The sequence below is a fragment of the Akebia trifoliata genome, chromosome 1 (genome assembly GCF_017979445.1).
Source record: "Akebia trifoliata isolate Shusen 1 chromosome 1, ASM1797944v1, whole genome shotgun sequence".
NCBI classification, from domain to species: Eukaryota; Viridiplantae; Streptophyta; class Magnoliopsida; order Ranunculales; family Lardizabalaceae; genus Akebia; species Akebia trifoliata.
The window spans coordinates 29734270-29851168 of NC_141375.1; the positions used below are offsets into that span (position 1 = coordinate 29734270).

Consider the following 116899-nt stretch of genomic DNA (forward strand, 5'->3'; position numbering starts at 1 on the left):
TGAGAGATATGGGTATGAAGGATAACAACAGAACACAGAAAAAGAAACAGATACCTGAGCAGCCATGCGAGCCCATTTGTTGCCAAGCTTGGCATGAAGTTCAAGAATTAAACGTTCTTCATCGGGAGAGAACGAACCCTTCTTGAGATTAGGCCTCAAATGATTGGCCCAACGAAGACGACAACTCTTACCACAACGAGAAAGACCAGAATTCTTCTGAACCGCATTCCAATTACCTTCTCCATGCTTCTTCACATACTCCATTAGGATCGAATCCTCTGCAGCAGTCCATGGACCTTTCTTCAACACCGTACCATCTGACCCACCACTCGACGAACCATCATCGCTCACAGCACCACCTTTATTAGCCATCATTCGTCCACCTTTTCTGCCCCCTCACAAATACAACCCAAAGTTTTTTTAAAAAAAAATAAAAAATGAAAAATTCTCTGTGGATGTACTTCTCTTGAATTTTATTGGGTTTTTTACCCTTTTGAGAGAGACTTCTATGAAACTGTACTTTAGGGGAAGAAACTTAAAAGAGATTTCTCTCCTCTCTCTATAACAGACAGAGAGAGAAGAGAGGAGAGAAAAAGGAAGGCAGAGTGGGTAGTGGGTTTCTCTGTTTTATTCCTCTTTTTGTGCTCTTTGAAGAGAGAGAGAAGGAGATGTTTACATTGGATTCAGAAATCTTTTTGGATTTGGCAGAAAGGGAGAGAGAGCTGTTCTTTGTGGGGTTGGGGAGGTAGAGAGAGGTGGCCCCTGAGATGAGATTTGGAGAGTACCGTGTGGGACCCACAAGAGGGGCTTCATCACAAAGCCAACAATTTTGAGGGGGGCCTTCCATTTCGGTCCGGGTACTACTCCAGCGCAGGCTACGTGGTACACCCTTCAACGCTTATTCTTCCACATCCCCCGCTTTTTCTACCTTTTGAACCTATCGGATACTTATGAATACGGGTTGACCCTGATCTAACCCATCCCAATTTCCCTTTGTCTGCAAATGGTTCAAAATCATACCTACAAGACCTGGTTCATGTTTAGATCAATTCGATTATCAGAGTACAATAATACAATATGTAAGTAGGGATTTGTGTGTACGAATGTATAAGTAGAATCCGAACCAGTTCCTAACGAAAATATAACAAGATCAACCAAGATAGTTTTGGTATTGATTCGATCCAAACCTATTTCACGTTCAAATTCGCTCCAACATTTAAATTGGTCAATATGATGATGGGGAGCTAAGATTGTTAGTCGTCTGATCATTAAGTTCAATCCTCCCATCTTAGAATTGTCTCGTAATCCCTCGACCAGCAAAGCAAAATTACCAGACTTACTAGAATTTAAGTTAATTTATGGACTAATTTTGAAAATCACGTCAAGTAATTAAGAATTTAATGAACAGTAAATGTAGTATATGTACTCATAACTCTTTGAAGAAATATTGATACAAGTGTACTTATTTTATTTTTATTGTTTTTGGCGTCTTCTGATAGACGTTGCTAATCCTCAAAACTTCTTTTTATGGAAATTTTAGGGTTTTCGGATACTTATGAGTTTGAGTTGACCCTAATCCAACCCAACCCGATTAACCATTAGCTCCAAATGATTCAAAATGAAACTTACAAACCTAGTCCCTGTTTGGATCGATTGAGATTATTAGAGGACAATACTACAAAAAGTAAAGTAGGGATTGTATGGGTAGATTATGGGTCGGGTCAACAATGTTAGAAAAAAACTCTCATATCCGGAGTATTAATCAACAAGAACAATAATAATCTCACAAGACACAAGATATATTTGATTCAATCAAAGCATCAACCGACGTCCACGGGCTAAAACGACGATTTTACTATGATAACCAAAGAAGAACTGGATTACAATTTAGTAAACATATTGGGTTGTGTCATGTTCAGGTCGACACACACATAACCCATGAACACGATATGATGACCTGGTCACAAAAATGATATATATATATATATATATATATATATATATGGGTCATGTTCGACACCCTATTAATTGCCCTACGTATTTTGTCCTACATGTATTATAAGTTTGGGAATGAGCTGATTTTTTGTAAGGATGATCTCAATGACGAGGAGATTACCTTCACTAAAAATCAACCTATTCCGAAACCTCTAACCCTATTAAAAGTGATTTACAAAAAATAAACGGTCCACGATTATTCAACTTGTAATGGGATTAGAAGTTTCAGACTAGGTTGATTTTTTGTGAGGATAATCTCTATAATAGGACGAAACACGTAGGGTACCAAACATTTCCCTATATATGTATCACAATCATTTAAATGGGTTATATATGTACTGATTGTACACGGGTCAACACTACATATTAGTGGCACGATAATAAAATGTGTTAAAATGGATTAGATGGGTTATTGTCCCTTATCCAAACACGACCAATTTAATAATCAGGTTAGACGTGTCAACACGATTACAATCCAAATGCTATTAGATTCAGCTCAAACCCACTAATTTCATGTCATTTTTTAGTTGTGTTAAGAATTGACATTCTTAGACTTACTCACTTACTAAAAGTCAGAATCACGGACTACTGACGAGATAATGGAGAACTTGGACTTTTCATTTCAAATGTCCAAAATGCCTTCTCAAGACTGAAATTACCGAAATGTCATTATACATTATTTAATATTATCTTATGGATTATATCATGTCATCATGTAGGCCTAATCATGTTCAAATTCATTTGAACATTTAAATTGGTCGACACAATTATGGAAAGCTAAGATTGTTAGTCATCTGGTAATTAGACCAATCTCCATGACTTAGAATCATGTGATAGCCCACAACCAAGAAAAAAAGTTGGCGAACTCCCTGAGGCTAAAGTTAATTAATAATCTCAAATGTCACGTGAGTAGATAATTTAACAAGTAGTAAATATGGTACGTATACACATACCTTTTTGAATTAATGTTGATACAAGGGTAATTATTTTGCTTTATTTTATTTGGTCTTCTCTGGTAGATGTTTCTATCCTCCTTGTAAACTCTTTTTGTTGTGAAATTTTAAGTTTACAGCCCCCCCTCCATAGCCATGGTTTTTAAACTCGTCCGAGACCGAGACGTATCGCCCGAGTTAACTCGGTATCAGAGTTGAACAAGACCAACTCACAAAGTGATTTTTTTGATCGAGTTTTATATCTTATGTACAAATTTTCAAGTTATCTCATGAGACGCCTCAAACGTATCGGAAAACTCGTCCGAGACGACTCGGTATCGGAGCTGAACGAGACGAGACGCAATACCGAGTTTAAAAACCATGTCCATAGCTGCAGAAGTAGGAATAATGGCATAAAAAATAATACAGTTCCCATAAAGTAGAGACTCAGAAACAGGTTCACGAACAATCCAATGTAAGACGATTTTCAGTGTTGGTTATCCAATTACAGAAACGACCCCATAGGCTTTCGCTTTCGCATCTCTCTAAAATTGCAGTCGTGATAAAATCGTGTCACGTGCAATACTTTATGGAATTGAATGTTGGTCATGTGAATTAAGTAAAGATATATAGGTATAGGGTAGGTATGCTTCTAACCTCAAGGGGTTAGCCTAGTAGAAAGTTAAGCCTTGATAAGCTCATCAAGAAGATAAGTCAAGTGTTCAAAATCCCATGAAACTATGAATTCTTTGGGGCCACCCTCTAAGGTCTGGTTGACTCTTGACTCAATCAATTGCATGTAAGACTTTCCAAGGGGGCGTGCCTAAGGCATTGATGCAACACCTTTAAGTAAAAAATTTGCATAATATAATGCATGATCAGCTATACTTTTTGAAAATGAATGTTCAATCAAGAAAGAATATGTTAATAGATTGAGCATTGTGACGATAATAATGTTGAGATAAATTAGGTAGATACAAAAGAAAAGATAAAATTAGAACTGAAAACTATCTTGGAAATGTTGGAGTAACACTTTAGGCTAGTTGGTCCAAGTCCATCTAATTTTATGGGTCTGGATTTAGTGTTAAGGCCAGCAGAGTTCCCTGCTTGGCTTACGGTGTAAATGGATGGGATACTTGGGTCAACCCAATTCTGATCCATGGAATAATGGGTTCCAAATGGATCAAAAAGGGTAAGATTCGACCACTCCAAAATGCTTACCAGACCCTGTTCATGTTTGGTCCAATGCCAAGGTTATAGGGCAATGCAATCTCTCTCTCTCGGCAGGGCTTGTATAGTCAAAACTAATTTGATTTATTAATGGATTGAGTTTCCAATAATAAAAATTTGGAGTGCAATGTAGTTATCTTTCCTAAACTCAGTAAAAGTAAAAAAGACAAAAGTGATACCAATCATAGAGATTTAAGGTTTGTTCTTTACAGAAGCCAACTACAACTTAAGAACCTGACTTCTGGAAGAAGCAAAAGCCTAAAACTTGAAAAGTCACATCCAGCAAAAACTTGTTCATTACAAAAGCACATAAGCCAGAAATTAATATTCGTTTAACAATTTTTTATTACTGGATTCTGATAAAATGACCAGAATACCTTTAACGTTGATCATGCACCTAAAATGCACAAAAAATGAGTAAAATACTTTAATAAATATATAATTACTTTAAATATATATAAATTTATATTAAAAATTTATAAAAAAAATTATTTTTAATTTAAATAAATTTATAAATTTTATAATTCTATCGAAATTTCAATAGCATCTCCTCTTAAAAATAAACATATAATAAAGAAAATACCAACATAATACACAATCCAACATCCACATAAAAATGAAGGGTGTTTTGATAATAAAATAGTGATGATAAATTACTTTTGATCTTAGTAGTAAAGATGAAAGGTATTTTGGTAATTCTTTTTTTGTTTTTTAAGGTTAAGTTTAGTTGAAAATTTGATGAAAGATGAAAGATATTTTTATAAAGATGAAGGGTATTTTAGTATTTTCATTTTATTTTTTAAGGTTAAATTTAGTTGAAAATTTGATTAAAGATAAAGGGTATTTTGATAATTGGTAAAGATAAAGGGTATTTTGATAAAAATGAAAGGTATTTTGGAAGATAAAGGGTATTTTGATAATTTTCGTTTATTTTTTAAGGTTAAGTTTGGTTGAAAATTTAATTAAAAATGAAAAATATTTTGATAATTTCCTTTTATTTTTTACGCTTAAATTTAGTTAAAAATTTGATTAGAGATTAAGGATATTCTAGTAATCTCATTTCATTTTTCAAGGTTAAATTTGATTGAAAAATTAATTAAAGATGAAGAGTATTTTGGTAACTACACTTGAGTCATTTTGCATTTTTGACTTCCCGTAAAAGTCATTTGAAGAAATCCCTCTTGAACGACTTCTTTTAAGAACTACCTTTGGGTTTAAATTGAAATTCACAAGAGCTAAAAGAACCCAAACGAACATCATGTATTTAACTTTTTTTACTTAAAAACAAAAAAAACTGACTATTGAAGTCCAAAAGAACAAGGCCTTAACAACCCAATATAAACAGCTATTTAACATTAAATGTATGGGAAATGTTCAGCAACAAATATTTTGGCAAAACATTTTTCAAAATATGGGTTAGAGGTTTTGGAATGGGCTGATTTTTGGTGAAGATGATCTCTACGGTGAGGAGATCATCCTCATCAAAAATCAGCCCATTCCAAAACTTCTAGCCCCATGTTTATAAGTTGAAAAATCGTGGACCGTCCATTTTTTGTAAACCATTTTTGATGAGTTAGAAGTTTTGGAATGGGCTGATTTTTGGTGATGATGATCTCCTCACCGTAGAGATCATCCTCACCAAAAATCAGCTCATTCCAATACCTCTAACCCATGTTTTGAAAAATGTTTTGCCAAAATGTTTGTTGCTGAACAGGACCCTAAATGTATATATCAAGCATCATCTAGCTATAGACAACCCACGACTAAATTATTAATCATCATTTTCTAATTAAAATGAAAAAAAAAAAAAATACGCACACACACACACACAATCTATTGGGTTTCCCATTATACTGCCTTATTAAGAACTTTTTAAGGGTGAAGGATACCAGTACATAGTCCTTCCAGTTGAATCTTTCAAACTCGTGTTTTTATTCAAATATCACTAGATTTTACATTTATAGATCCATTGAATATCCTTTTTTTATCATTCCTCAGATCTTCGAATCTCCTAAATTCCCCAACTCATCACAGAGGTCTGAAACCAGAATGTCAACAGTCTTGAATCCAAGACTAAACTTGATCTGTTCACTCTCCTTAGCATCAATTCTAAAATGTGGTTTGGAAATCCAAATAGAACTCAGGAAACAGTCAAATCGTGTAATTCCGTACTGATGCAACTCTATGGTAGAGATGGAAAATCTGCTCCCTGAGATACAAATGGTATAAAATAAAACTGCCTGTTAATAATGCAACCAGAAATCTGCTCCTACCAATCATAGATTGAAGTCAGTTCTCTCATCCTTAATTCAGAGCTGCAAAGCCAGGTCTGGTAGTTGGCAGTCAACAATGACACCTGAAGACTGCCTCACTGGAGACCCGGGTGATTGGAAACGAATGTTCAAGTCAGGGGGAAGTGTGTCCTGTTTCTTGTTGGGTTGGGTATGAGGGCTAAGTCCTTGCCAAGAAGACTGCATCTGAAACCTCGACAATTCGGTTGTTACTAATTGAGGAAACCCCATTGGTCTGTTGTGTTGGAAGTGGGGTTCATTGTCAGGAGCGTCCTTGCGATACTGTGAAAAAGATTGGGGGAGATCCCGAGCCACATTACCAATCTGCATTTTGGGGGGTACTGAATTGTCCATGGATTTGAACTGTGCAGCCCCTACAGTCATCCATGCCCGAGCGGCAGCATTGGCAGCAGCACTGGAATCATCTCTTCTCAAGGATGGATCTAATGATGTAACTTGTCGATGATCAGCCGTTATTGGGTTCAAGGATTTCTGTTGATTTTGAGTCTTCTCAGCTAACATTCTCATAACCTGAACTGGGTCACTAAGATGCTCGCTATTTCCATGGGGCATGAAATCATAGGACAAAGTGCTCATTTTATGATTATCTGAACTGCTACTCACAGCTTTTCCATTAGGCAATCCTCCTGCAACAACCCCACCATTTTCTGGGTGCTTCGAGATTACAGATTGCTCAACATTCCTGTTTCTAGAAGCCACCTCCAGAAACCTAGAAGAAGACATTTCTGAACCATGCTCGAGCTGCTTTTGTGAAGCAACATCAATGGTCTTCCCACTAGTCGAAGATGAGCAATTCGACTCAACTCCATTAAATACATTTTTTTCAGATCTTGCATAGTTCATCAGCAATGGGTTCTGCTGTTGATAAAGGGCATTAACAATGGGTTTGGCTCCAGCCATACCAAACAAAGCCGGTTCCCCTGTAGGCCTACTAAAGTAGCGCTCCTTAGCAGAATCTGGAAACTTATCGCAAGCCTTCAAGCCCTCTGCTGTCTTGCCATTATTTCTTGAGTCAGCTATACATTGCAAATTTGGATCTATCTGCTTCTGAGTATTGTTTTCGCACATTAGTACAGGAGTTGAAAGGGGTCCATATTCTCCTACCTTCAACCCCTGTGTAGTCTTGTCTGCCTTTTCTGACTCAGCTGTACTAGGAAAATTTCTTTCTGGCTGTTTTTGTGTATGGTTTTCTAGAATTAGAACAGGGGTTGGTAGGGGTTCATATTCTCCTACCCAACCACGACCGAACTTGAACCCCACAGGAAGAGCTTGTTCAATTCTTCGCGAGACGATTTTCCAAGCAAAAGGTCCAAGAGTTGCAGCAAATCGAGACAGACTTCTTGCATAAGAATGATCTGCATGAAGCCCAACCTGATTCAGAAAATTCAAACTGGATGAGTACAGAAGCTAAGGATACATGATGAAAAATCAGTTTTGGTTACATACGGTGACCAGTTGCTTGTTTTCACCCTCAAAGATTGAAAACATCGATTCCGTTCTGACCATAGATTGATTGGAGATATTGTAAGTTGCACGACGATTCTCATCTTGCACAAATGGTTTCCTTCCAAATTTAGGTGGGCAACCCTTCCCTATAACAGAAAGCAATCAGAGAAATTACAAACAAATTATGATAAAGAAAGTGTTTGATAAACATTTTCCTCCATAACTTGTAAATCTAGATAAAGAATTAAAAAAAAACCAAAAACCAAACGACAATCAGTCACATTGTCCTACTACCATGATACCTAGATACTTCAACCAAGAAAGGTTACCCATAACATTACAAAACGGAACTGATATACTGATAGCAGAATACCAATTTCCCAGCATGGTTACAACCAGCCCTTAATATCCCACATGTTCTCTTTAAATGATTGCATCTCAGATTTTAGAGAATCATACCTGAAAGTTGTACTTCTGCCTTCTCTAGTTTATTCTCAATTAGGGAAGAACTCCCAACTAAAGGCCTATCGCCATTGCTAGGCCTCTCATAACCACCAGCTTGTAACATGTTTCCCCAGACACGTGTGTCTCCCATTGTGGCAAGGTTGGCACCTGATGAGAAATCAGAGCCAACAGGTTCTTGTGCAGTCTTGCATGGGGACTTCTTTATTGGCTTCTTCACTATAGGGTTGGACTTGGCCTTTAGCTCTCTATCGCATTCATTGTGTTCAAAGTCAATCCTTAACTTCTGGAATTTCATTCTTGCCAGCTCTTGAATGGACCGTGCCTTATCGAAAATAACCAAGTGATAAAATCAACACATTAAAACAAAATAGGCTAAACAAAAATGAATGCAAAATGAAAGAAAGAAATAGAAATCATACCTGTTTGAAGTATATGGTTTCTGGTGCATTATACTGCATTGCATTTGTGCAAACTAAGAAAACATCATTCTGTAATCAAAACAAAAACTTTAGAAGCCAACACATGATAATATCAAAAGCCAAAAGGACATTGTTTTATGCTACAAACAGTAGTTCTTGACCTTACCAGGAAGAATTTGCAAATATAGTTACTTAAACAATGAATAGAGGAGATAAGTATTACAGCTACTTTCACTATGGATCTTGATGCAGTGACCAATGGAACGAAGAACCCAAGATAGCAAAATAAAATATAATCAATAAAAATGTATCCAAAGTACTTCAGATTTTGGCAAGCAATGGGTCAACATTAACTAATTTATTCCTTTTTTCATCCTATGGATCTTGATGTATGTGATTTGCAGAGGATATTGTGTAAGTTGATGAGACTAGAGTAGTGATGAAAAACACATGGAGGCATACCTTAGAAGCTAAGGGCGTAACAAGCAAGACCATGACCATATAAATGAAGTGCAACTTTACCATGGACACTAACGGGGATGATATTTTTCATAATTTATGGGCAAATAGACATATCCACTTATCCACTAGTCACAAATAATTAAAATAGGAGTAATGATTTTTTGACGCCCCCCTCTGACACATGCCCCCCTACACCCCATCACAGAACCATAGATCATTTGCCTCGAGATACACATAGCTATATACTTTTTCTTGTGCATCATGAGGCAAATGATCTACGGTTCTGTGATGGGTTGTAGGGGGGCGTCACATTATCCCGGCTCTGAACAGATGGAAATTCTGCTTTAAAATAATTAACAAATCTATACATATTTAATCAATGTGCAGGAAATGCCCAAACCGAAAACTTTCATTATTGGATTCTATTATAGATAAAAGTAGAGAGATTGGTTAAAATATCACTGATAGAATTAGTGTAACGGCTAGATAGCATACGTGCTTTCAAGGTGTTAAGTGAACAACGTACCAATCAAACTAAATGGAAACTTTTACAAGACAACATTACAAGAAGTTATGCTTATGAGACTGAATTTTGAGCAAACAAGAAATAAAATGCTGTAGAAATAATGATTTTGAGACAGATGGGTAGAAAGGAAAATAAATAAATAAACAAAACATAATCACATTCAAAGAATCTAGGAAGAACACACATACGAGATAAAACAAATGGAAAGTCGAATAATCGTTTATCCTTTTAACTCAAAGACCTCCGGAATGTAGGATAATTTATGTACATTAATGAACATTCATATGTTTTCCAGTGTAATTAGCCGTAAAATGCAAAGATTCGCCCCTCAATAAGAATATATCATTTTTTTATGTTATAATTATTCAAGTTTGTGAAAAAAAACCACTTAGGATTGAAAAGATCACATTATATGAGTGCCCACCTCAAATTGTTCCAAGTCAGAGTATGCTCCCTTTGCCATCTTTTTCCTTATAGTGCCGAAATCCATCGGATGCTCAATCACATCGTGATAATCAGGAAGCTGTGATGTTAATTAAAAAAAACACTCTCTCATAAAAATTCAACATAAATATATAATTTTGATATTAAAAAAAAAAAAAAAACCTACAAATACCTCTTCCGGATCAACCGGGTCTGCAAAAACACCATATGTATCTTTCCTGCCACATTCATACCCCCAAAAAAATCACAAAAAAGCCCTTTATCCAAGAAATTATAAGAAACAGATTGAATGTATGCTCTACTTCTGAAGTTTATCGAGAATCAATTCTAACTGTTTCCTGTCCGGTAATGGAACCCTTGATGGACAATCAATCGGCGAGCCTAAATAAATAAATCAAATCAAGAATCAAATCATTTAATTAACATTGAAAAACAGAGAATCAAGCAGGATCCACAATTTAAAAAAACAAACCTGGAACAGAAACAATCCGATTTGAATCCTGATTTTGCCCTGATGTCTACAAACATCCATAATTGTAAATAAAGTCCAAATTTTTACAATAACAGACACAAACATAAATATGTACAGAACTAAGGAGACAGACACAGAGAGAGAGAATGTGTGTGTGACAGACAGAAAAGGAGAAGATGAGAGAAGATTCCGTATGTATGTGGGGTTAACTGTGACAGTTGACCCGACCGTTAAAATCAAGAGCAATAGAGAGAAAAAAAAAATGTCCAATTAGAAAAATCTAAAAATCTGAATGAGAGATTAGCTGAGCTGGACAATCTGAAAGAGAGATTACATCTCACTTCCTACAAAATAGTTCTCATAATAATACCTTCTTTTGATCCCTAGATCCGATCCATCGCACATCAACCTCATCATCTCCGCATTCAGAGGAACCATCGACAGCAGCACCAGATTCTGTAGCAGAACCATGGCCCACCACCCTTTCTTCTCTTCTTCTTCCTCCTCCTCTCTGACTCGCTGAGTCAGCTCCATCAAAACCCACTACATTATTTTTATTATTTTTATTATTTTTATTATTATTATTATTATTATTATCCAATTTTAGCACCAACTTCAACTTCTTCGATCTCCCTCTTTCATCCTCCTCGTCATCATCGTAAAAGTCATCGATGTATGTCAGATTCCGACGACGTGTACTACGACGTATCTCAGATTCCGGGGGATCCCGGTGACTTCCAGCGTGGCATGAGAGATCTGCTTTAGATGGGCGGCCTTTCTTCTTCTTTACGATCTTACCCATCTCTCTCTCTCTCTCTCTCTGCTTCTGCTGTACTGCACTATTTTTCTTTTCCGCTTCGCATTCATCGAGTGGGCTTTTGAGTCCGAACCTAAATCCTAGGCTAAGGTTCGGAGTGGTGGGGATCGACGAATACTTGGACGACGTTAGCGTTGAATTAGACGGCGTTAGTGGTTCCAGCTGTCTAGGACTTGTTATGTTGCGTACTGCCCTTTCTTACAAGACATTTTGTTCTTTTTATTATTGAAAATTTATTTAAAAAGTCTAAAATTAAATATAATTATTGAAAAAGTATTAATTTTTACATATTTATTAAAAAGCCAATAAATTGACACCTAAAATGTTGATTTATTTTTTAATTAAAAAAATAAATTCGATATTTAAGTATCAATTTTTTTTTTTAATATTTTTTCGACACTTAAAGGGTAGAATATATTTAATATGACCATTTTATGAATGTTATCTATCCATTGTAAAAATTTAACCGTTGCATTCTATATAAAGTTATATTATCCACTCATTTATCTCACTCTCAGAATTTTCATTCTCTTTTTAATTCTTATAATTATGTCATAAAATTTTATAATTCAATCGAAGATGTCTACAAGATTTATTATTTATCGTTTCGGAGGTTACACTGAAGGTATTACGTATATTGGTGGAAATATGCATATTTTATTGACTTCATCAAAAATTTCATATTCCGAGTTACAATCTTTTTTTTTTTTTGTAATATTTGATAATAATTTTCGAAAGATCAATTATCAATTTAGATAATGAATTTTTTTTATAAATCTGATTTATTTTATAAATTTTAAGAAAATGTGACTAAAACTTACACTAAAATTGATTGTAAAAATCAATTAGAATTAATTAAGAGTTAAAATATCAAAATATGTAATTAGATTATATCAGAAAAAAAAATCCAACGTATGCATTAGTTCATTGGGTAGTAAGTCATTCTTATATGTCGTATTTTAGAATAATAAAATCAAATGCTAAAGAAAATTTTAATTCATAAATAATGAAATTGTGTATGACACCAATAATCGGATTATTGTATTATATGTAAAATAATTGAATTACATAATAAATGTAAATTAAAGAGTTTTATTTGAAATTCTTGATTAGTTTCAGGGATTAAAAATAAAATTCAAAAAAGAATACAAGAGATTATTAGTTGTGAACTTTTTAATTATTAATGATATGAGATTTGAGATTTATATCAATATTAAAAGATAAGATAACTATCAATTTTGTTTGAACGAATTCATTGTTGAAAGACATAGACAATGTTATGCAACTTCTATGGAAAGTATTACAGTTCCATTTGAATTGAAAAATCCTCCACAACGAGAAGAATAAATTTTATGATCAATGACTCAGTGCCAACCTGGTTGTTCAAAAGTCAACAGAAGAAAGACCAACGTTTAAGATGTGTAACCACTACATTATAGTCATTGCGAAAATATTTGATACAATCGATCAACATAGAAAAATTCAATTTCAAAATAATTATAATTTAAAAAAAGAAATTTATAATGTTTATGTATTTAATTTTATATATATGTAAATGGTTGTCATGTAATCTCTAGATTCAAAATAGTAGATTAGTTTGCAAGAACCCGATGACGTAATTATTAGATTGTGCAATGAATCTTGTAAACAAATCTTGTTTATCATTTATTTTATTATGTATCAAATCAGAATTTAGAAATAAGTTGTACACGTTTTGAAAAAAAAAAATCTAATTAATTATGGTCACGTGATACCTTCAACATGACCTCCATATCGACAAATAATAATTCTTTTAGACATCTTCAATTGAATTATAAAATCTTGTAACAGAATTATAAGAATAAAAAAGAGAATGAAAATTGTGAGAGTAAGAAATATGGGTGTGTAATATAAATTTATATAGAGTGCAATGGTTATAAATTTCAAATTTTTACAATGAATAGATAACGTTCATAAAATGGCCGTATTAAATATATTCGACACTTTAAGTGCTTATTTGTTATCTTTTTGATAAATATGAACAAATTAGTATTTTTTTTATAGTTATATTTAATTTTGGAATTTTTTTTTCAATAATTTCCCCATTTATTATATATTTTGTGAAAATATTTCATAACAGCATATAGTACGGAGCAACTTATGAAAATAGGAGTACGTACTACTGAAACATATTTACTGAAATAAAACGACAAGGACTTTATTGGAACTTTAAATGTAGATTGTGGAGATGTGGCTAATCAATCTTCAAAAACTAATTAACTTTGCTGGCTAAGATTTTCTGATCAGGTTGATTGAATGGAATAGACCCTTGTGGGGCCCTAACAAGAAGGTTCTAGTGAACTAAGTGTGCAATATGCGTTAATACATCAAAATGTTGTTTTGTTGGAAAACAAAAAGGGACAATGACCCAAAGACCTATTTTTTGAAAATATGTACCAAAAATTCCCATTTAAAAAAAATATGGACTCTTTAATACTCATTTTATCAAAAATTAATCTAAAAAGGATTTTTGAAGTGAAAATGTTGTAATTACCCTTTCAACGAATTTTGAGGTTTAAAGAAACATGTTTATTTACAAATATTTGAAGTAATCCTATGTTTAAAATCAATGACATGCCCCCTGACCCTGGTCATCTCTAATATAACAATGAAAAAAAGAAGAAAAAGATCTAAATGAATAATATATATATATATATATATATATATATATATATATATATATGATTAGAATCCGTGTACACACATATTTACTCATATATCTACAATGTGTTTTGTCCTATGTGGGCTAAAAGTGTATGATTGAGCTGATTTTTGGTGACGATGATCTCTATGACGAGGAGATCATCCCCAACAAAAATCAGTTAATTCTAAAACTTCCAACCTCATATTTATGAGTTGAAGAATCGTGGACCGTCCATTTTTTGTAAATCACTTTTGATGAGGTTAAAAATATCGGATTGAGTTGATTTTTGGTGAGGATGGTCTCCTCATCATAGAGATCATCTCACCAAAAATCCTCACCAAAATTCAGCTCAATCCAAAACTTTTAGCTACTAGGACAAAACACGTTGTAGATATATGAGTAAATATGTGTGTACACGGAACCTGACCATGTGTATATATATAGGGTCACGTTATTACGACCCCCTTTGCAACCCCCTTTGCGACACACCTTTTTGTCTTATATGGGTAAAAATGTTTGGAATGGGCTGATTGTTTGTGAGGATGATCTCTACGGTGAGGGGATCATCCTGGCAAAAAATCATCCCATTCCAAAACTTCTAGACCGTCCGATTTTTGTTGAAAAATTATAGACCGTCCAATTTTTGTAAATCAATTTTGATGGGGTTAGAAGTTTTGGAATGGGATGATTTTTTGCCAGGATGATCCCCTCACCATAGAGATCATCCTCACAAAAAATCAGCCCATTCCAAACATTTTTGCCCATATAAGACAAAAAGGTGTGTCGCAAAGGGGGTCGCAAAGGGGGTCGTAATAACGCGACCCATATATATATATAAATATATGAGAAATGTTCAGCAACAAACATTTTTCAAAATATGGGTTAGAGGTTTTGGAATGGGCTGATTTTTGGTGAGTATGATCTCTACGGTGAGGAGATCATCATTAACAAAAATCAGCCCATTCCAAAACTTCTAACCCCATAAAAAATGGTTTACAAAAAATGGACGGTCCACGATTTTTCAACTTGTAAACTGGGGCTAGAAGTTTTGGAATGGGCTGATTTTTTATGAGGATGATCTCCTCACCGTAGAGATCATCCTCACCAAAAATCAGCCCATTCCAAAACCTCTAACCCATTGTTTTGAAAAATGTTTTGCCAAAATGTTTGTTGCTGAACGGGATCCTATATATATATGTATGGGTCGGGTTATTACGACCCCTTTGCAACACACCATTTTGTCTTATATGGGCAAAAATGTTTGGAATGGGTTGATTTTTTTTTAGGATGATCTATATAGTGAGGAGATCATCCTTGCCAAAAATCAGCTCATTATGAAACTTCTAGCCCCATGTTTACAAGTTAAAAAATTTTAGACCGTCCAATTTTTGTAAATCAATTTTGATGGGGTTAGAAGTTTTGGAATGGGATGATATTTTTCCAGGATGATCCCCTCATCACAGAGATCATCCTCACAAAAAATCAGCCCATTCCAAACATTTTTGCCCATATAAGACAAAATGGTGTGTCGCAAAGGGGGTCGTAATAACGCCATCCTATATATATATATATATATATATATATATATATATATATATATATATATATATATATTCTCTTCCCAAAATTAGTGATTTTTAACTCAGATAAATGATAACGAGTATGCTTATCATCATCATCAAACTAATTTGCTCTATATATATTAGATTTATTAAAAAATATAAATAATTTTAAATCATTAAAAAATATTTTAAAACTCCACATGAATGTTCATTGAATTGATTCAACTAAAAAACTAGCAAGTCTACTTAAATGAGTCAAATAAAATTATATTAAATCTATAAATAGATTTTAATAAAGAAAAATATTTTTATTTTTATTTTCACAAAAAATATTAATAAGCAAATAAATTGGCCAAGTTTTTTATTTGACTCGATATATATTTAGATTAAACCACTTTGTAAAAAAAGGGTATTTCAAATCTTTTTCTTAAAAAAATCTACAAAGGATCTTTAATTAGTGAATATTATATTAATTGGGATTTAAATGGTCTATATCATATTCTCAATAAATAGTTCCCCACAATCATTGTCCCCCTCCCCCAAAAAAAAGGTCGATATGCTCCTTATAAAAATCACTTGGTGACACAAGCTTTGAGTGGTCTTGAACACAAAAATCATCTTAGTGGTGATTTCAGCTTAATAATTTTCACGATCGATTCTTAATGCTAATTTGAGTTAATTATAAAAGCACCATAAGAATTAATAAGGGTAATCCACACCATAGTCAAATTATTTTGTTTTATATGAGTTAAAAGTTTTAGAATGAGCTGATTTTTGGTGAAGATGATCTTTATGACGAGAAGATCATCGTCACAAAAAATCAGCTCATTCTGAAACTTCACACTCCATTAAAATAAGTTCAAGAATCGTAGATCGTCCAATTTTGTTGGTAAACCAATTTTGATAGGGTTAGAAATTTCAGAATGTGCTCTTGTTTTGTGAAGATTATCCACTCATCATAGTGATCATTGTCGCCAAAAATCAACTTATTCTGAAACTTTTAACCCATATAAGACAATATAATTCGGTTATGTGGGGTTGCCCTCATTAATTTGTGGGTTGCTTTTATAATAGCCATTTTTGTACATATCAAGCATTTATATATAATAAAAGAACAATGATTTTCTAAAGCCCCCCTCTGATATACCCTCCTTGGCGATGCATGTGTTGGAACAATGGATTTTTTTCTTGGGTCACACAACTACACATATTTATGGGGACGTTCACTTGTGTATCCCGAGAAAATATATGGTCTAGCCCATTCCGCCTTGGGGGCGTTAGAAAATACGACTCATAATTAAATTAAATCCTTTTGTTTATGTTTATAGATCTTTCTAAAGATGATATAAATATGGGAAAATTATCAAAAAAAATATAATAAATTATTATTTCACACAAAGAATCGAATTTATTATAAATTACCAAAACAATAATAAACCGACTATTGAATGGTCGATTTTTTCTCTCTCCTGATTTTTTTTAAATCAAATTTAAAAAAAAGACCATTGAATGGCTGATTTTTTCTCTCTCCTCTTTCTTTCTTTTGATTATTTTAAAAAAATGAATTAAAAAAAAAACATTTAATAGTCGATTTTTTTCTCTTTCTCCTCTTTTTCTTTCTTGATTTTTTTGAATAGCTTTGTTTTCCCTCTTTTCTTCCTTAATAAACTATAAGTTTTTTGTGTTTTTACGTCTTTTGATTTTGATTTTTCTCTATTATTACATCATGGGATAGTTGTTTATTGGATATTTTAATTTCAAAAATCCTAATTATCTAAAAGGATCTTTATAGGCCAATTTCGAAAGAAAAAAGCTATTTATCATTTGCACCTTGTAAGTCCTTTATTTTTTTTTCTCTCTTTTATTTTTTCAAAGTTTTTTTTTATGTATTTATTTCATAAAGAGAAAGAGGAGAGAGTGAAAAAAATCGGCTATTCAATGTTTTTTTTTAAATTCATTTTTTTAAAATAATCAAGAGAGAGAAAGAGGAGAGAGAAAAAACTGGTCATTCAATGACCGTTATTTTTTTCAGAAATCAAGACACAGAAAGAGAGGAGAGAAAAAAATTGGTCATTTAATGGCCTTTTTTTTTATTTGATTTAAAAAAAAAATTAATCAAGAGAGAGAAAGAGGAGAGAGAAAAAACCAATCATTCAATGACCAATTTATTATCATTTTGATAATTTATAATAAATTCGATTTTTTTTTATGAAATAATTATTTTATTAGTTTTTTTTTTTTTTTAATTTTCCCTATAAATATTATTGAATTAGTATAGTGGGCCAAGATGCATTTTTCTATAAAGTGGATACTAAACTTTGAAATCCCAATAAATTGTAAATGACTTTTCACTTGAAAATCTATTTGTACTCCATTTGTATGATTCAGTATTTTAAAGTTTGAAAATAAAATTGAACACCTTCCTTACATGGAAGCTTAAACCAATCCAACACTTTTTATCTTCTTATTTTATAACAATCGAGTAATAAATTGAGAGAGAGAGAGAGAACTTTTTTCCATATCGAAGTGTATACAAGAAGTAGAGATTTTTAAAAATAATTATTTTCTAGACAGGAAAGCTGCAAGTAAAAATAGGTCTCTTAAACATTTTATGTGAATGAAAATAGTAAAATAATTTTTACAGTTTTTGACAGAAATGCCCCCCTTTGATGTGCTGTCGAAAAATGCACTCTTTTGACGTGCTTGTCTGTATGCATTTTACATAAATACTTTTCATACGTGGAGGTCATATCAAACTCTCGTAAAACTCATTATTGTCTTAAATAGGTTCTAAACTTGTGACAAAAATGGAAAGAAAACGGTAAAGATGGAAATGCCAAAACGATCGTGTACAATACCAAAATTACTGGTCCAGTCGGATTATTTAAATATGAGTCATAATAATATGACTTGCTACGGAGCATACTCCAATGACTCCATGACATGAACAAGTTCAGGAATCATAGATCTGTACATCTATAGATAAATCTTTTTTTATGGGAAAGTGCAATCATGTATCCCGAGGCATTTAAATCATTGGTATCCAAACTTATCACATCATGGAGTCATTTGAGTATGTCACCTGACAAGTCATATTATCATGACTCTGAAATATTTGTCAAAAGAATTATATCCATTGGAGGTACTCAACCATTGCATGGTAATAAAAAATAATAAATTATGAAAACGTCGTTTTTTTTCTTGAGTGTAAAATACTTATTATAGGTGCAAAAATCTTGTACTACCTTGAGATCCATAATCTCTTTGTTGATGTTCTCTTTCTCTAATATATATCCTTCTGGGTGTACTTAAATCAGAGACTTTGATGCCAAAATTAGTCCACAACATTTTTTTAGCAGAGTTTTAGTGTAAATAATTTGTGTATTTTTGTTTGGCTTGTGCACCTTTTTATTTATTTATTTATAGAGGATGAGATAGAATCCTCCTTTTTACATATTTCTTAATCCATCAATATCTTAATTAAGTAACCTTAATTATAATTTTCTTCATTTTTAAATAATTCTTTTTATAAGACTTTATCCCTTTTTAATGTCTTTTTTTTATTTGGAACCTTTCCTTTAACGGATTCAACCTTACAATCACTAACCTCACCGCATCTCGAGGTGATATGTGTTGCAATCTTAGGATTTGCAGATTTAACCCCTCCACACTTATATTTCAAGACAAAGGATCTATAATTTTTTTGCACACTAAAATACGCTCCCAGTGTTGCAAGTGTTAGTTACCTTAGTCGATAAAATCGTTAAGTGATGATATCAGAGACTTTCGTTCAAATCCCACTAATATAGAATTACAGAATTAATTAAAAATAGACTTATCGATAACAAAGAGTACGTTCTCAATGCTACATCGAGTGTTATTACAAGAAACTTTAGCATTTTTGTGTGGGAAATGAGATAATAGGTCAAAATTTCCAAACATCTGCCTTCGCTCACTTTCAAACGCTAAAAGTAACTATTCAAAGGAATCTGGGCTAGTTTTTGTCCTAAGGAGACACCACGTCTCTCATGTCCAACTCTCACCTACCAAAACATTTGGAGTACTCTGAATTTCCACTGCTGACATTTATAATCAGAATTTATTTCATCAATTATTAATGGTAGGGTACCCCATCTCTCTATTTTGCAAAACAGCACAATCTGTCCAAGGAGGATACCCAACATTGGATAGTCTTCAGATTGTGTGATGCAAATCTCGAGGACCATTAGAAGTTGTAAGTTGTAACCTTGGACAGACAATGCTTCATTATTCTTTTGGGGGAGAAAACTTGGTTTACTCTTTCTTTTTCATTATTAAGTGAATTTATAATAATAATATAATTTTAATTTCTAAATACAAAAAAAAATATATATATATATATATTGAAAGTAAATTTGTGCTTTAGTGAGCATTGAGCAACACCAAGCTTTTGACGTATTTGAAGGTTTCACCTCATCAAGAATTCGAAATATTATAATTTATGCTGGTAAAACTAAAGACTTTGGATCGTTACGATTTAAAGTAGAAAGAAGATTTTTTCAAAAAACAGTAAGGGTATGTTTGATTGCATGGAAAGTGATTTTCCATGGAATTTGAAATCCATGGAAAATTAATTGTGGAAAATAGGTAGGGTTGGAAAATCAAATTCCATTGTTTGATTTCACATGGATAAAATCATGGAAAAATATAAGAAAAAAAAAAAAAAAAAGAGGAGAAGGAGGAAGAAGATGATAGGAGGGGGAGAGAAAGAAGAAGATGACGAGGAAGAGGAAGGGGAGAAGATGTGGCGACGAGGGTGGCGGCCACGACGGCGATGGTGGTGGCCATGAAGACGACGACGACGGTGGTGACGACCACGAGGGCGATGGTGACGACGGCGGTGACGGTGGCAACGGAGGTAAGTGAGGAAGATGGGGGGAGAACATGGTGGTAGTAGTGGCGGATGAGGTGAGGGATGGAGAAGAATGAGAAGAAGAAAAAGAAGAAGAAAGATATAAGGTGGTCGGAGACGAAGTCGATGGCGACGGCGATGGTGACGACGGTGATGACGACGACGACGAGGTTAGTATAATGGTGATGGTAGTGGTGGTGGTGGTAGGAAAGAATTGATGATGGAAAATATGGATGGATTTCATTTTTCCACCCATATGGGTGGGAAAGTGAAATCCATGATTTAGTGGACTTTTTGAATGGGGTAGAAAATAAATTCCATTTCCATGTGCAATTAAACACTTGAAAAATATCATTTTCCATTGAAATTGATTTTCCACCCTATTTTCCATGTGCAATCAAACATATCCTAAGTAATTTTCTTCAACTTTTTAAAAAGTTTCAACTTTTTTTTAAAAAATTAATTAAAACAAATTTTTTTAAATTTTTTAACTTTTAAAAGTAAAAATAATTACTTTTTTGAGTGTATGGAAACACACGACTTTAGGATAAAATGAAAAGCCAATCTTTCATACTTAAAAGCTATCCAAAACAAAACTGTGGTGCACATTTTTCAAAGTTTCATACATCGTCAAGTCAAGGCTCATGTTAAGTATTGAACTTTTTCACAAAAATCCAGAGAAGTCTGGTTCTTGGCATGTTTCACTGCTCTCATAGGCGTCACATTCAAGTGACATCAAGGAGTAGTATTGTAACATGTGCTGTGGAATTCTTGAACCACTGTTTCTTGAATGCCTTATAGCCCCATGTAATTGTTCCACTTTAGTAACATTTTTGGACTCTAGTTGCAAAAATTAGATCTCAGTAAATTACGAAGATTTATCGGAGACATTTAAGGGAGGGCTTGAATAAATTGAAGGGAAATTTTTGACTGACTCTTAGCTAAATTATGTCAAAATCTTCAAAATTAAGAATATGTTGTTTCTCCTTCATCATGTACTGTCACAAATTACTGGAAAAAAAAATTACATCTAACTCTTCAATAATGTGAATAACTTCATTCGTGAGTCACCAACATAAATTGTTGAAATGGATCATAATCCCTATTGAAAAACTCAGATATATTAAATAAGTGAGAAAATGGATATTTTTGGTGCTTTAAAACTTTTGTTAAGGTGAGTGGAATTAAGGGGAAAAAAAAAAAAAACAAAGTTTACTTGTATGTTTAAAGGTATGAAAATGGATATTTTGGGTACTTTAAAACTTTTCTTATAAGTGAGTGACATTAAAAAAATAAAAATATTTACTAATTAGATTTTTTTTTTTTTTTTTTTATATATGATGAACATAAATGTAAAAAGACTTGGATTCTCTAAATTCCAATATGAATAAAATTTGTAATCCAATCAAAACGAGAAAAAGAAAAGGTTTACTAATTATTGTTTCCTCTCATACACATACATAAAGGTAGATTGGATCACGAGCTTTTACCCTTTTGGTTAGACACATTGCAAAGCAACTTCGAGATCTTGGTTCAGGTCCAACTTACCCATAAAAGAAAGTTAATTGGATCATCCATCAACATAAAGAATACAAATGGCATTTAGTAAATAAGGGAGATAACTATGAGAGGATGGATGAGTCGAGAGCGAGTCCAAGTGCTGGTTGATCGGGGAATTCATGTGGGCCTTATCCCTATAACATGCATCGATTAGGACTCAAGTAGATAGAGCTGTTGCGTTAGGAGTGTACAACAGTCAACTCAACCTCAATATACTGAAAGGAGGTTAATTAGGGGACGTATTCTTATGTATATAGTCTCTCAAAATCTTCTTTCTAAGCTCTCTAGTTTTTCTCAAGATTTATTTCAGGCACCCCAAGGTCTATGGCATGGAAACATCGTGATCGCTCTAGTTGAATAGATCACATGCCACAAGGTACGTAATTTATGTTTATTTTTTGTTTATATTAATTATGAAATGATCACTTGATTCCAAGATCAACCAAAATTGTGATTTTAGAATATTGTTGAAATCACATAATTAATTTCTAAAGTTTAGATATATACATATATTCTAGATTAACGTGATTTGGCTAAGCCTACATCCAATGATGAGAGAGTTTCACTACTTTTTGAGAATGATTACAGCCATAACTTATAAAATGATATATTTATTGATTTCAAAAACAATATTTGCACTACTAATTAGTACCTCAATTCAAGATATCTAACATTAATCCTAATCATGGACCTAAAAATGACATGTGGATTTCTTTTTTATTTCAGCCTCTTTAGTACCATGAAATGTTTTCTCCACCAATTGAGACCGATAAAAAGCTTGGTCGACAATAACCAATCAATTGTAATATTTTCAAACATGGGCTTCGATCTTTTTCATGGATTTATTTGATAAGCCGATAATGAAATTCACGAAGTCTATTAATCAACATGAGCAAACCATCAATCTCGTGATTGCAAACTTACTAAGTTTCTAATCATATGGGAAACTGTATGCGAATTATTTTTGAAGGTACTTAACCAAAAGACTTGCGTTGTAATTAATTCTTTTTCAAGAGTCGTGATAATATGATGCCTCCTTTTGACAAATGCCTCCATCATATAACTGTAGATCATTTGTCTCAGGATAAACAGGATCATAAATCTTTTTATTATGTATCTCAAGACATTTGATCTACGATCGTGTGATGGGAGATAGGAGGGCATTTGTCGGAAAGGGGTGTCATATTAACATGGTTCCTTTTTCAATACTTATTTCATCAATCCCATAATTAAAAATCAAAGCATCCCAAAGAATGGGCTGGCTAAATCAAAAATATATTTTTTTATTCAATTTATTTCTTATCATAGAGAGTGAATTTATATCCATTTTTCTTATGTTGGATCTCTTTCTTATTCATATAAAACCCGTGCATCGAATGTGCGATTAAATTCGTTTATCTTGGCCTACTTAAAAGTGAAAGATATGAAATGAAAATGGTTGACAAGACTCTCACGTATCATTCGCATAATATCGGTGATACATTGACCGTATCCATGACATTAATGCATGCAAGGACGACTGCCACGCACAAACAGACAAGACTTTATTTGGTATGAAATTGTGATACCATCAGGGGTATTCTTATATTGTCAGGCTCAATGGAGAATTACCTGTTATGATCACCAAATTCTCTCAAATTTTATAAAAAACAATGAAAAGAATTTGAAGCGTCTCCTGCTCCAAAATTTCGAAGGAACTTCTCCTTTGAATTACACATGGCATTAACAATGTAAAATAAATACAAAATGATCTATTGCATATGTCCCGAAGATTAGGGGTGTCAATGGATAGCCGAAATTCGAATTCGAATTCGAATTCGAAAAATCGGATATTATCCGAAATTTTCGGATTTCGGATTCGGATTCGGATGTCATTTTAACATTCGAATGAGTTTCGGATACGAATTCGGATATCGCAATATCCGAATCGATAATATCCGCTCCGATAATAATACATATATTATATATTTATGTTTTACAACAAAACCTTATATATGTAAATATATAGTCTATGTATTCGTGTTATACAACAAAACGTGTTTCAAATCTTTATCTTCTCAAAACGACATTCATCTCTAAACACCAGACGACTTTAATGGTGGTGGGTTTCCATTTGATTGAACTCCGTTAGCACCATTTTCTCCGGCCGGTGAGCATTAGGTACCTACTCTCTCTCTCTCTCTCTCCCCGATTTGAACCAATCGGAGTGGTTTTTTGAAGGAAATATGTGGGTTTCAAGTTCAACTGTGCGAACTTCGACACGTCTACTCCGGCTGACGAGTATTCAGGTACATACTCTCTCTCTCTCTCTTTCTCTCTCTCTCTCTCTCTCTACGATCTAAACCCGCCGAAGTGATTTTTCAGATGAAATCCGTGGGTTTCGACTGTGCGAATTTCGATCGGTCGGATATTATCGGATATCCGATATATATTTTCGGATTCGAATTCGAATGTTTGATAGAGATATCCGATCGGATTCGAATTCGAATTCGGATAGTATTTTTTTTTCGGATTCGAATTCGGATATAGCAGTATCCGATCGGATACCTATCCGTTGACAGCCCTACCGAAGATAAGTTGGGTGCTCTAAGACGTTGAGACACCCCAAAAAATATAAAAAAACCAATGATCTATTAATTAATCAACAAATATGATTAAATAATGATAAATTGAATTTAAAATGAAAACACTCAAAATTCACTCAATTGCCACATCATTGAGTGAATTATGAGTGTCTTTTAGCCAATTTATCACGACCCAATATGATAACACTTTAATTACCCTTCAATCTCAAAATTTTATCTTCTTCAACCATTAAATCTCAAGAAATTTTTATGTTCGTATCCGAGATTGAATACCATATTACATGCTCCATGACTGTCTAACTTAACCTACTAAAGTGTATAATGTGCATGGCAATATCATATATAGAGAGGAAGTCAATGTTGTTGCAGAGAAAGCATCAGAAAGTGGTGGGTGTACCTGTTTGTTTCTGTCAAGAGTTTAATGGCCCCAACCGAATCCGTGGCTGTGGTGGCCCCTCTGACGTTGCAGTATGGCTTACGCTACACCAGCTTAATTTCAAGAAACAATATAAATAGAAAATGAAAAATAAAATGGCTTTATTGCTGCTTCAATAAATCTTAATCTCAATATGTTATCTCACCAAATGCTTTTAAAGTTCCTTCTTTTGTCAAAACTCTGGTAAAATTGATTCATATTAGAGCAACTTCAATGCATTAGAGCTCGGGCTTTATACCTTCTCCCAACAGTTATTTTATAGAGTTAAAACCCTTTGAATGCACTCCAAATTACTAGGGCTTTGATTCTCAAGTTTGAAATATTTTGGCAAGAGAGAATTTCTCTCTCTCTCTGTCTCTACCTGTTGATAGTAAAAAATAATGATAGTTTTGAAATATTTTACTGTAATTGAATTTATGGAGAGTCATTTTAACTAGTACGATTGGAGTGAAGACCCCTTAAATAGGTAAAATAACTCTCTACATTAAATGCTTGCCAAATATATATCTGTTTGTGTTGGAATTGCTCTTAGGAGGTAGTGGATTTTTACACTCAAACTCAAGCTATTGCAACCCTCCTACTTTATTGGATTTGGATCAATCATTGAATCTTGTCAATGGGCAAAATCGTACTTTTGTGTTGATAGGCTTCTAAGACTAATTCATTGGGGGTGATTCCATGATTTTTTCCTAATTTAGGGGTATTCAAGTAAATCCTTGTGTTGAGTTGGTATTCTTGTTCCCTCTTCTTTAATCAATTTCGTCTCCAAAAGTGCATGTTGGAGCTTTTTTACAGCATTGGTGAGAACTCATGCAGTTAAAATGAATATGAAAATTAATTATCCTCACACCCCCTTCATAAAAAGGACATACAAAAGTAAAATATGAAACAAGTTTAGAACTTATCCGAGAATGACTCAAAGCAATTAGACAAAATTGTCAATGTAAATCATCCATCACATTTATTCGTCCGTGATCCTAATTCAATCATCCATTATTATCCATTATTTTGAGAATATGGCCGGAGTTTTTTTATGTCAATTGTCCTTGATATAAAATTATTAATATTTTATTGATTCAAATATTTGTTATCCATATAAAATTAGATTTTGTGACTCAGCACCTACCCCATCCATATGGATTAAGAAAAAAATATATAAATATAAATATTAAATAAATTTAAATCAGTTTAAATGATTTGACTTGTTCAAAATTGGATGACTCGGATGAGTCAACTTGGTATGGATTGTGATGAGACTAGACTAGATTTCTGATTTTAAAAACGTGATTTATGATGGAAGGCTAGATTGTTTCTTAAATCAAACATATAAAATCTTATAATTCTTGAAAAAATGTCAACCTGTCCGACCATATTGAAATAAAAAAAATCATAGTCCAATCAATTTGAGATTTTTTCCATCCAATCATTCACACAAGTCTTAAAAGCCGCCATGTACTTATCAAAAAGGAGGTTTATGAATTGTAAGTAGGAATGTTTTTTTTTCTTACCTTATTTCTTTTCACTCAAATCAAAGATTTGTGATTCATATAGTCGTGGCAATGTTTCATCAAACACAACTCTCTGCTAGGGATGTGGAAATTACTTATGCTCTGATTTGAAACCTAATTTAATCCCTAAAAAGCATAAAAGAGATTTATGGTGATCATATATATATATTTTAAATTTATTGATAAACCTATTTTCAATGAGATAATAACTCGGTGATGCCAAGAATTCAACTAGATGTTTAAAAAAAAATAAAAAAAAATGAAGTAATGAAGAATAAAAAATAAGATACAATCATAGACAAGAACAACTATTCATATGGTTCCCTCAAGATTGAGATACATTCACTTAAAATTTTTACTAAGGTGCTGTTTGTTAAACTGAAAAAAATAAGTGCTGAATAGCATTAAGCGCTGAAACTTATAAGCGCTGAATTTAAGTGCTAAAAAAGTTGTTTGTTTAGATGCTGAATCATGTTTGTTACACATTGCTGAAACTGATAAATTGTCTTTGTTACCCTTACAATTATATTATACATTGTTTGCATGTTTTAAATGCTTATTTATTATCAAACACAATAAAATATATTATTTCTTATAAAATTAAAATACAATTTATTTTTAAATAATAAATAATACTTAAATCTTCAATTTATAAATAATAATTTCTATTTATAAAAGCCCACAAATTTCAAATTAAAAATAATAATGTCATACAAGTCACCAAAATTTGAAATCAACTTTAAAAAGAACTTAATTTTTTATGAATAATTTTCGATGGAAATGAAGGATGTGTAATTATAAAAGCACCCTATGAATTAATAAGGGCAACCCACACTATAGCCATTTTTTGTTTTGTTTTATATGGATTAAAATTTTTGGAATGACCAAATTTTTAGTGAGGATAATTTATATGGTCTAGAGATCATCCTCACCAAAAATCAGTTTATTTTGAAACTTCTAACTCATTAAAAATAGTTTTCAAAAAAAAAAAAATGGACAATTTACGATTCTTGAACTTGTTTTGATAGGGTTAAAAGTTTCAAGATGTGCTGATTTTTTGTGAGAATGATCTCCTCATTGTAGAGATCATCCTCACCAAAAATCAACTCATTCCAAAAATTTTAACCCATATAAGACAAAATAATTTAGTTATGGTGTGGGTTTATTAATTTGTGGGGTGTCTATATACTTATCCATGGGATATAAGAGGTAATATCCTTTTAAGAATAAGGGCATAGTTGTCCATGCTCAAAAAAACAAAGGGCATACTTGTCCGTATTGAAAAAGCGAAGTGCTTATCGCTTCAGCACTTTTTTTCAGCATCAAAATAGTGCTGAATTTTTTTCACTTATTTTCAGCAATAAGCACGAGTAAACAAACGCGTTATTTTGACAAAAGTGCTGAATTTAATTTTTTTCAGCAATAAGCACTGAAAAATAGCGCAAACAAACACCACCTAAGCCTATAGTATCATCCACTATAAACATTACTAATTTAATTTACGCCTTTTATGATAAACACATTCATGTTAATAATAATAATAAATTTTTTGACTATGGATAGAATTGTACAGAAGAATAGGAGGGGTCCAACTTGCTAAGTTGGTTAAAGTCTAGTGAGGGTTGATTTGATACCACATTGTGGATTCAAAATCCGTCTTCACCTACTAATTTCTTAGTGAGCCGTGTTGGAGTGATTGTGTTGTCGTGGAGGTGCATATAAAACCATAGATGCTTTTCACTCGTATCTCAAGAAAATCATCTATGGTTTTGTGCACACCTCCATATCAGTTCAGTGTGAAACATAAATTCTCTAGCGTTTTCTTTTTTTTTTACCACTAATCTTGCTCTCTAAGCAAAAGTGGGAAAAAAAGAAGAATAAAATTCATTAAGTGTGTGTTTGATAACACTTTTGAAGTCTAAATGGAGGTGGTCCATCTTTAAAATTTAAATTTAAGAAGTTTTAATCTCCTTTGTTTCGATTTAGATTTCAAACTTTAGAATCAAAATTTAAAAACTTTAAACTAGAAAATAAAATATAATTCTAACCTTCCTAAGTGTTACAAACACAGCCTAAACCAATTTTAATATCAAATTTTTGATATAAGCCTATGAAGATGATGACACTCTAAATTTAGGTTTGATAACTCATTGAGTCGCCTCAAAACTTAGTCATGTTGACTTGGCCCAGTTGAATTTTGAAAATTGACTTAGACTAAAACTCATTTGAGACATCTATCAAACTAGCTAGTTTACTCTGAACAGAAAACAAAAAGGAAAAACATATATGCATGATTTTAAATTTTGAATTATTTAAATATGTATTTATCGTGCTAATTGGTTCCTAAGTTGTCAAGTTCATTACCATGTTAAACATATGAGTTGAGTCGAGTTTTAGAAGGCTGATTCGAATCCTGTTTTATGCCTTGGGCACTGTGAAGTGTGAACCACGGTGCACTTTTTTTTCAGTGACAAAGGGGAACTATAAATTCATGTCAGGGATGCCTACTCGAGATATCTTTGATCACTATAAAAGCTCACCCAACACTGTTTTAAATTTATTTCTTCATTAAATTGGTTAGAAGTTAGATCAGACTGCTCTAAACACAAAACCCATTTACCATCAAAGTTTACTGAGCTAAATTGCAACTCATGATGAAAAGTCACCTATATGCCTATATGTATCTAAAATCTAAAATACATGTAATGCTTATTATGTAGATTTATGTAAGGTATAGAGCATGCATCTCTATTAGATGTAGAGTAAGAGTAACCATGAAAACAGAAACAAAATCAGTTGATGTGGAACATCACCCCTTAAGAGAAAAATGAAGATATGGGACAGAAACAATGGATAACAAATAAAGAAGAAGAAAAATAAGGAGAGAATTGAAGAGATAGAGAAGTGTGTATGTACCTTGAGTTGAATATATGAGCTAGAGAGAGTGAGTTGAAGGTGATTGGAGATATTGACGCGGCTCAATCCGATTACATGGCTATAACTCATCTAACCATGTCTTCAAATTGAGACACGCCAATACCTCCCCCTTCATGTGCTCTGGGCTTCAGAAGTAAATCGCCAAAACACACACACACACACACACACACACACACACACACACACACACACACAAAGTGTGTGTGAGAGAGAGAGAGAGAGACTCCTTCCACATGAAAGGGTTATATACTTGAGAGATGTTCCAGTTCCTCGACTCAAAGGTTGCTTTAGGGTTTCCTTCTGCCTCCTTTGGGTTTTTCTTACCTTGATCTTTTTTGCTTAAGGGGAGCAGATTAAAGAAAACCAAGCAGATGAGAATAGAGAGAGAGAGAGAGAGAGAGATGTGCAAGAACAAGGTTTGTAAACACCTCCAAAGGAGCTTAGATGGTGTATATACTTAATCAAATAATGTTCCACTAAATAATAAAGAAAGTTTAAAAGGAAATTGAGCTTAGAAATTAAAGCGGGTCGTCTTAAAAGGTTGTGGTAGGTGTTAGTGGTTTTGACTTTTGTTGGGGTAGTTATTCTTTCGTTTTTATTTAAAAAAAAAGATATTTTTAAACCTAGAAGAGGAGATGGGTTGACGAATGAATAATAATTGTGAGAGATTCTCTCTCCAAGGTAGAAAACAAGGTTACGGTATTCCAAGCTAAAAGAAAGCCACTTGGAGTATCTTCAGTCACTAGCTTAGCTATATATGTTGAGAATTATGATCCAGAAAATATTGAAAAAGATGGGTTTTGTGTAGGGTAATTCTCGGAACTACTGACATGTGACAATCTTGAGATTTAATCATCGGCCTAGTGAGATTTGTGAGAAAAGTTCCGATTTTCATAAATACAAGATGAGGCACCTGGAGCTAGATGTGACAGGTGTGACAGTGCTATCGCTGACAAGACATATGTGACAACTCCTAACCTGACGAATGGTTGGAATTACCCCAGTCCTAACAAAGTAGGTGTAGCAACTCTTACAATTATCAGGTCAGAGAGCAGACGCAACAACTCTGACAAGAGTCGTTGAAGATATCTTGGGAAATACAACAATCAGAGCCCCTATAAATATCAGGATGCAACTCAAATTAAAGGTTAGAAAAAATCTTCTCTAAGAACTTTTTATTAGTTCGGTACTAATTCTAACTTGATCATCAGAGTGGTCCTGTTGCAAGTTATCCACCGAACTAAGAGCTTTCAAGGGAGATCTTGAGGTAGAGTGACAAAAAAAACGCCTCTACAGGTTTCAATGACACAATTCAAACCTATATTAAATTTTCGTATGACTTGGCTCCAAACAAATCCAAATGTAAAAAGGGCATTTCTAGTGTTCCTTAACCTGATAGGTTAGGACTGTAGGTGCAACCCACCCTAAACCATCTCTCTCTCTTTCTCACACACACACACACACACACATATAGCTATGTATTTGATCCTGCAGAATGTCTTCCTTAGTGTGGATATAATTGTATTTATTACTCTCAGTGGACCGAATCTGACCCAAAATTAAATCTTTCAATCAAGATCTAGGGATCTAGTTCAAAGATTTGGGTTATGATAAGAATTTGTTTGGACAATAATCTGATTTCATAACCTATTAGATCTGGTTATATGATCAACCTTAATCTTATAAGGACCAAATCCAGTAATATGTGAGTAAATATATACATTATATTTAAGAATAATATTATGAGTCGCGATTCCCTCATCCCCCCACCCCATGTGGTTGTGCATAGAATCAAAGATTTTTTTCCTTGGAATACTCAACTGCACATCCTCATAAATATGTATAGTTGTGTATCCTGAGAAAAAAAATCTATGATTCTATGTACAACCGAAGAGTTTGGGGGAGTCAATTTATCATAATTCTAATATTAAATCTAACTTTATATTATTAACTTGCATTTGGACTAATATATTGAGTTCTGAGAAGAATTGAATCAAATAAAGACTCGATCCAATAGGAATCAGATTGGTTCCATATAGACCTAGATCTCATTCAGACAGGTCCATTAGTATCCCTAATTGTATAAGAATTTGATGTTTTTATGAGTGAGAAAAATTAGGATGGACAGTGCAATAATTTTTTCAATCGCATTCCTTAAGATATGTACTATTAAAAGATGCTTCCTATCTGGCAGGATCCATAAGCTCTTTCCTTTATCTTGACATGTGGTTTTCTTTTACAATGAAACTGTTAACCAACCAACCACTCCAAAAGATCGATTTGTTGGCAAGGTGGAGAATTATGAATATAAGAGTTTCACAAGTCTTAACTGGGGTATGACACACCCGAGAGTAGAGGAAAATATACACTTAATACTCCCCCTTACCCATAAGGGTGGAAGGAATCGAACCCATGACTTATATGAACCTGGTGCTTTGATACTATGTTAACCAACCAACTACTCCAAAAGACAGACCTGTTGGAAAGGGTTTTGAAATTCGAAATCAAATTACTGTTATTTATATATAAAAAAAATTACTACACTAGAATATTGGTGTGGTGTTTACCAAAGACACTACAATGATCAAGTTAATTGAGAAAAATATAGCAACGAAAATAACACCTCCTACAATTCAAAGATACACCTCAAATTGTCCAATGGAATGTACCTAAGAATATTTTTGCTTCTTCCAAGAAGAAAAAGTGATCCTAACGGAATTTTTTGATAGTGTGATAGTAGACACGCTTGAAAATCTCACTTGTGTGACTTACTACTGAGTTTTTGATGATGCACTTCATATTTAAGATCATTCTAAAAAAGAGCTACATTCCTTAGGAAAATCTTTAAACTAGTTGGTTGAACCCCTTACTCAACAAATAATTCATTCAAAACTGTTGGGTCATTATAAGGACCCTTAGGGCCTCAATCACTTAATCATTAAGGCACCTTGGCCACAAGGTAGCGAGGTGCTCGTCTTTGAGGGAGGCATGGAGTTGAAGTGTTTGGTTCTTTGGGATGGAGATGCACCTTAGCTTAGTGAGGGGCTAGTGTGTTTGACTTCTAGGATGGACACCTCGACTTGGTGAGAAATGGAAGTGCTTTAACTCTATGTTATGGCACATTGGTCTGATAAGGTTAATGTAGTGAAATCGATCCAAGAATAAGAAAAAAAGAAAACTATCTGTCACAATTAATTACACATTTATTGAAATAAAGAGAAATATATACTCTCAAGAAAACGTAACTAGGATTTTTATAATACCAGTGTAATTATGAAAATACCCTTAAAAACTATGGAATGATGAATAATACTCGCTACTTTTCAATACCATCATACTCCACAATCCATAAATGCTAAGGTGTCTTTCCTTGCAATGTTTTTTGACTATTCAACTTGTTCAAGATAATGATCATAGAGTAAAGCCTCATCGATGGATCATCGAATGAACTTGAAATTAATCTTTAACAATATTTTCACAAATTTCGAGAAGATATGTAGACTATGAATTAGATGTGCACAAATTTGATCCCCATTAATTGGGTGATGGGAAAAAATTCTACTGCATGGTCCACCATCACATAGGTCGTGGTGGTTGCACATTAATTGTTTTTGGTCCAGCCGACACCACATCTTTGGTTGCTTATACTTTCTACAAGGAACCATATGAAATGGATTCCCCCATTTCTTCCATGTTGATAAACATGTATAATCACAAATACTGAACACGTGGCAAATATGCATGAGATCAATTAGGTCCTACATTTATTTATTTGATAGGCCGAGGTGTACCCCATCAAAAAATGATTCCATCTACAAAAGAATTCTAGCTATGATGGTCCAAACAAAAGAAACTTCAATGATGAGAACTGTTTGCAATCATATGATGAGGTTGACTTTTGACAAGATTGTCAGAAAAGTTGACCTTTTTGCTGAAGTGGTCCAAACGTGGGACTCGTTCAATATGTCCTAAACACCCAGAGCCACATTTCAAGAATCACAATTTTATATTTTCTTATAATCCTCCAAACTTTTAATATATATATATATATATTTTTTTTGTTGTGGCAAGGACGTTGGGGCTCTTATTAATTGAGTAATCAGTGGAGTCATGGCCCGTGGAGTGATGAGGACAAGTAGCATTGTTTTACTGTAAAGTAGTATTTTATGAATTGTAACGTTACCACACCGTCATATTAGAATAATAATTGTGATAATCTGACTATCCCACATTGCACACTCAATCATCTAACTATTCCACGTTGCACACTCAATCGATTCTCTCGTGACAAGTTTAGAATCGTAGATATGTATGCCTCAAGATACAAAACTGTATTTACCTATAAAAATGTGTATCCAAGGAAAGTATGTATCTCGAGACATATAAATCTACGATTCTTGAAGTTGTCACGTTAGGAGAGTCGATTGACTGTGTCACATGAGGTAGTTAGATTATTATGACTCTATGAATAAATATCATAAATGATTTTATTATAAAATCACATCATATTTAATGAGATTTTATAATTGTAGCATCTATTAGGGTAACTTGGTCCAGTTCAAACTAAGAATTGAACTAAACCAATAGCTTCGGGGAGGTTTGGAACAAGTTGTGATTCGTTTTCAGGTTATAAAAATGGAGAATCGATTAATTTAATTCAGTTCTCGGATCAAACTTATATAAAATCGAACCAAACTGAAAATCAAACCCTTATGCAATAAATAACAATATATGTATATAATAATTATTATGCATTATTTTAAGAGTTAGGACATAGATTGAAGATCTCTTAAGCATAAACTAATGATTTTCTATAGATAAATTAGTGATTTATTTTATGAAATTTTATATTTATTTTTTCATTAAAAAATGTTACTTACAATTTATAGAATATTAGCAACCCATAGACCGAATCGAAGTAAACCAAACCAACTTTAATTTGATTTGGATAGAATTGATTCAATGGAATTTGGTTCGGTTCTTGTTCTTATTTAGTAGAACTGACTTATATCGATTTGATTTCAATTTGACTTCAAACAGAATCAAGTTGCACCATTGGCATCTATTCACTTATGGTGTAATTTTATAATAAATTATTCATGTAATTTATTACTTTATTTACATTCCAATCTTAATTATCATCAAATCATTTTTTTATATATTATAATTCTCGAAATTAAATATAACAAATAAAATAGGAATAAATGAATATTAAATACCTCTCTTATTCTTTTTTCTTCTAGATTTTCTTTCGACAGAAATTCTAGAAGAAGAATTTTTTTTTTCTCCTTTAAGAATTATAGAGAATATTGCTCAAATGTCAATTCACCCCCTCTCTTCCTTTCTTTCTTTTTGCGTCTCTTTCCTTCTTTCCTAGGAATCTTAGAACTCTCTCCCTTCTGCTTCAACGAATTTTTTTTTTTCTTCGTCCCTCCCTCTCTCTTCTCTTTCTTAACGCTTCCTCTTCTTTCACAAAAAAAAAAAAAAAAACCTTCTTCATGCTCTCTCTTTCCACAATTTCTCCCTTCCTAACTTTCCCCATTAGTTCTAAGTTTAAGGAAGATAAGTGATGGTTAAGAAAATGGAACGATTATTCCTACATCTTAGATACTTGTATTTACTATTTAAGGTCAGCCTAGGAAGCTAAGCTGATAGGGCGATATATATAGAGAGGATCGGGCTATCGTACACAATATTCTCTTGTAGGGCAATTATATTTGAAAATTTATTACTGATCATGACGTGCCGTGACCTAAACCACTTATTAGAATAAAATATATAAAAAGAAGGAAAATGATTGTTTTGAGACCCATAATAATCTACTTTGTCAACAGACGCCCCCACACTCTGATTGAAATCGAAGATGCTAATGAACTGCTGACAAATTATCTTCAAATACAACAAAATCCAATGTTGCCAAAATTATATATTTCCTCAAAAATTACCCGAATGCCTCTTTTATAGAAAAAAAAATAGATTTTAATGAGTTGATTTCCTACTTTTATTTATTTATTTAAGCAGTTTGAGGATGTCAAAAAATGTTGCTTCTCTAAGCATAAAAAATTAATTAAAAATATTTTTTTCATTTAAAAAAAATTATATTCAAAGAGAATAAGAAATATCTATAAATAAAAAAAATTAAAAACATATTCCGACTTTAAAAGAAAAAGTGAATTTACTTGTGAAATATTTTCTTAAAAATGTAGAATGACAACATCTTTTTGGATAGTTGAATATTTTGTGCTTTTTTTTTAAACTAGTATTTCCTCTCTTTAGGAACCTTCAACTACCATATTACTTAATTATAATTGAGATTGATATCTATCTTTATTGCGCTCATGCTCTTATTTTATAATCTAATAGGGGTACTGTGCATTTCTGCAGGAAGAAGGGGAAAAAAAGAAGCATCTAGAATTCAACCAAAAAAACTGAAAAAATTTATAAAAATATATATAGGAGGAATATCATTACCCCCCCATCTTGAATCTCATCACACTTAATAGCAAATGAGATCGTGTAATCCATCCTTCCCGACTAACAAGAATACTATAAGGATGAATTGATATTGTTACAAGATCAAAATTACATGTCATTTTACATAAATTAATTAAATGAAAATGAGAAAAGAAAAGAAAAAATACACCCACATTCACAACCACACATCGGCAACCTTCTTTTTTTTCCTTTTGCATAGTTAAATAATCTCAAACGGCAGAAAGGCTCGCCCACTTCCCAAGTTCATAAGGATCAGCGTAGTAATACAATTTTATTCTACTTGACAGAGACAAACCTGATGCCAAAGGAGATCTGAAATCAGAGTCATCCTGTTCAGCTGGATCATCTACAAAGGAAGCAACATCACCAAGAAGTTTGAAAGTGATCCGACGCGCCTGTATTGCTCTCGGGAAATCAAAGTACATAGGTGTCCCAGCTCGAGCCTCCGGCAACCGATATTCCCCAACAGTAACCACATTATTAGGTTCCTGTAAAATTATTGCTCAGAACAGATAGTCTAAGAGAATACACTTGGATGGAAATTTAGAATATCTTGATAAAAAAAAAAGAACGGTGTGTATGTCAATGGGCCAAGCCACTGGATTGAAGAATTTCAAATTAAGCTTTTCGGATATTTAGGGTTAGACACCAAAAGGCCATGTGACAATCAAAATTAACTTTCTCAAACTTCCTGTTAATCAAGGTAGACTCTTACCTGAAGGCTATGGTCAAGATAGGTGTCCCTAAATTTAATTCAATCTAAATAGGAGTTAAAATGAGGTTTTTAAAAATCTGCAGACATAGGACTGATATGATAATTTTACTCTTTTCTCATGCTTATTACCCTAACAAAACCTTCATGCAGTTTGGAATCATCAATATAAAAGCCAATTTGCTGTAATTCACATGAATCTAAGTTTTACAGAAAACAAAATGAAGTTGGTGTAAAACAACCAAAACATCACCATTGGAGCTCATGTCTTCATACATACTAAGGAAGTCTAACAATAACAATGTGTTGGTTCATCAAATAATAATGTCAGATACACATTTAATCTTGCACTTATGTAATAGCCACTCAAAAATTATATAAATTGTCTCAGCATTTAACAAATATTGACCCATCAGATACGAATATGTTAGATAGTTATCTTAGGTGCAGATCATCTCCGATCAAGAATTATATCAAGTGCACAACTTAATCATATGTAATAAGCCGTGAGGAACAGAGACAGATTTAGCAAAAAGAACAAAATTATATTGGATAGAGAAACTCATAATGAAACAGTACTAGTAATAAATTAGATTTAATTCTAACTACCTGAAGGGCTGATACTTGGATAAACAAAACTGGTGGATATATGTGCCTGTCTTCTAGCCAAGTTAAAGAATTATCCCAGATGTTCACATCTGAAGAAGGTGCATGGGTAACTCGAGGCTTTATTGCACTGAAAGCATCAAGGCGAAATCCAGCTAGCTCAGGTGATGCAGGTAACAAATACTGTTCCAAGACACGATCATCATCGGTTAACCTTTCAGTCTCAATTGGAACCTGAAAGAAGAAAAGAGAAGTATTAGTGATACTGCCCCCACTAAATAATTATTAGTAAAATGAATTTAAGGAAAATAGTAAGACAGAAGTCAGTTGTACCTTGAATCGATTTAATTGTGGACCTCTCTCCAACCAACTTTTTACACTTATCTGATCTGAGCCTTGTTGAGATCCAACTTCCAAATCTTTTCTCACTGGGCTTCCAACTACAAGAAGCTTTTTGGCATGAAGACATGGGTCACTTTCAACTGTTCCCCCAAAAGATGCACGACGATTAAGTTCAGCGAAAGGGTTTTCATCAAGAGAAAGAAGATTGTAATCTCTCTCTAAACTAACAGAACTTGCACCAAGTCGTCTAAGACGCATTGTTACCCAAATAATACGGCATCGAACAGAATTTCGGAAGGTGAATTTCACATGCCTTGGAACGTGACTCTCTCCACCAGCTTTTTCTGGTCCATAAAATTCAGAAGATGACGTTATCAAGGATTGGATATCCCACTTCCCCATGCACGACCGCTCTTCCTTATTTATCTTATTGCTGGCCCATATTTGCACCTGTAAAATCAAAAGTGGGAGATGCATCAAATTAAAGGGTAAGAATTGCAGGAAATAAGAAATATACATGGAAAATGGAGATAAGAGACAGGTTTGAAAATTGCATCTTTTTGTATATAGATGAATGGATACAAAGTGAGGAAAAAGGTCAGATGCTTACGGTGGGAGAGTCGGATGTTGAATAGCCACATGGACTAACAAGTAAAATCACCCCAGATACATCAGAGAGACTGCCAAGAACAATAGCGAATTCAACTGAGGATACACTAGTGGGAGCTCTCCAATATGAATGTCGTGATTCAGATTCTATTGGGGCAAGCAAGGACATGGGTGGCACCGAACCTACCGCGGTTTCAACCTGCAATAATGTGCAATCTATTTAGATATAGATATAAAATGGTTAAATCCATTGCAATTCCAATTCTTATTTAGCAATGAAATTCCATGAGGCAAAAAATTTAAATGGAAGAAATTTATAGCATACAACTTCTATGGAGTTTCCTACCTTTTTTCTCATCCATTCAGATACCTTTGATCTATGTTAAGATCCATAGCATAGCTCAATGGAATCTGAATGTTACAAAATTAGAAAAATTCTTGAAAGCTCCGCATATCTAAGAATGTGTAAACCTTAGTAATGTGGACACCATTTTGAAGAAACTTTGTTGTACACAAAAGGTACCAGGTCCATGTAAGTATAGGTAAGGGGGAGCATTTAATTTATCATTTTATCAAAGATTTGCAATTCAGTGCTTGAATGAACAAATGCAAATTTCTCCAGATGATGCTTTTAGGTATCAACACATACAGTAAACTACCTTCAAAATTATAACATAGGTGCACAGACAAGGGCTGTTTTAAGTTACTAAGCCCAAAAACCGAATCAATATCCTCAAAGACTGGGATGACCCAGCCGAAACTTTAAACACTCGTCAATATAAAATTTACTGGTTAAAAGTAAAACTTAAGTCACTGTTACAAATAAGTAAAACAGAAGTGAGCTTCAGAAAACATGGATATAAGATAGAAAGGGCCATATAATTCAAAAAGGTCATCAGAAGAGAAATTGTAGATCCAAGACCTCTATTTTAATAAATGGTAAGAGTAATAAAAGCATAACCAAGGCAGAGAAAGCAATAGTAACACTGTTTAATAACTAATCAAAATTGAGACTAAAAACGAAATCAAAAGCCAGACTTTACCGAGTGTAACAGACTTGCAAATGGAAATTCACCAAGTGACTCCTCTCCATTAAGTAATGCTCTCACAACCTCAACAGGTGGTTGACCATAAGACATGCTATTTCTTTCGGGAAGACTATCTCTTGAAGAAAGTCCTATCACCTGGACCAAAGCTTTATGTGCTGCACTGTCTGCACGGGCACTTCTCCTGAGGCTAATCAAGACTCGGACATAGTCCAAAATCAATGCATCAAGGACAATTTCACTACAGCATGATTTACAAATAACCCCATCTAGAATAGTTGAACGATTACTAGAGACCCCGTCAGTTTGGCCACTCTGGCTTGATAAACCACTATAGCTAGCCATCTCCTTTGAGTTAGAGCCCGAAAGTAGAAGAGCTCCCCTCCCAGCGGAGCAAACTCTGCATACCTTTCTTTCACAACGGGAACATATCAAGACAGATGGGGAAGCTCCTCCAGATGAGACTGTTGGTACAGAGGGCTGGGTTACAGCACGAATCTCACACCTACCACCAGAACAGATCTCTCCAATCCCAGTAATGTTCCAGAAATCAATAGCATCATCGTAAACATTCTCAAGACCAATGGAAGAAGTAACTTTGTCTTCCAGTGCTGCCTGACCCAGTAAGGCAAGACTGTTTGCGACCTTACGTAATCTTCCCAAGTAAGAAATGTCAAGTAATCCATTTGGATCTATAGAAGCAGGATCAGTACCAATTGATAGTAAAGCTCTATCCCTTTCAGCGGCAGAAAGATTCATCTGGAGCCGTTCAATTTCAAGTTTCATGGCTACTTCAAAGTCTATCTTCCTTGCCTGCAAAATGAATATACAGAAATGAAATCAGCTTATTTTCAATGGGAAATTCTAAAAGTTTTCAGAAGGAAGTGCAAACTACAAAATAATGGAAAATGATGTGTATTTGGAAACCAAATTCTCTCCAGCATCAATTGGCCATTTTTCTCAGGAGTATCAACTATTGGATAATAAAAAGAAGTTGAGAGTAATCGTAAACTTTGTTGTTGAAATCTCTTTTCAATAAATGAAATTACACCTAGGTGATCTTACCAAAAGACTAGATCAGAAACTCCAAATAGAATCATTTTTTATGGGTAAACTGGACTAGAACTCACGACCTCAGAGTTGCTTTGCAATGTGTCAAACCAACTGAGCTATGAGTTGAAGCCCTAAAATAGAATTATTCAACATAATTAAATTTGTCTGTGATTAACCACACAATGTTGAATTGAGCTTGTCTAGCATCAATAATGCACTTGAATCTAGCAGAGTATAATCCTTACACTACATCTAAAGCCTTGCACCCCAAATTAGGTGGGAAACAACAGGAAAAAAAACATGTTACACACATCTAAAAAGAAATAACTGTGGTGACATAAGATAGAGCTACATAATACAAAAAGAGACAGAAGCAATATGGAAACGAAACCTAAACTTCTATAAGATCATCAACTAACTTTAAGGGAGAGAACGAAACATGAGAAAAACGTAATTGCTATAACAAGGAGTTCAGCCAATATAGGATACCATGTGAGGACCAATCAGGGCTTTGAAGCAATTTATATAGTGTTCGACACCTCTATCATCTGTAGGTTTTCCATCATGTGGTGAAAAAGAGGATTTAGAATCTGGTGCTGAACCCTTGTATTCAACAAAAGCAATATCCAAGAAATCAAGTAAATCCCCTCCCTCAGACCCAGTATTTCCTGTTGAACTTGGCATCTCTGATTGAGATATGGATTCAGCAAACCCAAAATCACCAGTCAAGAGATCTACACCAAGGCTAACAGGGGCACGTGGTTGAGACGATGACAACACATCTTCGTTGGATAAAGAAGCACTGACAAATGGATTGGTATCTGAATCACATAGAAAAGCGTTCGTCTCTTTCTGAACTTTGTTGAGAATCTCACTGAATTTCACACCAGGTCCTTCCTTAGTGAATATGCCCCTCCAAGGAAGAGAAACTCCAAGCACCTCTATCTGTGAAAAGATTCATTATTAGGATCGGTATCGAGCAATTACAACTGCCGAAAAGAATACCAGCATAACAAAAGCTATCTGTAAATATAATTGAAGCAACCCTTGAGCACAAAATATCATCAGGTAAAAGAATGCTAAAAGAGTGAAAGTAACCTCTTCAATGCATAGTGCACCATTAATTTCCAACTGAGAACTTTCAAGAATCACGGACATTCCATGGGCTTTTAGATCAAAATCGTAACATTGCATTACTTCAAATATTCTACACACTATAACTCTTTCTATGTAATACTAAATACTTCAAAAAATCTATTCATGAATCAAATCAATTCACCAATTTTCTTTTCGTATATTACTATTTTATATTCAAATTTGTATCTCAATACTACAATTATGTTCGATGGACATATCAACAAAGAAATACAAAAAGAAGATGAATAAAAGAAGAGAAAAAAAAACAGAAAAACTACAGTTAATATTAATTTAAAAAGAAAAAAAAAAAGAAAAATTAATGTTTGGGGTATATGCCTCACGTAGTGGTGAACGTCTTTTGGAGGCCTCTTAGTCTGATGTGCATGCCGTAATTGTTTTTTATGTTACTTTCTTGATCTTCAAGGCATTTTTAGTGAGCCTTATCCCAAGGCACATCTCAAAGTGCACTCCTCACATGCCTTAAAAAATTTCGATCTCGACTACTTGGGGTTGGCAACATGAATCCTATCCCACCATTCAATATGTGTAACTCTTAAACATGTGAATCCTATCCCACCATTCAATATGTGTAACTCTTAAACATGTTCAAGATTGCTAAAATTGAACAATTTAGTCATAGCCGCATATCCTTGTTCTTGGAGGTTGATATGTTGAAGTAATAGTACCATCTCCCTCTTATAGTGTATCTCATATTCAAATGACAATTTATTCAGAAGTTGAACTAGTGGCTGACAATGAATTTAACAAACCAGACTGGCTGTATAGGATAATTACCTTACTGCAGTTGACTAAATATTTCATATCCAAGGGAAAATTAATCGAGAAGTTCAACCGTAGCTAACAAAAAATTTGATAAACCAGAGAAGTTTGCGTGGGATATAACTATCCGACTGGAATTGCGTTTTGGCCTCCTACTTCTTACTCAGGCACCTCAAGAATCTTCAATGAAATTATAGTCTTGTCATTGACAGGAATTTAATTTTGGCAATAATAATAATAATAATAATAATAATAATAATAATAATAATAGAAATAAAAAGAATTAAAACGAAGAAGAAACAATTCAATATGCTTAACCATTAGTAAAAAATATAAGCAGCATTCAGTTAACATAATTTGAAAGATCAGCATTTACCTCACCAAGAGTTATAGGGGTTTTTCCAGTAACAGCAGGATAGAAAGTAAGAGTAACCACACGAGTAAGAAAGTCCAATTCTCCCTCCAATTCCTCAAAATCATACAATGGCGAAAGTCTAGGTGTTTCATGAGCATGAAGGCGTGCACCCGCACCAGTGACAGCCATATCCTCTGGTTTAACTGGGCCTGTTAAGGGTATCAAGAGATTTGTCCCATTTGAACATTGTGGAATAGAAGCTCCCTAAATATGCCAAGCAACTAGATATCAGCAAAGTCCAATGAAGCATAAGAAACTTTAAGAAATTAATAGGTGAGGTTTCGTTCATTGCTTTAGATCCCTTATTTATAAAAAGCTAGATATTGAGCAAATTCTAATTTGATGTGCCACTATATACAGTATGTTTAATTTTCTGAAGCATTTGGAAGGAGTGTATCATAGAATATTGAAGATTGGTATAAACAAATTCCGTTTGTGTGCAAATCCATTGGTAGACTCCTCATAGTATAGTCAACTATTAAGAATGAATTTTTGACACAAAGACAGAAAATTTCATTTACAATTGAGAGGGACTAATTCATGAGCCCCCAGAATTAATCTTGGTAGGAAATGCTTCTCCATTGTTTCAACCTTAATCTATGGTTGATTACAATACTCACAGTGCTGGGCAGCAACCGATATCTGAATAGAGTAAGGATGAATAAGTCCATGGAGGTGAAGGTGGAAGTAAAGCAGGGGAATCTATATCCCCTAGTTATTCTGAAATTGCTCAGATGATCAGTAGTTTCAGTGAAGTGATTTATGTATCAATACCACAAAAGAATTATATATTTTTAATCCCCACCTCAAGCAAAACAACTCAAAAGATGACAGATTGCAAGTCAAAGTTGTTTGGTTCAGCATATCTGTATTTCTTCCCCTTCCACAGCCAGAAAGAGAAGGTGCATATTCAGCACTATTATGGGCACTGATACGGGCATAATTATAGGCACTAACATAATTAGGTAATGTTATTTTCTCATTACTTAGTTGTTACATAGTGTTTCTTTGTTGGATTGTATGTGTTTCAGATTAGGGGAGCAATTATTTTTAAATAGTGTTACTTTGCTCAATTTTGTGTCTCTTGAACACCAAAGATAGTACAAATTCCCAAATCAACACAAATTAAGCCCACTTATTTTTCAAACAAACTCTTTTTTTATTCTATATTTTCCTTTTTCTTTCTTCTTTTTTCTTTTTTTGATAAAGTAAAGGGTTATTAATTATCCAGGTGAAGTTGTTTCAAGGGGGGTTGAATTTATGACATGAGAACAACACTCCACACATCTTACCAACTTAGCTAAGTTGGCACTTCTATTCTTAATTTATTTAATTATTGACATAATTAGTTTGATTATATTAGCTAAAAATAGGTACAATATTTTTGCGTTGAATAGCAATATCAAATATAGGGTCTAAATAGGATAGAAAAATAGGGAGCAAGATTTTCTTACTATTCTACAACTTATTACTATTTTTATTTTTGGATAAATAAAAGTCAAATTGTCACACATGTTGATATTATATTCAAATTATCAGGGTATAAATTGATATTATTCCCAGATATTTTGAAATTGTTGATTTTGGAGCTGAAAGATATGGCTCCGAATTCTGGAATTTTTCCCTTGACTCATTACTCCATCTTTTGAGTCCAGCTTCATGCATTTTGGTTTTGTGCAATAGTTGATGCCTAACAATGTCTAAAATAGGTACTCCATAGGATAACACAAGCACTCAGATTTCTTAGTTCTTAAATGTCAGCAGAACATTTGAATAATGTATTGGAGTGACAAATTTTAGCTTAAGTGGGATCTTTAATGTGTAGCATGAGGGGGGACTGTCATTGTTTGCTTTCTTTCTTTGTTATTGTTGCTGCTTGTCTTGGGCTGCAATTTTGGCCTCCCTTTGCTTTATTAATAAAAAAATTCGATTTTTAGCAACCAAAAAAAATCATGGATAGTACTCGGGGCCAAGGAGCCAAGCATATCACAAACCAAAAAGAGAAGCATTAATTCACTATGTATTCCACGTTGAATAGGTAAGATTCTCTTTTTCAACAAACATGAGAATATAAGATGGAAAAAATTCCAACTTTAAGAGTGGAAACTATAAACTTGTGCGTATCAAATAAGTTCTCTAAGAAGTGATAAAACTGACCTCCAGGACAAGCTTAAGCCCATCTAAATTGTGTCCTGTCCTTACATCAACTGTCGCTGGAAAAGTTGAATCGTCTGCACCATGTGAAACTGTGAGAAGAAGCTGACAAACATGGCAAGGCTCACCAAGATAAATAAAAAGCTCAACCACATCTGCAGCCTGTGGGCAAACCTGAGAAAAGAACAATTACCAAATATTATATAAGATGAATTTTTTTTTTTTTAAATTATGATAATAAAATTTTTCTTTTTCAATCCCAGATAGTGTAATAATAATTTCAAAATGCTCGTGTGCACTAATGCAAGTCAAGAAGAAGGGTACCCATATTAGGTCTTTTCTCTTGAAATTCAAAAGGTTGCCTCCCCCGTTGGAATTTGGAAACATGTTCGCAACTGGTTTCAGAAAGCAAGCAGATGGCCGAGATAATACCTGTATCAATCAGTAATCAATTATCACATAGTGTCAAAACTTCAATATCTAAAATGCCCATCCACACCCAATAAAAAATAACTTGTAACACAAACCACGATCTGGAACCAGGCAAAACTAGACTGCCTTAAAGAACCAAGAAAATTCAAGCAAGCATAAAAAAAAAATCAGGCATGTATATTTGGGCCACAAGCAATAGTAGATGGAAATTTGCTTCTATGGTCAACAGGATTTTCACACTTAATGACAAAAAGCCACGGTATCAACGAATTGATTCGTGAGAACAAATGGAAATAGTGGTGCTAAAGTGTGCCAGATGCACTCAGTATGAAACAATTCACCAACACAGTAACAAGCACAGAAGAATAGAAGAATGTGATATGGTTTAACTACTTTAAAAAAAAAATCCATCAGAGAGACATACTTTTAAAGGGTGTATAGGAACTGATGGGAGATGTTTGAAGAGCCTCATTCCAAGAAACATTTCTAGTTGCTTCTGGCGAGAACTATCTACAAGTGCATTTTTGTATCTTCTCTGCAGAGTGATCTTCATATTCTGTGCAGCAGAGAACTGCTTAAACTTGCCAGTTTCTTCAGTAAATATACCAAGTATTTGACTATGCATAGCTTTGGAACCAGTATAGATTGTTGCATGTATATCACCGGCAAGCAAAAAAAGGTCAGAAAGTTGAGATATCGGTGACAATATTGTTGATCTCTTGAACTCGTCGAATGTCATATCGAACCTTTTCCAAGGCTTATCTGGACATGGATGCACCCAGGTGGTGGTCCTAGTGTTGTGATCAATAAAATAAGTCTTCCCTGTTACAGCATCAGAACGTTTTTCCCAGCCTGCGGGCAGTGGAGCAATATACCCTTCATGTCTATTTAATGAAGAATAACCAAAAGCCAAATCAGTATCAAGCGACACCCCTAACCGTCTACACTGCTCTACAAAAACTTGGAGAGATCCAAAATAACTTGCAGCATTGGTTCTATCTAAAGAATCTGCACAGTTGAAACGTATCACCCCATTTTGATGTGATCTTAAGCAAAAGGCACCTTCAAAGTCATCAGTGCAGATTACTTCTCCTTTGCAATCCTTAAGTCGCTGCCGTGAAGGCAGATAATCCCCTTCACAGATGCCTATAGCTATTGTGGGTGCCTTGAGGAATTTCCAGAGCCCCTCAATTGTTTGCTGTTCACCTTTAAGTTTTATACTGGCATGCCAGTCATAATTTATCAAATGAAGCCGAGTAGATGGAAGTTTTCCAGTTGATCTAATGTAGTTTATGGATTCCTCAAAATGCTGTACTAAAAGGGATTCTGATTTTCCTTCTCCATTTCTAAGCAAATTAATACACACAATAGGAACCAAAGGATTTTTCTTCAGATTAACTCCAACATTTACATCTAAATTGCAGGCACCGTATCTCTTACTTAGTCTCTGGTAGTATTGTGAACTTCCTTTATAAGGATCACGGGATGAAACATAAATTTCTGCTTCCGCAGCAGTGAACTTTAATTCTGCACCCCACCAGATTGGTATGGTGCCTCGTCGCCAAATGTATGTGTTGAAAGGAACACTTTGACCAGACTTCCTAGGAACCCATACGAGTTGCTCACATTCCACTTCATTTCCTGTCAAAGGCACGTTTTATGAATTATATGGAATTCAATTTTACCACAATCTACTAGTAAAATGCGTGGAAAAGATAAAGAACTTCTACATAAATAAAACAAGCATCACTCGATCAAACACCATTTCGGGTGGAGGAATCACAAAGACCAATATCCATGGTGGGGTAAGTAAAGTGAAGCAGAATCTTTTGCCTCATCACCAAAATATTCCTCCAGATGAAGATGGCTAAGTACCATTTCACTAAATCCCATGAAAAGGAATGATTTTCTATCTAAAAGACTTTAAATGACAGAAAATGGCGTTACCTGTGCTGAAACATGCATTCAACCCTCTAGCCAAGTATCGAGTACCAGGATGAAGTCTGCTACGACGTGCTGTGAGAGCAACTATCCCTTCTTGCTGACCCGAGCTTCCAAAAACTCGACATTCTGCGAACCCCTAGAATAGATGTCAACAGGAATAATCTCTATGATCATGTCCATATTAACATCATTGGAAGAGTATGACAGGCTACTCAGATGCTTAAATTGTCTTTATTAATCGGTTTTAAAAAAAGTATGATGGTCTACAAAGATGCTTAGTAGGAGTTTGGCAGGTTGATCTCAATATAATTTGAATAGGAAACTAGAGATGATATGTGCAAAGGGGGAAGAGTAATGATAATATAAGGGCAGAATGAACACAAAAAGCTCGGGAAAAAATAAGGAACCAGCTGAAATGAAATATATAAGTACATCATCAACAAGAATTGTTTTTTTTTTTTTAATGTAACAATGACAAAGAGAGATGTATCACTGTCCAAAACAGATAAAAAGAGTATTACACAGAACATTCACAAAGCCCAACTCAGACATAAAATACAGATGTGTTACAATATAAAGTTTTTGTTATATTTAGTAAATCAGAAGGTTTTTAAATAAAAAAAATAGGAATAAATATATGGAAAGTTAAAAAAGCATTTTTATTCACCTTAGAGCTATCCAATAACTTAATATATATTACGTAGATTATACGAGGGGATACTATCACCTATCAAAAAATAAAAGAGGGAGCACTTCAAACAACTATAGTTGAGTTTAAGATTTTAAAAGAATAGTGAAGGGAAGATAGAAGACACCAGCGCTCTTCTAGAAATCATTTTGGTGGAAAAAAATGGCTATGTATGGATGTCTTCCTAAGCACATTGCCACGTATACCTGGATCAATACATGTCAGAAGGAACAAAAGGTAGGAAAACAGTCCTATCCTTTTTATAAAGCAATTTATAAATCCTTCGGAATAAGACTGTTTCAGTAAAAGAATGATTTCTGCATAAAGATAAATTTTCAAAATGCCAAATTCAGTGGTACGTGATTATGCCACATTTAGTAAGTGATAGCCCTGTCCTAATGAGCATTTCGGATATACACTACTGGGCAACAGAAAATAAGTGGTCTTAAATCCATATAAATTTGAACAATACAAAGGGATTTAGAAGGAACAATAAAAGTAAAATCTGAAACGAGGAAAAGAGAAGCATGAGGAATAAATCAACAAGCCATCAAGTGAGAAATGCTCTCAAAGTATGCATGGGTCTGTGTGTAATTAATTCTACTAGTAAACATAATATACTGATAAAACACATCATAAACAATTGAAAAATAAAATAAAAAGTTTAGAACATATATAGAAAGAAGTGGATTGGACAAGATACTGTGCAAACCAGAAAAGCATCAAAATCAGCGATCCAAGATGAAGCAAAACCTGCAGAAGAATGACGCAATGTTGTGGAAGCCCAATGTCGTTGAAAGGCATCGAAAGCCATCTATTCCAAACAAATTCCTCATCTGGCTTCTGCAACGGCATACGGCTTGGAAAAGGCCGAGTAATATCCCTTGTTTCAGAGAAATAGTGCTTCCCATCAATGTCTAGTTCAGTCAATTCTTGAATATTCTTTACTTCGCCTTTACCCTGGGGTTGAGGTGTTTGAAGCGGAATCTTGATCCATTGACTCTCAGTCACTGTGTATACACAACCTCCACCAGGCAAAATTGGAATGGTGGCAGTTAATTTAGTAGCAACTAGAAGTAACCCAAAGCTGCCTAGAGCTGAATAACCCAGTACAGCTCGGGCATAAATTGTACTCTTACACAGCCACCTTGATCCATTTGTAATGTAGTTCAAAGCTTCATTTTCAGAATTAAAAACATCATGTCCCAGCTTGCCATTATAGCTCAGGCTTCCAGTTGTTGGATCAATATAAACCACCTGGGTGTCACCCCTAGTGGACAAGCTCGCAATAATATATACCTCACTAGTATCCAATGTAACGACAACCACAGAGGTCTCCCTTAAACAACCAACTGCATACACACAATTGAACATGGAAATACAAGATATTTAAGAGTTTATCAGTTTTTCACTTAAAGAATAATATTAGTAAGAAAAATCAAGAAATAAAGATGCTAAGAATAACACTAATCCATGCAAAACATGGACACTTCATGGTGTAATGTAAGCGGTAGTCCATTTGGAAGGAAGGATATAGAAGACTATCTGATAACAAGTTCCTCTTGATTCAATGGTTCTCATGACTAAAGCGCCTATCTCTTCCGAGGTTGTAATTCCTCGAGAATTCAGGGTGTCGTTGCTTTGATGATTTTGTTCTTAAATTGAAAAGTATAGTTTGGGTATAGAGCCAAACTTGAGGTTTCTCCATTTTTCTTGTCTTTGGAGCCTCATTTAAATACAGATGTATAAACAAAACACAAGCTCATACCTCCAACTCTTATTACAATTCAATAACTTGTCTCTATATCTCTTCATGCTCTTTCAACCCATATGAAAGCTACCTTGTTAGGCAAAATAGGCATTACCTTGAGGTCTATGTGATGCTATATGTCCTTCATGTAGGAGGTAATCATCTGAGAGTTCCTCTAGGTTAATATCAACATATTTCCTAATCAAAGGCTCTAGATTAATTGGAACATAGCCAGGTTCATCTTCTTCTTTTCCAGTAGCATAAAGATCACGCTGTTTCCTTTTCTTGAACAATAAGCCATTGAAAGAAACCCTCACCTCCACCTCAACGAACCAAGGTGTTTTTTTTTTCAATGGACCTAATGTCAATTTCAGTCCATCCCTATAAAACATATTCTTCTAACCATCATGGCTAAGTTGGTAAAGGCATGTGGGGTGTCGATCCCACAGCCTAGGTTCAAATCTCGTTGAACCCAATTTTATGTTCATTCTTAACCACCCTTGCTTAGCCAAAAAAGAAAATGGACATAATTTCCCATGGCCAACTCCAACAATAAGTGACATGCATCCATGGACTTACGACACACCAATACACCACATGTTTTCCTTATAGCATTATTCAATTAAAATAATAATAATAAAAAACAACTAAGCAATGGTCCTTTTATAACCATGCAATATTGTAAGGCTTTTGAAGTGTCCTTTCTTCAAAGTCAACTTATCCACCATCTCTTGTGAATTGTGAAATGATATTTTACAACCACCTCCAATCAAAATTTGCAGATTTGCCCAGTGATATACACCAAGCATGTAAGAAATTATTGCACAAACAACCACTTTCCTCACATTGCAACGATACCATACTTCATTAAATTATCGAAACTTCTCTACGACTAATAAACCTACCTTCCTCTTCTTCAACTAAATCCTCAATATGATGTGTTTTTGTCACAGCCTCGCTAGTGCACCACTAGCTGGACGTGGAAAGAAATGCAGAAACTACATGGTTGAATCAGAGTCATCACGTTGTGGGGTGGAATGGCAGAGAGGAGTGTGAAACTTAGTCCCACATCGAACAAGAGAATATTCGGATCCTAGTCTATAAGGACAAACCAGACTCTACATAGTACAACGCATTTTAAAGCCGTGCGGACTTCGGCCCATACCGGACAATATTGTGTTATTGTAAGTCTGGGGCATTACGAAATGTCTTGTTGGTTCTTTTGTTGAAGCTTCATTGGGAAGATTAATGTATTGTTGATATGAACATTGGGCCAACAAGAATGATTTTTTTCCCTTTCCCTTAATTGTGCAGTCCCCTTTGACTTGACTTAGGACTGATTGAAATGCAAGAACGGAATTCGTCTAGCCGACCCCAAACCTTTGGCATGAGGCTTTCTTGTTGTTGTTAGAGATGGAACTCAAGCTTTTTGTTTCCTTTCAAAGTGATTTCGGTGCCACTAAATAACATAAGACTTTGACAATTGAGCTCACATTCATAAATAATGAACACAATCTTTTCTTCTTCTTCTTTTTTAATAGGTAACATAATCTAAATTGATATTTAAATAAATTAACTTTGAAAAGAATGGGTCTGACAAATTTGCCAACTTTTAACATATTGTCTTCTATTTGAGCCTAACAAAGTATCCTTTATACCTGGTTTAAAAAAGAAGTACAGAAAACTCGACAGTGTAATAATTTCTTCATCAAAACTTTGCACTTCGGAAAAAACTAAGATCCTATGAAACCCTCTCTAATTCGATCCAGAAAACAAAACTATAATCCCAGAACATAACTGCAATTGATGCAGTTGAAGCACGTTAACATTACAAGATCAATTGATTAAAATCCAAGACAGATAATTCCAACACACAATTCAAATTAACAGCCTTTTTAAACTAATATGTAAAAATTTGGCAACTTCTCCATAAAAAATAAATGAATCATAACTTAGAACACTGAGAGATCACAAAAATTAGATGCTTTTGATCGAATTTTCCGAAGATCGAAATTGGATTAACAAAAAAGATAAGTGGATTAGCAGAAACCCTAACCTGGTTGTGATGAAGATCCCATGGGCGGTCAGAGAAGAAGAAGCTGACAGAGGAAAAGAGAGTGATAGATGGGAATGTTGTGGATTCTAGAGATGAAACTCAAGCTTCGATATGTGACCAGATCGATCGATGTTGTCCTCCATTGTTGTCGATGAGGGGATGCATCGATGAGAGAAGAACGAGAGAACGTATCGGTTGCTGATCTTCTCTGCGTGTTTAACTATGTTGGTGTTGGATCGATTTGAGAAAAATTGACAGATAGAGAAAAGAAGAAAACTAAAATTTGGGCAGAGATGAAATCGAGGAGTATAGTAGAGTTCGAGTTTGATGCGAGATCCCGATATCAAACTTTAATGTGAATCGTGTAAAAAAACGGACACGTCATCGGAAATTGCTGTTTAGTTAATTACTGTTTAAAGGGGTAAAGCGAAAAACTAATAAAGTTGGAGGGTATTATTTAAAGAATCGTGATAATCTGACTACACACGGGGCAAACTCAATTGATTACCATGACTTGACAAGTCTGAGAAGCATAAATCTGTGCTCCTCGTGATACACAGCTGCTCTTCCCCATAAATAAGTGTATCTCGAAGGAACTATTTATCTCGAGCACGAATCTACGACTCCCAAACTTGTCACGTCGGGCAATTAATTGAGCATGTCACGAATGGTAATTAGATTATCATGACTCTTATTAAAAATCTTTGAGGTTAAGTGGGTAAAGGAGAAAAAATTGGAAACACACTGTTAGGAAATTAAAGAAAAGTAATAAAATGTTTTAAAGGGGAAAAAATGAAAGATAGGTAAATAGAAGGTATTATTAAAAAAAATGATAAAAAGATGGCAATTTTGAATCCGATAAGAGTTTGCAGGTTGTGTGTTCGATACTCAATATGAGCAATATTTCCTTTGGGTCACCCGTGATGGTGTTCTCTCACTTACCCGATGCCTATGATGTGCAAGCGTTGCACGTGCTGAGGGAAGGGTCCTATATGCCTTGGTTCCAACCCTTCTAGTCGAACATAAGTTTGAACATCCCGTTATAATAATAAATAAATAAAAATGAAAGATGATAAGATTGGAAGGATATTATTGAAAGAGGTGTGGAAAGGTAATTGGTGTGGATCTCACTCCATTATAACTTGGTGAAATTTTTATCCCTAAAAATTTATAGTAGAATATGATTCACAGTTGTATTTTATTATATAAAAATAGCATTAGATGTCTAAAAATATAGCAGTCCACTAATGTATCATCATTTGATAATTTTTCATTATTGGTTATTATTTATAGGAAAATATTAATATGACTTAAAATAATATTCAAAGTAACACTCAAATGTGAAATAAGTAAATAAATAAAAAAATACCTTTCCTTGATTTACCAATATTATACACTCGAGCACAATCAATGGTTCTCTTCATGCTTAGGTGCTACTTCAAGTATTATTTTGAGTCACCATACAAGATTTTTTTAATCTAATTTTTATCATGCTCCTTGCACTTGAGCACAATTGATAATTTTCTAGATGCTTGAGTGCTACTTCGAGTGTTATTTTGAGTCACTGTAACAAGTCTATTTTATTTGACTTTTATGATACATCAGTTCTTAACCCATCATTAATTAAAATCAAACAATCCACCAATAAAACACTAATTTTGTCATTAATTAAAATCAAACAATCCACCAATAAAACACTAATTTTGTCTTATAGGGACTCTTATATATTATAAAAGAAAACTTAAGAGAAAAAAAACAAAAAGATACATAGAGGGGGAGAAAGAGATGCCATTCGAATGGAACCATTCTCATTCAATTTTATATAATATGATAAGAAGGGTGAGAAAAGAGAAGAATCTTAGAGATATTTTGAGATTCCTAGTTCTCCACACAAGAAGCAATACCAGGACATTTTATCTTAAAAATAAGCCAAAAATTAAATCAAAATTAGAAAAATTTATCCAAAGGACCATGATAGAGGGATTTCTTTATAATTAGCCCCTAACTTTTAAGGTCACTCTTAATAGTTAATTTTGTTAAACTTTTATTTCTAATCAATCCATCGACCCCACACCACATATCTCTAATGATTGAAATGTCAAAACTGCCTTGAACATTCCAATTGAATTTCGAAGACTCCATTCCGATGAAAAGGGTTTGAGAAGGAAGAAGTTACTTTCAAAGGTTTACCAACGTCGAACTCGACATCGAACTCACCACTTTTTATTGTCGAGTTTGACATTTATTTTTTAAATTGTCAAACTCAATAATAAAAATTAATGAGCTCGACAATAAATAAAAAGTGATGAGCTTTTTTTTTTAATCTCAACTTCATTATTCATTTTTTATTTTAAATTGTCGAAATAAATAAATAAAATATCTTTAAATATTCAAAATTAAAAAGATATTATTTCCATTCATCATTCACAATAAATAATAATAAAAAAATGATTGAAATTAGTGTTGGAAAACCTAAGCATGTGAAGAAGATGAAAAAAAGAGTAGTTTGGATATTTCAAAATATTATAACAGTTGAGAAACCTTTAAGAAGTAAAAAAATTTACTAAATGGACCACTAAGCGACCACTCGAAACTCATGGACTAATTAGAAGAAAAAAATCCCTTCACCAGGGCCAACTTTTTTCATTGAGACATCCTCCATGCTAACAAAGTAAGATTTAAGCTTACTATGCGTTGTTTTGCTCAAATGGATTACCACACTAGCCATCAAACTCAGCAGCCTTCTAGATTTCATAGAAAAACTCGAATTAAAATATAAAAAAATTCTTTTAAGTTTTATCCAAGATTTTTAAAATGGACAACTATTGAAATTCCACATAACTCCCAAATTAAAATTCAACAATGAAAATATAAGATTTTTTTTTTTTCAAAATTCATATAATTTTGTCTTTTAAAATCCCGAAGCATTGCCTCATGTTTTTTTATGCCTCAAAGTGAGTATTAGGGACCTTAGCAAGGGTGAAATCCTTACTAAAAGGCTAGTTGGATTCTTTTTCATTTTAGCTTCTTTATCCTAATGTAGCAACAACATTTTATCTAATATTTTCGTTTTCATCCCGACTCTAACTAACTATAAATCAAAAAGAATTTTTTCAAATAATTAAAGGCATTTTTGTTTATTTTGAAAGTGTTATAAGTGTTAACAAAACTATTACATAGTGTCGATACTTTGATAACGAATTGTTAATAATATATGATGGGTCCTGCTCGGCACTCTACAATTTACTCTACACTTTACCCAACGTGTTTTGTCCTACATGGGTTAGAAGTTTTAGAATGAGGTGATTTTTTGTGAGGATGATCTCTATGATGAAGAGATCATCCTTACAAAAAACCAGTCCATTCCAAAACTTCAAACCTCATCAAAAATGATTTACAAAAAATGCACGGTCCATGATTTTTCAACTTGTAAACATGAGGTTAGAAATTTCAGAATAAACTGATTTTTGGTGAGAAGGATCTCTACAGGTGAGAAGAATGTTCTAATCGTAGAGATCATCATCACCAAAAATCAGCCCATTCCAAAACTTTTAACCTATGTAGAACAAAACACGTAAGATAAAGTGTAGGGTGCCGAACATTTCCCATATATGATAGTTCTGTCAAGTGTCAACAAATGGAACACTTTAGATATTTTTTTTAAGACTTCGTTGATTATCAGGGAATTTCCCATAAATTAATGTACTAGTAGATGATTGATTTGTCTCATATATCTATTTTGCATTATTAATCACATATACTGTTTATTTTTCAAAAAATTAAAAAAAAAATTACTTGAAAAAACATAATAAAAAAAAAAAACTCTGCGTTATTTCCTCTCTGCGGGTCCTGACCCAATTCTCATACACCGATACTCTTCCATGGAAAATATGAAAAAATGGGTGAATCAAATAGCTTACACTTCTTCCCAAAACCGCTCAAAACTCTCGCCTCTCCAACGTTCTCTCATTCCTCTCCTCTCCTTCGCATCCTCTCTCTATGGTTTCGCCCTCTTCGTCCGCCACCATCTCTACCACTTCGGCTTCTTCCGCAAGCACAGGTATTTAACACCACATCCCCCCAAATTTTTTATTTTATTTTTTGCTTTTAAAGAGGTATCATATCGATGAATTAAATAACAAGAATTCTCGATTTCTACCATGTTAGGTTGCCAGTACCGGTGATTAGCGTTGGAAATTTGAGTTGGGGTGGAAATGGGAAGACACCCATGGTCGAATTCATCGCTCTTTGGTTTTCTAAACTCGGGATTTCCCCTCTCATTCTTACCAGAGTAAGATTTTCTATCCTTTTTATTAATAAAAAAAAATCTATTTTTGGAATTTTTCTTTGCTTATTCGTAGTGGGGTTTCTTTATTTATTTTTTGGTAGCGGATTATTTGCTATTGATGAATCTTTTGTTTCTGATTTCTGAGAATGAGTACTTATTTTTTATTTTGAAATTTCATCATTGTGGACTACTCTCGTGATTGGTTTCACTTGGGTAGGTTTATTCTGTAAAAGAGAAGTAATTAAAGGGTCTTAGAGAAATCGTCAAATTAAAGTTTCCATTTTGGTGAGAAATGAACCTATAAAAAAGAGAGAGTGAGAAATGAGACTTCTGCAACAGCTACTTGAATTTAAAAAAAATGAGGTCTCAATAAAAGCTAATTGAAGGTTAAATACATTGAAACTGACCTATGAAGTGTAGTATTATATTATCATCTAGAACTTGCAAACAAGGAAAAGGTCTGATAATCTTGGCATTTTATGTGAAATTGAGGAGATTTTCGATAACCAGGAATTATTATGGGTTCTAGAGTAGTTTTCAAAGGGTAACACAGCTAGGCCACTTGGGAATACTTTTAAAGTTTGTTTCTCTGGCAGGGCTATGCTGGTGGGGATGAAGCTAGGATGCTTCAAAGGCATCTTATTGAAACATCTGCTAAGATTGGTGTAGGTGTGAATCGGGTTGCCACTGCTGCTAGTTTTTTTGAAAGATACGGGTATGTGGATCCCTGTTGTAGTACACGTTTCAGGAGTATTTTTCTTGACAGGAAAGTAGAAATAGGTTCCAATTGCACCAAAATTGGTGCTGTAATTCTGGATGATGGAATGCAGGTAATATTTCTCTACTCCTCATGAGGTGTATCTCCAGACCTGGAGTTGTTTTATCATCTATTTGTCCTATAAATTCTATATTGCTATCTTCTCATCCATGAGTTGTTTGCTTGAACGGAATAGTTCCTATTAAAATAGCACAACAAATCTCTTTTTTCTAAGCGAGAAGCACCCAAAGGACGGTTCTATTTTGTCTCAACTCAATTTTGTTTTCTGCTTTTAATTACTTAAAAACTTGAAACACAAAAATCTTGCACAAACTAGGAGTAACCGTTCATAACTTGATATTTTTGGAAAACAGCACTGGAGTTTGTCACGTGATCTGGAGATTGTGATGATAAATGGGCTAATGCCGTGGGGTAGTAATCAATTACTTCCACTTGGACCTCTAAGGGAACCGTTGGCTGCACTTAGACGAGCCGATATTGCAGTAATCCATCATGCAGACTTGGTATAAGAAACTGACATTTTTATCCTTGTCTTTTATTTTCTTTCTTTCTTGTCCCTTTTCTGTTTTCTATATATTTTACAGAGATAAGTAGTCTAATTTATTGTGATTTTCTTTTTGTAATTAGTTTTCCATTCAGTAGTATAAATGGGTATTTCTTTTTTTGTTGGTCATGGTGGGGTATGTTCCATATACTAATAATATGGATTTTTGTTTCATATACTAATAAGTTCTCTGCATTTTATATTAGATTATGCTAAGTAGTTGAAGGGAATTAGTCACGAATACTACAACTTAGAGTAATGCTGCATCTTGACTATATGTTATTCGTAATTTATTTTGCATTAGTCTTATACAGGTATCTGATATGGAGCTCAAACTTATTGAGTCCATGATACGAGAAGTGAAAGAAACCATTCCCATTTTTTTCACTAGATTTGCTCCCTCACACTTCTTTGAGGTCAAGAACTGTTACTCCAAATTGCTGTTAAAGTTGATGCACAATAGGGTTGTATTATGTGTCTCTGCCATTGGTTCCACAAATGCTTTTGTACAGGGGATTGAAATGGTATGTCTCGTTATTCCGTTTTATACTTGATTTTATTATTTCAAATTTAAAGTACTTATCAAAAAAAAAAAAAAAAAAAAAGATTACACAGAAGTATTGTCAGGAAGTTGTTTAATAGTCCTTTTTATACTTGATGTTCTCTTCTTCTTCCTCCGTTAACTTGCTATTTATTTAATATGAAATATAATGAGAATTCTGATTTGGATGAACTTGCTTCAGTTAGGGACATTATATGTTGATCGATTGGACTTCAATGACCATCATTTATTTCAAGCGAAGGTGAATCATTTTTTTTCTTGTTTAGTTGTTGTCACTATTCTATGTTATGCACATTTATATAGGGGAAAAAATTCTTTTTATTTTTATATAATGTTTTTTCCTAATATTTGGGATAATGTATAGATGAGCATCGATTGAGAAAAAGGATCATAGACTTTCTATTCAACGTATAAATTGGGCAACTTGTTGAGCACATGCAACATATGCTGCTAAATGGAATCATAATATTCTTGTTACATCCTAAATCAATTATTAATCTGAGGTGATTGCATTTTTGGTCAATCAATCTAGGATATTGAGATGATCAAAGGGAGGCTAAGAAAACTTCAGGACAAGTTTGGTGCAATACCTATTGTTGTCACGACAGAAAAGGTTAGTGGTGATTGGAACCTGGCATGTGGTTTAAGCACAAACAAAAGACATGGTTAACCATATCTTGCGGTTCTTTTCAATGGGAGAACAGAGTTTTCTACTCTGCTCTCTTTGATCCCTTTTTTCAGACCCATAGAACACTGATCTCTTTTTATATAGCAGGATTATGATCGGGACCCAATGATTCTAAAAGAGGTGGGTTCTTTTGAAGTTTTGGTTCTCTGTTCACATTTGCAAATTATGCCTTCTATGGGGCGTACGGATGATAGTTTCAAGAAGTTGTTGAAGCAACTTTTGGAGAGTAAAGTTTCCACAAGGTGAATTACTTTCTCGTTTTGATTTCAGCCATATGTGTCTTGTCCAGATGCAGTCCCAAGTATGCAGCTGGGATCCGAAATTTTAATATATTGTACCCGACATGGTGTGCATCACAAGAGTTCAATTTAGGCATATTTGAATGCTTTGGCTCCTTTTGGTTTCTTGTGGATCTTCTCTTTGTGTTGTGAAGATTACGTTATTCTGCCTAATTTTCAGGATTGGTGTTAACTCTAAAGGGATGAAAAGTGGGGTGGTGGCTCAATAAAGGCGTTCTCGAGAAGTACAAAATGGATTTGTTTCATTTCACATTGTTATGCCACTGCAACATCATCGAAGTCAAATTGATATAAAGAGTTCTAGCACAAGTTTTATGCAACAGAGAACCCAACTCAGGCCCAAAGCTCAATACCATCAAAGTTTCTACATCACTAAATAGGCCTAAATTACTGTACATAGTTCTAGGTATTTAACATGCCATTTTTCATGGTTTTGTAGATGACAACATTTGGGATAAGTAAATGAAGATGATTTTTATTCCTCGTTATTTCTTCTTGCATTTGCATTTTCATGTGCCACCAAGTCTTTTACAAGAAATTTTCAGGTGACTGTTCACTATTCAATATTTACCTTGGCAATACTGTTCAATATCGTGATTGAGGCATGCCTTAATACTGATTTCTTTCCTTGTTCCAAATCCAATCTTAGTTCTGTGACTTGTTTGCCTTCGATCTCAACTTGCTCGAGTGAGTGCACCGGCATTATACCAACTAAACCAGACTGATTGTTGTGTTGGACAAGTACGACTGTATTTTTAATTCATATTGCCCACAAGCATTATCCAGATAAAGTTGGTAGGACTCAACTGGGGATCCAACTTACTTGAATTAGCGGGATCATTTAATATGGTTAGATTGTTTGTCTTCAAAAGTGGTTCAGGTGTCTTTATTGAAGTTGCATTGAAATACATCAGCCAAGTGATGGACCATTCCAATTCAACTAACTTTTTATGCATTTTAGGTAAGAAAAAATTGGTTTTTCATCGTCCTTTTTTCCTTCTTTTTTGGGTAAGCCTTGTTTTTTTATTTATTCTTGTTTTTAATTTTGTCCAAAATCATTGTTTCTCTTTGGGTTTTGAAAGCCTACTCTGTACTTCTGTGCTAGCACCATCTCTGTTTTGAAAATGTACACTCTGGAACTATTTGTCGAAGGGATGTCATCCCAGATTGGCTATGTGCATCAAGCTTTAAAATCTCACTTGAGGCAATGTTTTATAATCTAGAGAAAAATCGAAGTCTTATTCTCAAAACATTGTATATTTAGGGTCAACGTTTTGCTTCCGACAATGCATATAAAGTTTAAAAGCACCGGCCGATTATTCAGAAGGCCATAAACCAAATATTAATCAATAGAGAAAGTATCTGCAACATACTTAAATGACTAGAGAACATGTATTCATTTTAGTTATAACTATAGTAGGAGCTTAGGTATCACTCATGATGAAGATCTTCCTTTTCAAAATCACTTTTTCTTTTGCAACTCCTTGAGGAAATCCTCATTGTCAACCAAGACCTAGAAAATTCAAAACAAGAGAACCACAACATTAGACAGGTGGCAATAGAAAAGGTAAAATTGTCCCAAGGTCTCCAAAAACCAGGCTAGCCACCTCATATAATCCAGATTTAAAGGGGTACTGTCAATGCTCCAGTAATGTGGTAATTAACATATTCTATGAATCCGAGCCCTGGCTCATCCGGTCCCCCTAGTCGGACATAAGTCCGTACACCCCCGTTATCAAAAAAAAAAGAGAAGAAGTTATGCTTGAAAATAGTTTAACAGATCTAGATGATAAAATGGCAACAACTAAAGGCAAGCACAACAATGGTTAAAAAAACAAAATTTTCCTCATACACTGCAACACGATTGTGCTCAGAAATTGTCTTGGTCACGGAGTTGAAGGTGGTCTTGATTACTTATATTATTAGTCTTTACTGGTCAGATAATTTGACTTTCTTCTATTTAGGAACTTATAGCATATAAAGAAGATTTCCCTGCAATTGTGAACTTCTTTCAATAATGGAACTCTACGCGGAGTTCAGATTACAAAGTCACTTTCTATCGTTGACAGCCCCAATCAATGGCAACTTCACAACAATGACCTTCCACATGATGTAATTTATGAAAAACATAAATAAGAGTTGCCATATGTTAATAATCAGGATGAAAGAAATCAACTTGACCTAAATTATAATCAAGCACAATATGAAGTATGACTGTAGGACATTAACAACATTCAGAAATTTACCGTTTTCCAGCCATCTGGATCAAGAAAAGAGGTGATCTTGGTGTTACTTCCAGGGATTGGGCCTGGTTGTCGGGTTATCTTTCCTCCCAGCTCTTGAGTAACCAAGTTAACAACCTCAACACTTTTACATACATCATCAGTGCTCACAGCAATCTGGGAATGACTATTGATGCATCATAAAACAATAAATGCTTTGCGACGATCATAAATATTTTTTGGAGTACATGACAATTAGGAAATTAACTAACCTGTGCATATGCATTTACTTTAGTGTACTCGGTCACACCATAATTATATGTCAACTCTAGTACAGTTGACTCGTATTCATCTGCATATCCCATCATCGCTATTGTATACTGAACAGTTTATGGAACCCAAGAAATTGATGGGTATTTAGAAAAAAAAAAACACAATATCAAGGAATGTATTTGTATAAAAGGTGAAAAGTTTGACCTTGTATGCAGGGTTGTCCAACTTACTCAACATCTTCATTCCCAAAGCCTTTTCATAGAACTTAATAGCACGATCTAGGTCACCCACACGAAGCATAACTTGACAAAGTGGTTCAGGAGTTGGGCCTCTTTGACTAAGCTAAAAAATGTAGCCATCAGGATCCTTTACAAAAGCAATGACTGATGACCCGCCTTTAACTAGACTAGGTTCACGAGTGATATTTCCCCCCTTAGACCGAATGTCTTCAACCATTTTATAGATTTGTACAGCCATGAAGTAAAAGAGTCTTAAGTTCTACAATACACAAACATAATCATGTTTCTAAAACTTAAATCATAGAACAACAAACACATCTTGAGTAGCAATTGCAAAATGTCCGAAGCCTGTTCCGATGTCATAGCTATCCACTTCATAGTCTGTGAATCAACACAAAAAGTGAGCTCATCAAAAATAATATTTAAACAAGATAGATAAGATTATAGCACAGAATTATAACATGGCCAGATATAAAAAGGAACAGAAGAAATGGATGAATTAAAAACAATTTTGCCAACTCCCTCTTATAATTCCCTTTTCCTCTATATAACAATACCTAGCGTTACATCTATATCTTAGTATCAAGAAAAGTAAGAAACACTAGATTAAATAATTAAATGATAACCAATTGTTGAAATTTCAATTTTTTGTTTTTTTGTTTTTTTGAGTTTGAGAGAGTAGTGGGGCGGATGTAGCCAAGTGACTAAAATCTCTTTCTAGTTGCTTTGGAACAATTAGGAGATTCTTTAGAAGAAATACGGGGTTTTGCTTTTGGCAACAACATGTTATTGGGTGGTGGTCCACTTATGGGGTCAAATCAATAAGTTGTAAGAATAATAGTTGGCATATTGAATCATATATAGAATGGGCTGGTTTAGAGTTTAGATCAATCCTGACTGGATAATTACGAATTGAATTATTTTTATTTACAATTAAAATGAAATGTTTTACCGCATTTTATTCCTGATTTTCTTCTGGTCAAAGAGACCAACATACTAAAATAATAATTCCCATATAGTTCCACTGAATTTGGACAATTAAGTTAATTCAATCACCATTATTAAGGTCTTAAGATCTCCATGGTAGCAAACAGTCTGTAACGTCCCATGTGAAGAAATATGTTAAGGTCCAAACCAATGCTCCAAAAATACCTAGGCGTTAATGGAGTGAAAAGTTGAAGTCTTAACCTAAGTATCGTAACATATCCCCACGCTTCAAGGCTGACGCCCTCGTTGGTCCACTTTACGGTGAGCCCTCCAATCCCTTAGTCTTCTTTTCAAGTACTAGGTATCCCTTTCACTTTTTCCATAAGTCACCCTTTCCCAAACTAATCATAATGGCCTACTATGGCAGACCCTTCAATATCCCATACTAATGGAGTGAAAAATTTAAGTCATAACCTAAAGATTGTAACAAAATATAACGAATGAAGAAATGCAACGACATTCTCCTAGACGAATAACGAATGTTAGAGACGTACTATATGTCAATTCTACTACGAAATGGGAATCTTCAAGCCCAAACCCAAGAAAGGCATTCGAGTATTTTTCTTCAGGAATGTCTCGTTTCCTCAACAGTTGCATCCCAAGGCATTCTGTGTAAAACCTGGGGTATCACATTACACTGTACATGAATTATCCAATTTAAAAATTAACGAAAATATTTATGTTCCTTCATTGAAAATATAAGATTCAAGATATGAAAAGGCATACTTAATTGTTCGATCAAGATTACCAACTCGATACACAGCATGTAAGAATCGACGCTTATCTTTTTGTGCCCATTCCAACACTTGATCACTTGGAACAACCACTTCAGTTTCAGCCATTCAAATCAAATCCAATTTTCTACATTTTATCAATAATTTCGTAAAGATCATAAAAAAAAATTACGGATCAGTCCTTGAGAGCATTCCAGAATTGTTCTCTGACATGTTTAAATTGAAACTAAATAGAGAAAAATTGATAATCAAAAACCCAAAAATATAAAAACTATGCATCAATGGAGAGATCATCTAATGGACTTCGATCATGCTGAAGCAAGTCGAATCGATTCAAGTGAGCCATGAAGTCCCACATAAGTAGGGTTGAAGATCAAATAAATTACATAAAATCATAATTCCAGTGTTCAAATCTTCAGAGATGGAGTAACAGAATAGAACTTACCAGAAAAAGCGAAGATCTCAGAAACCCTAAATGATCATTGCAAACACACAAGCCCTTTATAGACATTCTGACACTCGCTCCTTTTGAGAAATTTGTTTTTTAAAACATTTTAATTGGATAAAATGAAATTATGCGCTGATTGCGACCTCACAAGTCAATTACGTCACCAAAAATCCAAGATTAGTGGACCACCTTCTCTATAAATATTATAAATATAGAGTTAGGTGTACGTGGCACGTGTTCAAGTGTACGTGGCACGTGTTTGGGACCTCGAGCAAAGTTGTGGCGAGTAAGGTTGCCACATTTTCCAGGAAACATGCCGGTTTCTAAGTGGAGTGTCTATTATTCTTTAGAATCCGGATCGTGTGTACCCAGGGTTGAGGAATAAAACTGTCCTCCCACACTTCAATACATGCCACGTTAGTCCTAATACAAGGAAATTTTGAAAAAGAGATATTTAAAGGGGTCATTTTCGGGACTCTATTCTTTAATGGGGAGAATATAATTTGTCTTAGATAATATTTAAAGAGTTACTGTTGCCCTCCACCAACTTTTATTGAATCACATAGTTGGTGTGGCGTTAGTAAAAAAATTGATGTGACAATAACAACTCTCAATATTTAAGGAAAAACATTAAATTTTGTATTCAAATATGCAAATGTTTGAAACAATTTACTATCAAACCTTGTAATCCGCTACCTAACAAATTTACAATAATTGGCAAAAGAGGAGTCAGTAGGAATGTACAAATTACCTATTACCTGAAAATCAAATGGGAACTGAAATCCATTCTGGTCTAATCGAAATAAAATCAAATCGAACTTAGGAATGAATAAAAAATTAGAATTGAGACCAAACCAATTTAAATCCGAAAAATTCAAAAAAAATCTAAAATATTTTACCCTCACCTCACACTCCTTACCCCACCTTCTATCTTAACAGCTATATAATTGGCAACCAAGCTTCTATTTTATAATAGTAAATAATTATCCATCAAAAGAAAATTTCTTTTTATATGGGATTTGTATAATAGATAACTAAGTAACTATTTATGTAATAAATAGTTATCAAATATAATTTTTTTATATTTTATATTTCATACAATAGATAAAAAAAAAATTTATTTTTTACAATTGGCAACAACAAAATAATTATTTTTATGGTTATAACATATTTTAAAATATAAGTTATTGTAAATCATGTATATAATCTTTTATTAAAAAAAATTGAAATTTTAAAAAACTTTGATTTGTCCGAACCGAAGTTGGACTAAAAAAAAAACACTTCAATTCAATTTTGGGACCTGCCTTTGGGATAAAATCCGAACCGAGCCCAAAATTTTTAGTTTCAGTCATACCCGGATCAAACCCAAAGTTTTGGTTCGGTTCTACTCAAATGTACATCCACAAGAGCCAAGTATGCAAGTTTTTATGGGAGATTGGACCTGCACTCCATTTTCAAATCACAATTTTTTATACACTATTTATAAATGATGTAAAATTTATCTTTATATGAACTAATCCCACACATCATGTATTCACATCTCACTGCACACTAATCACACACACAAGGTATTAAAATCATCCAACTAATGGTCACAACATGGAATTTCTACAATGGCTCTATTCAATCTTGCTAAACACAACTATTGTTTATAGTTGTAAGATGTTTGGGTCCCAACGTCATGTGTGGAAGGTCAAATCTGCTAGTCCCAAGATGATGATGATATGTGTTACTTAGGGATGTAAGGAAGTCAGTTGTAATTTGGTCATACTTATGTTTGGAGGTCACTTGAACAAGGGCGGATTTACGGTGGGTGCACTTGTCCTCACAAGAATTTTTAAACTCTAATAACGACGGATAAACAACAAAAATTCTCCCATCCCTTAGTTGCCCCCCCCCCCCCCCCCCCAAAATTTTCTACACACTTAACTACCTTCGATGTGGGTAAGATCCTAACCCCACCCCTGCAAGTGGAGAGGTTCGCTCGGATGCCCCTTACTTGACACACACCCCAATGGACATTTGAGGTATAAGAGCCGATAGCATAACCCATATTAGAACAGTAAGATCGAACTGGCCATCATTCAAGGGGTGACAACATAGATTTCTAATTTATGATCGATCTCCATGGCATAACACACCTATTTAGGCTCAATCGACAACATGGCAAGACATCGATAATATAACATTATTACCTACTCTGCTGAATTGAAGAGATTATCAAACTAAAGATAAATCACTCCAAATTGTTGCAAAACCTCGATTGCAATGGTTCAAGGCATGTATAAAGTATAAAAGGGGAATGCTCATGTGTGAAAAACTTTTTTTTGAAACCTTCTTCTATATCATACTCTCCATACTTGGCATCCAAGTAGGCCTGTTAATGGATAGTCGAAAATTCAATTCGTATTAGAAAAATCTGATATTATCTGAAAATTTTGGATATTGGATCTGAATTCAAATAATTTTTTTTAAATATTCAATAAGATTTCAAATAGAAATTTTGATATCATTATATTTTATTTGGTAATATCTTATTCAAAATATATTATAAATAATAATCATATTTATATAATAAAAAAAACATTTTTTAAGTCAAAACTTATGTTTTAATCGTTCTCACCCTTCTCCAATCTCTCCATTCTCAATTGGAAAGCAAAGATGTGAGAGATGGCAAACAACTTTCTCCAGCCAGCCATAATGCCACTCCAGAGGCAAGTCTTTCTATCAACGTAAAGCCAAAAACCCTTGATTTTTCTCCTAAAAAACCTACCATCTTCAACCTTTAAGCTAAAAAACTGTGATTTTCTCGCCCAAATCCCCTCTACTTCAATATCAAACCAATAAACCCTTTTTTGCCTCCTAGTGAACAAAAAGAAAAAGAAGAAAAAAAAAACTTTAATTTACTCCCCAAAATCTATTGAATTTCAAATTTCAATTCGGATATCAAGAATTTTATTGGGATTCGGATATTCCCGTTTTCAATTCAATTACTATCCATTGACATCAAAGATTAGTAAAATCCTTACCCTCACCTTTACACCACTTACAAGATATGTATACTAAAAATAAATAATTTTCTGATCATTGGGAGAATCCAATAAATCAAATAATTCATTTGATCATCTTTTCACCATTGAATTAGTGGGACCAATAGTATATGATGCATTCATCACTTAAAAAAAAAAAAAAAAATACAATAGACACTGTTCTTGGATTCCAAAGAGAAAGAAAATCATGATCTACTAACTTTATCTCTGGAAATAATACATTCTTTCTAATAACAATATACTTTCAAGTAACTTTCCAAGAAGAAGTGGAGCAACGGACCCACCGACATGACTGGCACGTGATGTCAACAACATGAACGAATCATGTCTACCAAAGAACAAAAACAAAAACAAATCCTAGCAAAAGTGATCGTACTCCGCCAACCACCGAATCAATTAATCAATTAAAATAAAAATAAAAAAAAAATAAAAAAAAAATCAGCCATTTAATACAACCACGTGATCAGCATTCCCAAGATAAGCAATTCGTGGTTATAACTGATATTAACAAAATCACAATTGTGTGGAATCCATGGACCCCACCACTCAATCTTAATCCGACCCCACTTGTCGAGTTGTTGTTAGTTGTGTTCTCTAAATGCGTCTTATTTCCAACTTTCTTACTGCAAGAACAAAAAAAATAATTTAAATCAAGATTTAAAATCCATATCAAATAAGTTAGTGGGCCACCACTTAGACAATCCATTTCAACAATATTGAATAAGAGCTAAGAAAATAAATCGATCAGCCGTATTAACCATTAATGAAATGGATGGCCCAGATTGATTAGCTGGATGACACTTGTACCGTATTCGTACAGAGAAAAACATCAGCTCCACGTGAAAAGAGGAAAAAAAAAAAATTCGAAGTTGAATAATGACGTCATAAGAACCTCCATTCACGTGTGGTATTATATTAAGATACCACTTGGGCTACCGTATCAGTGCCCCTTTTATTTATATTTCCAACAATATAAGTTAAAAAAAAAGAAGCTAAATTCCATTGAAGAGAGGGCGTTTGGTAACCAAAACAGACCAACTTTCTCACCTTCCTGGAAAGATACAGTCCCCGTGACCTGTAAATGTCAATTAAAGAAAATTAATGTCCAGCACAGGTGCACGTTAGTAGAGAGTAGAGACAGCTAAAAAATAAAATATTTTCTTCAATCCAAAAGAAAAATGGGGAAGAAAAAAAAAAAAAAAAAACAGAGAGAGGGACGGCTTGGTACAACGTTCACCAAAGCGCAAGATACGAAAAATAAAATAAAATAAAATAAAAAACGTTTATGGGCTCTTCTCGTATTGTGACGGCACACAATAGAGAAAATAAATATATAGGAAACTATGTTTTTCCCAAAAAAAATTAAAAAAAAATGTAAAAGTTGCCATCTTCTCTGAGTCTCAATTGAAAATGAGCCTATCTGTATCAGGCGGCGCACAATAGCGAAAATAACAACAACAAAGCGCAACTTAGTAGAAAAGTAGGACAGAAGATGGGAAACCCATCCTATTTGAAGTTTCATCAGTTGTATCAAAACTCAAAACAAAAAAAAAAAGAAAGAACAAAAGTGTGTCCTTCCTTTAGAAGCTTACCATACTTCAGTGCCATTGTGGTGGTATCACCATCCACCAGTGCGCACATTAGCAAAATAACGAAAATTCATCAATCTTAGTTTAAACTCACCTAGTGCGCACATTAGAAAACAAGAATGAAGCCAAAAAAAAATTAAAAATGATATTTTTTTCTTCAATTAAACTTACTTGGATCCGTAGTGGTGATCATGGCGACGCCCTTAAAATCGCAAGAGCTCATTCCCCTGCCTTCCTTCTCATAATAACTATCGAAAGCATACGAAGCATGGTTCTTCACATTGTTGGGATGGTAACAGTTCTCACCGGGTTGGATTTCGGAGCAATTAGCCCGACCCGGTCCACAAGCCCAATCGAGAGCCGCCTGTAACGTTTTCGAATCTACTCCATCCATGGCGACACAGTACGTCTGGTTCGTCGTATCGTTCGCCAAGAAAGACCCACTCCCAGAAACATGAAGCAAATACACAGGTGTCGAATTTCCATAGAAAAGCCCCCAATTTGCTTCCGATAAAGGCGAATTTCTCAAATCTTCGTTGAAGAGTTCGTAGATATAAACACTCGAAGTGATTTCTGGATGCAATGGGGTACCACTTCGATCCAAAACATGTTTAATTAGATTCGAATTGTACGTGTTCGCATTGTCGATAGTGGCGTATGGTTCTTTCGAAGAATCCCCTTTCGATGGCCACCCAGACTCTGTAACAAGAACTACAACATCTGTGATGTTAAGATTCTTCATGGAGAAGTATGCCGCGTCGATCATGGCGTCTAGTACATTTGTGTAGTGGAGTAGGGTGTTGGGGTCGACCATTTCTTTCGAAGGGGTTAAGGGTTTGAATAGCGAATTATCGAGAGGAACAACCCCTTTGTTCTGCATAAATACGTAATAAGGATAGAGGTTCATCATGAGAGGAGAATTTGTTCTTAATAGGAATTGAATCAAGGGGAGAAGAATTGGGGTTAGGGTTTGGTTGAAGAAGGCTTGAGAAGGGGGAAAAGGGTCGAGAACGATTGATGCGGCATGAGGTGTGGAAATCTTAATTTGGGTATGGAGATTTGAGGCAACTAAAGCACTGTAGAGTGATTCAATTGCGGGAAGAAGGATTGGAGCTGAAGAAGGTATTGTAGTTAAGACCTCATCTCCTACAGCAATGGCAGTAATTAGGGTTTCTGGGTAGAAAGCCGCGACATAGCGGTCGATCCAAGCCGCAGCAGTGGAGTTCGATGAGCCAATAGCGAGAAGCTGATTGTTGGGTACGCCAACAATGACGCGGATCTTGGAGTGAGCGAGAGCCCGAAGAATGTCTGTATCGGCGTCGTAGATGCGGATGTGGGTGATCTTCTGTACTTGAAGAAACGAAACTAGGTCAACTGGAGATAATCGATTAGAGACATCTGTCCCAATGTTGACTCCAACAAAGAGTTGGTCTTCGTCTTGTTGCTTCTTTATCTCTGCATCAACCCCTTTAAGAGAGAAACAGAGAAAAAATTATGAAAAAAAAAGTTTAAAAATTTCCCCTCAAAATCACATTTTGTTCTTGGGGATTTAGTTATGGTGATGTTATGTAAGTGGGTATTTTACCTGGAGTGAAGAGGAAGAAAGATAAAATAAGAGAGATAAGGACAGAAGTCCCGAATAAATTAGAATCCGCCATGAACAAGAAGCTGAAGCTTTTCTTCTGCTTCTGTTTGTTCTGGTTCTTCTGGTTGAGTTACAGATCTTTGCATGATCTTTGAAGTCGAAAATAGTGATGTATTTTGTTGATTTTTTACCAAATTAGTGATGGCTCCCTTACTTGGCGAATCTGCCCTTGTTTTTGAGTTCTTGTTTTCGAGTCAAATACACACTAACCTGCAGAGAGAGAGAGAGCGTACGGAATACAATTAGATCTGGGAGGAGCTCGTGTCGGTAAAAAATTAAAAAATTTCTTGGTTTTAATTATTTTTGGGGGATGGGATGTCTACTCAAGACAGATTTTTTTCTCTACTGTAAGGTCCTCTACACTTGTCATCAAGACGTCGGTCACTGTTTTGGCTTCTCTCCGTGTGTCAGCTTTTTAAGCCCGTTGGAGCCTCTTTAGAATTACTTGCCAAGTGTTTCGTTGGAAAATTCGATTTTGGCTTACGTATTGATTTATATAGAATCACGTTTCGCTTAAATTATGAAAGTGATTTTCTCATTTTCAAAGTCGGGCAATTTTCTAGGAGAGCTTCAATTGTCCTACCAAACTTTTGCTAACGCCACGCTTAGATATGTGTGGTAGGTGAATTGCATGTGAATTGGAGTGGCATTAGCAAAAATTAGTAATAATATGCATAAAAAATTACTTATCATTTTATTTTATTTTTCCCTCTTTAGTTATGGATTTCTTTCTTAGCATCCTAAATTTGAATTTTAAAATATGGGTTTATTCTCTAATTAATACTTTCTTATTAAGAATTAATATCTTTTTATTTGGGTAAGATTTAAAGATAACTTTATTCCAGGTGGATAACAACTGTTTTGTCATGTTTTTAAGGAGTGCTAGATCTTTCTCTTTATTTTTGAAAGGTGTCTATTGTTTTCTTAAATAATACAGTGCGATCAAGATTTTATATTTTCACTCGAGAATGTGCACTAACGTATAATGAGAATTTGAGCTCATATCAACTTGGGATTCTAATTGCCCATTTCTCGAGAATATTTGATGGTGGGATATAACACATACATGTGTTAATGCTTTGACACAATATTATTTTATCTTGAAACAAAAATTTGCTTGAAAAATAGAGGATTGTTTATGAGAAATTTTTTGGGTACAAAACAATCATATAGGATTTCACATAATCTTGATTGAGTGATCGAATGACACTGTATATATTGAAGGAATCTCCAATTTACAAAAATATCTATATTGGAATGATCTCAATAAACACAATGTCCTAATGGTAGTTGATCCAGGATTCTATAAAATCTTGGATCAACTTTTTTTGCATGTCAAAAATAAATCTTGATATTTATAATAATAATAATAAAAGTAAATACGAGTTCACTTAAAAAAAAACAAAAGACTTTTAACTTAGAATGGAAAAGCATTGCTCGTTTATCCGATCACAAATATTTGGGATACGACTTTGTGGTTGTTTTGTAATGATGCACAATGATATTGCATGGTGAGATAAGTTTTGAGCTTTTGATGGGCTTCTAAAGCAAAATTGGGCTTAGTTTGACGATCCCAAAAATTAGCTCCAATGTTATTGGGATGAACTAGAGCCGTCCACAAATTAACAGCCGAGGTTGGGTTAGTACTTTAGATCCGATTATAATCGACCCATTTAAGATCCACGAAAACCCACTTGACCCATAGACACCCTATCTCATCCATTATCGGGCTCGTGCTGTCATTCTATCACACTTCAGCTTTTCGCAAGAGTTTATGTGGGCTTTTGACAAGTCCAAAGTGGTCGATTGTTAGAAAAGTTTCAATATTTTACTCTACTGAGGTACGATTATGTTGTCATGAACTCATATGCCACGTATGCTTTCAAAATTAGGAAGTAAACGTATCCAGCTCTCTCACCATGACACATAAACCAGAGTTTTGTCTTTCTATCACGGAAATGACCAAATTACCCAATCTGACGAACACTCATATGTTCCAACGACGCAGCACTGGATCATGAATAATGGTGTCTGTTTTCGTAGTTTTCCCATCACATTATGCCATCTTGTGAAATTATTTGCTTTACAGCCTGGCGTTTCATTTTTTTTTCGTCGCTTCGCGTCCAATTGTACGGTCTAGGAGTGATATTCGGATGAGCGAAACATGAATGGAGATCTTGAAAATGAAATGACCAAAAAGCCCTTTCTTTTTCCTCAATAGTGCAAGGGTCCTTTTAACCATGTTTAGGACTGTTTGATATCCACTAGCTACTAGGGTAGATAGGACCAGTACTTGGTTTTGTTTATCCAAACGAATTAGGTAAAATTTAGATGTAAAAGTGGAGGGTGAGGAAATATGGTTCAACTACAACCTTCTTGGAAAAGGATTCTAGGTTTAATTCTCCCCAAATTTGGACTTTTTGGTCACTGAATTAGCCAAACACCTGAATTTGTAAAATTATATTATTTTTTTCTTTTAATTAATGAAATTGAAATAGAAAAAGTACAAAATGTTTAACAAACCCCAACAATGACTTGTATGATTCAATCTAACATTGTGTTGGAAAATAATTTAATTATATTACAACTCTTAACATTTTATATGAGTTTGTAATTGGGGGGAGTTCGAGTCTACTTCAAAATTTTGAAACAACCCTCTGTTGTGATTTGTGGAGCCTGATGGTACTGATCAACAAAGAGGTACTATAAATCAAATCACGCCTTCATTAATATTATGTAAAATCCTCATTAGATTTTTTAGGATAGTTATATTTCTCGTTTTTTGGTGAAATGGTATAATATGTACCTACAAAATTTTCTCCACAGTAGAATTGATTGTATCCATGAACGTACTTCAATCTAGAGAGAACTACGTAAAATCTCTATTTTTCTTTATGTGATTGCATCTTGTGTTTGATTTTTTTTCGATTTGTTTTCTTATTTCGATTACACATTTTTTCGTAACATCCTTCTTGTTACATGACACATTGTGTTTTGAATTTATTTCATACCTCTATATCTCCACCAAAATTTAAACTACCTCCTTGAAAATGTCACATATAATCCAATGGAAAGGATTTTTTTCAAAATTTTGAAATGCGTGTCCATATTGAATGTTCTATTAGGTGATGATTGTTTTTATTGCCTCAATAAAACATTAAAAAAAAATCACACAAATATTGAAAACAATAAGAGGGTTTGCAAAACTCCTCAGTATTTCTCTATTAAAAAAAAAAAACTTTCAAAAAGAAAAAGGAAAAAAGCAAATTTGAGCAATTACGTTGGAGTGCTGATTTTTTTAACTCAACCTGACAGGAAAACTCAAAAACTCACTGAATTGACATGGGCAAAAAGTCGTAGATTCTATCCCTTGGGATACACAATTGACCTATCGTCTACAGTTGTGTATCCCGAGCAAAAGAATCTATGATTCTTTGTGCATGATACATCAATGAGTTTTGAGTCCAATTGTCAGGTTGAGTTCAAAAATCATTAGGCATTACTTTGTTGCTAACTTGGGAAATAGAAAGTCAAATCATTACCAAAGCAAAATTTAAAACTCAAAAATATTTTTAATGGCAAAAGCATTTGAAACAATCTCAAAAGAGATCTAAAATTATTTTCATACCCAATTCCTATCTTCCTACTAAAAACCTTAGTATATGATGCTAAATTACTCTAGCTTTTAAAAGGCTTGATAATGTGGTTTGTGTAACCCACAACTTGGGACGGGCCATGGCAGTAGACTTTCATAACTTGGGTTGGCCTTGGTTTGAAATTTAATATTTGTAAGCTGGAGGCTTGAGGCAAATTACAAATATGGTACTTATATAATATTTCCCTCTATTACTATTGAATCATTTTGTTATTTGGGTCTTTAATAAAAAGAATCCAATACAGGAAAAAAGATGTTATATTATGCATGGAAAGCAATAGTTTTAATTGAAGCTGGTTTGATGGGTTTGTGCATCTATAATGACCACTTATTCTCTATAATTTTCTCAATAAAAGGCTCTCTTTCTCACTTATTCAATCTTAAACGAACTTTATTGAAAAGGTAAGAATAAAATAATGTAGAAAGTTCATAGCATTACTCAACTTATGCTATATAAATTAGATATGTTCCTTGGGCTAACCGCGAGGGCGCACCCTCACTTATTTGGTGCATGTGTTGCATTTGCCCCAAGACTAGTCCTTGGACAATATCATGGTCTATGGATTGGGTAAAGATCAGATACAAGCTCCGTCCTCTATCTATAGGGATACTCGATTATCAATAAATAAAAAAAATTAGATATGTTGCACTATTGCAATCACCAAGCTGAGGAAAAATAGAACCCCATTGGGGTCCTGGCTGGGTTTTTTTCTTTTTTTTCCTTTTTATGTTTGTATTTAAGCACTTTATTTATTTATTTATTTATTTATTTATTATTATTATTATTTTTTTTTGGGGGGGGGGGGGGGGGGGGGATGTTAAATGAGCTTGAGCCCAATATTTTACCCCAGGGACCTGTTCAAAGAATCCATAAAATGACCCTTAAATTAAATAAGAATAAGAAGGATTCATAAAAAAATTCCTTTAATTTATTTTGAAAAAAGAGGAGGATTCGAACAAAATAGATGAAACAAAAGATATTTGATCCAGCATACATATTTGGCGTGTAATACAATAAAATAATGTTTTCTAACACCCCCCTCTAACAAACACCTCTGACATGGCATGTGCTAGAACCATAGATTTTCTTGGGATACACAATTATACATATTTATGGGGATGTACAATTGTGTAATCCGAGGAAAAATCTATAATTCTAGCCCATGCCACGTCAAGGAGCGTATGTTAGAAGAGCCATTAGAAAATCACAACTCAATACAACAATGTGTAATGATTTTGTAATTCAACCTAATAGGGTAACTAAAAAACTTAACTGACGTGTACCCTATAAGATTCGTAGATTTTTTTCCCTCAGGATATACAACTGCACATCCCCATGAAACATGTGCAATTGTGTATCCCAAGAGAAAAAAATCTACGGTTATTGCACTTGCCATGTTAGCGAGTTTTTGAGTTACCCTGTCAGGTTGAGTTACAAAATCAGCACTCTACAATAATATCTCAAGCGAACTAACATTACTCTTCTTCAAAGAAGAGTTTGACGAAGGTTTCTACTTTTTTCTTTTCATATAAAAGACTACAAGAAGCATGCAATGGCCGACATGTAATTAGGGGCGGAACCAGGATTTTGCATAAATGGGGGTAACCAAGAGTATAAATTCTTTTTGTGGGGACAATTAAGAATGAAAAAAAAAAAAAAACATTGTGGGGGCAGAGATTGGAAAAAATTTTGTGAGAGCAATAGTGACAAATTTTTTTATCCGCCACTAAAATCTATTGTAATATGTCCCTAATCTATCGATTTTGAAAATTCTTGTAGGTAAGCGCCCCACTCTAAATCCACCCTGTAGGTAATCAGTGGAGTGGATTTGTTATTTTTATAAACAAAATGGAGAGATTTACAGGGCAGACCTATCTACCTATCTGTTTCAATTTTATTACAAAAATCTGCCTTGTTTTTATCAAGTTTGTTACTCGGTCAAACCTTACTTTATGAATCATGTTACCATGACTACCTTAGCAAGATGTAAAATCTTACTTATGATATGAGCCCACATTAATTATCAAATTAGCAATCCAACAACAGACTTATAGATATCATGGAGCAACTCAGATTCAAGAGAACAAATTCTAAAAACACCTTTTTTAGCTTGATTGTAAGTATTGAAATGGGTGGCTACTGAACTCTCAGATTTAAAATTAAAATTCAACATTAAATTTTTTTTTTTTCTAATTCTTAGAAATTTTTTTTGTATAATCCCGTGACATCAGATCATGTTTTTTAAAATCCACAAATTGATCTAGTAAGAATCCACCCCAAGGTATAAATTTGAATTTTATGATGTGGATCCCCCCTCCAAGATTTGTTCGGTAACAAACTTGATAAAATAAGGTTTGGTGGGTAACAAAATTCATAAAGTAAGATTTCCCTGGAGTTGTCTGAACTCCAAGAAAGTTTTTATAATAAAAATGCAACAGTTAAGTCTGCGAGGGTAAATCTCTCAATAAAATAAACATTTCATGCTCTACTTATTGTAAAATCAATTGATCCCATTAATCAAGTGACATTGAAACCATCTCTCAGTTACACTTACTAACAAACAAAAAAGAGAGGTAAATATCTCTAATCTCTAAGAAAAAGTGATAAAATCAATGATTAAGAATCCACCATCTCAAAGTCAAATTGTTAAATCTAACACTATTGCTGGGGTGACAATGGATTTAATGCGATTCTTACATTTCTGACATGGAGGTGCGCATGTACAATCATACATGTGTTAACTTGTATCCCAAGAAAACAACATCTACGGTTATGTGCACACCTCCACTTCAAAAATATAAAAATCGTAATAAATCCAATGGCACCCCCAACATGACTCTAAGCTAATGGCTATAACGTGCTTACAAAGGTACCAGAGTACAGAATCATTAAAAATCCTGCTATATTGTGAGTGGGTCCCAAAAGTATTCCTCATATTATTATTAAAGAGTCGTGATGCAGAATAATGTCCCTTTCTTATATAAAATACAGTGTCTATGTATGTAACATGTTTTCATGGGAGAGTGACTACACTGGGTTGTGTGCAATATAGAAAAACAACTTGATTAGGAGTCCAATGTGTTTTAAAACTACTATCAGAACGTGTCCTATAAACACCGTTCCGGATCCTTGATTCTGTAGTAAAATTGTACATCTGAAATCTTCTATCAAATTCCAATTCTTCCAAAATCTCATTTTCCTCAAAATCTTGTTTTAGATAAAGTAGACGTACATATGAGAAAATGATAAGTGAGAAAAATATAGGTTAGCTAATGAATTAATTTCCCTACTTGGAAAACAAAACAAAAAGAGAAGGGAAAATAAGGGAGAGGGAGAGGGAGAGGGAGAGGGGGGGGTGGGGGTGTTTAGATACCTAGGAAATCATTATTTTGAGCGACTAATAATTGATTTTGGACCCATCCCTTATATCTTTACACTAAATCTGACCATGATGCGACAACAAACTTTATGCCAAAAATACGGCCTTGGTTAAACCAATGATGTTTCTTATGCTACTTTAACTATAGCCAGTCCTATTGATGAAAGTGAGTTTACTTTCACCATCTCCATAAATGATCTTTTGAATCTTATCATTACTATGTTTTTTTTTTTTTTTTTTTTAAAGACTTCAATTTTGAATCTTATCATTACTATTTTTTTTGTTTTTGTTTTTAAGACTTCAACTTGGATATTTCTCTTTAAGAGTTGTGAAAATCTGATGCCCCCACTGATATACACCCTCATCATAGAATGGTTGATCATTTGTCTAGGGAGGCATAAGGAAAAGATTTATGATTTTCTGTATCCCGAGACAAATTATCTACGATTCTATGATGGGGGCACAAGGGGATGTATATGTTAGAGGGGGATATCAGAAAATCATTCTTGTTCTTCTAATAATTGGCATAATTTGTTGGGTATGCTCAAATTATTTTAATCAATTTCCCCCTAATTTAACATTTATTAGAGTTATTCTTGTATTTTTTTTTTAAATTTTGATAATGGGCTCATTTTAATTTTATCTTTCTTGGTCTCTCAACTCATCTATGTCAAGTTCTAATCTTTGCCTATTTCAACATGTTTGTTGACTATCCATATTTAACTCCATGAAGCATAAGTGATTTTATCAGCTGCTCCGAAAATACAACCATGCATGCCCACGTAAAAATGTAATGGACTACATTCATACCAATTCACTTAAATATAAGTTCGTGTCCCCAAAGATATACCACGTGGCATTTTAGAATGTGATGGGAAAAACTAATGCGGTGAGCGTGGATCGAACACGCGACCTTCAGATCTTCAGTCTGACGCTCTCCCAACTGAGCTATCCCCGCAGATGTCACATTGTTCTAGTAATATTAATTAGATTCTTAATCCATTAGCCAGAACAACTAGACTGGGCCCTACCTAACTGTAGTGAGAGAGAGTTCAATGACTAAGGAAAATTGGGGGCCCAAAAATATTTAGTCAAAATTACTCACTTATATCCAAATAAACGACATCATTATCACTTCAAAAGAACACTCGGCAGTTTCTAGTTTTGTTGACTCTTTATCAAGAGGCCCACTAAGGTTCCACCAATCCAACTCACAGCATAAGAGATCAGCAAACATGACAATTATACCTACAACAAAAGCTGGTGTCTCCTTTTTTTTACTCTAATATGGGCTGTCAATATTATGGGTCTTAATCCACGACTGGGTTGGGTTAGTATGCCCAATAAGAAGTCGTGTAGGTTGCTCCCCTACTCACGTTTTGGGCTGGACTGGATTGGTCTTGACAAATTTTTTGGGTTGTGCTTGTGACTAGGCCTAGTTATTATTTTATTTATAATAATGTAGTTATATTTATTCATGGACATTGATAAGATAAAGATCCTTCCATTTAGAAGCACATTAGAATGGCATGACCTTAATGTGAATGGTGACTCCATCGTTTGGCCAAGTCGGGCTTGGGCTAAGATATTGAGATCCAATTAGGATCAGGCCATTTTTTGCCGAGGCCAGGATAGGCCCAGCCCTATCCATTATTGGATCTTGGAAATTTCCCTAGTGGATCTCATTGACTAGGGTCTTGTCTTACTATTGATTATGCCCACAATAAGTTCAAATTTTATTTTCCGGGCAGACGTATCAATCACGGTGCATGTAAATTCGTGGTTGTCACAATTGGGGTGATAAGTTGCAGGGAATGAAATCAGTCCGAAGTCTTAAATTACTCCTTTAATCTCAACCACGTCTAGCTTAACCTCATTGGAAATACCAGCTATTATGGCATATAACACTATAACGTAGGTGATCACAAAAAAATTTAGGTAAGGTTTTGACAAAGTGGTCTTGCAATCTTTATAAGCTTATCCCCTCAAAATGCAAGATTAGATTTAGCCCCTTGACTGAAAGTCAAATGACCCTTTTTGTTCATGAATTCATGGTGAAATTTTGACTTTATTCAAAATACCCTTAAAAATTTTCAATTACTGAATCAAGATGAGGATATTGAGATGAACAAGAGGAAAGAAAATGTAGGAGCAGCTCCAATATATGATAAACTAAGAGAAACTCGACTGAGATAGTTAAGGTACGTTCAATGAAGGCCGATTAGAAGAAGTATGGAGCTGAATGTCCTAAAAGAAAAGGAAAAAAAACCCCTAAGAACGTGGATGGTGATGATGAAAGCAGACGTGAACTCACTTTCCAATGACGGCCTACTACAGTCCCAATTAGAAGAAATATGAAGTTGAATGTTGTAAGGATGAAAGGAAAACCCAACCGATCTTGGATGGATATAATGAAACACAATTTCACTAACAGAAGACATGGCTCTAGAGAGAGTGGAAAAACTTTGGGATAAGGCTTTGAAGATGATGTATCATTGAAAAAAAAATCCTGATAATATGACTCACCAGGTGGCATACTCAATTGACTCCATGATGTGGACACGTTCGGGAACCATAGATCTGTACGTCTCGGGTTACACGATTGCTCTCCCCCATAAAAGTGTATCCCGAGGCACACAGATCTACAGTTCCAAAACTTGTCCACGTCAGGGAGTCGATTGAGTATGCCACTTGGAGAGTCATATTATCACTCTTGAAAAAATTATACGATTCAAGGACACTGGGTCGGTGCAACCAAGAGAACATCTGGACTGTCCAACCTGGTATAATCACCCATCAATTGCCTGTGGAGTGAAAATGCTAAACATCCATGGTTGGGTCCAACAGTGCATACATTTTTATTTTTTTCGTTCCCTGATATTTTACACCGCTATTCCCTACTTTAGGCACTAATATCAATAATTGAAACCCATAAACCTTCCAGAGAGCCACCTCTATTTTTTTAGGCCTCCGAAGGGAAAATTTCTTGGAAGAAGACATTGAGATCACCCTTGAGAGCATCGAATGCCAACATCTTATCCACTGCAATCTGCACTTGGTTCAAAAGAATACTTAAAATTTTTGTTACAGGAAGAACATAGGTTACGATGAATTTGATTTTCATTAGGACTGAAGTTTAGCTTCTAAAGCAATCACCTTGTATTGCTGATCTTTAGCTAATATTTTCTCATCACATAGCCGCTCAACTTGCTTATTAGTCCCAATTGCCTCCAATACAGATGCTGCTCTCTTGAGAACCTCCTCAGGCACACCTACATGAACAATGTTATTAATAGTTAATCCTAATTTTATAAGCATTTGAAAATGGCAAAAAGCAAAAACTGAGTTTCCCCAATAATTAGAGGCCTTGTATGCAAACACACGTGCATGGCAAGGTGGAATCTACCAAATGGAAGGCCTCAAGGAAATCTCCAAAATGCAAAGAAGACTGAGCTATCTCATAGCAGCGACCATTGTATCACTTGAAGCAGGTTGTTCATGTGTTATTGGAAGTTGACATATTCATTTACAAAGTAGTTAAGGAGTCGCATCTTTTTACTATTACTTAGGTTCTTGTGTTATTTATGTCACACATTCAAGTTTATTTCATTTATGATGTTTGTTAAAATTGTTCTGCATTCATATCTGCAACAAAATTTTGCAACTCCAATCTTTATTGCAATAATAAGGCATAAAAACAAATAAAAAAGATATCAACACCTAGGAGAAAGTTTGTAACTTCTATTTTGGAAACAAAAATGAAATCTGAATACATATTTCAGTTTCCTTTGAGTTTGAGACATACCAGCAAGTATGGCGCAATGGAAACCTGCAAGATGGAGAGTTCAACTGTGAGCTGAAATAGAAATCAGTGTCTCCAACCTACTGAAAATAAGCAGATACTCACCATAGCTTAGAAGTGCCTGTCCAGGAACAAGGCTGTGTGACAAAAACAAAAATTCAGGTTCACAAAAGAGTTTCTTCTCCAGATAGGAAATTTATAGAAACTGCCAAGGAAACTTAAGGTACCCATTGTATAAGAGCCAAAATGTGTGCACAAGATGATAAGGTCTACATTATGGGTACCATAGATTTCCTTGCCAATGCAATCTAAGAGGTAAGTCACAAATACCGATATAGAAATACAATGTCTTCTGCATATGTACAGCTGTTGTCAGGTCTCAGCACACTCATGGTATAAAACTTGATGTTTTCCGACTGAAAGTAGACAATTAAGACTTGTCACTTTCTTAATATGGATTGTGGTGAAATATTAATAATTTATTATGCAAACCTTCGGTAAGAAGCTCTCACTAAATATCTCATTCAAGTGAGTGCACATCAGAACCTGCAACCAATTTTGTTCGGTCAGCTCTATTATACATGAGGATGGATATATTGAGAAACATGTTGCCCACAGAATCATAGTCGTATGTCTCTCATTAACTCAATCCAATTCAATTTCGGCCTTCTTCTCGCCCTTTTGGAACCCTCAACTTGCACTGAAGTGTTTGTTTTCACTGGTGCTGCCATTGGCCTTTATTATACTTGGCCAAACTAACTTAATTGACTTAAATTTATCTCAAAGTGGGGTTCATTGGATGTGCTTGACTCTCGATCGTTCCTAGTCTTTCCACCCATCACAAATACTTTTCTCATAACAATTTTGGTTAATAGCACATAAAATGGATTGACATGAAATTTTAAGTACGCAACATACATACAATAGTCAACTACAACAAATAGTACATTTACGTCCATCACACCTTTGGAGAGTCACCACAAGTGGCAAAATGGTTTATAGTTCCACCAAGGAGACCAATGCCATCTGCATGAACAACACAAACGGTTTTTACCCACAGCAATTAACTACGATATATTACTAAGATTAAACTTCCTTGTCTAGTCCAAGAGAAGGAGAAAAGGGTCAAATTCTGGAGATACTAACCTTCCGTAAGGGTACCTTTTCCAAATTCATCCAACAAACATAAAGATCGTGATGTTGCTTGCCTATAAAATTCTTCATCATCAATATATAAAGATAGAGAAAAACAACACACACAAAAATTGACTAAAAAAATTAATTTTGAATAAAAAAATCTTGCAACTTGAGAGCCACTTATTAAGTTCAGCCTTCTGTTTTCAATGGGTAAGCTGGACTTGAACTAATGACCTCAGAGTTGCTTTGCAGCGTGTCAAACCAACTGATCTATGGATCTAAGCCCCATGTTCAGCCTTTCTGAAAAATACCTAAGCATCATTCCTACTTGATGTAGATCAATCATAAATGTTGATTGTTCGGCAGTCATGAGCTTGCTCCCCATTGCGCAAAATATCCTATTTTAGTATATCTGTAGTCAGTTCGATTCATTGACTACAAATTATTAAAATATGCAACTAAGGTTTTCAAAGAACCTTATAAATGAAAAAGGAGAGCAATTTTTCAGGGGACAAACCTATCAGTCAAACCCACAGTCGCAGCCTCTGCTGGTACATAACTTCCAATGTGAGAAAGGAAAACAATCAAAGCAACCTGAACACATTTCTTTCAAGTTACTCATGATTTTTCTTCTACTTTTCTATCAGGAAGTTATGAATTAATTTAACACATTAAATTGTTAAACTTTGAGTTATAACTTTCTTTATTGATAGTGCCTTCAGTTATTTTATTGAGTTAAGATAATATATATATATATATGTATATGAATAATGATTTTCTAACGCCCCCTGACGTGGCATGTGCTAGAACCATAGATTCTTTTGATCGGGATACACAACCGTACATATTTATGGAGATGTATAGCTGTGTATCCCGAGGGAAAAATCTATTGGTTCTAACCCATGCCACGTCAGGGGGTGTACGGGGGCGTGTGTCAGAGGGGGCGTAAAATCATGGCTATATATATATATATATATATTATCATTGTGTAAGATGGAGAAAACAATAAATTCTACAGACTACGTAATGAAAAATATCACAAATAACCATTCAACTTGAAAAAAGAATAGACAAAGTACATAGGAAAATTTGCAAAATGGGAAATTGGGAATGACTATGCAAACTAACTACAAATAGGAGAATAAGAGTAAGGAACCCTTTCTGAAACAATTGCCAATACTGATCGTTATCAGTAATTGGGTCTGGGGATATTGAGAGATTTAATTTCACCTTGATATATTTTCTTTTTCTTTTGATGACAAGTATGGTATTTGGCAGACCCTACCTGACTTCACCGATAAAAGATAGAAAATTACAATCCTTTGTGACATCTTTGAATAGCTTGGTAAGATCGTGAGGGAACTCGAAAGGAACAGAAGAATGTCTACATCAATTTCAAAAAGAGGAAAATGAATTAGCCAGTCTATTGTCTTCTCTCTCTCTCTCTCAAAAAAAAAAAAAAAACGATTTGACTTCCTGATCATGAAAATTGTTCAGACATCTTTGTAGGCCCTTTAAATTCCCCTCCCCCCAACCCTCCACCCCCAGATCCAGGTGATCAACGTCAAACTTGCTCATTTGAAGTGATATATGGTATAGTAGGCAATATATGTAAAGAATTCTATTCACTAATCTCCTATTCTATTTTCCCTCCTTTCTATAAATATATTCCGTAATAATAATAATAAAAAAAACTCTTTGTAGTATCTACTGAAAATTTGATTATGTTTCCATGGTGAATCATAAAGTTACTTTTTTCTCGGGTAAGGCAACATCTTGTGGAGTGTTGAAATCAATAACTTATTGAGTTCAAAATCTTCCTTCACCTACTGAACAATCACCCACTTTTCTACTGGAAAAAAAAAAAAAAAAAAAAAACGACCTTACATTTTCCTTACAAAACATTTGCCATAAGTACTCACTCACAAGAAAGTGTCAAGCAAGATTCGTATTTTGTCTTTAAACATGTTCCCTGGAAGTTATCCTTACAAAACATTGTATATAAACTTCTGTTTAATTTCCATAGAATCTTCTGAAAGAAAGTTTTGAACTACTTTCTGACAACAAAACAATGCATTGGTGCTTACCTATTGTGAGGAATTTCTCAATGAAATCAATATCTATTTTGTCTCACTTCTGTTCAATTTATTGAATTTTTCTTTTACCATCTGCAACCTTTTCCAATTCATTTTATGAGAGTACAGTAGTATCCACAGTTTTTATATATATTATTGATTAGTTTAAAAAGCACAGATCGATTAAGAAATGTTTTAAGGTAGCTAATGAAATTAAGAAAACATTAAAATGAATCAAATTACAGAAGGGTCCCACAAGGGGAATATAGAACCCTAGCTACCTGCTTTATGTAGATGCTTTTGCCTGAATAGTTAGGACCAGTGATGATGTTGATCCTCCCTGAAACAAAATAACTTTAAGATTTTACATGAAAATTGTCTTATAAAATATTTAACATCAATTACCATCATCAAGAATCTTTGTATCATTGGGAACAAATGTATCCACTGTCATTTCCTGCAAAACATGCCTGGTACGAATTTGAACTACTTTATTAATCGTGTAGGTTAGTGCAAAAGATCAGCAGTAGCATATATCCATATAATATAAACTGAAAATAAGTATGTAAAATATCTTAAAATCATATTACACAGCCCAACCTGCCGTTTCGTATATCAAGAAAGGTTTCTTCAGTCAAAAAGGGCCTCACATAATTGTTTTGACGAGCGACCAGAGCCATTGACAGAAAACTGAGGTAATAATATTAATGGCATTGTTTAGAGAAGGAAATGTTTTGGGAAGAAAAAGAAAGAAACAAAACTATTGGTAAAGAAACTAATGGAAAGAGTAATGGTTCCTACCAATCAAGTTCAGCTGCAAAATTCACCGCCTTGAGCAGATGACTTGAGAATAAAAGAATATGGGACACCAAGTCCCTAGTAATTGCTCTTTCCATATCTATGGTAATAATCAAACAGAGACTTGATTAAAGTTAATCAGACATCATGGAAGAACAGTAAAACTGCCAACTCCATCAGATTTGAGAGAATCTTGACCAGTACTTTCAGAATTCTCATGGAAAACAGAGTTTTATCCCAGACCTAGAATTTTATGATAAATGTCTCCCAGAAGGTTGTCCAATTCTCTGGTCTTGGAAGTATGATAAAAGAATTTCTTCATGTCTCCCTCCCTATCTGAAAACTGATTATGATATTCACATTATTGCGTGTATCACACATACGAAAGAATATAAAATGCACCTTTAAGTAAATCTGTGATTTGTTTTAATTCAAGTCAAGATGCTACTTACTGCAAATTCAAAATCTTGAAGTTCATCCAGTGTGCTTCGATCAAGTTTTTCTTCAAAAAAGCACATCAAGTATCCTACAAATGAAGAAACAAAGTGGCGGTGTGGTATTATAAAGTAACCTTACTAAACAGCATTTCAATATGCCATTGAACTTAAAATGACATGGTTCCATGGAACTCAAACCAACATTGAGAAACACCATAAAAGAGGGAATCCCACAAATGCAGCACAGATCAAGCCAAGTTATTCCTTTAAAAAGTACGAGTCAGCCAAGTTTTGGGGTGGGGGACAATATTGTTAAACATGATAGAAAAATTGTTCTCATCATCATCAAATCCTTATCCCAAAGATTTGGTGTCAGCTGAACAACTCTTGTTCCTCCATTCAATTCGGCCTAAAGATATGCCTTCTGTTAAGTCTAGTGAGTACATATCAAAATCTTTCACATGTCCTCTCCATTGAGGTTACTTTTCCTCTCTTTTTTTCAAGTTAGAAAATTTGGCCTTGGTATTAGAAAAAATGGATCAGTTTTCCATGACTGAATCAAGTTTTCCAACTCAAATCAACTGGCAATTAGTTCGGAATAGCTTATAGATAGAACAGAAAGTTCATTGTTATTATGAGTTGGGTTGGAATATACTTATACACCTATAGCAATTCAACCATGTTTCAAATCCCTCTTACATCTTGAAGAGGTTCAAGATCTACAGATCCCCATCAAGAATTTCACTCAAAAAAAAAAAAAAAAATCCCAAATACTCAAGCCTAGTGTTCTTTTAAAATAAATCCCCCCAAACCTCGAGAATAAAATTTCTTTTTTATGTTTTGACTTCAATGGCTCGTTGGGGTTGAATATGTAACTCCTAATTCCCGCAGCTAAAGAAAAAGATTAATCTGTTATATCATGGGTTCACCAAGTATAACTGTGGGGAGGAACACTTAAAAAAAATTCTAAAATTTCACGAAGGGCAAACGTGCAAAAGAAGACTACAAGAGCAAACAAGCAAGCCATGATGGAGGTTTCATGGAAACTTCATAATGGTCATCATCTATAAGTTATCCCAAATATTATGGTTGATGAATTCTATTTCACCATTCACCTTATCTTGAATCATATCCTCAATCAATTCAATTGTCTTTCCTTTTTAACTACCACCATCCATGTCAATTTCTGGCCTTGCCTCTTTAGAGCCTTCAAATTGCACCAAAACACTCTTTCTCACCAGTAATGTCAGTGTACATGCCCAAATCATCTCAATCAACTCTCTTATTTTTCTTGATAGATATCAACTCTCGTTTATTTCATTGCATGTGAGGAACATTCTTAAATTTCTCTTATGTTCTTATTTTTTGATTCCATCATTCATAGTTTAACACCAATCCATCTCATCCTATTCTTCTCTAACAATTCTATGAACATGACATTTCTTGATCATCCAACATTTTACCCCAAAAAATGTGGCTTCTTTTATTTTTGTGTCATAGAATTTTTTCCTTTAGTTTGATCAGTACATGTTGGTCACATAATACTTCAGACGTGCTTTACCTTTTCCATCCAGGTCTAATTATACAGGTCACATGCTCACCAATCTCCAATCCTTATGGACAATTATAGGAAATGCATGCCATTACAGATATCTTATATCGTAAAAGATTGGTTACATAATATTATATGTGAACTTCACTGCTCATTACATGTCAAGCATTTGCTATACGAATAGGAAAAAATCCAATATGTAGGCACGTTGCACACTGAAAATGTTCCAATCACAAGAAGATTCGATATATATTAAGACTTAACACTTGTTAATATTCTTAAACATATAGTTGGGTAAAAAGGAAATGTAAGCCAACCTAATTGTTGTATATAAACAATGCACGGAAAAAGCTTATCTCCACAAAGATGAGGAAGACGTGCAATTTCAATTGAAGATACCTGCAAGGTTTGATATAATCAGAAATAAGCATATACGCCAACTTAATTTAAAATGAATATAAAGTTTTGACTTGAGAAAAAAACAAAATTTGTACCTCCTCTAGAAACTCTGGCAATTCCTCGTATATTTTCCTTAGCTCGTCCAACTATGCAACAAATGAGAAAGCTTACTTCATTTAAAATAGCCCAAAAATGTAACATTCGAAACCTTGCTAACAAGAGCTATTGCTAAAAGTTAAATGAAAATATAAACCCTATACACCACAAAATTCAACATCGCTACATTATGAAACAAAAAATGCAAGCATGTGGATGTTATGCATCTTATGTATCTAGATTCTAGAGGACTAGCATGCAGCAAATATCTTGATACATAACATTATTTTAAACTACAACATGTCCTATACTAGAGTCATGTAATACAATGAAAAGAACTACATTGAAGGAGGAAAGGCCAGTAAAATTTGATTTTTGTTATCTTGGTTCTATAATTTATGAAGATGGAGATTGAGGAGGATGTTGTTCATAGAATTATAGTTCAATGGTAAAGTGGATGAGTAGAGAGCTAAGTGACCGACACATCCCAATCAAATTAAAAGGAAAATTTTATAAGAAGAGTATATGATTAGTTATGCTTCATAAGCTAAATGTTAGGTTATCAAGAAAAAAAAAACATGTTCATAGATGTTGAGATGGATCAGTTGAAAGACTGCAAAAGATATAATTAAAAATAAACTCATCCATAAAAATGTAGAAGTAGCCTCAATAAGTGATAAAGTAAGGGAAGGTCGATTGAATTGGTTTGCTCGGGTGCAATGACATCCGATAATAGCCTCAAAGGGACATGGAAGTTGAAGGTTCTAAAGAGCAAGATGAAGACCAAAAAGGGTGTGGACTGAGATACAAAGAACAGATATGAAGATGCTTAAAATAACAGAAAATGTGGCTTTAGATAGAAATGAATGGCAGAATGGGACTCGTTTGGTCGATCCCAAATGTTTGGAATAAGGTTTTGATGACGATGATGAATGATAGCCATAGGATGAGAGCTGGAGGATGAAGGAACCACATAACAATAAACAACTAACTGCAATAGACTCAACCACCCAACTGATTAAGGAAATCATTAGTAGTAAGACTAACCTCATCACAAAATCCCTCCTTTACCATTGTTCCATACCCCTTTTCCTTACTTCTATTAACATCAATAACACCCATTACCTGCAACAAACAATTTAGAATATGCAAAATAAAGTCATGATAGCTATTTAAGCAAATACTTTGAAAAATACTAATAAAATGGAAATAAGGTTACTTCTCAAAGAAACCAATCTATTTTAATGATATATAAGTATAGAAAAATTCATTACATGAAAGCCTTGTAGTCATTGTAGAATAACTATGCTATGGTATCTCAAATAAGTTAAAGAATAGAATATAAACAACAGCTCAATAAAGAAGTATTTGTTTTTCTCTTCTTCTCTTAGACACTTCCTTTGAGAATCATACACAATTAAGTATAATAGAGAACTTACGAAGAACCAATGTAAGAAATGGAAACCAGAAGTAATAGTGCATTACTAGATAACATATATATTGTGTGATGGGATAATAAGTAAAATCATGAAGTGCCAACTTAACTAAGTTGGTAAGACGTGTGGAGAGTTGTTTCCATGTCCTAAGTTCAAATCCTCTTGAACCCAACTTAATCATACAAACCACTAACCCTTTACCTATCATAAGAAAAAAGCCTAAGTAGAACCACAATCACCTTCATCAAGCCTTATCCCAAAGGCTTGGGTCGGCTACCCAGCATTGTTATACTTATACCTACTTTGTACTCGTGCATATAGGCGGGTGGATTATATTCTACATACTTATACCTATGAGAGATGGTGATGAACAACTAACTGGTCTCAATAACAATTGCATAAGCTGGCTTCCCTTGTTAGCCAGGATTGGTTTGATCACCTAGTTTGCTTGTTGGCAATGTGAATATAATGGAGTGCTCGTGAATTGCTTGGGCAAATTAAGGAGTGATTCAGTTAACAAATGGTTAAATAAGTGTGCCCATGATCCAAGGGTATATCTTACAGAAAAACTTCATTAAACTCAAGGACTAGTTCTATTTAGATGGAGAAAAATGATGAAAACCACCATCATCCACTTGCCTAGGGTGGAAAGAATATACTATGGATTTTCAATTTTTGATACCCCAAGTCCCGATGTGGTCTATCACTATTTCAGAAAAGGTCTCATCCATGAACGAGATGTCAAACCGAGATTTGAAACCATGCTTGAGCAAATTCATTCTGATCACGAAAAAAAGGCAGTAGACTTCTGAACTAAAAAAGTTTGTCCAGGGTTCAAAAGAAACAAAACCTGCGGAATATGTGATTATTCTAGGAGACTTTCAAACATGAAGTTTCGAACAGGTGTTGAAGAACTTCACTTTGGATGTAGAGGCTGCAAATCTTTGGCCAGTTTGAAGTTTGAACCACATAGATATGCATATACTCCTAGGTCCTTGGAACCAATGGCATGGGATCATTTCCTTACCTCATTCAAATTTACATGTAAAAAAGGTATATAAAAAGGAATTTGCATCCTTGTACACTGAAGGCGGACTCAAAGAAGCATCAATGAAGATGTCACAAGTATTATCAGCGATCCTTCTAAATTGGAAGCATCATTTAGCTTCTTCTTTTGGTTCTTAATGTTATATTTCCATATTACTCTTCCAATAAAATGGGAAAAATGAATCTGCATCAACTGTTGTCACTGCTTTAGAAATAACACTTGATAAGGAAATTGCATACAAACAGTGACTAGACAATCTTTTGAGTTCAGATCAACATTGTCCTTTAAATGAGATTAAGAAAGCTCTTCCCAAGTCATTCACAGTTGCTAGTAGCTCAGCAGGTAAACATGTCTGAATACTACATTAAGAAATATATAAACTGCAGATTATTGAAGTCAAAGTTAGTTAGGTTTATTTGTTTTTATTTTTCAAATAAGAAATATTCTGGTTGTTATTTCCAGAATATTAGCAGAGTTTATTTCCTAAAATAAAGGAGATATTCTCTCCTTTAAATAGTTGTTTTTCTGTTCCTATTTTTGAGGGATTTGGAGCTGTTCCAAATAGCCTATTTAACTTGTACATTTCTCTTTATTCAATAAGAAAAAAGGAGAGCTGATTATTTCATTCTAAAATCTTCATGGTATCAGAGCTCACCTCTAATATCATTTAATCTCTTTCAAATGACCATTGCCGCAAACCTGGACATGTCCGTGACACCTGCTGGAAACTTCATGGAAAACCAGCAGATTGGAAGCCTAGAGAGAGTCGTGGAAATGCTGCTACAACTATGGAAAATCATCCAAATGTGCCTGAATCAAGTCCTTTCTCTAAGGAGCAGTTGGAAGCCCTTCAGAAACTCTTTAATCAAACTTCACTGCCACAAGCTAGTCCTTCTTCTGGTATGGGAATGTTAGCCCTAAAAGGTAAAATTTCCACTGTTTTTGCAGCCACTAAAAAATGTGCAAAACCATGGATACTGGACTCAGGAGCATCTGATCACATGTCTGGAGATGCAACTCTATTTTCTGAGTATAGTCGGTGTAATAATAATTATACTGTTAAGATAGCAGATGGATCCCACTCCAAAGTTGAAGGCATTGGTTCCATAAAGATTACAAAGGATCTGATTCTAAACTCTGTTTTGCACGTTCCTAACCTTGATTGTAATCTTCTTTCAATTAGAAAGTTTACAGCTGATCATAATTGTGTGGCTAAATTTTTCTCAAACTTATGTGAATTTCAGGAACTAGATTCGGGGAAGAGGATTGGCAGTGCTGATTTGTGTTCTGGACTCTATCTCCTCAAAGGCGAGAATTCTCTAATAAGACAAGCTAAAAATGCTAGTTGTGTTTCTTTTGTTAGTCATTCTGATCTTAGTTTATGCATCAATAAGGATAGTGAAGTAATGTTATGGCACTATCGTTTAGGACATCCAAATTTCATGTATTTGGAAAAATTATTTCCTTCTCTTTTCATCAATAAAAATTCATCCCATTTCTATTGTGAAATCTGTCAACTCTCTAAACATACTCGTAGTAGTTATCCTAGTATTTTATATAAACCATCTCATCCATTTTCCATGATTCACAGTGATGTGTGGGGACCTTCAAAAGTAAGAAATATAACGGGAAAGAGATGGTTTGTATCATTCATTGATGACCATACTAGGTTAACATGGGTCTTTCTTATGAAAGAAAAATCTGAAGTGTGTCAAATTTTTCAGAATTTTAATGTGATGATACAAACTCAATTTCAAACAAAAATCCAAGTTTTAAAGACAGATAATGCCAAAGAATACTTTCAATCTGTTCTTGGAAATTATCTTGTAAATCAAGGAATTATTCATCTGAGTTCTTGTGTTGACACTCCTCAACAAAACGGGGTAGCTGAGCGGAAAAATAGACATTTGCTCGAAGTTGCTAGATCTATCATGTTTTCTACCTATGTTCCTAAATTCTTTTGGGGGGAAGCAATCCTTACAGCTGCTTATCTAATCAATAGGATGCCATCTAGAGTTCTCAAATTCCAAACTCCTTGTCAAACACTTCTCCAATCCTATCCTTCTACTAAAATTCTCTCATCCCTTGATCCTAAAATATTTGGTTGCACCGTGTTTGTTCATATTCATCAACAACATCGCACTAAATTAGATCCAAAATCTATTAAGTGCATCTTTTTGGGATATTCTTCACATCAAAAAGGATATAAATGTTATTCTTCTATCACAAAAAAGGTCTATAACTCTATGGATGTTACATTTTTTGAACATCAATCCTATTATCCTAAATCTGAAATTTAGGGGGAGAATATGAGAGAATTTCAATTCTGGGAAAATGTTTCTGGTCTAGAATTTAATCCACAAGTTGATATCAATCCATCCATTTCATCTTTGCCTATTTTGTCACAACCAGCCATTGTCCAAGACACACAAGCTGTTATTCATACTCAAAATCCAACCGAAACAGTACCAGTCGAACCAGTTTCAGCAAAACAAACACAGGCTACTAACAATAATCAGCTTCGTGTCTATACTAGAAGAAAGAAACCTGAAAATGAGATAGAATCCATAACATCTATCGCTCATGACCAAGAATCTGAACTAGATCCAGAACCCGCTCAAATTCATTCAGGTATGGAAAAATCTAACCATGATAATATTGATTTTGCTTGTATTCCTGATGATTTGGATAAATCGATTGCACTAAGAAAGGATGTTCGGACTTGTACAGCTCATCCCATATGCAATTTTGTGTCATATAATGCCTTATCATCATCCTACAAGGCATTTGTGTCGACTCTTGATAGTGTACAGGTTCCTAACTCTATACAAGAGGCTTTAAAAGATCCTAAGTGGAAGATAGCAGTTAATGAAGAAGTTAGTGCTTTGATGAAGAATGGTACATGGGACATTGTTGATCTTCCTCCCGGAAAAAGGGCCGTCGGTTGTAAATGGGTGTTCACAGTCAAGCACAAGGCAGATGGTAGTATCGAGAGGTTCAAAGCTCGCTTGGTAGCAAAGGGTTTCACTCAATCTTATGGAATTGACTATCAAGAAACGTTTGCCCCAGTTGTAAAACTTAATACAATCAGGGTTCTTCTTTCTCTTGCAGCAAATCAAGATTGGGCTTTACATCAGTTAGACGTGAAAAACGCATTTCTAAACGGTGAACTTGAAGAAGAGGTATATATGGAGATACCTCCTGGACTTGAAAATTCTTCAAACTACAACAAAGTATGTAGACTTCAGAAATCACTATATGGGCTTAAACAATCCCCACGTGCATGGTTTGATAGGTTTACGAAATCAGTAGTCAAAAGTGGATACGCACAATGTCAAGCTGATCATACTTTGTTTGTTAAATTCTCTCCAGAAATGAAGATAGCATTATTAATTGTATATGTTGATGATATAATCTTGACAGGTGATTATGAAGATGAGCTTTTAAGATTGAAGAAAACATTGGCCCAAGAATTTGAAATCAAAGACTTGGGATATCTCAAGTACTTCCTTGGCATGGAAGTAGCAAGATCCAGACAAGGTATATTTGTTTCTCAACGCAAATATGTACTAGACTTATTAAAGGAAACGGGAATGCTCGGATGTCAACCTGCAGCTACACCAATGGATTCAACCAAGAAAATTGGTTTGGACAAGGATGGTACACCAGTGGATAAAGGGAGATATCAAAGACTAGTAGGGCGACTCATTTATCTCTCGCACACTCGACCTGATATAGGTTTTTCTGTGAGTGTTGTGAGTCAATTTATGAATAGTCCAACTGAAGTGCATATGGAGGCTGTTTACCGAATTCTTAGGTATCTTAAAATGACTCCTGGAAGAGGTATTCTGTATAGGAAAAGTGATAATAGAGAAGTTGAAGTATACACAGATGCAGATTGGGCAGGTGACATTTCAGATAGAAGATCGACCTCGGGATATTGTACCTATGTTTGGGGAAATCTAGTAACATGGAGAAGCAAGAAGCAATCTGTTGTCTCAAGGAGTAGTGCTGAAGCAGAGGTCAGGGCACTTGCTCTTGGAATTTGTGAAGGAATATGGATAAGAAGATTGCTATGTGAACTAGGAGTAACTTTGAAGAGACCAATCAAGATGTTGTGTGATAATCTAGCTGCTATAAGTATTGCAAAAAATCCAGTCCATCATGATAGAACTAAACATGTTGAACTGGATCGACATTTTATTTCTGAGAAGATTGAGAATGAAATTGTGCAGACAATTTATACTCCTACACGGCTTCAGATCGCAGATATTCTCACGAAGGCTTTGCCTAGGACTAACTTTGAAGAATTGAGTAACAAGTTAGGTATGATTAATATTTACAACCTAGCTTGAGGGGAAGTGCAGATTATTGAAGTCAAAGTTAGTTAGGTTTATTTGTTTTTATTTTTCAAATAAGAAATATTCTAGTTGTTATTTCCAGAATATTAGCAGAGTTTATTTCCTAAAATAAAGGAGATATTCTCTCCTTTAAATAGTTGTTTTTCTGTTCCTATTTTTGAGGGATTTGGAGCTGTTCCAAATAGCCTATTTAACTTGTACATTTCTCTTTATTCAATAAGAAAAAAGGAGAGCTGATTATTTCATTCTAAAATCTTCATAAACTAACCAGTTCATACACATAAGCTAGCTCCGTTGTAATGCACGAACCAGCCTGCACAGATTTAGACAAATAAAAACAGACCACAACTATTCCATGACAAATAGAAAATGCTCATTAAAATTGCATAATTATTAAGAACTACTGGGTGGCATGTGATGCTCACTATAAAAAAAAAAATCACTAACATAGTACTGTAGAGTTTTGCAACATAAACCAAATCGGAGCCATAATTTTTTGAGGAAGCAACAAATGTTATAATATGTTTTACATTAATGAGCTGGTGAGTCATATTAATGTCCCCTTGCATTTCAAGGTTCAAAATGCTACCCAATTCAAGTATACAGCGGTTATTTTGATGCACTTCAAATGTGTTTCATAACATCATTTCCAAATAAAATTGTAGTAATTGTAGTACCGATTAATGGATGAGAAGATATTGGGTAGTTCAAATGGGCTAGAGTGAAAAGCTACTCTAGAGAGATGTCATTCTAGTAAGTGAAGGATCACACATACTAATAAAAAAAGTGAAAGATGACACAATTGGGCTGAAAGATCAGTTTTCATCCTTAAAATAGTAATAGATCCATAAAAAAATGGTTAATACAACAGTTCAATACCTTTTCAACGATGCCCAGATTCAAATACTCAACTCGCTCTTGAAGACTTTCTGAAATTATGATTTCAAATATCTTGTTTATGTGCAAGAGTGCGCAAATGCTCTGCAAGAATAAGCAGGATTATGGGATCTTGAGTTAATAAGTTCCCATTAGATTGAATCAAGAAGACTTTCTGAAATTATGACTTCAAATATCTTGTTTATGTGCAAGAGTGCGCAAATGCTTTGCAAGAATAAGAAGGATTATAAGATCTTGAGTTAAGAAGTTCCCATTAGATTGAATCAAGTATCCATAAAACCTCATCATAAAATTTATAAGATTTTTCTTTTAAAGAAGAAGAAGAAGACAACAAGCATGATTCATTGCCCTGGAAAAAGACGTGTACATCCAACCTATCAGGTACTAGGGCCGCATACAAACGTTTGAATAAGTGCTCAAGGTTGTGTCTTCTTATCAAATATTGATGCCCAATTTTCACGACAGTTCATTCTGTTAGAAACTGCACAGATCTCTGCACATTGGCAGTGGGTCCAATTGTTAGAAGCGCCGTCACAAAATAAGTTGTTAGGATTCTTATTAGGATAAGTTATCATCTTGGGTTATGAGATGAGTCTTGGACTAATATTTATTTTAGGTGATTAGGCTTAGATTGATTCTTGATAATCAGTAGAACAGTAGTTTACGTAGAGTTATATATAACATATGTCAGTGTGCATGAGGCCTGCCATATTGAAAGGTTATTATTTGTAATAGGTCTATACTGTGTCATCTTTGACTTAGAATTGTGATTTTCAGCGCTTTGCAATTTGTCAAACCAACTGAGCTTTGGGTCTGAACCCGTGTGGAAATATCTTTCTAAGATAGTTGCATGGTTGCAGTGACAAGTGAGACATCTTCTATATCATGACGTGTGACAAAAACGTGGATTGACGATGAGATCTTGTGGAAGTGTTGTAGTGAGATTGTTACCATTGCTTCAAGCTATTTGCATGACTGTTGCTTCCTCTGTGAGACTGTAGGACCCAATCCCTGACACTTTCTATGTTATGGTTTTAAGTTTTGTATTCATAGCTGACAAAAGTCATTATCCATAGAGTCAGACTAATTCTTGTGTGACAAAGTGATGACATGGAGGATAACAATCTAAAAGAAATTATATCATGCTATACGTATCCTGGTCATGGCCAAGGTGTAACCAATCAGAAATGATATTGATCAAATGCAATATATTGCAGTATTGAAAGTTTCTTTGGCATAACATCGGCTTCAATCCAATCAGTGGGATCAGTAGCTCCAAATATCTATTAACTATAAAAGAAACTTTTGAAAGCATAATTAGCAGAAAAGGGGTATATGGCTACCTTTAGGAAAGCATTCCAGTCAGCACTTGTACATATGGAGCTTGGGGAGTTGAATTTCTTCCATGAACAGAAAGAAAAAAAAAAAAAAAGCACTAAACATTTCATGATTTGATAACAAAGGCAAAAGAAAAACTACTGTAGATTTAAAATAAGGAATCATGTGAACCAATGTCAAAAGCAGCCAGGCACAGAAACTATGTGCCAAGCTTTCAAAAATTGAACTGAGCTGAAGATTTATATGGCACACTAGGATACTGGATGAGAAATCTGGGTTAAACAGATTGAAATATGTTTGTTGACCACGACACTTTCAATCTGATTTAACTCTTCCACTGAAAGTAATTTAATAGTTGAGCTTGAAATCTTGATACAGAAATGGAGAGTTACACACATGCTATGAGAAAAATAGAAGTAGCAGCTATGAAAGAAAGCACACCTTTAGCATGTGGGGAACATCCCTTACAGACTTCAGTGTTTCACGTAAAGTGGCCATCAACTCTTCAGAACTAAGAAAGAACGATATCTTATGCCTGCTTAGAGAATACAATTTTTTTATCCGATAGATTCAAGCTAAATAGTTTTTGAGAACTATTGTAATACAGTTTCTAGTTTCGATAGATTCAGGCAAAATACATTAATAAATGTTGCAAGTAGAGTTTGGTGGAGAAAGGATACAGTGTTGAGACGACTGTTCAAATTATCAAGGTCTAGTATGGGCCTCATGAACCAGTTTCTGTTAGAAAGCAAACCGTTTCTTGGATCCTTGAGTAAGCAGTGATGTACAAAGCAAATAGCATCACAATTTCTTTACCAGCTTCAATTGAATTAGATTTACCTCAAGAGACGCCTGCCTAGTGGTGTGACACACTGGAATAAACAAAAGCAAAACAGAATAAATCCAAAGATGATGCTGAGTCGAAAATCATATAGCTTCTTCATACCTTATTAAACATCCCAAACACAGAGAACCTGCAGTTCAAGAATACCAATGTGCACTCATAAGAAATAACAAAAGAAGGAGAAAAAACAGAAACTAAATAATGTATCTCTTTACCCTTCTTTTGCTCTCCCAATGCCCATATGGCTAGGATGTTTGTCTATTTGGAAAATCTGCAATGACTCATGAGCTGCAGCATCCAGTTTGAGAAAATTGTTTCTGTTTTGGATGTAAGTTCATACCTAGTGGTGCTAATATAAATTGCAAACATTTATTAAATAAGTTGTAAGCATTCAAACTACAACAACTATGTAGCAAATACGAAGAAAAAAGTATGGGGAAGTGGGATGGAGGATACAATGAGATTTCTGTAACACAATCAACAGCAATTGATACATTCCTACCTTCCTTCGGTTCAAGGGTATCTACAAGCCTCTCATTCTCTAGTATAGCAAGTAGGCCCCCACTTGCACGAACTTGGACATCACTTCCAACATCCATCATAGAATTCAGCTGAATTGAAAAAATAACAAAGCATATTTAGAGTAGGTATCAAGGTCAGCAATTCCATACCAGCTGCAATAAAATAGAAATGCATACAAACATCAGGAAACAATACTAAAGAACAAAATTTAGTTAAGAGACATGATTCAAAGTTACGTTCATTCCAGAATTCTTTGGCAGGAACATCACATTTTTTATGTACCAGAATGAAGAATTGCGAAGTTTCAAATGTATCACAGTTTCAGTAACTTTCGATTGTTTTGGAATGTTCTACAAAACATACCAGTAAGTACAATTTTTTATACTGAAATTCGAAAGTTTTGGAATGTTTTGGGAATATTCCCCGATGCATATTAAATACAATGTTAAGATGTCAAACTAACCATAAACAAATTTGTAACTTCTGAGATACATTCAATCGAACAAAAAAGACTATTGCACTATTGTACATGTATCAAATGCAATGGTTTCAAGGTGCCTATGTTTGTTTCAGAATGTTTCGAAGCATTTATTTATAACTGTGTGATTTAAAGTGAATTTTGGTTTTTGGAAAAACTGAAACAACAGAACAATACAACAAGCCTTGGCTAGATAAAAGCATTTTATTTCTGAACAAAAGAATGGTGAAGAAAAAAATATATTAAAAAGAAGAGACGGTACAAGAGCAATCTTCCTTCTTGTCCTACAGTGAAGATGACAGGCCAAAGGAAATCATTGGACAATATAACCTAGAGAGCTTTTGAATTTTTCCTATCATGGCAGAACCATGAGCTCAGATTTTATAGCTAACTAAGAGATATGTATGTCACATTAGTTGCACATGATGGGAGCTGGTGTGGGAGAAAGGAAGCTTGCATAAAAAATTTAGGAAGTGAGAACAGAAGCAAGATCTGGAGTGGGAAGGGGGTGCCTAAGATGGAATTCCTGCAACAAGGGTTAGAGTTGGTGGCCCAGGGCACTCCAAATAGGATCTAACCTGGACAAAAAAAGTTATCTCCCAAAGCGTGTCCAAGCCCATAAATTTTTTCTAAAAAAGTAAATAAATAATATTATTGCATTTATCGTCTAACTTGTAGTTGTCCTTGACCAGAGAGTCTTGAGGATACCATCCATAATGTTCCAAATAATTTTATTGAACAAGGAATATCAAAATATCAAGCTTAAAACATCAACTACACAACTTACAAAGCAAACTCTTTCTTTGATGTTTAGCCCATCATCCATCCCTGTGACTCGAAGGTATATCAATCTGAAATATTTGGAGAGAGAGAGAGAGAGTCATCCTTATCGGATGAAATTCTCTAATGTAGTTTTATGAGGAGAAAAACATAAACAAGAACTTATCATCCATAGACAGATCTGAAATATAAAAAATAAAAACTAAAAAATTCTACTACACTGATCCATTCAATTCACCCTAAGAAAGATAGATGCCAAACTAATGTCATAGGTTGGTTCAAACTTTCTGTTCTTGATGAGGTGGCAAATCCTGATGCACATGATCAAGTAGCTGTTTTCTCAAGACCTTTAGAGAAGAGGCTGCATGAGTTTGGGAGTTCATGACTCTAGACTGATTGTACTTATACCAACATGACTGGCTGAATTAGCAGTTAGCAAATGATGATTTCCCACATATAATAAATCTTTCATGCAACAAGAAGCACAAATATGTGTCGACCTGGATAGCATTAATACATTTAGAAAATAGTATAAGTTGGAAGCAAAAGTATCAATTTTTCATTATGTATTCAAATAAAACATCTACAGCTGCAATGTTCTTAACAACCAATTTGCATCATACAAACACCTTAAATAGGGGAAAAAAAGAAACACTGCACAATCTCTTTTGTCAGGTCCATAAAAGAATATAAAAAAAAAACAAGAAGGTACTTTTATAATAGTAATAACAAGAAAATCCTTAAATAATGTATTTAATAATATATATATATATATATATATATATATGTGTGTGTGTGTGTGTGTGTGTGTTGGGGGGCATCCTTGCATAAGAAAAAAATATGATTTAAATTGAAACTTCCAGAAAGTACACAGTTCATCCCTCTCCTCACATATCTTCATAGTATTTTGCAGATATTTCTATACCTCTGCAATGCTTGTTCATAGATGAATTTAAAACTTCTCATTAGAGGGACATCAGCTCCCTTGCATATGCAGAACATTTTATCTATTTTATTTCATTTTTATTCTTTTAGAGGGGGGAGGGGAGATAGCATCCTTGCATAAGAAAAAATATAATTGAAATTGAAATTTCTAGATGCACTTCATCCCTCTCCTTGTGTATCTCCATAATATCTTCAAATTATTCAACTCAAAGACAAGCGAATATATATTAGCATTAAGCAGAACATTTTGCAGATATTCTATACCTGTGCCATGCTTGCTCATAGCTGAATATAGAACTTCTCATTAGCTTCACTTGAGGGACATCAGCTCCATCTGTCTTACTAAATAGAGTCAAAAAGACCCACAAGTGGATATTTGTATCATTCAACAAAGTTTGGAGTTACATACCACTTCGTTGTAAAGCAGAAATGAAGGATTCTTCAGATTTCGTGCTTGTGTAAATGATCAAGGGCTTAGCTTGATATTTTACTGAACCAAATGTTGGTCAAAGAAATGTATAAGATACTAGGAGATATGCATGAAGACAAAAGTCACTTATGCAACAAAGCAAATCATGAAAAAGAACATAAGCTGCAAACATGAGAAAAGATGAAAAATACTTAACAACAAAGATGTTAAGCACATACCCAGATTGATTAGGGGAAAATCACTCCCATCTTCCCAAACTTCCAATACAAAAAGTTGATGGATGCTGGAGTCATAGTAAGCAACACCAACTCTAGGAACAATGACGAGAATTCATCAATTCTAAATAAACTTTTTCTATGATAAATAGAAATTTTACCTTGGAGAGAGATATTAGGATATCCTTGGATGAGGCTTTGACAATGATGGTGATAAGAGAAATATTAAGGTATGCATGCAAGAAATTTTAATTAACATGAAATATTATTATGCATTTCCCAAAATATCTACTATGGTGGTCTCATAGAACACATTCAAATAAAACAGGGGTGTAGTTGTTAAAGAGATTCTGAGGGATTTGGAAACTAGATCTAACTGACTGGAAGTTTGATCATGATATGTTGTTTGTTTTGATATATTGTCACACGTTTACATGTTTTGATCTGAATCCCATCTATTGAAAGGACCTAGATCTATTTTATGATCATGTTTATGAAATTAATAAGGATGAAAAAACCTTACAATGTCATTCCCCAACATACAGAGATTGTTATGTAGTATGCAAATCACTTTGGCTTAATGAGTTGGCGGCATCATTAGCATTTTCAATGAAACAAAGAACATAAATAAAAAAGATTCATAAATCCACACAGTTAGCAATTGTTTTTAATCTCACACTACATAACAAGAGAATCAGCAATCTCATTCCCTTGGAAATATATTAATGGCCCACATGATTCTTCAAACAAATAACGGTAATCTCCAAAAACCATTATTTTCAGGCTACATGATCATTTAATAAGTAATTGAAACCAATCTCAGACAATCATTTCTTGATTAAAACACATCACTAGCAACAGATATTATATTTTAGTTAGGTTCAGCTCGTGATCTACTAACAGTTATCTTTTTTCCATCTTACAAGAAGAAATCTATAAATAAAGTTCTCCATTTCAATTCATACTATAACACCAGATAGTAATTAGTAAATAAATTGCTATTTTCGTTGAAACATGAATTTATTCGAAATTAGGGATAATCTACAGAAAAATGTCTAGTTATTAAGAAGCTCACCGATGACCTTGCATGATGCATGCCATGTACACCTGCATGTAAATCGTCATATAAGCAAATGGATTAACTAAATCTGAATAATGTTGTATGTATATATAGTGTTAATTACGTATAATTTAAAGTAGATTAACGTGTTTCCGCATCTGTGAATTTTGAATGCTAATTTGGCAGAGTTCTTCTTTATAGAAAGCAAAGATCAGAGTATCCTATTGGAGCAAAAACAGTTCAAACTTGCAGGAATTTCTAATTACGATAGATTAGATGAAACAGTAACCCTAGAACATCGCTAGAGTTGAAGATGGGAATGGAGTTATAGATAAGCTTTAAAAGAATCGAATCAAACATGTAGATTTCAAAATCAAAGAGTTAAGATCAAAACCAAATCCAAACCAGGTCAGAGATTGGATTTCAAAATTTCACCTGCGATTCGGCTTCCGTTTCGTCGACTTCCTCCATTTTTTGCACAGAGAGAGAGAGAGAGAGAGAGCAGAGTGGAGTAAGTGTACGTGTCTAGGAGACTGTAAAGTATAAATCGTTCGCGCGCGCGCGGTTTAAACCACCATAAAATGTTACGTGGCATGATCATCGGGTCCACTCATACAAGGTTGTTTGGAGCTTGAACCGACGGACCACAAATTTCCATGATTAATGAGGGGAATTTATATTGTCACACAGCTTTTTTACTACGATACACCAACTAAATTTTTTGAAAATAATGAACGATATATATCGTCTTTTGTTCTTCAATAATCACATGGACAGCTTGAACTCTCATCTTTACTATTGTAGGAGAAGGCGGAGTAGTAGTGATTCCACACTAAAATTTGAATCCCACAAATACCCTCACCTTTACATTTTAAACTTAACATAATCATACTCATTTTGATCAAAAATCAAGAAAATTACAATCCAATGATCTTATAATCAAATTGATAAATTTTTAAAATTATAAAAATATTTCTTTTACCGCATAATTTTTCAAAAACCTTTTAATCAATACTTTAAATTACAAATAAGGCATTTTGGTGTGCGTGTGTTTGCACATGCCACCTTCTAGATTAAAATGTCACTTTTTCGATGGTCATCTAAGATTGATTCAACATCAATCCAATCAAAGGACATCTTATGGACATTGAAGTCAATTTCTATTGAGTAGGGATCCAATACGATGTCCCATTCCTAACCAAAGTCAAGTGGCACCCCATTTTATGTCATGTGGCATTTTTTTGGGACTCATTGAACATATGGATATGTGATCCATTCCTTGGTGAACCTATGTACAAAAATTCATAGTGTTTAATAACTTATATCCACTAGATCTAAGCTCTTGGAAAGAATTTAAATCCAACTATTAGAAATTATTTTTAAGATAATGTTATTATTAATAGATGCACATCACTAATCAAATTGGTCTCTTGTGCACGTATAGATTCACCGAGGGATGGAGTACATATTCATATGGTCAATGGGTTACAAAAATGCAACATGGCATAAAATGGGGTGCCACCTGACCAAGATTAGGAACATGACATCATTCTAGATCCCTACTCGTTTCTGCTCTACCAATCTCTCTCTCTCTCTCTCTCTCTCTCTTTTACAAATTTTTGAAACACTTTGTATTCTTTTAGATTTTCTCATCTTCAATGAAAACTATCTTTAGGCTCTCTCTTAGAATCCTTTTGAACCTCTTTTCTTCTTTGTAGGATTTTTCATCTATAAACGAAATCCTTTCATGTTAGTCACATTCTTTATCTTAAACTAGTCTTCTTCAATGTTTATTCTTAAAAAATACAAAAAAAAAAATAATAAATAAAAGTTTAAGACCCATATTTATTCTTCAATGGCTTTCTTACCCTCTCTTTTCCACAACCTCTCAATCTTCTCCACATCAATTTAGGGTTCAAAGAAGAAGATATAAATGGATGATGGGAGGGAAAAAAAGGGAACGATTATCCTCATCCCTCATTCCCTTAGAATTCTTCTGAATTAAATGGTTGGTGTGTGACAATGAAGTTAGTGTGTCACTAAAACTTGTCTTAGTTATTGATATTACAATGAGATAATATAATGGTAAGTATTGTTGATGCAAATCCACATTACTTATTTATCTTAAATTACAAAAATATTTTTCCATTTTCCTATTAACGTGTGCATTTTAATTAAAATTACCTTCATTATTAATATAATAAAATGCCGCACTAAACTAACTATAAAAAAGACACTCTAATACACTCAACTAACATGGAATGTGCATGTAACCATAGATTTTTCCTTAATATGCACAAAGAAAAAATTTATGATTCTGTGCACATTTCACATCAATTGAGGGTATTTGTGTATCTTTTATTTTTTTGAGTCCGTTTAGTATTAATAATAAAAGGGTTTTGTTAATAAGTGCCCTAAGGGCACATGTTAGGACACATGTTAAAATATGATAAATACACTTTGGGAATAAGTTTTCCTACAAAAAATATCCTAAAAAATATTTTCTCTACCAAAAATACCCTCAAATACTTGTTTTCAAGGCATATTTAATGCAATTTAACGTGTGCCCTTAGGCACAGTTAACAAAACCCTAATAAAATACCTTGCATTTAGGGTTTTAAAACAAACGATGGAAAAGTCCCATTTTTTCGCTCGCACTCTCTCTTCTAGAGTTTTGTAAAACCTAGCAATCTCATCCTTTCTTGTCCTTTTTCCCTCTTTCTCTTCCGTCTCTAGTCCATTAAACTCTTTCCTTTTCCCATCATCGATGACAGATATTGAAGTAATTTCATCAAATTAGATCGTGTCATCAATGTGCTAAGTTGACGATAAACAACAAACCTGTAAGATTCATCGAAACTTCTAATGTTTTCTTGCATTTTGATTCACATTTTTTTTTTTTCACTCACATGCATCACTATACTACAGTTACTAAAAACAAAATGTTGGGTTTGGATTTCAATCCCGCAATGGAAAGACACGAAACACATAGGGAGATTAATTTTGGGCATGTATTTTCACAAAGGAGGGCATTAGACCACCATGGACATGTGCGCTAAACCTCCTCCATTATTCCATGGGCATGTGCTTTGGAGTGATTTGTCAAAACGTTGATTCTGTCAACTTTTACATGAAGGGTGGTGAAACTATGATTTCAAATCTCGGTTTGACGTCTTGTCTCATTCATGAATGAGATAGAGTTGTCTCAAACGAGCCATCTCATCTCGTACAACATGTACCATTTAACTCAGTTTGCAATAATTTATTAATCTCAATCGTGGACAAGATTTGAAATCATGACTGAACCACAACAATTAAGGTAGGGACTTTAGTGGGCCGGGCTTGTGGTGGCTTGAATCCAATACAAAGCCCAACCACGTTCTAAGAAATAATTTAAGAGAACTTCAGGATATAGATAACCCGGACTTGAACCCCCAGGACTTCAAAATTGCTTTGCAATTTGTCAAATCAATCCGTCGTGATTTTCTGACACCCCTGACGTGGTATGGATTAGAATCATAGATTTTCCCTCGGGATAGGCATTCTAGATATAAATATGTGCAGTTGTGTTTCCGAAGAAAAAGAAACTACGGTTCTAACACATGCCACGTTAGGATACGTATGTTCTGGGACCGTCAGAAAACCATTATTGTTTTCATTTCTTAATGCAGCCAATGAAAAGGCATGGAGAGAGAAAGAAAGGGTGGAAGAGTGGCGAAAAGGAAATGGGGAGGGGGAGAAAGTACAGGAAGTCAAAGGAAATAGATCCAAATGATTGACTTTTCAATCGAATACATTATAATTCAAAACAGAACAAACAATTGAGAAATCAATAACGAAAAGATTTCTCGATCCAGAGACAGAGAGAGGGAGAGGGAAAGGGAGAATGTGACACAATACAGTGGTGGTGTTGGAGTGGCATAAGAATTGATGCGGTGTGTTAATAGAAGTTCTCTTGTAGTATCGATCCGGTAGCTACACCCACTACTGCAGTGGCGATAGACCGTTTCTGCATTTGCATTTTTGTCTGGATGGATGCCGACATGCAAAATGGTTTTGGCCAATTTGGATGTAGCATAGGAAACATTCACAAAATAACGTCACCTTCATTAATGTTCAGCAACTAAAACGAGCTATGATGACGGTTTAATTTCCACGTGTCATGGTCTACAGAATGGGCAATGGGGCCATAGGTGGGATTAAGAGGCGCATCATTCTCAGGAATGAAGCTGTTTTAATTATAAGGTTTCCGGATGTTTCCTAAAGACGTGCATTCCTTACGTAAGCCTTACAGTTTTTTAGGCGCATTTTTCTTAGAATTTCTAATGTCCCATCTCGATGATTTTTTTTTTTTTTTTAAACTCATAGTGAACGAGATTAATTCCTTGTACACTCGGAGGAGTTGTGTAACCATTCAAATTTGGCTTCATTTAGGAATAACTCGTGATTTTCTAACTCTATCCTGTGTCATACTCAAAATACTCTCCTACGTGATGTGTGCTAGAATCATAGATTTCATGCCTCGAGATACACATATGCACATACCCACAAATATATGCAATTGTGTATCTTGAGGGAAAACGATATATGATTCTAATACATGTAACATCAGGAGAGTATTGAATATGCCTGGGGGGGGGGAGTCAGGAAATCATTATTTAAATAATGATTTCCTCACGCCCCTAGATGTGGGATACACAACTATACGTATTTATGGAGATGCACGATTGTGTATCCCAAGAGAAAAATCTATAATTCTAGCACATGCCATGTTGGGGGCTGTGTCAGAGGGAGTGTCGAAAATCATGACTCTTACCATTTAGGGACACATATAAATCATTTTAAAATATGAGTTAGTCTAGTGTTACTATGTAAGTAAGAATTTAAATCTTAATAATTACTAAGAGTTGTGTGGCCTTGGTGGACCACTACTTGGCCAAATAACAACTCAATATTTTAAAATGAAATTCATGGTATGGATCAAGTTTAAATTTGATATTCAAAATTCAAAAAATAAACTTTATTTTTAATTGGTTGATCTAGGCTTTCAGATCATGTTATGTGATGTGCTTTATAAAAACTTGATTAATGATAATCTCACGCCCTGTTTTTTTTCAGATGCTCCCTGACTTAACATTTAGGAGATCATAAATTTTTTTCTTGTGTATCCCGAAGCAAAGGATCTACAATTATGTGATGGGAGCGTACAAAAAACTTATGAAAAAAGAGCATCAAATTATCACAACTCTAAAAACTTAGTAGATAAAATGTTTTTTTTTTTTTTAATATTTGATCCACGATTAGTACCTTTCTTTTAGGGATTATCAAAATTTTCTAGGTATATTTCTTGGGAACCTCTAGCATCTCAACCATCCATTTATGGAGTCTTATCTTTGGGTTGAGATAGTGTTTTCCATCTAAATTTCAATTGAGAACACTGGCATTTAAGATTGTTCATCAAACAAACGGCTGAGATATATAGGATAATATTCACCATGAAAAATAAATTCTATGAACAATTTACCGATCCCTAGGAAGTCCAAATTGTTGGTCCCATCTCAGCAGTTCGCTTGATAGACTGCCAAAAATAATCTCTCTCGTACAGACAGGTCAACTAAACCAACGGTTGGAATTAAAATGCAAATATTCTCCATGTCATGAAAAGTAAAGTAAAAAAATGAAAAACAACGGTTCTCAAGCTCAGTGTTGAATGAAGTGTCCAACGCAGGCAGTGTGCACGACTCTTCTAAAAACACATGAAAATACGTTTTTTTTTTTTAACTTTTCACCCAATCATGAAGACATTTGTAATTCCACATTGGAATTATTCTCTGATTCAAAACCCCAGAATTAGGTAAGAAACCAGCACAAAAAGACAAAAAGAAAGGAGAAAACAAGGCTCTATACTCTGTACTCTGCAGTCTTTTTTCTCTTTTGTCGCAGCACATACCAAGTTTCCATTTCGGTTGAGCTTTACAGTCTCTTTCATACCAAGTTTCCATTTCAGTTAAACTTTACAGTCTCTCTCAGGGTGGTAAGAAAATGGAGGAAGTATGTAAGATCTCTCTCAACCTCAAGAAGCCTTCATCATCTTTTCTTAATCTCCAGATTTGCCCACCAGACCCATCAAACATAGAACTCGGTCTTCAGCGACTCGAGGATGTATTACCGGAGAAGAGTTGGTTACCAAGAACTGTTAGATCGTATTATCGATCGAAAGCACCTCGCCTTCGTTGGACTCCAGATCTTCATGACCACTTCCTTCATGCAGTCCATATTCTCGGTGGAGAAGCAAGTAGGTTCTTTTCTTTCTATCGATCGTCGAAAATTTGAAATTTAATTATTTTTCGACTCTTTGAGTGGAAGCGACGACGAAAACTAAAAATAAAAATATTTTTTGGTTGAAAACAGAAGCGATTATTCAGAGAGGATCGGATTCCTGGTATTAGGGGCTGACCCATTAATTGAATTTGATTAGTTAATATTGGTTTTGATTTACAGAGGCAACACCAAAGCATCTATGGGAGACCATGAATGTTAAAGGACTCACCATATCTCACGTAAAGAGTCATCTTCAGGTACCAAATAATTAAAAAATAAATAAGAAAGCTTTTATTGCCTCACTAACTTTTACTAAGAGCACCCCAATTCATATGATACGATTGGGGGAGGGTGGTGCTCTTAGTAAAAGTTGGTCTGGTAATAGAATCTCCCATAAATAAATCTCTTTGGTGAGGTCCATCAAGGAATCTTTGATAAAATGTTCTATGATTTTGAATTTTTGATGGCTGATTTGTTATTGTACAGATGTACCGGAGCATGAAGCATGAGCAGATGATTCAAGGTAAATGATCTTCGGTATTGCATGCATGCCACTTACTAGAAATTTTGCTCCCTGGGTCAGGTGGAACCACACAATAGTAGTTTTTCAAATATAATTAAACATTCTTGAATTTCAATGGTCTTTGCGAATGGTTCAATTGCTTTCTTTATCATGTGGGGCCAGGGTCAAGGGCGAACCCAAGATTTTTTGTCAGTAGGGGCTAAGGGCTAACAATGGTTGACTGATAATCTTGATCTCCTTCTATACCAATGTTGGGCTCATCATTGTAAACAATGATTTTCATTTTCAAACAAAAATCGTACGTTGTTCAGACACCACCATGACCATAATATTAAATTGTCCAAACAAAGACCCCTTTTATAAACACCAAACAAACAGTAAGAACTCAAAATAATCCATTTTTTGACGATTAAAATGTATGAGATTCAATGACTTTATCGATAATTTGAAGATGTAGTTCAAATTTATAGAATTTTTAGCAGAGTCAACTGATTTTAATATCTTTTCCTATAAAATAAAAAAGATTTTGTAATTGAGCATCTAGGAATCCACCTTATAACATGATTTTAAAAATCTCAAAATTTGCCTCGTCTCGTCCTCCACTAATACTTAGTTGACTCGAGTAATGTATTTTGAGTTATATAAATCATTTAACTCAATTTATAATTATTTTTAGAATAATGATTTTCTGACGCCCATCTCTGACACACACCCCCATATGCCCCCTAACGCAGCATGTGCTAGAACTATAGATTTTTACCTGGGATACACAACTGCACATATTTATGGGGATGTACAATTGTGCATCCCGAGGAGGAATATCTATGGTTCTAGCCCATGCCAAGTTAGGGGGTGTGTGTCAGAGGGGATGTCAAAAAATCACAACTCTTATTTTTAACCTAAATCATATTCAAATTATTATAGTTATTATGTTTTTTTTTAAATTAGGTGGATTAGAAGATGTTTAGTCACTAGATTATGTTTTATTAAAATAATAAATATTTATTAAATCAACATTTAGTTTTAAACAAAATTTGAGTTCCTTCCATGGGTGTGAATGATACAGTTATAAATGTTGGCTACATATAAAAAGGTATTACAGAAGAGAGCTATTTTTGGCACCCCAACTTTTACTTAGAATAAGTAAGAGTCAGGGTGTCAATAGAAACTCTATCAAATATATATACATTTATTGTTGTTACTAGATTTCTAATTTTTTGAATTTAGGATTTTATATGAGCCTAATCATTATTGTAAACAACTACCAAAATGATTAGAATGGGTGTTCTATTGTTTTATAATGTTGACATCATAATTAGAGTCAAGCCTTTGTAATGTTTGAAGAGTGTGTTTTAATCTTTAGTTGGGGTGTGAAATAATTTAAGGAATTGAGTGTGTAATGAGTAAAAGTTGGGGTGCCAATAGCAAATCTCTTTTAGAAACTTTAAAACAGGTGGGTAAGAGAAAAAGAGGGAGACTATTCCATATTCAATTGAATGAAAACCCTAGAAAGATTTTGCTTTAAGATTTCAATATGGATTTGTGAAGACGAACATTTCAAAAGGAATGCGATGACTGATAGTGCATTAGAAGGCCAATAAGCGCTTGAGAAATGTAAAAGATTGTCTAACTTGCACCGTAAAAAAATATGCAAATCATGCTTTAAATTATGAAACACGAAAAGATAAATTGAGGTGGAATTGACATTCCGCTTAAATCGATAAGACAATTGTTTTGGACTTGTTGAATGTCAAAGGGGAAAAACACCAAGGAGAATGGAGAGGGATTCTAAAAAAAGATAGAGAAATGAGCAGGAGATGAGGTCGGGATTACAAAGTAAACTTAATCTCAAAGAGAATGTTTGTGTTAGGGTTAGAAGATGAGTCTTCATTTATTGACCTAATAACCTATTTATTGGTCAAAAGGGCATGAAATGACAAAAGTGCTCGTTTCTTATGAAATGACCTACAATTTAATATATTTCTTAGATAAAATATGTCAAATACATGATTTTGTGGGGTGGATAATCTTTTGGTCTCTAAATCTATGTCTTATTCGCCCCCCTATGTTAATTGTACTTTCCCAAATAACTCATTGCCATTCCACGTGACATATATTTTGGCCAATTCATTTTGCACCATCTACAATTAGTATAACACTGGGACATGGGGCATACCCCTCAATTGCATACATTGGGTAATAAGATTTGGTATAAATATTGAATTCCTGTAACAAACATTTCTAGCTAGCTGAGGTAACTTCTACAAGGATGAATACATGATTCACTAAGGTACATGTTGTGAAAACAACGACGCAACAGAAAGAACAAAAGCACTGTACATAAAACACACAAGGATTTACGTTGTTCGACAATATGCCTCCATCCACGGATCAAAATCAATCTTCTTCACTAAGAAATCAATGGAGAATAATTTAAGAAAAACACCCAAGGTTTTTATCCCAAATTCAAGCCTTGGGAACCTTTGTACATCCCTCTCCCTTTCTCTCTCAAACCCTAGAAAAAGAAAACCCGTAAGTTTTTACAACTTTAGAGATCTCTATTTATAAAATCAAGAGTTACTAAAACGTGTCTATCCCCCAAAAATAAAAATAAAAATCCCTTAAGAAAATATTACATATTTTCCATTTTAGTAATGTAACTAAAAGGGAATGAAATACAAGACAATTGCACAAAACCTGCAACCTTGTTTCCTTCTTGCACAGATGAGGTTTCGAAGTTTGTCAGAAGCCATATTTCAGCAAATGCTCAACCAGTTAGGCAAAACCATCCTCTTTCAACACCTTGACTACTAATATATATATAGTTTATTTATGTACTACACTTAAACCACTTAGTTTGGAATAAGATTCAGCCCCACTGCAAAGGGTTTGAACTCCATGGCATTATTTGATTTTTATTTTATTTTATAGAATTAAAGATTTATACAATCTTTTACCCAGACACTCACCCTTTTAATTCACTTGGTGAGGATTACTTCTTCACTTTAGAGACCATTATCACAAAATTTCAAACTACTATGAATCCTTTAAACCCTTTCCAACTGCTAGTTCAAAAATTTTGGTGAACTGAATGACTCGGATTAATTCAATTTCTAATTCATTTTTGATGGTATTAGAAGTTTTAAAATTAGTTGATTATTTATGAGAATAATCTCCTTGATGAGAAGATCATCCTCATCTAAACAAGTCCTAGATTTATCTCCATGTGGATCCCACAGATCCTTTTGTGGGATCCATAAAGATGTCATATATATTGGATGATTTAGAAACCAATATTTTTGAAAATTGATGTCTATAGTCACATATGGACATATGATCCACATAGACTCATAGAGATGAGTGATTAATCAATGATTTTACATGATGAGCCTTATCTTCCTAAAAAACCTCAGCTTTTAAATGTGTTGGTTATATTTAATTAAGGGTCAGGGTCCCTTGACTCCTAAGAATGACTCATGAAAAAAACACATGATCCCAACCCTTTAAAAGCAAAATCCAATGGTTGAGATTTATTCTCGGGATAAGTATCTCTGAGATTTGTGTTATCAAGATACTCATAAATCTTAACCATTGGATTTTGTGTTTAAAGGGTTGGGAGCATGTGTTTTTTTCACGAGTCATTCTTAGGAGTCAACGGTTCCCAAAAACACCAGTAGAATTTAGAAGTCAAAAGTAATATTAGCAAATAAGTAGGAACTTTATACTTAAACCCTCTTCAATGAAACCAATTCGAATCCCTTCTCTCCCCCCCTCCCCCCCCCCCCCCCCCCGCCCCTCCTTCTCAAAATCCATCCTAGATTCTGAAATAGGGAACTTGTTAACTTATATTTGTGAAGAGACATATATATATTTTTTGATAATCAGGTCTCCCTGTAGATAAGGGACCAGGCTCCAGTCCATAGACCATGGTCTTGTCTAAGGACTAGCCCCGGGGCATGTGCAACGCCTGCACATCACATGCACCAGGTAAGTGAGGGTGTGCCCTTGCGGGAGGCCCATGAGGGATTAATGCTCATGGGTATCGAACTCATGACCTACGGGCATTAACCACATATCGGTCTGAAATTTCCATTGAGCCAACCCCTCGGGGTTAGAGACACATGATATTGAACGTGTGTTTGTCTTAATAATTGATGGGGATTAGTATTAAATTATAATTTAATGGCTCATTCTTTAAAAATCGTAAAATATCATAATGGCTTTTTGCATGTACGGTTATGCTAATTTTATTTCCTATATATTAGTTGCTCTACTCCTGTTTATTGTACTCAAATTAACTCAAACAAGTAGTTTAAAGGCACTGTTGTAATTTTTTTTTTTTTCAGAGGTGGCTCAAGCTGGAAAGAGGAATGCTAAGGTCCATGATACCCAGACTTCAAATGGCATATCAAATTCCCTGCCAAGCTGTTGGAAAAGAAATCATAATAAACAAAAGAGAACCACAAACAACAATGAACACCTCGATCAACATCAAGGAATGCACAAAATTGAAATAATTGATCTTGAAGATGATGACATGTCTTCCCAAGGGTGCGTGATGTTTTATTTGCTTTGTATACCATCTTGTAGTTAAAATGCATACATATCCAAACAACTTATATGCTTGGGAGTGTCTGACCCTTTCTGGACCAAACCGCCAAAGTTTGATTTGTGTAAAGAGAGACTGAAGTGTTCAGGATATCTTATTAGGTGCCATCTACATTGCATTCACCGTCTGCGCGCGCACGTGTGTGTTGTGTGTAGAATTCCTGCAAATGAGAATCCCATATGAGAATGTGGGGGAAAGGGGTTTCCACATATTGGGATCAAGTATGATTTTCTGGCTTCGGCCTAAATATTTTATGTTTAGAATTCCTGAAAATGAGAACTCGGGATGGAATGTGGGGAAGGGGCCTTCCTTTGGCATGAGCTCATCAGGTTATTTGGCTTTGGCTTAAATATTATATGTATGTAGGGTTAATGTTGTGTGTGAAGAATTCCTGGAAATGAGAATTCGAGATGAGAATGTAGGGGAGAGGGGACTTTCTCTTGTTGCACTCAAGCGCATCAGTTATTCAGTTTTGGTCAAAAAATTGTGTGCAGGGTGAATGGTGTGTGTGTGTGTGTCTTCCACTTGTTGGGTTCAATATTTGGCCTTGGCCTAAATAATGTGTGTAGGTTTAGTATTGATAACAAAGGTGTCCTCTATATTTTGGCCTAATAACCTGACAAGAACCAGCCCATGATCAGATTCTCAATCGGATCGATGAACTGGCGATCCACATGCATTGTATGGGGCAGGTGTAGGAAGCAAACTTATCATGTAAATTTCAATTAATATAAAATTTACTAATCCATTTTTTTTTTGCAATTTATTGGGTATTTTGGCAGGCAAGAGAAAGTCATTAATTATGATGATTCAAACAAGGATGTTGCAATGAAACAACTTCTGAGGAAACCGAAGCCCTACATCGTCTACAATGATCTTCTCAAAGGCTACTCTGCTCTGGTAAACAATCTCTCTCTCAACACACATTTGTTCTAGTCTATAGGAGAATGATCAAAGCATCACTATTTAAACAAATAGTATGGGCAAACAATCTATAAATAATAAGTCTAAATTAAGATTAAAAGGTCAATGTAATCCGGTCATGTTTATTGTTGAAAAGGATACATAGGACATATCTTAAGTGGGACACATTATATAGGTGGACACTAACCTTGTTGTTGCATCAAGTTCACACTTTTGTCGTTAATAAACTCTATAAGAAAAATCATAAATCATTGTAAACTTGTATTGGCATCATCTTAAGTATCAACATTTTGGTGATAGATGGTTTGAATCTAGTTGATGATATTAATCATTAATTAGATTGCATTGTACACCATGAAAGTATTGTATACAAGTACATTTTGCTGTGTTTTCTATGTTTATGAGTCCTTCTATTTTATATTAGCTTTGTGATTTGACATGGAATTAAGCACTCACAAGCATTACGTGCGTCGATCACATAATTAAATATTGAAAAGTCCTTATGAAGAAAATTCTGCGCTTGATTGTCAGGAGAGCAACAAAGAGAAAGAGATGGAGATCTGTGAACTGCCAACCACATACATAGGGGACGAAATCAAGTTTCCCATATTGGAAGATCGACTTAGCATTGCTGAAAATGGAGAAGTGGATAGCACATTGTCCCTATCTTTGTTCACAAATGTTTCCAAACCAATGAAGCTGAAAGACAATCTGACTGAAGATGGGAAGACACTATCCCTTGGACCTTCTTTGGATTTGTAATCCTCATGATGTTCTCTTATATATTTCTCAATCTTCTCATAATTATACGAAACTTTGGGACTATTATTGCTTATCTTTTTTCAAGTTTTGCTACTATTTCATGACAGTAATTGTCTTTAAGCATTTGGATTCTTCTAGTACTTTTGCTCCCATAAAGAAGAATGATGTAGTGATGCAGCGCAGTACCGTAGTAGAAAGGTGTCCTATTATTGTAATCAAGATCAAGATCAAATGGTAGGAGAATCTTTGGATTTTCTTTGATGGTGAACAGGAAGAATTAGGCAATGCTACTCTACCCATAAGAAAAAGGAGCTAATCAACAAGGCAAATGCTAAGGGGTGCCCAAAAAATTAGTAGGCCCCACATATTAAGTTGATCTGATCAGGTGATGACAATCAGTTGATCTTTTAATGGATCCACTGTTAAGGGCATTTCTTGTAAACTATTGGATCTAGAACTCCTTGATGGTGAGTAATAGAAGTTGGTGTGTCATAAGTAAAAAAGTGCTCTCTTTAAAAAATAACAAGTTCATACAACAAGTTGTGAGAGCCTCATGGTTGGTGTTTGCATTTGCAAGTTGACCACTAATTTATTTTTTAATATGTTTCTTAGCCAGTTTGATAACCATGAATGTAATATATAATACATTTATAAATAGGAAAATGATGGACTGCCGACATTGGACATTGTATTCGACACTGAATTGGATTGCCGTACTGTTGATTTTTTAATTTGTATCTCGATAAAAGAAATCTATGATTTATTTATGCATTGCCATGTCAGCTCAATGTTGAACATAAGGTAACACTCTTTATAAATATTTTATATTTGTTTTAAGTGATATCTTTCAATCTCTCCAATTTTATTATTATTATTTTAATTTTTAAAATAAAACTTTGAATGAGAATTTATAAAATAAATTTCATAAACACTAATGTTGGAGTGATACAAATGACTTGATGGTGTGCATATAATCATAGATGCTTTTATACTTGTATCTCGCAAAAAAAAGTATCTACGGTTATGTGCAGGCCAACATGTCCTTGTGTCAACCAACGTGACTTTTTCATAAATAATAATGAAAAGGAAAATACTAGAACGACACAAAAGTGACAAAAATGATGTCGTGATGCACACATAATCGTAGATGCTTTTTACTTGTATCTCGCAAAAAAGCATCTATGGTAATGTGTACAACATCACATCATTTTGTAACGTTTGTGTCACCTGAGCATGATCCGAATGAATATCTTGGATTGGCTCGAACTGCATCGCACTTGATGTGGGTTGGATGTTCTGAAATTCGAGTTGAATTTCGTTTAATCCCAACCGACCCAATTTACCTGATACGCACCTCATTTATCTTGATTTTTGAATTTTGAGCCCAATTTCCCTCAGCACCGCATCACGTACATGGTACATCACCGCAACTATAGAAGTAATAAAAAGGTAACAAGGACAATTTCGAAAACTCTTGTGTTTTCAAACTAATGACAAACCCCCATGATTGCAATCCCCTATGAAATATTTTAAAATAACTTAAATACCCTCATCTTCTTTCAAATCTTAAAACTATAAAGTATTTTGGGGAAAATTGAAGATGATCGATTATGTGGACCTATTTTGTTTTAAATAATTCTATATCTAATTTAATGATGGAAGAAAGAGGTGGTCAATTCCCCAAGAGAGTTGGTTGTTAAAAAAAAAAAAAAAGTTTTTTTTACTTAGAACTTGGAGATGTGGGCATTCAAGTCATTTTATGTTAATCTCTAAAAGAAGGCAATGGTCCAAGGTATATCATCAAATTGAAAACACAGGGGTATCCAAA

At 34.3% G+C, this 116899-nt stretch overlaps 7 protein-coding genes, 1 non-coding gene and 1 pseudogene across 19 annotated transcripts in view; 2 read left to right on the forward strand and 7 right to left on the reverse strand.

Annotated features, from left to right (window-relative positions):
- The window catches only part of MYB120 (myb domain protein 120), a 2981-nt gene extending 2202 nt beyond the window's left edge, over nt 1-779 (reverse strand). Inside the window, exon 1 of the mRNA XM_086450115.1 lies at nt 55-779. Within this exon, the coding sequence (XP_086306241.1) occupies nt 55-375 (321 nt within the window). The 5' untranslated portion in view covers nt 376-779. The remainder of the gene's footprint in view (nt 1-54) is intronic.
- Nucleotides 780-5980: 5201 nt separating this feature from the next.
- LOC147411592 (DNA-binding bromodomain-containing protein) lies at nt 5981-11599 on the reverse strand. 2 transcript variants are annotated; one of them, XM_086450122.1, is made up of 9 exons: nt 11074-11599; nt 10704-10749; nt 10534-10612; nt 10404-10449; nt 10212-10310; nt 8800-8868; nt 8375-8702; nt 7916-8061; nt 5981-7840 (listed from the first exon to the last, which is right to left on the reverse strand). In XM_086450122.1, the coding sequence occupies exons 1-9, from the start codon at nt 11503-11505 to the stop codon at nt 6467-6469; spliced, it is 2619 nt and encodes an 872-aa protein (XP_086306248.1). In that variant the 5' UTR covers nt 11506-11599; the 3' UTR covers nt 5981-6466. The 2 variants fall into 2 exon arrangements, with proteins under 2 accessions (XP_086306248.1, XP_086306252.1); XM_086450126.1 differs by lacking the exons at nt 10534-10612; nt 10704-10749 and having other exon boundaries at nt 11074-11385.
- A 24497-nt stretch (nt 11600-36096) lies between these two features.
- SAC9 (sacI homology domain-containing protein / WW domain-containing protein) lies at nt 36097-52225 on the reverse strand. Of its 3 annotated transcripts, XM_086450132.1 has the most exons (13): nt 51902-52224; nt 48849-49447; nt 47411-47543; nt 45888-47104; nt 45356-45463; nt 45035-45205; nt 42839-43081; nt 41035-41490; nt 39490-40305; nt 38448-38645; nt 37829-38287; nt 37499-37729; nt 36097-36665 (listed from the first exon to the last, which is right to left on the reverse strand). In XM_086450132.1, the coding sequence occupies exons 1-13, from the start codon at nt 51921-51923 to the stop codon at nt 36387-36389; spliced, it is 4932 nt and encodes a 1643-aa protein (XP_086306258.1). In that variant the 5' UTR covers nt 51924-52224; the 3' UTR covers nt 36097-36386. The 3 variants fall into 3 exon arrangements, with proteins under 3 accessions (XP_086306258.1, XP_086306259.1, XP_086306260.1); XM_086450133.1 differs by lacking the exon at nt 38448-38645 and having other exon boundaries at nt 51902-52225; XM_086450134.1 differs by lacking the exon at nt 51902-52224 and having other exon boundaries at nt 47411-47533; nt 48849-49050.
- A 3500-nt stretch (nt 52226-55725) lies between these two features.
- Nucleotides 55726-59548, forward strand: LPXK (tetraacyldisaccharide 4'-kinase family protein). 4 transcript variants are annotated; one of them, XM_086450137.1, is made up of 9 exons: nt 55729-55961; nt 56069-56192; nt 56786-57019; nt 57321-57470; nt 57826-58035; nt 58255-58314; nt 58606-58686; nt 58846-59003; nt 59221-59548. In XM_086450137.1, the coding sequence occupies exons 1-9, from the start codon at nt 55783-55785 to the stop codon at nt 59267-59269; spliced, it is 1245 nt and encodes a 414-aa protein (XP_086306263.1). In that variant the 5' UTR covers nt 55729-55782; the 3' UTR covers nt 59270-59548. The 4 variants fall into 4 exon arrangements, with proteins under 4 accessions (XP_086306267.1, XP_086306263.1, XP_086306270.1 ...); XM_086450140.1 differs by having other exon boundaries at nt 55731-55961; nt 58849-59003; XM_086450141.1 differs by lacking the exon at nt 57826-58035 and having other exon boundaries at nt 55726-55961.
- A 732-nt stretch (nt 59549-60280) lies between these two features.
- On the reverse strand, nt 60281-64113 carry LOC147411595 (lactoylglutathione lyase GLX1-like; annotated as a pseudogene). Its single transcript, XR_015180460.1, has 8 exons — nt 63961-64113; nt 63508-63642; nt 63276-63400; nt 62111-62175; nt 61760-62020; nt 61555-61662; nt 61307-61459; nt 60281-60573 (listed from the first exon to the last, which is right to left on the reverse strand). The product of XR_015180460.1 is annotated as a lactoylglutathione lyase GLX1-like (transcript).
- A 3076-nt stretch (nt 64114-67189) lies between these two features.
- Nucleotides 67190-70514, reverse strand: LOC147411596 (O-Glycosyl hydrolases family 17 protein). The gene is made up of 4 exons (XM_086450152.1): nt 70188-70514; nt 68774-70069; nt 68061-68088; nt 67190-67636 (listed from the first exon to the last, which is right to left on the reverse strand). The coding sequence occupies exons 1-4, from the start codon at nt 70258-70260 to the stop codon at nt 67477-67479; spliced, it is 1557 nt and encodes a 518-aa protein (XP_086306278.1). The 5' UTR covers nt 70261-70514; the 3' UTR covers nt 67190-67476.
- Nucleotides 70515-78167: 7653 nt separating this feature from the next.
- On the reverse strand, nt 78168-78240 carry TRNAF-GAA (transfer RNA phenylalanine (anticodon GAA)). Its single transcript has one exon. It is a non-coding gene; the product is annotated as a tRNA-Phe (tRNA).
- A 438-nt stretch (nt 78241-78678) lies between these two features.
- On the reverse strand, nt 78679-102550 carry MSH5 (MUTS-homolog 5). Of its 5 annotated transcripts, XM_086450158.1 has the most exons (34): nt 102368-102545; nt 101948-101979; nt 100876-100967; nt 100637-100717; nt 100492-100561; nt 99290-99353; nt 97959-98113; nt 97718-97819; nt 97605-97632; nt 97499-97530; nt 97339-97396; nt 97100-97186; nt 96664-96720; nt 95303-95404; nt 94692-94736; nt 88626-88703; nt 87578-87628; nt 87401-87482; nt 85547-85620; nt 85338-85437; nt 85098-85194; nt 84897-84986; nt 84702-84766; nt 84578-84636; nt 82739-82815; nt 82533-82619; nt 82231-82292; nt 82049-82110; nt 81577-81630; nt 81415-81500; nt 81190-81221; nt 81088-81111; nt 80439-80554; nt 78680-80331 (listed from the first exon to the last, which is right to left on the reverse strand). In XM_086450158.1, the coding sequence occupies exons 1-34, from the start codon at nt 102401-102403 to the stop codon at nt 80245-80247; spliced, it is 2424 nt and encodes an 807-aa protein (XP_086306284.1). In that variant the 5' UTR covers nt 102404-102545; the 3' UTR covers nt 78680-80244. The 5 variants fall into 5 exon arrangements, with proteins under 5 accessions (XP_086306292.1, XP_086306284.1, XP_086306288.1 ...); XM_086450162.1 differs by lacking the exon at nt 94692-94736; XM_086450169.1 differs by lacking the exon at nt 100876-100967 and having other exon boundaries at nt 78681-80331; nt 102368-102487.
- A 5305-nt stretch (nt 102551-107855) lies between these two features.
- LOC147411599 (uncharacterized) lies at nt 107856-115142 on the forward strand. The gene is made up of 6 exons (XM_086450176.1): nt 107856-108227; nt 108434-108510; nt 108740-108776; nt 113123-113327; nt 114168-114285; nt 114841-115142. Exons 1-6 carry the CDS (start codon nt 107975-107977, stop codon nt 115069-115071), a joined length of 921 nt encoding a protein of 306 aa, XP_086306302.1. The 5' UTR covers nt 107856-107974; the 3' UTR covers nt 115072-115142.
- The last annotated feature ends 1757 nt before the right edge of the window (nt 115143-116899 follow it).

Coding starts and splice junctions, on each gene's coding strand:
- SAC9 (XM_086450132.1), bottom strand. CDS start 51,923: ATGGGATCTTCATCACAACCAG. Junction 49,448..51,901: donor GGGATCTTCATCACAACCAG/GTTAGGGTTTCT, acceptor GTGTGTATGCAG/TTGGTTGTTTAAGGGAGACC. Junction 38,288..38,447: donor CAACATCCGACTCTCCCACC/GTAAGCATCTGA, acceptor TTGATTTTACAG/GTGCAAATATGGGCCAGCAA.
- LOC147411599 (XM_086450176.1), top strand. CDS start 107,975: ATGGAGGAAGTATGTAAGATCTCTCTCAACCTCAAGAAGCCTTCATCA. Junction 108,228..108,433: donor TATTCTCGGTGGAGAAGCAA/GTAGGTTCTTTT, acceptor TTTGATTTACAG/AGGCAACACCAAAGCATCTA. Junction 108,777..113,122: donor GCATGAGCAGATGATTCAAG/GTAAATGATCTT, acceptor TTTTTTTTTCAG/AGGTGGCTCAAGCTGGAAAG.
- LOC147411592 (XM_086450122.1), bottom strand. CDS start 11,505: ATGGGTAAGATCGTAAAGAAGAAGAAAGGCCGCCCATCTAAAGCAGAT. Junction 10,450..10,533: donor ATTCTCGATAAACTTCAGAA/GTAGAGCATACA, acceptor TGAATGTGGCAG/GAAAGATACATATGGTGTTT. Junction 8,703..8,799: donor AAACCATATACTTCAAACAG/GTATGATTTCTA, acceptor ATTTTCGATAAG/GCACGGTCCATTCAAGAGCT.
- LOC147411596 (XM_086450152.1), bottom strand. CDS start 70,260: ATGGCGGATTCTAATTTATTCGGGACTTCTGTCCTTATCTCTCTTATT. Junction 68,089..68,773: donor GATCACCACTACGGATCCAA/GTAAGTTTAATT, acceptor TGACATTTACAG/GTCACGGGGACTGTATCTTT. Junction 67,637..68,060: donor GACTGTATCTTTCCAGGAAG/GTGAGAAAGTTG, acceptor TTGTTCTTGCAG/TAAGAAAGTTGGAAATAAGA.
- LPXK (XM_086450137.1), top strand. CDS start 55,783: ATGGAAAATATGAAAAAATGGGTGAATCAAATAGCTTACACTTCTTCC. Junction 58,036..58,254: donor TTGTACAGGGGATTGAAATG/GTATGTCTCGTT, acceptor AACTTGCTTCAG/TTAGGGACATTATATGTTGA. Junction 59,004..59,220: donor GAGAGTAAAGTTTCCACAAG/GTGAATTACTTT, acceptor CCTAATTTTCAG/GATTGGTGTTAACTCTAAAG.
- MSH5 (XM_086450158.1), bottom strand. CDS start 102,403: ATGGAGGAAGTCGACGAAACGGAAGCCGAATCGCAG. Junction 82,816..84,577: donor AAAGCATCTACATAAAGCAG/GTAGCTAGGGTT, acceptor AAATGTGTTCAG/GTTGCTTTGATTGTTTTCCT. Junction 81,631..82,048: donor CTTGTGGTGACTCTCCAAAG/GTGTGATGGACG, acceptor AATTGGTTGCAG/GTTCTGATGTGCACTCACTT.